This window comes from Aethalodelphis obliquidens, unplaced genomic scaffold (assembly GCF_003676395.1).
Source record: "Aethalodelphis obliquidens isolate GAN/ISIS:26980383/991018 unplaced genomic scaffold, ASM367639v1 scaffold3, whole genome shotgun sequence".
Lineage (NCBI taxonomy): Eukaryota > Metazoa > Chordata > Mammalia > Artiodactyla > Delphinidae > Aethalodelphis > Aethalodelphis obliquidens.
The window spans coordinates 26,247,387-26,391,565 of record NW_020837947.1 but is presented as its reverse complement, the minus strand read 5'-3'; the positions used below and the strand labels follow the sequence as shown (position 1 = coordinate 26,391,565).

The 144,179-nt window shown below is 38.9% G+C and overlaps 3 protein-coding genes across 5 annotated transcripts in view; 2 read left to right on the top strand and 1 right to left on the bottom strand.

The window, feature by feature from the left end:
* Positions 1–1,548, bottom strand: part of MAP3K5 (mitogen-activated protein kinase kinase kinase 5) — a 212,996-nt gene extending 211,448 nt beyond the window's left edge. The window contains exon 1 of one of the 3 annotated variants that reach the window (XM_027085523.1): positions 249–1,548. In XM_027085523.1, the coding sequence (XP_026941324.1) occupies positions 249–672 (424 nt within the window). In that variant the 5' untranslated portion in view covers positions 673–1,548. The remainder of the gene's footprint in view (positions 1–248) is intronic. The other 2 variants (XM_027085499.1, XM_027085508.1) reach the window with 2 other exon arrangements.
* Positions 1,549–33,983: 32,435 nt separating this feature from the next.
* Positions 33,984–119,707, top strand: PEX7 (peroxisomal biogenesis factor 7). Its single transcript, XM_027085487.1, has 10 exons — positions 33,984–34,252; positions 36,184–36,241; positions 37,130–37,280; positions 46,101–46,178; positions 46,768–46,876; positions 66,723–66,829; positions 68,474–68,587; positions 69,831–69,886; positions 95,217–95,316; positions 119,547–119,707. Exons 1-10 carry the CDS (start codon positions 34,123–34,125, stop codon positions 119,613–119,615), a joined length of 972 nt encoding a protein of 323 aa, XP_026941288.1. The 5' UTR covers positions 33,984–34,122; the 3' UTR covers positions 119,616–119,707.
* An 8,030-nt stretch (positions 119,708–127,737) lies between these two features.
* Positions 127,738–131,164, top strand: SLC35D3 (solute carrier family 35 member D3). Its single transcript, XM_027079441.1, has 2 exons — positions 127,738–128,371; positions 129,395–131,164. The coding sequence occupies exons 1-2, from the start codon at positions 127,933–127,935 to the stop codon at positions 130,222–130,224; spliced, it is 1,269 nt and encodes a 422-aa protein (XP_026935242.1). The 5' UTR covers positions 127,738–127,932; the 3' UTR covers positions 130,225–131,164.
* The last annotated feature ends 13,015 nt before the right edge of the window (positions 131,165–144,179 follow it).

Genomic DNA, 144,179 nt, shown 5'->3' with positions numbered 1-144,179 from the left:
CTGGGCAGTCAGACTCTCGCACAAATACACTCTCCCCAGAGCTGCGAGAGGCCGCCCGGAGCAGTCACGCAGCGCGGCTCGCTGCCTCTAAGATGGGGCAAGAAGTAAATAAGTAGGAAGCACGATTGCTGCCCAGAAATTGTTTTTTCCTGCCCAGGAAAGAAAACAAAAAACATTTTTCCCCCTGCGGTGGCCTGGGAAAAAGTGAACCCTGACCGCGGCGGATGGGGAAGGGGTTGCACACGCACCTGCATTGTAAAAACGGTCCAACACCGCAGTTTCCCCAAAGTCCAGTTTCCCGAAATGCAGGGTCTCCAGGGTGGCGCCCACCGTCTCGCACGCCTGCCGCAGGCACTGCAGGGCCTCGCTCTCGGCCACCACCAGCTGCCCCTGGCTCGCTTCGTTGATGACATATGCCACCGTGGTCCGTCGGCCTCCTCCGCCACCAGAGTTGCCCCGGCACCGGGTGGCGCTGCTCCCGGGGGTGGCACTGGGACACGCAACGCCAGGGGCGGCGGCACTCTCCACGTTCCAGAAGCTGCCCGGTGGCGGCGGCGGCAGCTGGTTCTCCTCGCCCTCGGCGGCCGCCGCCGCTCCTCCCCTCCGGTAGCTGCCGCCCTCGGCCAAGGGTGGCACAGAGAAAGTGATGCCCTCGCCCGCCTCCGCGCTCATCTCTCCTGGCCGGGCTGCAGTGGCGGCGGCGTCCCCCGCCCAGCCGCACCGTCTGGCCAGCCACAGCTCGGGGCTGCTCCGCGCGCGCCGGGCTAAGCAGCTGCCATCCCGTGTCGCGCCGCGCCGCCGCCTCCTCTCCGGCGCCCTCTCCCCCGAAGGGACGCCGCTGCCCGGCGGCGGCTCGCCCCTCCTCGGCGCCTCCGTGGCCGCGCCGCTCGCCCGCTGCAGGGTGTAGAGTACAAGGGGTGGGGAACCGGGTTGAGCGGGAAGAGACAGCGCTTCCTTTTCTTGGCGGGCGGACAAGTCGGCTAGCGAACCTGCGCCGCGGCGCGACTCAAGGGCGCCCCTCTCGGGGTGCGGTGCGCCCTGGCCACCCGGAATGCGGTCCTGGTTCCTTCCGTGCCGGGCGCTCTGGGAGGGGTCGGGGAGGGCGCCCTCTGGGTGGGGAGCTACCTGGCCAGCACCTCAGAGGCGGGCCGACTCCCTGGACCGCGTCCCGGAACAGCTGCAGCGGCCGCCGAAAGGATCCGCCTTCTTCCTCGGCGGCGGCTCCCCTTCATCTGCTCTGTTTCCTCCTCCTTCCCCGGCCTCGTTCCTCTGCCGATCGCCGCGCCCGCTTTGGCACCAGCCTGGCCGCTCCAGTCTCACCGCTCCTTGCAGCAGCTCGCCCAGTCGGCCACCGGCTTCTTGGCCGCCCACTCGTCGCGGCACCGAGAGTCAGGGCCCGCCCCGAGGGAGGGCGCTGCTGGGAAGCTCGAGTCCGGACTAAACCGACTGCGCCGCGGCTCCCGGACCTCAACCCAGCCCCGAGCGCCGCCCGGGGCCAAGGTTCTGCACCGTCACCCACCGGGCCCCCCACCCAAGAAGACCTGGAGTAGGCAAAAGCCCGGAGCGCACGCGACGACAGGATGGCGCAAAAAAAAGTCTCTCTTGCGAATACTCGTGTCTTCAGAGCCAGCGCAGGAGGCATTAGCAGCGTTCCGCTTAGCCAGGGCGCCCCCCTCCGGCCCCAGCCGGCCTCGCTCTGCAGCGCGGTCCGGTAAAGCGTGCGGCGCTGGCAGGACTAGGGCAGCATCTGGAGGCCAGCATTGCGCGGGGCGGGAAGACTTCAACTACAGTCCTGCAGCCGGCCTGAACTGGAGGGTGGTTTACTGGTGACAGTGGCTCTCCGCAAGTGGCAGGCTAAATTTATCGGGTCTGCCCTGGTACTTTTCATTTTCAAATTTTCAATAGCTCTGCTATCATGAATAATTGATTAGCTTCAAGTGCTGAACGGTATAGCGTTCCCATTTGGGTTCTTAAAATTTCCCCCAACATCGCGCATACTTACCTCAGATAGAAAACCGGTTCTATACTGGACTTGGCAACTCGTCATCCGCCAGATGAAAGAGGGAAATTAAGTGATTACTTCTATTTTTTTAAATTGCACCACGGGAGGGCGGGGGGGAATGCCTGAATTGCCTAAGAGCAATCAAAAAGTATCTACTTATTTGGGAAGCAAAAACAGATGTGTAAGTTCTCAGAGAACTCCAAAATGCTATAACTTCAGGAAAACCAGTGAAAGCTGCAGTGAAATAAAGTAACAGGTTTGGGCTTCCCATCTCCAGGAACCGAGATGAATGAGCTTTATGAAAAAGGTTGAAGAATATTGCAAATTACATGCAAGCTAGGGGGAAAAGGAAGGATAAAACAGTTGAGTAGTAAACGGTGAAAAGAAGGAAGAAAATAGTAATGTGGGAAAACACCTAGCAGCTGAACAATTGTATCTGCACAATTGTATCCTTAATGAAGCAAAGTGAGTTAGCTTTTTCTAAAGATTTGTAAAACGATAGAAGTAAATTTCTAGCAAGGAAACTGGATTCTATGTGATCCACATCTGTTTTTGAACTTGATATCATTAGGAAAGTAATTACTTAGTGAATCTGTGATCATAAGGAAACAAAACGTTGATGGACTACTAATAGATGTGTATCTTTTAATACTTCCAACAACTTGTCAAACCTCCAAACTTCTGTGAAAGTGTATAATCCTCCACCCCATACTGGCCCAAAACAATAAACACAGGAAAGTCATTGGGACCATGTCTGGAAAATTAAAATGCCCAAATTCTCAAAGAGCACTTGACTACACAAATAAGGCCCAAAATTATATATAGAGCTATTTTCTAAAAACCATAATTTTTATACCATTTCACCTTTGCTTCCCTTCCAGATCTTTTCAGAGCCATTGTTCATATATAATTTTGTTTTATTTTACTCACTTTGTTTACTTTGAATTGATTTAATAACTTTAAAGATGTTACTGATTACTGGCACCCAAACCCCAATGCAATGCTGAAAGACTACTTTCCTTGGTCCCAAGGCTCTCCCACCTAAAAGGCATGGTTTAGCTGATTAATCTTACACAACGTGTAACCAAATGAAATTTCCATTTTTATAGCTGATAAACAGTTGAAAGTATGTAAATTCAGATGGTTCAATTTACAACTCAACTTTGAGTCCTGTGCGGAGGCAGGGGCACCAGGCAGAGGGCATGGGCGTGGTGCTGAAATTCTGCCTGCCTTCAGCTTGCCAGGCCCGCCTCAGGGTGTCTGTCCGGAGGAATGAAAGCCTTCTAATTTGATCACCCAGCAGTTGTGCTTTTTGCAATTCGTCTGTATAGAAGGCGCACCTTTTTCTAAGCCAAAAGCACATCTAACATGGTAATGGTGGACAGGAGAAAAAGCATTACCTATCTTGGGCTTCCAGGTTTCTTCTTGAAGATGCAACATGGTGAATTTTAAACCTGAAATGGGCAAGTGTCTCCTAGCTACTAGCTTTTGCTTTAGGTGACAAGTTTGCCTCTCTCTGTATCCTCAGGTAAGTAGAAATATTATATACTCTTTTTTTTAATACAGCAGGTTCTTATTAGTTATCAACTTTATATATATTAGTGTACATATGTCAATCCCAATCTCCCAGTTATTCCCACCACCATCACCCCCGCCCCCGCTTTCCCCCTTTGGTGTCCATACGTTTGTTCTCTACATGTGTCTCTATTTCTGCCTTGCAAACTGGTTCATCTGTACCATTTTTCTAGATTCCACATATATGCATTAATATACGATATTTGTTTTTCTCTTTCTGACTTACTTCCCTCTGTATGACAGACTCTAGGTCCATCCACATCTCTACAAATGACCCAGTTTCATTCCTTTTTATGGCTGAGTAATATTCCACTGTATATATGTACCACATCTTTTTTATCCATTCGTCTGTTGATGGGCATTTACATTGCTTCCATGTCCTGGCTATTATAAATAGTGCTGCAATGAACATTGGGTGCATGTGTCTTTTTTAATTATGTTTTTCTCTGGGTATATGCCCAGTAGTGGGATTGCTGGGTCATCTGGTAATTCTATTTTTAGATTTTTAAGGAACCTCCATACTGTTCTCCATAGTGGCTATATCAATTTACATTCCCACAACACTGCAAGAGGGTTCCCTTTTCTGCACACCCTCTCCAGCATTTGTTGTTTGTAGCTTTTTTGATGATGCCCATTCTAATCGGTGTGAGGTGATACCTCATTGTAGCTTTGATTTGCATTTCTCTAATAATTAGTGATGTTGAGCAGCTTTTCATGTGCTTCTTGGCCATCTGTATGTCTTCTTTGGAGAAATGTCTGTTTAGGTCTTCTGCCCATTTTTTAATTGGGTTGTTTGTTTTTTTGATATTGAGCTGCATGATCTATTTACATATTTTGGAGATTAATCCTTTGTCCGTTGATTCGTTTGCAAATATTTCTACCATTCTGAGGGTTGTCTTTTCATCTTGTTTATAGTTTCCTTAGCTGTGCAAAAGCTTTTAAGTTTCATTAGGTCCCATTTGTTTATTTTCGTTTTTATTTTCATTACTCTAGGAGGTGAGTCAAAAAAGATCTTGCTGTGATTTATGTCAAAGAGAGTTCTTCCTATGTTATCCTCTAAGAGTTTTAGAGTGTCTGTCTTACATTAAGGTCTTTAATCCATTTTGAGTTTATTTTTGTGTATGGTATTAGAGAGTGTTCTAATTTCATTCTTTTACAGGTAGTTGCCCTGTTTTCCCAGCACCACTTATTGAAGAGACTGTCTTTTCTCCATTGTATATCCTTGCCTCCTTTGTCACAGCTTAGTTGACCATAGGTGCATGGGTTTATCTCTGGGCTTTCTATCCTGTTCCATTGATCTATATTTCTGTTTTTGTGCCAGTACCATATTGTTTTGATTATTGTAGCTTTGTAGTATAGTCTAAAGTCAGGGCGTCTAATTCCTCCGGCTCCGTTTTTTTCCCTCAAGATTGCTTTGGCTATTCAGGGTCTTTTGTGTCTCCATACAAATTTTAAGATTTTTTGTTCTAGTTCTGTAAAAAATGCCATTGGTAATTTGATAGGGATTGCATTGAATCTGTAGATTTCTTTGGAAAGTATAGTCAATTTTACAATATTGATTCTTCCAATCCAAGAACATGGTATATCTCTCTGTCTGTGCCATCTTTGATTTCTTTCACCAGTGTCTTATACTTTTCTGAGTACAGGTCTTTTACCTCCTTAAGTAGGCTTATTCCTAGGTATTTTATTCTTTTTTTTTGCAGTGGTGAATGGAATTGTTTCCTTAATTTCTCTTTCTGATCTTTCATTGTTAGTGTATAGGAATACAAGAGATTTCTGTGCATTAATTTTGTATCCTGCTACTTTACCAAATTCATTGATTAGCTCTAGTAGTTTTCTGGTGGCATCTTTAGGATTATCTATGTATAGTATCATGTCATCTGCAAACAGTGACAGTTTTATTACTTCTTTTCCAGTTTGTATTACTTTTATTTCTTTGTCTTCTCTGATTGCCATGGCTAGGACTTCCAAAACTATGTTGAATAATAGTGGCAACAGTGGACATCCTTGTCTTGTTCCTGATCTTAGATGAAATGCCTTCAGTTTTTTACCATTGAGAAAGATCTTGGCTGTGGGTTTGTCATATATGGCCTTTATTTTATTGAGGTAAGTTCCCTCTGTGCCCACTTTCTGGGAAGTTTGTATCATAATTGGGTGTTGAATTTTGTCAAAAGCTTTTTCTGAATCTATTGAGCTGATTATATGGTTTTTATTCTTCAATTTGTTAATATGGTGTATCACACTGATTGATTTGCATATATCAAAGAATCCTTGCGTCCCTGGGATAAATCCCACTTGATCATGGTGTATGATCCTTTTAATGTGTTGTTGGATTCTGTTTGCTAGTATTTTGTTGAGGATTTTTGCATCTATATTCCTCAGTGATATTGGTCTGTAATTTTCTTTTTTTGTAGTATCTTTGTCTGATTTTGGTATCGGGTGATGGAGGGAGGCCTCGTAGAATGAGTTTGGGAGTGTTCCTTCCTCTGCAATTTTTGGAAAGAGTTTGAGAAGGATGGTGTTAGCTCTTCTCTAAATGTTTGATAGAATTCACCTGTGAAGCCATCTGGTCCTGGACTTTGGTTTGTTGGAAGATTTTTAATCACAGTTTCAATTTCATTACTTGTGATTAGTCTGTTCATATTTTCTGTTTCTTCCTTGTTCAGTCTTGGGAAGTTATACATTTCTAAGAATTTGTCCATTTCTTCCAGGTTGTCCATTTTATTGGCATAGAGTTGCTTGTAGTAGTCTCTTAGGATGCTTTGTATTTCTGTGGTGTCTGTTGTAATTTCTCCTTTTTCATCTCTAATTTTATTGTTTTGTGTCCTCTACCTCTTTTTCTTGATGAGTCTGGCTAAAGGTTTATCAATTTTGTTTATCCTCTCAAAGAACCAGCTTTTAGTTTTATTGATCTTTGCTATTGTTTTCTTTGTTTCTATTTCATTTATTTCTGCTCTGATCTTTATGATTTCTTTCCTTCTACTAACTTTGGGTTTTGTTTGTTCTTCTTTCTCAAGTTTCTTTAGGTGTAAGGTTAGATTGTTTGTTTGAGATTTTTCTTGTTTCTTGAGGTAGGTTTGTATAGCTATAAACTTCCCTCTTAGAACTGCTTTTGCTGCATCCCATAGGTTTTGGATCATCGTGTTTTCATTGTCATTTGTCTCTATGTATTTTTTGATTCCCTCTTTGATTTCTTCAGTGATTCTTGGTTATTTAGTAACATATCATTTAGCTGCCATGTATTTGTGTTTTTTACACTTTTTCCCAGTAATTTATTTCTAATCTCATGGCATTGTGGTCGGGAAAAAACACTTGATATGATTTCAATTTTCTTAAATTTTCCAAGGCTTGATTTATGACCCAAGATGTGGTCTATCCTGGAGAATGTTCCATGCACACTTGAGGAGAATGTGTAATCTGATGTTTTTGGATGTAATGTCCTATAAATATTAATTAAATCTATCTGGTATATTGTGTCATTTAAAGCTTGTGTTTCCTTATTAATTTCCTGTCTGGATGATCTGTCCATTGATGTAAGTGAGGTGTTAAAATCTCCCACTACTATTGTGTTACTGTTGATTTCCTCTTTTATAGCTGTTAGCATTTGCCTTATGTATTGAGGTTCTCCTATGTTGGGTACATATATATTTATAATTGTTATATCTTCTTGGATTGATCCCTTGATCATTATGTAGTGTACTTCCTTGTCTCTTGTAATATTCTTCATTTTAAAGTCTATTTTATCTGTTATGAGTATAGCTACTCCAGCTTTCTTTTGATTTCCATTTGCATGGAATATCTTTTTCCATCCCCTCACTTTCAGTCTGAATGTATCCCTAGGTCTGAAGTGGGTCGCTTGTAGATAACATATATATGGCTCTTGTTTTTGTATCTATTCAGGAAGCCTGTGTGTTTTGGCTGGAGCATTTAATCCATTCACATTTAAGGTAATTATCGATATGTATGTTCCTATTACCATTTTCTTAATTGTTTTGGGGTTGTTTTTGTAGGTCCTTTTCTTCTCTTCTGTTTCCCACTTAGAGAAGTTCCTTTAGCATATGTTTAGAGCTGGTTTGGTGGTGCTGAATTCTCTTAGCTTTTGCTTGTCTGTAAGGCTTTTGTTTTCTCCATAGAATCTGAATGAGATCCTTGCTGGGTAGAGTAATCTTGGTTGTAGTTTCTTCCCTTTCATCACTTTAAATATATCTTGCCACTCCCTTCTGGCTTGTAGAGTTTCTGCTGAGAAATCAGTTATTAACCTTATGGGAGTTCCCTTGTATGTTGTTTGTCATTTTTCCCTTGTTGCTTTTAGTAATTTTTCTTTGTCTTTATTTTTTGTCAGTTTGATTACTGTGTGTCTCGGCGTGTTTCTCCTTGGGTTTATCCTGCCTGGGACTCTCTGCACTTCCTGGACTTGGGTGGCTATTTCCTTTCCCATGTTAGGGAAGTTATCAACTATAATCTCTTCAAATATTTTCTCGGGTCCTTTCTCTCTCTTCTCCTTCTGGGACCCCTATAATGCGAATGTTGGTGCATTTAATGTTGTCCCAGAGGTCTCTTAGTCTGTCTTCATTTCTTTTCATTCTTTTTTCTTTATTTTGTTCTGTAGCAGTGAATTCTACCATTCTGTCTTCCAGGTCACATATCTGTTCTTCTGCCTCAGTTATTCTGCTACTGATTCCTTCTAGTGTATTTTTCATGTCGGTTATTGTATTGTTCATCTCTGTTTGTTTGTTCTTTAATTCTTCTAGGTGTTTCTTCTTTAATTCTTCTACGTCTTTGTTAAACATTTCTTACATCTGCTTGATCTTTGCCTCCATTCTTTATCTGAAGTCCTGGATCATCTTCACTATCATTATTCTGAATTCTTTTTCTGGAAGGTTGCCTATCTGTCTCCATTTCATTTAGTTGTTTTTCTGGGGTTCTATCTTGTTCCTTCATCTGGTACCTAGTCCTCTGCCTTTTCATCTTGTCTGTCTTTCTGTGAATGTGGTTTTTGTTCCACAGGCTGCAGGATTGTTGTTCTTCTTGCTTCTGCTGTGCCCTCTGGTGGATGAGGCTATCTAAGAGGCTTGTGCAAGCTTCCTGATGGGAGGGACTGGTGGTGGGTAGAGCTGGGTGTTGCTCTGGTGGGCAGAGCTCAGTAAAACTTTAATCTGCTTGTCTGCTGGTGGGTGGGGCTGAGTTCCCTCACTGTTGGTTGTTTGGCCTGAGACGACCCAGTACCAGAGCCTACAGTCTCTTTGGTGGGGCTAATGGCGGACTCTGGGAGGGCTCTCGCCAAGGAGTACTTCCCAGAACTTCTGCTGCCAGTGTCCCTGTCCATGTGGTGAGCCACAGCCACCCCCCGCCTCTGCAGGAGACCCTGCAACACTAGCAGGCAGGTCTGGTTCAGTCTCCTATGGGGTCACTGCTATTTCCCCCCCTGGGTCCTGATGCACACAGTACTTTGTGTGTGCCCTCCAAGAGCGGAGTCTCTGTTTCCCCCAGTCTTGTCGAAGTCCTGCAGTCAAATCCCGCTAGCCTTCAAAGTCTGATTCTCTGGGAATTCCTCCTCCCGTTGCCAGACCACCAGGTTGGGAAGCCTGACATGGGGCTCAGAACCTTCACTCCAGTAGGTGGACTTCTGTGGTATAATTGTTCTCCAGTTTGTGAGTCACTCAGCCAGTGGTTATTGGATTTGATTTTATTGTGATTGTGCCCCTTCTACCATCTCATTGCGGCTTCTCCCTTATCTTTGGATGTGGGGTATCTTTTGTGGTGAGTTCCAGTGTCTTCCTGTCGATGGTTGTTTAGCAGTCAGTTGTGATTCTGGTGCTCTCACAAGAGGGAGTGAGTAATATTATATACTCCTAATTCTATAATGCTACATACAAAACAAGGTATATATAATTTTAAATTATCAGAAATCAGTAAGGAAACCAGTAAAAGATGTATCAAGCATCTAAGAGAAATTAAGAATTCAATTGATTGCTAAATTTAGCTCTGTGTTTTGACTGCCAAAATAAAAAGAAAGCACATGATAGTACAGACATTCATGTGAAGAGTCAAGTCTTAACCTGGCACTGAATTCTATAAAATAAAGACTTTATTACATAGAATCTGATACAGAGGACATTGGGGAATACAGTACAATTGAATATGGATTTGTAAAAAAATTATATATGTTCTTTAAATTTAATATTTTTAAAACCAAGAACCTGATATTAAATATTAATTCAGTGAAGGCATTATTTTAGAGGAATCTAAAATAGTATTCAGATACAATGCTTTCTGGTTATATTAACTTAATAAAAAAGAGGAACTGAGGGGATTATATTGTTCACTGAAAGCTCACAAGTTGGCATTCCACAGCAGGAAAAAAAAGAATTCAAGGAAATGGAGAAGTAACATATTGCTTGGATCCTTACCACAAAAGCAGGCTTCCCTAGAAGCTTTTGGCAAAGATTAAATCACAGTCAATGAATGATAGAATTATAACTTCGTAAATAGTCTGTGACATCTTTACACTTTAAAAAGGCATGGCAACAGAACTGAAGTTCACTAGTCAAAATTATATCCTCCCTCAGAGTCCATTGCACTTCCACTTAGAGATTGCCCGGGGGACACCTTTGAGAACACCTACAGGTAGGGCAAAGAATTTTCCTGTTAAAGAGCTAGAGAAATATAAGGGAGAGATTTCCGCTTCTGATTACAACAGATTAGGTAATACTGATCAACCGTCTCACTAAAGAAGACTAAGAAGCCTGGACAAAATTTAAAATTTAAAATAAAGGCATCAAAGGACTAATGAGACAATGAGGAACTATCTGGCCAGCTTCTGAAAGAAAGGAATGGGATTCAGAGGGTGTGCCTACAGTTGGGGCTGCTTTGGGCCTGGCAACTTTTGTGCACAGGAATTAGGTGACTGGGAGGCTGAACTGCATTTCTGACACCTCAAAGGATGAAGAAAAAGTAAGGGTGTTATAGTCTAGTCTAGATGTATGTGTGAATTGGACGCAAAATGACCCTTTCATGGACAGCAACTCTTCCTTCCGAACATATGAGTAGCCCAGAAAAAAGTCTCAAACCCTGAAAGTGGATTAAGGTAACTCCAGGCATTCAACAAACAAAATTCACTCCAGAGAAAGACAAATCATCCTGGACCATGAATTATTTCACAAATATAAGATCCGTGGATGTAGACAAACATTTTAATGCATGGTAGAATGGTAGAGTAGGAACAAGAATACGAATCCAATCCTGCCTTGGCCTGCTGTTCCTGAGTTCTCCCCTCCAGAACCACTCTCCATTCATATCCCCATAGACTCTGCCTCCGGAGGCTAATCTGTATGAATTAAATCAATGGGTTTCCTTGCTTTCTGTTTACCAATTGGGTTTGGTCAATGCGGAATCCAGCAGGGGTTCTGAGGAAGGAAAAATACTGGGACTCATGAGTCACCTCAGGCTGGCTGTGTTGCTCAATAGGAAGTCATTCCTCTTCTCAAGGTGGCAGATCCTAAAGGAAGTACAGGCTTTCATACTCATCCCTCACCTTGTCCTTTGGCACCTAGAAATGATGATGGCTCTGAAACTGCTGGCTCCGAGTTACTGCGCAATACCTTCAAACTTCCCTATAATCCCTCCACACCTTTGCAGTTAGTCTTTTTGTAAATAAACCCACCTCCCATTATCCTGTTTCCTGCTGAGACTATAATAACTACCAATGAGCCTTTAGAAATCAGAAAACTAATTAACCTCTTTCAATTTATTTCTTCATCCATAAAATAGTGTTGAATTAAATTAAATTGAAAATCCTTTAAAGCCTTAATGTGCTTCGTTTAAGAATTCAGTAGTGATACCTGTTCTTATGCTGAATTGAAATGTGTAAAGAATCAAAGTACTACTGGGTAACCAAACAGTGGATGAAGGTATGTTATCTTTATAGAAATATTTCAGCTAATACATATAAAGAGTCTGAGATAGTTAGAATGTCACCATTTTGCAACGCAGTGAATTTGGATCCAGGTGTGGATAATCAATAGTTACTAACGTCACTAAAGGAGAGACAACCGGATCTGTCATATGCCACCTGATAGGAAAACAGACCACCACTTATGAGGTGGTCATACCAAAAACAGTAGGCGTGAATCTCATCAAAGCCCTGGAATCCAAAGCTGAGGTCCAACAACTAATTCCAGGAAATACAAAGAACAAAAAAACAGGTTAAAATACTCTGGAGATGCAATGAGTAAAATCTAGATGGGAAATTCTGCAAGCAAAGGACTCGTTTTAATTTTTGCACAAGTAAGTTACTACCACTGTAAATGATGCTAAGTTCATTTTCTAGTAATAACATGATCAAATGTGTCTGAGAGCCATTTCCATCTGAAAAAAATACAAGTGCCCATCACCATGCTAACTGCTTTCTACGCATATCTCACATCTCCCATCTTTATAATGAGAAATCCAGGAACCCAGGGGAAAAAGGTTACCCAATATCAGGCAAGGAGTTAGTAACAAGACCAGGGTTCCAATCCCGAGCTTGTGCTGCTTGTTATAATGGGAGGATAAGACCATTGCATCTGAAAATATCAAACAACCTGCTTTTTTCATTGTGGTGTGAGGACATACAACCAGTTCATTTAAAGCTGCATGAAGTTTAAAAGAAGGGTGATGAGAAGTTAAGACAGAGTCTATCTGCCAAATTTGGAATTGAAATATCATGTCCAAAGACCATTCTTTCTTCTTATCCTGGAAGCTGGGTACAGTAGCTGTGTTTCTAAAATCCACAAGGGTGAATGTGGTTTGTGTTTGTTTGATGCTTCTGTTTTGTCTTGAAGTTTGCCATTTATTTCATAATTAATGCTAATTTGTTTTAATACAAAATCATGTTTTGGATTTCTTAATTCTCCGAGAAAAACCTGTGCTCGTGGGAGATGAACCAGGTTCCTTGGCTTATATATTAGCTTCTAATTCTCCCTCCACCTGCTTCAGCAAACTCCTGGAGCAATGGTACTTAGCCATGGGCGCAGATCAGATTCACCTGAGGAATTTTACACACATAGAGACCCTCCCCCCAACTCCTAACCCCAGAGATATGATTTAAATAAGTTTAAGAACAAGAGGCTTTCAATATACCTATAGGATTTGATAAAGCAATTTTGTTATCTAGAGATCTTACTCTTGGGATTCTTTTCATCTTTTTTTTTTTTAGATCAGTAAAAATTTATTTATATCTTTTTCATCTTTAAGTGACTCAATAAATGCGTAAAAATGGACAGAATTGTCACACAGAGTGAAGTAAGTCAGAAAGAGAAAAACAAATACCGTATGCTAACACATATATATGGAATCTTTAAAAAAAAAATGGTCATGAAGAACCTAGGGGCAAGATGGGAATAAAGACTCAGACCTACTAGAGAATGGACTCTAGGACACGGGGAGGGGGAAGGGTAAGCTGGGACAAAGTGAGAGAGTGGCATGGACATATATACACTACCAAATGTAAAACAGATAGCTAGTGGGAAGCAGCCGCATAGCACAGGGAGATCAGCTCGGTGCTTTGTGACCACCTAGAGGGGTGGGATAAGGAGGGTGGGAGGGAGGGAGACGTAAGAGGGAAGAGATATGGGGATATATGTATATGTATAACTGATTCACTTTGTTATACAGCAGAAACTAACAACACCATTGTAAAGCAATTATACTCCAATAAAGATGTTAAAAAAAAAAAGAAAGAAAGGGATTTGCCATAATACTTAAAAGGATTCGTACTCATTCATTTAGCACTACATTAAGCTTTAAGTATTAAACAATAAAGTATGATCTCAACTGAGTTCACTCCTATCTGGAGAGACAGATGTGTAAAAAGATTGAGCTGCGATAGAATAGGTACAGAAAGAGTAGTAGGAGGAGATATATCAGTCCAGCTGAATGGGAAGAAATTGTGGCCTCTGCAAAAGCATGCAAAAATGTACAGACACGGGCTTCCCTGGTGGCGCAGTGGTTGAGAGTCCGCCTGCCGATGCAGGGGACACGGGTTCGTGCCCCGGTCCGGGAAGATCCCACATGCCGCGGAGCGGCTGGGCCCGTGAGCCATGGCCGCTGAGCCTGCGCGACGGGAACTTGTGCTCCGCAACGGGAGAGGCCGCAACAGTGAGAGGCCCGCGTACCGCAAAAAAAAAAAGTACAGACACGAATTGGTATGTTGAATTATAGAAAACTGCAAGCATTTCAAGTACTAATACGTGTAAAAGAGTCATAGTAGTAATAGCTTCATAGACATTATGGTCTTATAGTCCGCCACTACTAGCTATTGCTACTCATTTTCAGACAGGCTGGGACCTGGGACCTGAGACCCTTTGCTGCAGTGCTTGCACCTGGACAAACATCTCCTTGAGCAACAGAATACAAAGACACTGTAAGGGTCTAAAAATAATTGTATGCGTGTCCAGCATGCGCAGTTGGGGCATATTATGAACGACGGCATACAAAAAGACCAAACCCAGCTGACACTTCTGAGGTGCCGGAAGCAAAAGCAGTGTACTGCGTGTGATGCCTGCACACGGCCCCACCAAGGGGTGGGCAGCCCACCTAAGCCACCACTCGGCCTAACCCACCGCTCCTCCCCTCCCCTGGCCTCTCATCAATTTCTAGAGTCCAAGAACCCAGGTCAGTCACAATTATTTCTACAAAACTACTACTGCAACTGCTCTATTGTTGTGCTACGACTACTATTACTAGGATGCATGTCTGATACGGTAGTTGTTAAGAAAGTACGGAAACCAAGGCTGAGGCTGGATTTTGAAGCATCTTCATGAAAGTCAAGTTTAATTTCATCCTATAAGGAAAAGAGATATTCAAGGATTTTAAGGAGAGGAGTAATATGACCCCATCTATATTTTAGAAAGAAAACTATGGCTTGCTGTAGAAGTTTAGGCCTGTAGCTAAACCCAGAAGGAAGTTAAGATGCTTCTGTAAGATTCCAAGCCTGGCCTCGGGAAGGAGCAGTGATCTTGTTGCCTCTCAGGTCTCCTCAAGCTGGAATTATTTTTGATGTCTTTTTTTTTTTTTTTTTTTTGCTGTACGCGGGCCTCTCGCTGTTGTGGCCTCTCCCACTGCGGAGCACAGGCTCCGGACATGCAGGCTCAGTGGCAATGGCTCACAGGCCCAGCCGCTCCACAGCATGTGGGATCCTCCCGGACCGGGGCACGAACCCGTGTCCCCTGCAACGGCAGGCGGACTCTCAACCACTGCGCCACCAGGGAAGCCCTGATGTAATCTTTGATATGCTTCTTTTAAAAGTATAGTTGCCAACATTTTCATTTCCATTTCTGTCCTAATAAGTTAAAGCAATTTTAATGCAGAGAAATGGTTCTCTTCACTTTTTGTGACAGGAAGACCAAGGCCCTATCTATTTAGTATTGTTCTATGTCCCACGCACACTCACCATTTCCCAGACTGTCAACGTGTCCCCTTCTTCCTCCCTCACTTCGACTAACGTTCTTACTGTTAAAGGCATCCCTTTAATTTAGATAAACAAATCATGGCAAATACGTAGATAGAGCCACAGTAAGAGCTTCTGTGTAAGAAATGGAAACCAACTCTGACTACCAAAACCAAAACATGAATTTTTTATGAGGATATTGGGGCTCACGCATCAGTGCAATGTTGGCGTCCAGGCTCAGAAAAGGCAGAAACCAAAAGCCTTCAAAGGCCAGGAGCTATAGCTAAAGTCGCTCCACAGGAACAATATCTGTGACTTTTTCTTTGTCACAGAAAATAACTGTGAATTACAGTTGTTAAAGACATACGACTTCTAAAATTAATAGTGCTACTTCATGAATAAATAGACAAATTCATCAGACAGAATAGAAAATCCAGAAATACATCAAGTTACATAGGAAAATTTAGTATAAGATAAAAACAACCTTTTAGAGTATTGGAAAAAAAGGACTTTCAAAAAAGTGGTGTTGGAATAACTGCAAAGCCATATAGAAAAGTTAAAATTGGATTCATTTCCCACACCATACACCAAGAAAAATTCCATATGGATATGAGATCTAATTATAAAAAATGAAACAATATGAGTACTCAATAAATATATGGGTATATTCTTTTCAGCTTAGGAGCGAGAAAAACTTTCAGGACTATGACTCAAAATTCAAAAACAAAAGGAAAAATAGATAAACCTGATAGCATAAAAATAAAAAGTCTTTATATGGCAAAAGATGTCACAAACTAGAAAGACAAATAGCAAACTGGGAATAAATATCTGCAGCTGATAGCACAGCTCATAAAATGAGTTTCTAAAAATAGAGACTAAAAATCCTATAGAAAAATGAGCTATAGAAAGCTACAGGCAATTCATAAACATGGAAAAACAGGTGTCCTTTACGCATATAAAAAAATGCTCAACCTCATTCATAATGAGATAAATGCAAGTTCGCATTCCATTTTTCAGTTACTAAGTTGCCAAAAATCCAAAACTTTGACAACACACTCTATTGGTGAGACTGTAAGAAAGTAGGCACTCATTCATATCTGGTGGAATAAAACAATGATAAAATACCTGCAGAGGGAAATTTGGCAATATCTAACAAAAGTATGTACTCACTGATCCCTGGCCAATCAATCCTACTTCTAAAAATGTATCCTGAGGTTACACTGGTGAAATTATGAAAGACATTTTTAAAGACTGTTCATTTTAGTACTATTTACAATAGCAAAAGATTGAAAATCACCCAAGTGTTCATAAGTCAGGAACTGGTTTAATAAACTATGATATAGTCACTCAATGGAGTACTATGCAGCTATAAAAAGGAATGTTGACTATCTTTACCATAACCATTTTTTCTAGTTTTCTGGTTATTTTCACTAGGATGATAATCCCAGGTGAATTCAAGAAATAATTTTTTTAAGTAATGTGTTATATTGCTACTGAATTTTGTAAAATAAACTCATACATACACGTATATGTCTCATTTTCTTAATAAAATGGTAACACATGATATACAATTGCCTACTGCTTATGGTTTCAGGTATTAGACAACAGGCAGTACAGGACTGGGAACCCTGAAATAAGGGAAATGAATGAGGTGACTTCTGTCAGAAGGCATTTTCTGTACAGTGCTGTAAGGAAGGAGGACTCATACATACACGTATATCTCTCATTTCCATTAGGATGATCAAAGATTATCTTGATATCTTGGAATACTATATGAATAGCAAAGATGGATACATGTAAATATAGGCTGCCCTTGAGATAATCTGAAATCCTCTTTCAATGTATGGGCCAAAATATCATATATATTTCTACTATGTTTATCTTAATTACAGATCTCTAGTATAGAGTTCCAATTTATGAGACCTTTGAATAAATACAAATATTTATTGTCTTAATGATTTGTGAACTAAAACTTACAAAAGCCAACCAAGAAAAATTTGTTTAAATAACATTTTATTTAGATAATAACATTTAATTAAATTGATCATTGTGATGATTAATTTTATGTTTCAACTTGACTAGGCTATAGTGCCCAGTTGTTTGAGCAAACCCTAGCCTAGACGTTGCTATGACAGTATTGTGTAGAATGGTTAAAACATACAACAGCTGACTTTAAGTGGATTACCATCTGTAACTCATCCAATCAGTTGAAGACCTTTAGAGCAAAGATTGAGGTTTCCTGGAAAAAGAATTCTGCCCCAAGACAGAAACATAGAAATCCTGCCCTAATTTCTAACCTGCACTATGTATATTAAAAAAATATGTCAAATGCTAAACATTTAAACTTTACCCACAATTTCAAAACAGAAAATTTTCTGTAGATTCAAGAAGTTATCAATTTTCCTAACTTGTGTTAGAACTAATTCACAAAATGTACAAGTGTTTATATACTTCAAGCACAATACATTTCATTTGAAGCCTCATGTTTTTCATTACATAAATTTAACTATTTAATTTTAGTACATGATTCTGAATTTGTGCATGCCATCAAACATACCATATCCCAATTCCCAATTTGGTATTTTTTAGTAACTGTGCTTGTCATTACTGAGAAAACCAATAAAACTATATTTCTTTAAAAATTAAGGTAAAAATTTAAATCTTCCAGACTCATTGTAGAATATTTTGTATCTTTAGGTATTTAAAATATGTTTAATATAAAATACCCAAATTTGGAGTGTTAAAAAAAAATCCTGAAATTCATAAATCATTTTTCTACCCAAAGGGATGGGAGGGTTGGTTTAATCCCTATCTTTGTAAAACCAGAGATTTTATTTAAAACTAGATAAAATTTAAAACTGTCATTTTTTTCTCCTTTATTTCTTTGAAGTTCTTTGTCTATTTCCTATCTTTGAAGTCCCTTTGAAGTTCCTATTCTTCTCCTGTGGCCTATGACATTTCTTTTTTACTTTTTTGAGCTTACCTCTGATTTCAGAAAAAAAATATTATTTTTAAAAGTTTATTTCACACCACTTTTAGCTTCATACAAATACATTCACAGTCCTACCCCCTTTCTGGATAAAAGCAATTTCAAGTACAATACTCAACCTCCAGTTCATTTTATTTCATATATTTTACCAATTAAAGCTTCCTAATTTCAATTAAATCATGTTTGGAATACACAAGTCTTAGATAATCATTCTTGAGCCCTGAGATCTCTGAATGCCATTTCCAGTTCAATAGACTTCTACTATGTTTGTATGATTCACAGCACTCCAAGCTCTTTTTGGATAGAATAGAAAATTTTGTCTGTATAACAGATTACCCCACACTGTAAAACAGAGTCTTAACATTTAGAAATATTTAAAATTCATCAACAGGGGACTTCCCTGGTGGCGCAGTGGTTAAGAATCTGCCTTCCAATGCAGGGTACGTATGTTCAATCCCTGGTCAGGGAAGAGATCCCACATGCATGCCTCGACTAAGAGTTTGCATGCCACAACTAAGGAGCGCACTGGCCGCAACTAAGACCCAGTGCAACCAAAAGTTTTTTTTTTTAAATAAAAAAATAAAGTTCATCAACAGCTCACTTACTGCCTCTGTTTCACTGGGATTCTTTATTTCAGACATGGACAGTTCTTTACTCTTTGTAGTCTAGGCTTATTCTGATTTTTAGTTTCTGAAATACTAAGCTTTAGACTATGAGGAAGTTAATTTCAGTACATCTGACCTCTTCTGGGGAGATGTCTTTAGTCCATTTAAGGTAGTTGGGGCAAACTCCACTGGAGCACAGCACTTTAATAAGGCCCATACCCTGGTAATTCTATTTCCATTATTTCTAGGATATTCACTAGGATATTGCCTTTCTCAAATTGGAAGGCTGTTAGAAAAAAAGCGTCAGGGAATAACTAGTGTGGCTAGGGTCATGTGTAGCTCCAGAATGAGACTATATCTAAATCAGAGGACTAGGAAAGGCTTGGCCTTGGTTTTAAACCCAGGCCTGTGGAGTGAGGGGTAGAGAGAGCAGATGTCAGCTATTACAAGAGAGGGAGCAAGGAGTGTGTTGAGCAGATAGGATTAATAGCCATGGCAGAGACTTTAAAGTCTCTACCTGTAGACTGAAAGGAATTACCCAGTCTAACCTGTTTTTGCGTGAATTCCATCACATTATTCCCATCAGCAGTTCCTGGGACCTGAGCTCTGTAACACTGATACTTTGTTCAGTACTCAAGTGTCATAGTCACACAAGGGAGACTTTTTACCAATAGTCCTGCCACCCAGCATGAAAGGGATTAGATAAGAAATAGTTGGTCGCAATAATTGGAAAATGAAAGCATTCCATGTTTATTCCCAAATAAGCTGAGATATCTTTATCACACCACTTATGGTCCTTTATAACCAAATGCAGAAATTATAGTTTTGTCAAACGTGTGTGTGAACCTGATGCTGACTGCCTCACTTCTGAGTATAGGGGTTGCTCTGTTGAACAGAGTCCATATTGAGTCAAAGCATGCAGTTTCAGTGGAGAAGAGCCCTGAAAGTAACATACTTTGTATCATGTTGCTCACTTCTAGTCCTTCTGGTTACTACAAATTTCTAGGAGAAAAAAGAGAAACTCTGAAATGTGGTTTTCCTCTCTTACAAATGTTCTCTTCTGTGCCCTCTGCAAATCCATCTTTGCTGTGCTGCTAGTGTAAATGGAAGGGTTTCAGATTTTTTTTTTTTTTTTTTTTGCCTTTTTAGGAAGAAGTTGGTGTTTTCTTTTTACATGAACATTTAGTCAAACTTGCAGAGGGAACGTTTTTATTAACTGTCCCCAAAAGTTTGTTGGATACTCTAAATCCCTATTAATTTTACTTGGGCTGTCTATCATTCATCAATCATTTCTCTGCTCATTTATTATCCTTCCTATGTACCTTTAAATTTAGATTGGTTTAATGGGAATATGATATGAATTTCCCTAAAAAGAAGGCACTTACTATCATCAATGAACATTACTAGCTCCTCATTTACTAGTGGCCCTGACTCATTCTAAGCATACGTCATACTCAAGAAAGGGGAAATGAACTAACGAAAAAAAAACCCCAAAAACCCCATTGTATTAAGCAATGCATTTCCAATGGCATTTTACTTTTTGTATTCAATAGTTATTTATCAAATTTAATTACAAGTTCATATAGCTTTGATCAACAATACTAGTCATCATACTAGTACTGACAATAAATGAATGATAACTAGTCTTAGAAAAAGACAATCCCTCAAACCATATGGTTATAGGATATTTTTTTAATTAAAAATTTAATTTACATGCATATTTCTCTTATGGTGATATATGATAAGGAAATCAATAAAATAATTCCAAGCATAAAAATATATTACATTAGAATAAGATTCAGAGGAGAATAATAGAATGGAATTATGAGTTCAAGGAGAAAAAGAAATGATAAAATTTCTAACAATTAAAGATGAATCTTCAAGCATTTTTAAAAATTGATAATAGTGATAGGCAGGCTCTATAAAATGGCCCCCAGTGATCCCTGCCTGCTAGGTTTTTTTTTTTTTTTTTTTCGGCTGTACTACTCGTGGGATGTTAATTCCCCGACCAGGGATTGAACCTGGGCCCTCAGCAGTGAGAGCACAGAGTCCTAACCACTGGACCACCAGAGAATTCCCTGCCTGCTGGTATTTATACCCTTGTGTAATCCCATCCCTTTGAGAATGAATTGACCTAATGACTTACTTCTAACAAAGAGAATATACAGCAAAAGTGATGGGATGCAGCTTCCAACATTAGAAAAAGACTGTGGTGACCAAAAGACTGTGATTTCTCTTCCAAAAGAGGATCTTGCTCATCCTCTTTTCTTCCCTCTCTCCCTCTCTCACCTGTTCTGAGGGAAGCCAGTTGTCATGTTGTGAACTGCCTTATGGAGAGCCCCATGTGGCAAGGAACTGAGGGAGGATTCCAGCCACTGGCCAACAAGGAACCAGGTCCTTAGTCCAACAGCCCACAGGGAACTGAATCCTGCCAACAATTATGTGAGTGAACTTGGAAGCAGATCCTCCTTAGTCAAGTCTTTAGATGAGACTGGAGCCCTGGCTGACCCCTTGATTGCAGTCCTGTGAGAGATCTTGAGTGATCTGACCCAGAGAATCTGTGAGAAAATAAATGGTTTCTTTAAACTGCTTAGTTTAGGGACAATTTGTTACATAGCACTAGGTAACTAATATAATAATTGTGAATCAAATGGATATTGTTTTTAGAATCTGTTGGACACATTTAGGAATGAGAAAATATTTTGAATGTTAAAATGACATTTTTCAATAAGCTTGAAATTATATCATTTGCAGCTATTTAAACTTATGAGAAAACATTTTAGAAGGCAACTTAAAACCTGTGTGGGGTTCATAATTTTTCTAAATTCTTTTAGGGAGTAGAGAAGTGAAAAATTAGCCAAGACCTAACAGCATTGGGAAACCCCATTCCTTGGTGATAGTGAAAAAGGTTAAGGGAGAGAATTAAATCTTAAATGGAATTAAAGAGTTCAGTTATCTGCCTTGAGGAAGTACCGTTAGTAATTGAGCCAAGCTAGATGGTGCACAACTAAAATAATAACCTCTACCAAATGAGGACTTAACAGTTACACATTTTACCTCATTTAATCATTACAACAACGCTTTGAGGGAGATTTTATCTTTATGGAGATTTGAGGAGGCCAGTTTTTCACACCCAAATTATTATGTTGAGTTGAGCCTACAGAAGGGGCACTCATTTATCCAGCCATTTCTCCATGCCATCCAATATCCATTTTTGGGATAAATCCACCCATTTATCTCATTTATCCTATGACTAATCAAGGGACTTTCATTACATGTGCAGCTCACCTAAAATGTTATACTGCCCCAGAGCTGAAAGTGGATAAAAAGATGTCAGACTCTCCTCATTATACAAGTTAAAAAACACAAGGCCTGGGTTCAGTCCTAAGTCCCTGATTCTGAAGGCCTGTGCTCTTAACAGCTCTGTCTTTCAGTAGATATGAAAAATGGTTAAATGCATTTTCTACTGTGTTCAGATTATGTCAATCATACAGATTTTTGCCTCTCTTTCTACATAAAAGTTCAGTAAATACTAACACTCTGGTTAAGATGCTAAAACTTTTTTATTGTAGTAAAATATACATATCATAAAACTCACCATTGTAACCATTTTAAGTGTACAGTTCAGTGGCATTAAGTACATTCATATCGTTGGGCAACCACCGCTGCCACCCATATCCCAAACTTTTTCATCTTTCCAAATGGAAACTGCATTCCCATTAAGCAATAACTCCCTATTGCCCCCTCCTCTTACCCCTGGCAACCACCATTCTACTTTCTGTCCCTATGAATTTGACTGCTCGATGTACCTCATATAAATGAAATCATATAATATTTGTTCTTTTGGGGCTGGCTTATTTCACTTAGCATAATGTTCTCAAGGTTCATCTATGTTGTAACATGTGTCAGAAGTCCCTTCCTTTTTTTAAATTTTATTTTCTTTCTTTTAATTTTTTTTGGCTGCGTTGGGTCTTAGTTGCAGCACATGGGATCTTCACTGAGGTATGCGGGATCTTTCGTTGGGGCGAGTGGGCTCTTCCTTGTGGTGCGCGGGCTTCTCTCTAGTTGTGGCGGGTGGGTTTTCTCTTCTCTAGTTGTGGCACACAGGCTTCAGGGCGCATGGGCTCTGTAGTTGTGGTGCGCGGATTCCAGAGTGCATGGGCTCTGTGGTTCTGCTGCACGCAGGCTCTAGTTGAGGCGCGTGAACTCAGTAGTTGTGGCTCGCGGGCTAAGTTGCCCTGCGGCATGTGGGATCTTAGTTCCTGACCAGGGATCGAACCCATGTCCCCTGCATTGGAAGGCGGATTCTTTACCACTGGGCCACCAGGGAAGTCCCAAGAAGTCCCTTCCTTTTTAAGGCTGAATTGTATGTATGTATATACCGCCTTTTGTTTATTCATTCTTCTGTCTGTGAACACTTGAGTTGCTTCCACCTTTTGGCTATTGTGAATAATGCTGCTATGAACATGGGTGTATGAATACTTGTTTGTCAGTTCTTTTGGGTATATATCCAGGATTGGAATTGCTGGATGATATGGTAATTCTATGTTTAATTTTTTGAGGAACTGCTATACTGTTTTGCACATTGACTGTATCATATTGCATTCCTACAAGATTTCAAGTCGTTAGTGATGAACAATGAGTAATACAGACAATTAGTCCACAATTATGGACTCTCGGAGCGCAAAGACACTTTACAGTACATTAGTCCAAATATCCTTCATATTCGAAGATAATGCTTAAAGTGTTTGGATGATGATTATGTTACCCTCTAGCAAACATTGATTAAAGGCTTCCTACGTGCCCAGCACAATGCTGCACAGAACTAAAAGGTAAAAAGAAATTACCCATCCTTTTCTGGAATTCTTTCCTATAACTACCATATGCAGCCTTAAACATAGCAACCTGTTCATTTACCTTGGATAATCGGATTCACCTGGGTGGAAAGACCATGCATTTCAATTATTTTACTTCCTGTCTATCTCCATGGGAAAGATAAACTAGTTTCAATAAAGATGTGGGTTGGTAAATATTTGCAACTAGAGTCTTTATGAGGTCACCATAGCAGTTATAAAAGCAAAACAATTTAAATATAATTGTAGATCCTTACGTAAACCTGACATCTAGCCATGTCTACCAACATTATTTTAGTCTTCCACAGCATTGGCCAAGTTTAGAAGTTACACAATTCTGATGTTTAATGAATGTTCAGATGAAAACAGTTTCTATCTCAGTTGTGAAAAACCAAATACCCTGAAATGATAATGAGGATAGGTAGTAGACAAGCATATTATAATAATAAAGGGAGCTCTGTATAAGTGCTGCTAATGCTCTAAGTGTTCTAAGTGCTGGAAATGGTCTCTCTGCTGGACCTTGAATGACCTGGTATCTTACCTCCTCTTCAAGACTTCTGTTAAATGTCACAATAAGTGAATACTATTCAGTTTTGAAGAAGAAAGCAAGCCTGTGATTTGGGACACTATGCTAAGTGAAATAAACCAGACTCAGAACAAATACTACATAATCCTGCTTATATATGGAATCTAAAATAGTTGAATACATAGAAGCACAGAGTATAATGGTGGTCGCCAGGGGCTGGGGTGGGGGAAATGAGAAAATGTTGGTCAAAGGACACAAAGTTTCAGTTATGCAAGATGAATAGTTCTGGAGATCTCACGTACAGCACGGTGACTATAGTTCACAATACTGGATCATATACTTGAAATTTGCTAAGAGGGTAGATCTTAAGTGTTCTCAACACACACACACATGCACACACACACACGACTATGTGAGGTGATGGGTGTGTTAACTAGTTTGATTGTGGACATCATTTCAAAATGATAGCGAAACATGTATAAATATATACAATTTCTATTTACCAATTACACCTCAATAAAGCTTAAAGAAGAGTACCAATAAGGTGTGCATGGCAGACAGCAAGTCTATGCCTTAGTTTTCTTGGCTGTGCAGAATCTTAGAAATCAACCTGTTTAATACCTATAAACCTTTTCAAAGTTTTTTCCTCCATGAGCTCCAGAAATGTCATGGTTTCATAAGCGGTTAATCAGAAGTTAATATCAACATCAGAGAATGAATGTAACCACCCTGCATTCATATAACCTCAGTCTAAAAACAAAGAAAATTAGAATTTTGTCTGGCCTTTGCTGCAGAATTATAAACGTGCAATTCCTATTTAACTTTTGAAATATTTAGATTAGTTTAATCTTGTTGTAGTCTTTGAAGACGTCCTAGCTAGAAATTATTGATCCAGTTGAAACTTGTCCATTTTACAGAGGAAGAAATAAAAATCTAGGGAAAGTATGGAATTGAGAATTAAAGGGCAAATTGAGATTAAAACGCAGTATTCTTTGTCCCATAGCTTACTTGCATTTAAAAGAGGAATCTTTAATTAATTTAAAAAGTCACAGGGAATAAATTCCTTTTTTAAAAAATAAATAAATACATAAATTTATTTATTTATTTTTGGCTGTGTTGGGTCTTCGTTGCTGCATGCAGGCTTTCTCTAGTTGCGGCGAGCGGGGGCTATGCTTTGTTGCAGCGCGCGGGCTTCTCATTGTGGCGGCTTCTCTTGTTGCAGAGTACAGGCTCTAGGTGCGCAGGCTTCAGTAGTTGTGGCGCACAGGCTTAGTTGCTCTGCAGCATGTGGGATCTTCCCGGACCAGGGGTCGAACCCGTGTCCCCTGCATTGGTAGGCAGATTCTCAACCACTGCGCCACCAGGGAAGCCCGGGAATATGTTTCTAGTACTGGAGTTTCAGGCAGTCTTTGACTCTACTTCCATCCATATGCCTAGCAAAGCTGGACTCCAGTTGGAGAGTACAGGTGTGGGGAGAGGTGTGAAGAGAGGGAAAGGGAGAGATAGGAGAAGATAAAAAATATTTCATGTCTCTCTTATTCCTTAATTTTCCAATTCAACTCAAGTTGTCAAACATTTATGGAAGGCTTACTGTACATTGAGCATTCTTTAAGATTCTGGAGATTCAAACAAATTAGACCTGGACTTGACTTCAAGTGCCTAAAATCCAGTATAGGAGTGGGTTTATTTATGTATATGTTTGTTTTTATTCTAGAAAACCTAGCCTGTGGGATGAACTACAGTATTCTACAATGCTGTAGTCACGTATTACTAGGGAAGGAGTGGCTAATATCTCAGAGTCCCTCAGAATTTTTTCCATGGTCAGGATTATCATAAACAATTTATCCCAGTTGGAACCAGCCTTTGTCCTTTCCAGAGAGACCACACTATTTTTAGCTTAGACTGGAAATTTTCCTGTACCACTCTTGGCCAAGGTTCCAGCTGTTTTGTGTTTGCTCACTTCAATATTTTCTTAACTTCTCTTTAGCAATGCGAAAAACTCCAGAGATTTCCTAATTTACTCTTTGCACTATTACAAAAAATACAGTGAGGGTTTAGGCTTGTATTACGCTGCAATCACTCAATAATAATATTTCCTGAATGCCTATCTCAGGTCCCTGGGATACACCACTGAACATAACAGGCAAAGATTCCTGCCCACGTGGAACATACACTCATTACTACATATAATAGAAATCTGAAATAATTAAGGCTCAAAATATAATTTTTTCTCTCATATAAAGTCAGTCCAGATTTAGTCAGTCCAAGGCTCCACTGGTGGCTCCACTGTCACTAAGGATCTTGACTCCTTCACTATTCGTTCTCTCAGCCTTGTCTCATAGCTTTCATCCTCAGGATCACCTCATACTCAGAAAATGGCTGATGTAGTCCAGTCATCATGTCTATATTCCAGGCAGCAGGAAGGAGGGGAGTGCAGGCAAAAGACCGTGACTTCATGCTAATCAGTTCTTTAACAGCTTTCTTAGAAGCCTCGCCCAATTATATCCACTTAGAAAAGGGATATCTGCTAGGGAGCCTGGAAACTGTAGCTTTAAACATGGCAAGTATATGCAGCCAACAATTTGGAGGTTTTGTTACCAGGAAAGAAGGAGAGAATGGATGTTGGATAAGCAATAGCCTTTGTCACATATATCTTAATCTTCAATATAATGCGTGTGAATGTGTATGTATGTATCTATAAATAGAGAGATGATAGGTAGATAGACAGGTGGATAGACAGATGTACAAGGAGAAAATTTAGAGCATCATAAAGGGGACTCATCATATATATGTAGTACTTTGGGGGCTGTTTTTACCCTTGTAAAAAATAATATATATAAAACCTAACTTTAAATATTAGACTTCTACCCATCTTTAAATTTTTACAGTGATTATCCCACCTAGACAGTTATTGTTTAAGGAGTGTGGGGTATGGGCTGTCACTCATTTCACTGAGTGAAATCCACTATCCTTGGTTCTCAAAATAATCTGCCGATTCCTTACTGTATTTATAATCTGAGTCAAAAAGATCTCCCTGATTTCGTAAATAAGAGAAAAAAAAGGACTCCTCTGAGAGGTCCTGTATTTGGTTCAGGTAAAAGACTGTGTGTCCTTAAACCTTTCGGTCACATTGGGGGTTGGGGCTTGAACATATAAACTGGGGGTGGGGGGAGGGGGAACACAGTTCAGACCACCACAAACAGTAACACAGAGAGCCATGCTCCACCATCATTTCTTGATAACTGTGGCAACGCAGTAGATGATATACATAAGCTATATGTTAGTTTAATGTCTCAAATTGCTTCTTCATTTTGGGCTTAAATTATTCAAATTGGATAGCTTAACTGACTATAAGACTGGATAATTGCTCCATGCGCTCTCATTTCCCTGATTTAACTACCTGAAAAATAAAAAAAACAAGCTTCCTTTCAAAGGGTACATGGTCTTAGATCCCATTTAATTTAACACTTACTCTTCAGAATTTATTTCTTCAGAGCAGAAGTCTACTACGAACACAAAGACAGAAATAGTTAATAACAACAATAACAACATACTTTTGTCTTTCTGTTTCAGGCATTTAACTAACTTTTTCAAATGACTAAAAAGCCAAGAGAGAAAGAAATCTAAACCTCACTGAGCGCTTACTATGTACCTGGCATAATACTAGGCCCTTTGCATAAACTGACCACTAAATCCTTACAACAGCCCTAGAGGCTATTATTATATCCATTTACAGAGAAGAACTGCCCACAGTTGAACGGAGAGGGTGGAACCTGGATTTCAAACCAGATCTGCTTAGTTCCAAAGCCTGTTCTCAGCAATATTATTTGGGGTAAAACTGAATATACATAATGTCAAGTAGATTAAGATACTTCTATGTTGTTAAAAAGCATGGGATTAAGACTGTGTGTGGTTATGGAATGGTCTCCAAGATATATTGTGGGAATTTTTAACTGATAGTTGCGTATGGTTTAAAATTAAAAGATTTTAAAAAAATATCCAGTGACTAGCAAGTCTTGATTCCATCTTATCTCCTAGTGTCTCCATTATTGCTTCCCAGTGGCAACCACTATTACCAGTTTCCTTGTGTTTCTTTTGAGATATTCTATCAATTGAACAACAGGACATCTACACACATACACACATTTTGAAAACACAAATGGTGGCATATTAAAGCCCTGTTCTGCACTTTATTTTTTTTAGTAAACACTATATTGCTCTCTGACCAGGGGCACTGAAAAGTTAGAGTGAGAAGGACACTGCTTCTCACTATATACTCTTGAATAATTTTTTTAACCACGTGCATGTATTATTTTTCTCAGTTGTAAAATGTACAAGAAAATGTCTGCATATTTTTAATATTTGGATAAAGATCTTAAAAACAAATAGTAAGATTTTAAAGAAAACTAACTCAAGGCCATTTTATGTCTCTTTTAATTTTATGGCACAATTTCTTCTTCTTGAGGAGCATGATTTTCGCAATATTTACTTTCTGAATTAAGCTTTGGGTTGTGATGCTACCTAAAATCAACGCACCTCTAACAGGAAATGTTACTCTGTTGTCTATGAAATATAGAATCCAAGTTTTGGAATAAAGTATGGCTACAGCCTGGTGGTCTTACTTTGAATTAAAAAAACCTTCATTTACAATCACTTTTCTTTAAGACAAATCTTGGAGTCATGATATTAAGAGATAAAAAGAGTCAGAATCTATCACACTTATTTTACACCTGAGAGAGAGTACCAAAATGTAAAGCAATGTGTCCCAAAACATGAAACAAAGATTCCTGGCATTCAGCCCACTGCTGTTTCCATTAAAAAAAAAACCTTAATAATCATTATCCTTATAAATATTTTATTCATTAAACTTGTCATAAAAAGGATATGACCTGCACAACCCCCCCCCAAAAAAAAGAGAAAATAAGAAAAGCAATTACAATTCTTAAAAATGATATTAGATGAATGTTCTTTTCATATTCAGAAGTTAAGTTCTAGAGATGAGTTAGAACTTCTGGAAGTATTCAAGCTCGAGGGAGAATATGAAAGAGGACAGAGAGCTTGTGGGATAACAAAGCAAAGACTTTTCCTGCGTAGGGGGTAGCATTAAAGAACACCCAGAAAAGTTAGTGGGTGTAGGGAACAAAAGAATCTTTCAGAAGAAATCTGTAGGCAATCCTTGTTAGTGAGGTGGGGGAGGGGAGATTTTATTTTCTTTTTTAGCTTTTTGAAAGTTTTCTCTCTGAAGAGTGGTGGAGAATAAAATTAAATTATAAAACTTTTCAATTTACTTAAGAACATTAAAGTTTGTTTTTAATGCACCAGACTTTCTGTAAAATTAAGACTATTTTTTAGAGCTGTTTTAGGTTCACAGCAAAACTGAGGGGAAGGTACAGAGATTTCCTATACATTCCCTGACCCCGCACAAGTGTTGCCTCTCCTACTATGAACATGTCCCACCAGAGTGGTACATTTGTTAAAACTGATGAACCTACATTGACACATCATAATCACTCAAAGTCCATAGTTTACATCAGGGTTCAGTCTTGGTGTCGTACATTCTGTGGGTTTGGACAAATGTATAATGACATGTATCCATCATTATGGAATCATACAGAATATTTTCACTGCCCTAAAAATCCTCTGTACTCTGCCTATTCATCTTTTCCAACCCCCTCAATCTCCAGCCCCTGGCATCCACTGATCTTTTTACTGTCTCCATAATTTTGCTTTCTCCAGAATGCCATAGTTGGAATCATACAGTAGGATTGGCTTCTTTCACTAAGTATTATGTATGTATAGTCCCTCCATATCTTTTCATGACTTGACAGCTCATTTATTTTTAGTGCTGAATAATATTCCATTGTCTGGATACACCACAGCTTATTTATCCATTCACCTATTGAAAGACATCTTGGTTGCTTCCAAGTTTTGGCAATTATAAATAAAGCTGCTATAAACAACCATGTGCAGGTTTTTCTGTGGACATAAGTTTTCAGCTCCTGTGGGTAAATACCAAGGGGCACAACTGCTGGGTTGTATCATAAGAGTATGTTTAGTTTTGTAAGAAACCACCAAACTGTCTTCCAAAGTATCTGTACCATTTTGCACTCCACCAACAATGGATGAGAGTTCCTGCTGCTCCACATCCTCACCAACATTTGATGTTGTCAGTGTTCTGGATTTTGGTCATTCTTATAGGTGTGTAGTGGTATCCCAGTACTCTTAACAATTCTCTAAGTCATATGGCTTCCAGATCCTTCACTGCTCTGCTTGCCCTTCTCAGAAGCTCTATTTTATGAAAAACTGAGGCTCGAAGAGATAAATTATTTGCTCAGAATCATACCGTCAACCACATCTGAGCTAAAATTTGTATTCATCATTATTTGCAATGGATTGACACACAATGCAGCCACTTTTTTTTTTTTACTGTGAATAATGCTGTACCGCAAATCATCACGCAGTCTGGGGACTATGAGAAGAATGCCAGACAACTTCTAAGATTTCTCTTTCACATGAAAGCATGCCTGCCTTTTTGCACAGGTTTGAAGGAAATCAGTGCTGTTTCTACTTCTTAGTCAATGAAAATGATAGCTTTTGAAGAATATGCTATTTTCCAGAGCTAAGAAATCCAAGGCAGGTAATGAACATACTAGGTTTTTAATGTCTGATACTCACTTTTAAGATGACCATGTATGTTCCTTTTCTACTTGGTAAGTTGTTTCTCTATCTGAACTTATGTTTCTTAAGAATATATAAACACATACACAGTCCTGAGAAATAGCTTCGTACTATTGTGCATATTTGTCTGAGAGAATGAAATATATATAGTGACCTAGGTTTGTGTTCATTGTAAATGGTAAGATTTATGAATTGTCGAGTCAACCTTACAAAGAATCCTGGAAATGAGTGATCCTGATCTGACTGTGATTTCTCCTTGAGGTCAGCTCGAGGACACCATATTCTGAGTCTTTATGCCACTTAGTCATGATGGGAATTATAGTTGACCTGGATTTCCCCATTGACATTTCCACTTGATTAGCTGTGTTTCATTCGAGACTTAAGTAGGAGGAAACTTCTGTTTTTCTTCTCAGACATATGCTCTCAAATCTATAGAAGTCAGAAGTCCTAGCGGAATCACACAACAGACATTTCTGGTATGTGATTCACCCATAGGGACTACGTGGGCATCAGTACAGGGCCTCCAGGTGTTACTTAACAAATTAGAGCCATTTCTTACTAATTCAAACTAATTGGACAAAGAAAAGTCTGAATTAGTAAAATCTTTAATCATATACTTAAGAAAACCTTTTAATTGTAATAATTTCAAACTTACAGAAAATTTATAAGAATAATACTTGAAGTGCCCATATATGTTTTACCCAGATTACCAAATTTTTAACATTTTAAACCACACTTGTATTTCCTAAGAATAAGGGCATTCTCTTATGTAGCTACAGTACAGTCATCAAATTTGGGACACAAATGGATACAATAGTTTTTGTCTAACTACCATTCATAGTTTTCAATTATCCCAATAAGGTGTGCATGACAGCCAGCAACAACATTCCTCAATCCTCTTGGCTGCACAGAACCTTAGAGATCAACCTGTTCAATATCTATAAACCTTTTCAAAGTTTTTTCCTTCATGAGCTCCAGAAACATTACGATTTCATAAGCAATCAGTCAGAAGTTAATATCAACATTAGAGAATGAGTGTAACCACACTGCATTCACATAATCTCAGCCTAAAAACAAAGAAAAGTAGAATTTCAGGCTGGCCTTTGATGCAGAATTATAAAGGTGCAATTCCTGTTTGGCTTTTGAAATATTTAGATTAGTTTATCTAATCCTGTTATAGTTTTAAAGACCTCCTGGCTAGAAATGATTGATTCAGTTGAAACCTTTCCCTTTTACATAGGAAGAAACAAGAATCTAGGGAAAGTATATTACTGAAAAGTAAAGGGCAAATTGAGATTGAACCTCAGTATTCTTTGTCCTATAGCCTACTTGCCTTTAAAAGAGGAGTCTTCAAGTAATCAATCAAAAAAACTCACGGGAAGGGCTTCCCTGGTGGCACAGTGGTTGGGGGGTCCGCCTGCCAATGCAGGGGACACGGGTTCAATACCTGGTCTGGGAAGATCCCGCATGCTGCGGAGCAACTGAGCCCCATGCGCCACAGCTGCTGAGCCTGCGCTCTGGAGCCCGCGTGCCACAGCTGCTGAGCCTGAGTGACGCAACTGCTGAGGCCCGTGCGCCTGGAGCCTGTGCCCTGCAACGGGAGGGGCCGCTGCGGTGAGCGGCCCGTGCACCGCGGCGAGGAGTGGCCCCCGCTCGCCGCAACTGGAGAGAGCCCACACGCAGCAGCGAAGACCCAACACAGCCAAAATTAAATAAATAAATAAATAAATAAATAAATAAATAAATAAATAAAAACAACAACAAAGTACATTTCTAGTACTGGAATTTCAGGCAGTCCTTAACAGGAAAAAACAGGTCACTGGTGGATCAGGCGGTAGGCGTGGGTTTGATTGAAAACGGGCACAAGGGAACTTTCAGGTTAGTTAGGCTCTGAAAATATACTACTAGGTTAGGCTCTGGTTAACTAGTTTTCCCTGAGACCAGGCCTTGTTAAGAAGAACCGAATGCGCTGGCTTATTTCAAAATGGTTCCTTTTCTCTTCCCCCTGCAGGAAGCACAAAGTGGTTTTTTCCCGATATTTACTGTGAGAAACTGGCTGGCCTCCTAGGCGTAAATCTCACAATACTGTAGAGCATGACTCTTTTCACCCCCATTACCATAATCTTTGTTTAAATTCTTATCTTTTGCTTGAACTATTGCTAAAGTCTTAACTGGCCTCCCCATTTCCAATCTGTTTTCCAGTTTGTGTTGCCAGAAGATCTTTTAAAATGAAAACTTGGTCATCTAATTTCTCACATTAGAAAACTTTGATGGTTCCCCATTGTTTACGTTACAGTAGAATCAAATTCCCTTGGTATTGCACACAAGACTCTTCATGAACCAATACAATATTCTAGTCTCTCCGTCCAATACTCTTCACCATACCCCTTTCATCTGGGCAGGCTGATACCTGGCAGCCACAATCTCCTATGGGTCATGCTGTTTTAGGTCTCCTGTTATTCCTGCTCCTATAATGACCTCCACCTCCTTGTCTATTTAAAGAAAACCTTATCATCATTTACACAAACATTACTTGTTTTCTGAAGGTTTTTCTCCCATCCCCCATCTTCCAGCACTGACAATTCCTTTTAAAAATAGCCCCTATATATTTCTCATAGCATCTACAGTTTTTTGATTACACTTAACTGATGACACAAACTATATCTTATTGCATTTGAATCCCCAGTGCTTAGCACTGTACTTTGTGTATAAAGTGGCCATATGACTAGGTTTGTACCTGTTGACCTGGCTTAATTATTAACTGCACTCTCTTTTATTCTCAGAAGGGTCTTGTTTAGCAGATAAGCAATATATGGCCACCCTCTACGTGGTATATGCCTGGTAAATATTTGAATGGATGAAGGAGCCTTCGTTTTCATCTCTGGCATCTGAGCACTTACTACTATACAATAAATATAGGAAGAATTAAAAAAAAATTTTAAGTTAGTTTCTTACGATGTTTTTTGTCTTAGCTTGACTACCGCTGATTTAACTTTGCTTTAATTTACCTCGGGCAACACGGCGCTCAATTGCCTTCTGGACTCGCAGCACGGTTTCAGACTTTACTGTAACTTGTCTCATTTTGTAATCATCAGCCACATTTCCTGATGCCAGTCTTTCAAAAGGTCAATAAATTAATAAAAACCAGATAGCCCGCAGTGGAGGCTGATACGTAAAAACAAAAGGTGTCAGAATCACCACCTAACTCTCAGAAATACTGCCCTCACGTCTACTTCGTCACAGCGGGCGCCAAGCATCTGTTTTGCCCAAGACAAAAATGGCCTCCGTCAGAGTCAATCCCTTTCCTTTGCGGACCAATCGAAACCTAGCATTCAGGGCACCCAGTGTCCTCACTTCCGTCTCAGCTTCTAGGATCTCTAATTCTCTTAGCGAGTCCGGACCGGTCGCCTCCAACTCGGAAGGGCTTCGGCGGTTGGGGCGGCCAGGCACGCAGGCGGCGGGCGGGATGAGCGCGGCGCGTGGCGGAGCGGTGCGGACGCTGCGGGTGACCGGCCGCCACGGCTATGCAGCCGAGTTTTCCCCGTACTTGCCGGGCCGCCTGGCCTGCGCCACCGCGCAGCACTACGGCATCGCGGGTGAGGCCGGGCCGCGCTGAGCCGCCGGGGTGGGGGCGGGTTCCAGCTGAGTTCCAGCTCCCTCTGGTGGTCCAAAAGCACTTCCGACAGTAGACGGCGCCAGAAAAGAACACCAGGGGAAGCAGAGGAGGAACGCCTGGCTCCCTGACCGCCTTTGTCCAGGGTGGGGAGTTGGTTAAGAGTCGAGTCCATCATCTTTTCCAGTTACAGTGCGGAAGTAGCGTGTGGAAGATGCCTAGTGCCCCTAGTTCTTATGACTTAGAGCGCACCGACACCATCGCTCCTAGTGACACACACCCCTCCAGGTACACGTGGCCCTGCGGAGAGCGGGCTGAACCTGTGGGGCCCCTTCTACCGGTCCGACGGGACCAACAGCTCTTGGAAGACGGTCTGCAGGGTCACCCCAGTACCCACTAATTGGACCACATTCCCCACAGGCAGCATTCCGGCTGTGCGTCTTAAGGATGCTCCTGAGCAGACGCCAGGAGTTTCCCCGCAAGTGCCAACACGAAATTGTTCACGTTCTTTTCTCGCTTTTTCTTGTCTCTGGAGGAATACAAACATTTGCAGGCAGTTAAGAGGTTCAGGTTAATGGTCTCTGGTCCTGGACTAGGTTGAAAGGCGGGGTTCTATTCTTGACTTACGGGCTTTCTTTTAATTCATCTCGTAGCTGTTGTATACGCACTGAAGGTCTATGAAAAAATTCATTGCATAATGTCAGCTCTCGACAGTATTTTTTGTTGGATCCTACAGTGATTTAGTGATTTCTAAAACGGAGAGGGAGAGAAATATTTGCCTTAATATTTTCACCATTAGCTTTTAGTGGTTGCAAATTCAGGTTTACGATACTTGCCTACCATTTAGGTTGAAGACTCGTGAGTTTGTAATGATATTTTAAATTAGATCCTTAAAAAAAACGCCTTAAGAGGAATTGATACGTTTTTTTAAGTCAGCCATATTTAATAGTTTTCTTTCCTTCAACCCAATAACAAATATAACTTTTAAAATATGCTGATCCTTTAGTAAAATAATTCCTCTTTGGTAGATAATGATATGTTGTGTTCAGCATTTTACCACCAAGTACGTGGTGAGTTCCAGTAGGCATTTTGTTTTAAAATTCCATGCTGAATTTATTTTATTTTATTTTTAAAGTATGGAACCAGTACTCTTTATTTATTTTATTTATTTTTTAAAAAATAAATTTATTTATTTATTTATTTTTGGCTGCATTGGGTCTTCGTTGCTGTGCGCGGGCTTTCTTTAGTTGCACCAAGAGGGGGCTACTCTTTGTTGCGGTGCACAGGCTTCTCATTGCGGTGGCTTCTCTTGTGGAGCGTGGGCTCTAGGTGCACGGGCTGGGTAGTTGTGGCTTGCCGGCTCTAGAGCACAGGCTCAGTAGTTGTGGTGTGTGGGCTTAGTTGTTCCGTGGCATGTGGGATCTTCCTGGACCAGGGATTGAACCAATGTCCCCTGCATTGGCAGGGAGATTCTTAACCAGTGTGCCACCAGGGAAGCCCCAGAAGGTATTGTAGATTTATTGTGAAGGCAGTGTGATGTAGAAGATACACAATCCCTGGGGTCTGTTAGCCTGAGGTTTCTCACCTGTAAATAGGGATGATAACACCTGTTTGGAAGGTTTGTGTGCCTGTCATCCTGCCTGGCCATAGAGTATGCACTTAAATATCTCTCCCCTGTTAGAGCTGTGTCTGGATTCCAAGCATAGGTGAGATGGTAAGCTTAATATTTAACTAAGCACAATGTAGAGAGAGAGACAGAAATGGAGAGCACGGTCCTGATCATTTTGTATACATGGCCTCAAGTAACTTGAAATTTGTGACTGTAAAATTAGGTACTCAGTACTTGATACCTCTTTGCCTTGACATGGTCCCCCAGCGGGTTCAACAACATGACCTCAGCATTTTTCTCCTTAGGCTGTGGAACCCTGCTAATACTGGATCAAAATGAATCTGGGCTTAGGCTTTTTAGAAGGTAAGATGACTCTAACTATTAAACTTATATGTGTTCTCTGTTGCTTTTAAGACCTTAATAGAATTAGTTTTGAATCTTTGTGATCAATAAGATGTTTTAATTTGCCGTATAAAAGAACCTTCAGGATTTGCATAGTATAGAGCTTATTTTTGCCATGAACTTGTGATTATGTCACTTTTCTTCTAAAGCTCTTGTCTCTTAGTATTCACTTATACATTGTAAAACTTAAACATAAACAAATGTGAGCTAGTTGGTATACTGTTTGACATTCCTATCTTTGCTTTCTTCTTAATGTACTTTAGCTTTACTCATTCAGGAGCTAATTATCCATTTTGTGGATTATCGCTTCTTTCCCTTTCTTCTTTCCATGCCTGTCTTGTCTGTGTGACTGTTAGACTCATTAACGTCTCCATCAGAGTTAGTCAAGGGTAGAGAAAGGAAAGGAAATTTCATCAGAAAATAACTACCTGCTGATAGCTCAGGTGAAAGATTTATGGGAAACACTGAAATTATTGATCTAAATTAGTACTTTCAAGTGCTTGTTCTTCCCTCCTATGAAACACAGAAAGCAGTGAGCACCCAGGTGTGGCAGCATGTCCTCATGTAAATGGTGCCGTATTTCTAGTTGGGAGCCCTGATTTTAACCTAGCTGTGCAGTTTTCTGGCTGTGTGACTGGGCTGTTCTTTTAAGCTCTCTGAAGTTGTTTCTGAATCTGGCAAGTGGCTGCTCTACGAATCTCCCATATTTGTGAAGACCATGTGAGATAATGTGTGTTAAAATAGGTGATAAACTGTAAAAAAAAAAAAAAAAAAAAAAAGCAATGATTGTTATTTTATGTTCAGCTGCCTATGTAACTAGATTTTTTTGTTTTAATTTTCCTGGTGTAGCTTTGACTGGAACGATGGTTTGTTTGACGTGACCTGGAGTGAGAATAATGAGCATATCCTGGTCACCTGTAGTGGTGATGGCTCGTTACAGCTCTGGGACACCGCCAGAGCCACTGGGCCACTGCAGGTCTACAAGGAACACACTCAGGAGGTAGGAAGGGAATCTTTCTGGGCTGATTGTTTTTCTTTGGTTGAAATCCATTTGGGGGTGGAAACATGGGGAGATGTCTTCAGGGGACAAGAAGTTTAAGCTTTAGTGTTTCTTGTACATGTGTACATATTAGATGTCACTTGTTATTTGATTATTCAAACATAAAGTACCTTTTAGCCTAAGGAGCTGGGAAAGAAGAAAAGGTCAGGCTTCTCATTAGTCAGTAAAAACGCCTCCGGCAGGAAGTATACCGTGGCGCCGGTTCCTCCAGAGGCGCATCGCTTTCTTTACGCTGTAAGGAAGGATATGCCTCCATACGCTGCCTTAAGATAGAGGTAGGTGGACTTTTCACAGAGACATCGTAAGATTGCCTTTAGGACTTCACTATGATTCCTAAGGATTTTCAGAATATATGGAAGCAAGAGCTTGAAATACTGACTATAAGGCAGAGCTTACCGAAGAAGTTTAAAAACTAAATCTCTTACATGTGCTAGATATTGTGTGTGTGTATGGGTAGCATAGAGAATAGTTTGGCCTTCAGTCATGTTAAAATACATATATACTTTTCATGAACATGATGGTAAAGACATTCTCTTTTGGTGTTTTACCTTAAATGTTTTAAGAATTTTCTCAAGGTAGCAATAGATGCTTCAAATGAAAACTTGCAAATTTACTTTCAAATTTGTGCCTGGCTCATGGAAAGACCTCAGTAAATGCTTATTAGGTGCAAGAATGTTAGTCTCTTGTAATAATAGACTGGTTATGTGAGGATTCTAGACATCATTTTTATAGTTCTAGCTATTAAAAATGAATCTAAGATCTGACTGAAAATAATAGAAAATTTTAGTTCCTCCATTTCATTGTAAAGGAGGCTCTTTGAATAAATGTAGTTATAAATGATCGTGTTTTCATAGAACCACTGAATACCAAGACAATTTTGGTAAAGGAGGAACTTTAGTTTCAGCATGTTCAGTGCAAAAATCCCCACAGAGCAGCATGTCCAAAATTCAGACATTTTGGTACCTTCATGATTTTTGGCATTTTCTTATACCACTTAGATTATGATTAACTTAATGTTTTTCTTTCTTTTTTAAAAATATTTTTCCTCTCAAAAGTTTTCTTTCTTTTTCTTAAATCTTTGGGCCTTGTATTGCTTATCTATATAAATTCTAGGGCTGTAGCTAACAAATCGTAAAGTAATATATCCAGTTTTATTAAATGGTAGATACTGATTTAATGTTTTTCTTTAAATGAACTTTACATAGTTATTTCACTTATTCGAAAACAGCACATATTCATGAAACCATGGAATTGATAGCTTAGTATGTACATTTATTTCATGTATGGTAAAATAAATATATAACGAATAAAATAAAATGTATGTACCAGTTAAAATCATCTCTCGTACAACCAATGGTGTTTGTACTGCTACTACTCTGGAAAATACTGTTCGAGAATGTTCCGTGTGATGGTCACGCAGTCTTTACTTCAGCTCAGTGAAAGTGAATTTCACTATCTCATGTGATAACTTATTTGACTTTTTGATTGCTCTATTGGTTAGATAATTGCTCTCTTAGGCCTAAATCTACCTTCAATATCAACGAACCGTTGCTTCAAATTCCTTTCTCTGACATGGCGAGACCAAGTGCAGTCCCTCTTTTCCAGGAGAATCCTTGAAAATCGCTGTCATGCCCCGTGTAAGTCTTCCCTCTTCCAGACTGTACATTTGTAGTTCTTTCGACCTGTCCTCAGGTTACACGGTCTCTATATCTTTCACCCTCCTGGTAAACTCCTTTGGGTGATCTCTTGTTTTACAGTGTTGCTTTTAATGTTGTAAAACCTGATTTATTCCAGAAATGTGTTTATTAGTGCTGAGCTTTATATGACTTCGCCACCATGATCTTGAGCCTCTGTTTCTGATGATATTACCTAACGTGGCTGTGCATTTTCCTTAGCCACGTTGTAGTGCTGGGTTACTTTCAGTCCACTTGTAAAGATCTTTGTACTATTGTTAAACCAGTGGTTTACATCATTCTATAATTATGTAACTGGTTTTTTGAACTGAAGACTTATTTTATTGTTTGTTTTTTCAGACTGTTGTTCTAGGTTGTCCTTCCTCATTTTCTTGTCAAATGCAATTTTTTTTTTTTTTTTTTTTTTGCGGTATGTGGGCCTCTCACTGTTGTGGCCTCTCCCGTCGCGGAGCACAGGCTCTGGACACGCAGGCTCAACGGCCATGGCTCACGGACCCAGCCGCTCTGCGGCATGTGGGATCTTCCCGGACCGGGACACGAACCCGTGTCCCCTGCATCGGCAGGCGGACTCTCAACCACTGCGCCACCAGGGAAGCCCTCAAATGCAATTTTAGATAAGCATTTTGTATCAGTTAGATGCCTTGGCTGTTACCATAAGAGAAAACCAAACTAAAAGTGCTTTCAATGATCCGAGTTTTTTTATTTCACATAACCAAGGATATGGAGCTGGGAATGGGTCCAGGTTTGTTTAATTTAGGCTTGGCAATGTCATCAGATACCCGGGTTTCTCCTGCCTTTCCGCTCTGCTCTCCTCGGTGGGTTTCTTTCTTCTAACGCTCCACAGAATTCCAGTTATCATCTCATCACATGCCCAGTCGTAACTCTGTCACTTGTGAGGGAAACAAGTCACCACTCGTACTTTCATCTAAGTAAGATTCACCCCTGGGATGAGGAAAGGACAGAGCTTTTCCTGAAGGGCAAAACTGGGGTTCTGTGAGCAAGGAGAAAGGGAGATTGGTGGTTGGGGAGTCCCCATCACTATGTGCCACAATATTACTTCTTGTCTTTCTCACGATTGTTAGTAAAAGTTGAACCACACCAAGGCGGATGACGAGCAGAGAACTGTAGGACCCTCAGAAAGGTTGTCCTCCATGAGATTGTTAAAGAATTTCTGGTGATCAATCTAAAGCTCAGTAGTATTATACCAAATATTTGGCATTTTTCATTAAAGAGAAATACAGCATTTATTTAAAGTTTGTCTCTTATACCAAATATGCAGAAACACTTAAAAGGATTGATTTAAGGTCAAATAGAGTTTTGAGGAGCTAATAAATATTTGTTGAATATTCAACAAATAGTGTTGAATGAAGTCCAACAGTCAGTTTTCAGATAGTCAGACAAGTACTTACTGAAGCAAAAAGGAAAATTCCAAGACCTAGATATATTTTAGGCCTTAAGGAATAAAGGTCCTGGTGAAATGAAAGAAAGAAAAACATGGAAGGTTTCCCTTTGCATGGCTTCTAAACTTAGCATCAAAGCAGGAATCGGATTCTTCTCTGTATTATTTAACTGCAGAGGCCGTTATGTCTTTTGAGCCCCATAAAATGCCTTCAGCTTAGGCTGCTGCTGAATATATAATAAGAATGGAAGAATAAGAAAATTTTAAAAAGTTCAGCAAGAAGGAGAAAAAAGAGAGTAATTGAGAATTTTGTTTCTGACTTCATGGCTTATAGCACTGTGCTGTTGAGAGTGAGTTAAAAGTGACTTTAAAGATGACAGACTCAGTTTAATATTCATTTCAGCATCTAATTCTCAGTGTTGTTATTACAGTTTTTAAAAATAGTTAAAATTTGTCTTCATTGTCAAATAGTGAGGCTTATCAGTTTGCTGAAAAATTTTAAAAGATATTTGATCCATTTAAAGTTTTTGATCATGAATTTATAAATAAAGGTAAAGAATCAAGGCATTTATCCTGCTTTTCCTGTATGAATTTCACTGTGGGGTAATCAAATCGTTGGTGCAGAAATTTTCTTGTAATAGAATTCTACCTAGTAAATGTAGAAGGGATAACAGAATTAGAAAATCACCATTTAGTAGCCCCTAATGAAATAATGACCCTAGGCAAGGGTTATCTGTGGATGCTAAAACCATTAATTTAAAAGTGACCCATCTTATGAACAATCTTAGGATCACCAGAAGTGGATCAACCAGAAATTACACACCTCCTAATACAATAGAAAGCTAAAAAAAAGATTGAACTGAATCAATCAAACCTCTAGATCTAACTTCCAATTTAAAGAAAATAGGAAGGGTAGAGGAAAAAGTTGAACACCACCATGAGGAAACAATTAGCCAAATCCAGAATGTATTTAGAACATTCCATAGGACCAATAACTTTGTTTCTTCAACAAGTAAATGTCATTGGTGGGGTAGGGGGACCTGAACCAAGGTGGGAAAGGGAACTTTCCTAGATTAGAAATAACTTAAGAGACATAACAGCTAAGTATAAAATATGGATTTTGTTTGGATCCTATTCAGATAAACCAACTATAAAAGGACGTTTCTGAGACAATCAGGGAACTATGAATATGGACTGAGTATTAGACGATGTTAGGAACTGTTGTTAATCTAAGATGTGAAAATGGCCTTGTGCTCATGTAAAAGGTGAAGACATTCTTTCTCCTGAAGTATTTGTGAGTGAAATGGTCTGATGTTAAAATACTCCAGTAAGTAATGGAACAGATGAAACAGGATGGGTAAAATATTGATAATTATGGAAGGTATGTGATGGATACCTGGGGATTTATTATGCTATTCTCTCTACTCTTATGTGCATTTTAAAATATCTATAATGAAAAAAAATTTAAGTTTCACATTAAAAGAAATATGTAGCCCTTTCTTTTTTTTTCTTCTTTTTTTTTTGTGGTACGCGGGCCTCTCACTGTTGCGGCCTCTCCCGTTGCAGAGCACAGGCTCCAGACGCACAGGCCCAACGGCCATGGTCCACGGGCCCAGCCGCTCCGCGGCATGTGGGATCCTCCCGGACCGGGGCACGAACCCGCATCCTCTGCATCGGCAGGCGGACTCCCAACCACTGCTCCACCAGGGAAGCCCTGTAGCCCTTTCTAATCGCTCAGTAATTAAAAGTCAGTGTCCCTTTCCTTTGTATTGATACAGATAAGTATGAACATTCTGGACACAGTTTTTATTTGATGATTTTTAATTAAATAGACCAACTTAAAAAGGGCAACACTGTACAGTAGATTAAAAATGAGCTCTTTGGGAATTGGATTCAGTAATAAAATTTGTCCTCCTCAAACTGTGGTTCTGATGAAGTTCAGATTTCATAAAGCAGCACAAAATATTCTTCAGTGTTTTTCGTTTTTCTTTGTGTAGTTTCCCAATTAATTTTCTTCAATTTTCTTTCTACCAAGAGTAATTTCATTAAGATAGGCCTTTAGAGGACCCTGCTTTTAAAGCATAGCTGCATATCTCTCTTCTTTTTATATTTCCCGTGTCCACTATTTGAGTGGGAGTGGAGGGGGGAATTGGGAATAGGGAAAATATGTAAGAGTAGACTAATGTGAGATGTGCTTTCTAGTCTCCCGCCCTTGTTATTATTTTCTAGTCTTCTTACTTTACATTATTTTTCTTAGTAGTTTTTAAAAAATCACAACCTGAAATTGTGTATTTATACTTACAGCCTATCTTCCCTTGCTAAAGTATAAGACCCATGAAGGCTGGGGCTTTTATCTGTCTTGTCTAACACTATACTCTCCCTCCCACATGCCTTGTTCATAGTAAGTGCTTAATAAATATGTATTGAATAGTTATGTGACTTGAGGTTGGGATAATGGAATCTAGTCATCCTTTTTCAGCTGCCTCCCAAACATCTCTCTGGTTGTAAACTTTTTTTCAGGGCTTGAGGTTAATGCCCAAACCCTGTTCTTCCTAGACTTTTCCACTTGACTGTCAGGCTGTCACCGCAAACTCACTGTGTCTAAAATTACACATCATCTCCCTTCCTCCAGTCGTCCAGCTTTGTTAATGCCACCGTCACTGACAGTTCTGAGGCACAAAACCTTGGTGTTATCTTGCAGTCGTTCACTAGTCCTATAATCCCTAGGGTGCTTTATGTCCCCGTTTATGTCTTTGGGGGAGTTTCTGGTCACTATTTTCACCTCTGCTTTCTGCTGTTGACATTTTAGCCAGCCCTCAGGGCCCTGCTAGGATACCTCTCTTCTGGGCATCAAGCTGAATTTTCCATCCCTCCAGCTTTTGTATTTATGGTCTACAGTTTTCGTTTTTGTGTTTTAAACACAATATCCTGGCTTATACTGTTAGTTTCTTTCCCATGTCCTAGTATATTAAACACAGTAAAACAAACAAACAAAAAGTATATGTTGATTGAGTCACCTTTATTTCCTTCTTTTTTATCCCATTTTTAACCTCACCATGTATGTCCTATGCTTGATTTTGTCCTAGACCCTGGTGCTTGCCACTTTGTTATGAATCACATAGAAGAGCTGGCAGCAGCCCTGGTATCAGCATAGTTTTCTTACGTCGTGTCTCTTGTTCTCACTGGGGCTGGGTTCTCTCTGAGCCCACGGAGGCTCTTGCAGTTTTAAAAGGTGAGAAGTTGTCAGGTTTCAAGTCCTCTGTCATGTTGGAAATGTGTAGAGGCAGAGGAGTCTGAGCTAATGATGTTATCTTTTAATTGTATTTGTTCAGTTATCCTCTAAAATGAAAACAGTAGCTCTTTATAACTACTTAGCAACAGCACAGGTTGTGGAGATAAATTTGATTGGTTAAATCATTTTAACTCAGTTTCTTGAGTGCCTGTTATATTGCAATGAGCATGAACAAGATGGTTCTGTTTATGATGGTTCTTCCAGAATATAGCAGGTGTGGCAGTTATTTAACACTGAATTTAGTGAAGCATGGTGCATGCTGAACTAGGAGTAGGTGTAAGATGCTGTGGAGTGCACAGAAGGAAGCATCTGACTCCTTGATGCCTGAGGGGTTCATCAGGGAGGCTTACTTCACAGAAGATTTAAAGGGGCTGAGTCTTGACAGATGAGCGGGGGTTCACCAAGTAGATAGATAGGTAGGGGCTTTAACATGGGTATGGATAATTCATGAAAACAAAAGGCAATCAGTCTGGGCCCAAATGGAGCTCCAGTGAAGGGTGATACCAGCAAGGGCAGGGTTTTATTTCCTTAATATCACAGTGCAAGGTCACTGAAAAGTTCCATTTTAAAGCGCCGTCATGCAACATATCGTAGAGACAGCCTAGCATCATGATTAAGGTGGACTCTGCGATTAGGCTGCCCAGGTTCAGACTTCAGCTCTGCAGCTTACCAGCTGTGGGAATTTGGACAAGTTACTTAACCTCTTTGGGCCTTGGCACGGTATCTACTGCACAGAAGTGAAGATGAAATGAGATAAAATATGTAAAGTGCTTATGACAACATCTGGCAAACAGTAGGTGCTCAATAAAGATTTCCTATTGTGGTTATTTTTGACTGTTCACATCAGCTTGGAGCAGGGGTTGGCCAGTTAGTACTCGTGGGCCAAAGCCAAATCCAGCCCACTCTCTGATTTGTAAAGTTTTATTGGAACACAGCCATGCCCGTTTATTAAGTATCATCTGTGGCTACTTTGTGCTCTACAAGGCTGAGTTTAGTAGTTGTGACAGAGACAAATGGCCCATAGTATATTTATTATGAATATAATAAATATATTAATATAGTTATTATATAAATATTTAAGGCCTAAAATATTTATATGGCCCTTTACAGAAGAAACTTGCTGAGCCCTGGCCTAGAGGGTAAAATCAACCTCTTTAGGTCTCAAGCTCTTCCCTGATTGCTTCCGAGCCTGCCTTTTTCCATCCATAACTGACAGATGGCTGCAGCAGCACTTTGGATTTTGCTGACCTTTCTGTATACTTTATGAGCTACTCTCTGTTGCTGGATCATGATTTCTTTAGTGTTCCAGCTGCTTTTCTCTCTTGTGCAAGAATATGGGCCGCAGCAGGGCCAGATCTGGGTGGTGAAACACTCACCTTAGTACATAATTTAAGTACATAATTTAAGGGGGCCCCAAAAGCTCAGTAGTCAAGATAAATAATCTCTTAATGCAGTATTTAAAAAATCAAAATTAATGTAAGAAAAATCTACGATGAACAAAATATCAAAGTTTTAAGTAAGGACATAATCGGTATTACTAATTATTTTTTGTTTTAAACTCAGGTTCCAACATGGCTAGGCATAGCACTAGGCAGCAGAGAACAGGGAATCCATACTTAAGCCACAACAAACCCCAGATAGTCATGCTTTCTGCATAAATATGGTAGAGTTTTTAGATTCAAAATAACCTGCTGGCTGATCACATTTAATGGCATACTCAGGTCCATGGCAGGACTACTTTTGTAAAGTTTAATTATACACATATTTGGTTGAACTTAGCTTCCAGTAGTGATCTGTATATAATCCGTTGTATCAAATAACAGAATTAAAAGTATTTCCATAAGTTTTCATGTAATTCATTTGAAGTGGTTTACTGAGAGCAGCATTGGATAACTAAAGCTGTTTACCAAGAGATCTGAAAGTATCACGTCATTCCGATAAGCTTTTTCAAAGAAAGACCAGAAAGGGATATTAATTGAATTTTAATGCTTTCTGATAAACATTGACCTGGCAAGCTTTTTTAGATGACTAACTTTCTAATCTGCTCTGACATTTCTTCAGGGTGCTGCAAACAGTGATTTGTTGGTAGGTTTAAAAATATGTATAATTTGTTTTAGTGAAGAAGGTTTTGGAAATATTCTGTAGGATCCTGCTAAAGTAGAATGGAGTCTTATCTGTTAAGGGTAAGGCTGGAGGAACGGACAAGATGACCTTTCCCTTTCTCAGACACCATATTGAGATTTGCAGGACTTTATTTGATGTTTCAACGAAGTGAATTAGTTGTTCTAACTGGCTGTCACTGTTACAAACAGATAAATGTAATAGTGAACTTGATGCTCTTTTGCATTCTAAATGACACTTTAAAATGTTTTTAGGTGTACAGTGTTGATTGGAGTCAAACCAGATGTGAACAGCTTGTGGTGTCTGGCTCGTGGGATCAAACTATCAAACTGGTATGTCCACATTACTGTATTTAAAACCAAATATTCCCTTCCTCAAAGCTTCCACTGAAGTTTTTTCTTTTCTGGAATATACTTCTATTGCTTTTCAGTTAGGCAGTTAATTTTCTTTTAAAAAAATATACTAAAGCATTTATTAGAATTTAAAATTTTCTAATCTTCTAGGTATAAACTGATAATTAGCTCAGTGTTGATTATTTTGGCCCCTTAAATATCATCTTGCTTTATATAAAAATAGACTTTTGGGCTTCCCTGGTGGCGCAGTGGTTGAGTGTCCGCTTGCCAATGCAGGGAACACTGGTTCGTGCCCCGGTCTGGGAGGATCCCACATGCCGCGGAGCGGCTGGGCCCGTGAGCCATGGCCACTGAGCCTGCGCGTCGGAGCCTGTGCTCCGCAACGGGAGAGGCCACAACAGTGAGAGGCCCGCACACCGCAAAAAAAAAAAAAAAAAAAAAAAAGACTTTAAAGAAATCCTTGAGATATGTATGTATATTGTGTGTGTATACAGATACATATATATGGTAATATAAAGCATAATGGATTTGCCTCTGTTAAGTAATTGATCTGTTCATTTGTTTGTAGTGGGACCCAACTGTTGGAAAGTCTCTGTGCACCTTTAGCGGCCATGAAAGTGTCATTTATAGCACGATCTGGTCGCCCCACATCCCTGGTTGCTTTGCTTCAGCCTCAGGTAAAGAATTCACTTACCAAAAGCGTTATTTGTAGGGAATGGTGGCCTCACTTTCCCCAGTAGGTGGCACTGTGTACCTTAGATGTGGAGAAGAAAAGGGACTACATTCCTATTTGAACTCTTGAGACTCTTTCATTCTTTCTCAGTCTCTAGGTAAGAATTAGCCTGGCCTGCTTCTAAACCTTTGACTTAACGTGTGCCTTTTTGGTGAGGTGAGAGGTAAGGGACAAAGTGAGGGCTTTGGCATCAGACTTGATTGAATTTGGAAACTCTCTTCAGTGGCCGATTGTGGGGCGTCAGGGTGATGCGATGGGTTTTCGCATCAGTAATACGGGGCTAAGAATGTCTAACTTACGGGGTTGTTGTCAGCATGAAATAAGGAAACATGTAAAATGTCTAGCACACAGTCAACCTCCTTTGCTTGATATTTACCCTCTTTTTAGGGATAGTCTCTTTAATTCATTGCCACTAAGCCATAGCAAGAATATGTTTGGTATGATCTTTTTTCCTAACTGTTTACTTTTGATTCATGTCAGCAATTCTAAGATAAAGCGGATACTTACATTTATATGTCTCTATGTTTTTTGTAGAGAAAAGTCATTTTACAGAAATTTAAAATTACACTTTGTACTGTTTGCATAAGGATTTACAAATTTGGTTTGTTGGCCGATTCCTAAATCATGTATAATCTGAACAATCTACTTTATATATAATTTGAAGAGAAACATTGCACAGTTTCTCTGCAGTGCCATTTAAAACAGCTTGGTCCACCTGCCAAATGGTCATTTAAATAGCTGTCCTCATCTTCACTCGCCGCTGGCTGCTCTGGAGTGGGTCTCCCCTGGCCATTGACCTTCTTCTCACACCCTGTAACCCTGCCATCACAGCTCTTGTACTTTCCTCCTCTTACCTTTTCTTTCTGCCAGTCTATCCTGTCACCTTTCTGTTGTCCTGACTTTACATGAGCAAGTTCAGTGGAAGGGTCCTTCCATAAGGTGATGGGGAGTAGAAGCTGAGATAACAAGAATAACACTCCCTTCTTCCCATGGTTAGAAGGTAGAATCATTCCCAGTGGGGAAACAGTATGTTGGAAGGCATTTAGAGGTTATATTCATGTGGTTAAGGATATGGAATATTAGTTCTCAGTGATATTGTAGTATCTGCCACAGTATGACTTTTCATACTGTGAATTTTATAAGCACAACTATTAATGAATAAGTATGGTTAATTAATGATTAATTAATGATTAATGGTCTGTCTTAGGCAGATCATAACCAGTTATAAATCTTTCAAAGTTGGGAACCAGTCTAGCTCCTTTTATTAGCTACTGAGCTGCTTTGCTTAGATGGCTTTATTTTTGGTTGCTTTATCAGAACAAAGGTTGAGTAACAGTTATAAGAATGTGTTAATTAATCATAAATATTTGTGGTGATTGACAAGATAATATCAGCTCTTTATTTCTTGCTTCTTTTATAACTTTCAAAAAATAAATTTATGAAGAGAAAACAGAAATGGTATCTCGATAATTCCTGTTTGAGCATATACGTAGTAAAGAAATTCAGACAAAACAGAAACATGCCAAGTAAAAGTAAGTGCTCATTCCCCTCCTCCTATAGAACTACTGTTAACATTTGCTTGTATTCCTCCATAAAAATTCTTATGCTCATTCCAGAATATATGTTCAAAAAATTAAAAATATTAATGGGGAATATTCTTCAGGAAAAAGTCAGATATCTTTAAAGGCTGAATTTGCTTAGTGATGTTAGGTTTTACACGCTTATAGATATAAAACTTTTGTTGTTGTTGAAATTGTACAGGAAAATAATTTTGCAATTTTGAGTCAGAAAATCTCCTGTCCCAAATTCATTTTCCCCACTGAAAACATTGTTATTATAAAACAATTTTTGATTGTGGAGATTTCTTAGTAGCTGTAGTCCAGTATTACAGCTGAATTGAGTGAATCATACCACCATTCAGAAAGAGTTCTTAGACTATAGGTTTAAATACACTTGATGGAAGAGAACATCTCCCAATTATATATTATGAATTATACATATGCATTTATATTATATATTTAAGTTTATAAAATTAAAACAAATCTAAAGTAGAAAAAGAGGTACAACAGGTTTCTTTTATTTGATATACCACCAATAAACATTTGTCTAAAGAAAGATTTCTGATACTATTTCCTTCCTAAAAGCTCTGATACCTTAAAATACATTGCTTCACTTTTCTTTTAGATAATTTGTATAATGTATTGAGTGCCATTAAAGCTGTAAAAAGCGTAGAAATAAAACAAAGGTGAGCAATTTAATTGGCGTAAGCAAGGGCAGAGTTTCTTTTCTAAGGCTGCCTTTTTGAGTCACTTTTGTCTGCCTCAGAAGACACATACTGGGAAGGAGAAACTGGTATCTGCTCAGGGTATTCCAATGTAAGGAATGATTCAATTAGACGATTTGGGAAAATGTATGCATAAATATAATCTATATGACACTTGTTATTTTCCAATGTGTTTATTTCAGGGCAGCAACACCTTATAGATTAGACAAAACAATAACAACTTTCCCGGTCTAGATGATGTCAGTTTATTCTGATAATGAGAATGCTGATAGTGTCAAGGCAACAGTTATTTTAAGGTTTGGACCTTGAAATGGTGAATGGATGTGTCTCCTCCATCTGTTAGAGGTTTGCCAATTCCATGAATGAAAAATTACAACTAATTGTTGTTTTGATTTGTGTATTTGATTACTAGGACTAGTGAACACATGCAGTATGTCAACTGGCTGCAGTAGTTGTTCTTTTGTGAGTCACCTGTTCATGTCTTTGGCCTGTTTTGCTACTGAGAGCTGTTTGTTGTTGTTTTTCTGTATTGATGTATGAGCTCTTTTTTTTTTTTTGCAATACGCGGGCCCCTCACTGTTGTGGCCTCTCCCGTTGCGGAGCAGAGGCTCCGGACGCGCAGGCTCAGCAACCGTGGCTCATGGGCCCAGCCGCTCCGCGGCATGTGGGATCTTCCTGGACTGGGGCACGAACCCATGTCTCCCCTGCATCGGCAGACGGACTCTCAACAACTGCACCACCAGGGAAGCCCTGAGCTCTTTTTATATTTAGGAATTAGTTCTCTGTATCTTACGTCTGTTACAAATATTTTCCCATTTTTTTTCTGTCCTTTAACCTATTTATTATATTTTAATTTTTACTGTATAAGCATTGAAACTTTTTGGTAGTCAAAACTATCAATTTTTTGCTTGATAGGTTTCTGACTTTCATTTAGGATAAATAAGGAGTTGGCTCAGTGAAAAGTGGGAGGCCTTAGATGGCATAGCAAGAGAGAACATTCCAAGCAGAGTAGTATATTCAAAATTAAGAACTTGATGTGTTTGAGAAACTGAAAGAGGGCCAGAGGGACTGTTGCCTAAGAGGAAAAGGGTAGTAAAAATGAGGTCAGGATCACAGGCAGGGGCCCAGATCATGCCTTGTGGGCTGGATTCAAGACTCTGGATTTTATCCTATGGACAGTGGGAAGACATTGAAGAGGTTTAAGCCTGGGAGTGATATGATTAGGCTTGCATTTTTAAAAACCCATTTTGGCTGTTGTGTAGAGAATAGTTTGGAGGTGAGCCAGAGTGGTTGCAGAGAAACAATTAAGAGAGAGATGAAGGCATGGATAAGGATAGTGGCAGAAGGGATGGAATAAAGTAGGCTGATTTGAGTGGTATTTCGAGATGATTTTATAAGATGTGGAAGAGGTGGGAGAGGGATGAATAAAGCATAAGTCCTAGATTCTTGGCAAGGACAAATTCATGGATGGTAATGTCATAACTGAGATAAGAAATACATTTGCAAACGAAGATCTTGAGTTAGTTTTAGAGCACATTGAGCCTGTGGGATACACATGTGGGGTTGTCAATAGCAGGTGGAGTTTGGAGCTGAGAAATCAGGCCTTATGAATAAAAATTGTGTCGTTGGCTCATAAATGGGATCTAAAGCCATTGCAGTCCATCAGAGCACCCAGGAAAGACTAAATAGAAGAAAGCTTAGAATAGAGCACAAGTTGGCAAACTATTGCCCTCAAATCAAATGACCCACTGACAGTTTAGGTAAATAAAGTTTTATTGGAACACAGTCATGCCCATTCATTTATATATTGTCTGTCTATGTCTGTTTTCATGCTATAGTGGCAGAGTTGAGTAGTTATGACAGAGACTGAATGACCCTCAAAGCCAAAAATACTTACAGTTGGGCTCGTTACAGAAAATGTTTGCTGACCCCAGGTATAAGTCTCATTTGAGGGGAGATAAAGGGATGGAAGGTCTTTTGCACAGTGTGGTTATTTAGGGGAGGAGAGAAGGCACAGTAGCAGGGGAGGGGAAGAGTGCTTCCTGTATTGTCTCCTCGTTTCATTATCTAGCATCTGAAGATAGGCAATTGGTAGGATAATTGCTCCTTTCTTGCTAATAAGCTAAATCAATGCCCTGAGATGTTGAATCATGTTGAGTGGGTTCCACAGGAAATATAATATCACAGAAATCCTTTCTATTTGTTATGTTTTTTAATTCTAAAACTTAAAAATGACCAAATGTCCCTGAATTCTGAAGTATGACTAGGTTGGAGAACCTCAGAAGTGGAAACCTCCAGGTAAATTGTGAACAGACAAATACGTCCCATTTAGATTAAGCAATTTTTTTAGATCCTAAGATAATAGTGAATTATAATAACTTCTGTGTGTAGAGGTTCAGTTAACTCAGAAAATGTTTTGTTTGCTGATTAAAATTAATAGTATTTTCTAGAATGAAGGAAGGTACACTGATAAAATTATTCCTACTATTTTTAAAATTTCTAAGTTGTAGTTTCTCAGTCCATAATTTGAACCAAATCTTTTCTGAAATATCAAGTCTTTGGGGATGGGACCAGTAATATATTTTTCCTTGTCACATTTCCTTTCCCAAGCCTAAATTTCTTCTTTGATTTTTTTCAGTCTTTCTGTGGCACAACTAGCCATAAGGCTGGGTGTGTATTAAGTAAATGATAGCAATATTAACATACTTGTTTGAATTAACTAACCCTTTAGCCTGCATATATAACTTGAGTTAGTCATTTTTATGCTTTTAATGGAAATGCTAATGAGTTTCATGTTGATAGTGAATCAGATCTGCAAGATGACTGCAGTTAAGCATAATGGTTATAATTTGACCATTTTATAATTTTACTATTGGTGAAAAGCCCTAATACAGAGACTGTTAGTACAAGTTCAATTAAAATTCTTGTAAGGATGTGAATTAGTTTGACATTAACATCATTTTCTTAGTGTAGGGATTCCCTTTGGTCTTATATTCTACAGTTTCAAAGTATTCGCCTCAAACTCTGGAAGGAATTAGTGGTGTAGAATAGATCCATCTTCAGAATGAACTGAAACATACTTCTCTTCTAGTGAAGCAGAGAAGGCATGTCTGCTAGGAGCTCTAATTGGTAGCATTTGTAATAAACTAGAATTAATAATGAGTATAATTTAGAAAAGTATTAATAAATAAAACTGTAAATTACTGATACATTTAAAAAATTCCTTTACCTTACTATTGCATGTAATTTTATTAATTTGTATTATTATTTAAGGCCCCCAAATTATCTTTCTTTGTTTTTAATTGTTCTTTTACTGACCATGACCAAAGGTAAAATCTGATAGCGACAAAGTCAGGCAGGGGGAACCTACAAGATGGCGGAGGAGTAAGACGTGGAGATCACCTTCCTCCCCACAAATACATCAAAAATACATCTACATGTGGAACAGCTCCTACAGAATACCTACTGAATGCTGGCAGAAGACCTCAGACTCCCCAAAAGATGCCTGAGGGCAACCTACATGCAGAGGTGGGGCCAAAACCAAAGTTGAACCCCAGGAGCTGTGCGAACAAAGAAGAGAAAGGGAAATTTCTCCGGGCCACTACAGGAGCAGCGAGTTAAATCCCCACAATCAACTTGATGTACCCAGCATCTGTGGAATGCCTGAATAGACAACAAATCATCCCAAAATTGAGGCAGTGGATTTTGGGAGCAACGTAGACTTGGGGTTTGCTGTCTGTGACTGATTTGTTTTTGATTTTTATGTTTATCTTAGTATAGTTTTTAGCACTTGTTATCATTGGTGGATTTGTTTATTGGTTTGGTTGCTCTCTTTTTTCATTATTTTTATTTTAATAATTATTTTTTAATTTATTATTTTTTAATTTATTTCTTTCTTTTTTCTCCCTTTTCTTCTTTTTAAAAAATATTTATTTGTTTTTGGCTGCATTGGGTCTTCATTATTGAGTCTTCGTTGCTGCACACAGGCCTTCTCTAGTTGAGGTGAGCAGGGGCTGCTGTTCATTGCAGTGCATGAACTTCTCATTGTGTGAACCTGCAACCTGCGAAAAGGAGACCACAGACACAGTAAGTTAAACAAAATGAGAAGACAGAGAAATATGCAGCAGATGAAGGAGCAAGGTAAAAACCCACCAGACCAAACAAATGAAGAGGAAATAGGCAGTCTACCTGAAAAAGAATTCAGAGTAATGAGAGTAAAGATGATCCAAAATCTTGGAAATAGAATGGAGAAAATACAGGAAACTTTTAACAAGGACCTAGAAGAACAAGAGAGCAAACAAACAATGATGAACAACACAGAAAACAAAATTAAATATTCTCTAGAAGGAATCAATAGCAGAATAACTGAGGCAGAAGAACGGATAAGTGACCTGGAAGGTAAAATAGTGGAAATAACTACTGTAGAGCAGAATAAAGAAAAAGGAATGAAAAGAATTGACGACAGTCTCAGAGACTTCTGGGACAACAGAAGTGCATCAACATTTGAATTATAGGGGTCCCAGAAGAATAAGAGAAAAAGAAAGGAACTGAGAAAATATTTGAAGAGATTATAGTTGAAAACTTCCCTAATATGAGAAAGGAAATATTCAGTCAAGTCCAGCAAGCACAGAGAGTCCCATACAGGATAAATCCAAGGAGAAACATGCCATGACACATATTAACCAAAGTATCAAAAAATAAATACAAAGAAAAAATATTAAAAGCAGCAAAGGAAAAGCAACAAATAACATACAAGGGAATCCCCATAAGCTTAACAGCTGATCTTTCAGCAGAAACTCTGCAAGCCAGAAGGGAGTGGCAGGACATATTTAAAGTGGTGAAAGGGAAAAACCTACAATCAAGGTTACTCTACCCAGCAAGGATCTCATTCAGATTCAACGGAGAAATTAAAACCTTTACAGACAAGCAAAAGCTAAGAGACTTCAGCACCACCAAACAAGCTTTACAACAAATGCTAAAGGAACTTCTCTAGGCAGGAAACACATGAGAAGGAAAGATCTACAAAAACAAACCCAAAACAATTAAGAAAATGGTCATAGGGACATATATATTGATAATTACCTTAAATGTAAATGGATTAAATGCTCCAACTAAAAGACACAGGCTGGCTGAATGGATACACAAACAAGATCCATATATATGCTGTCTACAAGAGATCCACTTCAGACCTAGGGACATAGACAGACTGAAAGTGAGGGGATGGAAAAAGATATTCCATGCAAATGGAAATCAAAAGAAAGCTGGAATAGCAATTCTCATATCAGACAAAATAGACTTTAAAATAAAGACTGTTACAAGAGACAAAGAAAGACACTACATAATGATCAAGGGATCAATCCAAGAAGAAGAGATAACAATTGTAAATATTTATGCACCCAGCATAGGAGCACCTCAACACATAAGGCAAATACTAACATCCATAAAAGGGGAAACTGACAGTAACACAATAAAAGTAGGGGAGTTTAACACCCCACTTTCACCAATGGACAGATCATCCAAAATGAAAATAAATAAGGAAACACAAACATTAAATGACACATTAAACAAGATGGACTTAATTGATATTTATTTATCAGAAAACAGCAGAATACACATTTTTCTCAAGTGCTCATGGAACATTCTCCAGGATAGATCATATCTTGGGTTACAAATCAAGCCTTGGAAAATTTAAGAAAATTGAAATCGTATCAAGTATATTTTCCAACCACAACACTATAAGACTAGATACCAATTACAGAAAGAAACTGTAAAAAATACAAACACATGGAGGCGAAACAATATGCTACTAAATAACCAAGAGATCACTGAAGAAATCACAGGAAATCAAAAAATACCTAGAAACAAATGACAATGAAAACACAATGACCCAAACCTATGGGATGCATCAAAAGCTGTTCTAAGAGGGAAGTTTATAGCCATGCAATCCTACCTCAAGAAACAAGAAAAATCTCAAATAAACAACCTAACGTTACACCAAAAGCAATTAGAGAAAGGAAAATGAAAAAACCCCAAAGTTAGCAGAACGAAAGAAATCATAAAGATCAGAGTAGAAATAAATGAAAAAGGAATGAAGGGAACAGTTTCAAAGATCAATAAAACTAAAAGCTGATTCTTTGAGAAGATAAACAAAATTGATAAACCATTAGCCAGACTCATCAAAGAAAAGGGAGAAGACTCAGATCAACAGAATTAGAAATGTAAAAGGAGAAGTAACAACTGACACTGCCGAAATACAAAGGGTCTTGAGAGATTACTACAAGCAACTATATGCTAATAAAGTGGACAACCTGGAAGAAATGGACAAATTCTTAGAAAAGCACAACCTTCCGAGGCTGAATCAGGAAGAACTAGAAAATATAAACAGACCAATCACAAACACTGAAATTGAAACTGTGATTAAAAATCTTCCAACAAACAAAAGCCCAGGAACAGATGGCTTCAGAGGCGAATTCTATCAAACATTTAGAGAAGCGCTGACACCTATCCTTCTCAAACTCTTCCAAAATATAGCAGAGGGAGGAACACTCCCAAACTCATTCTACGAGGCCACCATCACGCTGATGCCAAATCCAGACAAAGATGTCACAAAAAAAGAAAACCACAGGCCAGTATCACTGATGAACATAGATGCAAAAATCCTCAACAAAATACTAGCAAACAGAAACCAACAGCACATTAAAAGGATCATACACCACGATCAAGTGGGGTTTATCCCAGGAATGCAAGGATTCTTCAATATACGCAAATCAATCAATTTGATACACCATATTAACAAATTGAAGGATAAAAACCATGTAATCATCTCAATAGATGCAGAAGAAACTTTTGACAAAATTCAACACCAATTTATGGTAAAAACTCTCCAGAAAGTAGGCATAGAGGGAACCTACCTCAACATAATAGAGCCCATATATGACAGACCCACAGCCAAAATCATTGTCAGTGGTGAAAAACTGAAACCATTTCCTCTAAGATCAGGAACAAGACAAAGTTGCCCACTGTCACTGCTATTATTCAACACAGTTTTGGAAGTTTTAGCCACAGCAATCAGAGAAGAAATAGAAGTAAAAAGAACTGAATTGGAAAAGAAGTAAAACTGTCACTGTTTGCAGATGACGTGATACTATACATAGAGAATCCTGAAGATGCTACCAGAAAACTACTAGAGCTAATCAATGAATTTGGTAAAGTAGCAGGATACAAAATTAATGCACAGAAATCTCTTGCATTCCTATACACTGATGATGCAAAATCTGAAAGAGAAATTAAGGAAACACTCCCATTTACCATTGCAACAAAAAGAATAAAACACCTAGGAATAAACCTTCCTAAGGAGACAAAAGATCTGTATGCAGAAAACTATAAGACACTGATGAAAGAAACTAAAGGTGATACAAACGGATGGAGAGATATACCATGTTCTTGGATTGGAAGAATCAACATCGTGAAAATGACTATACTACCCAAAGCAATCTACAGTTTCAGTGCAATCCCTGTCAAACTACTAAGCATTTTTCACAGAACTAGAACAAAAAATTTCACAGTTTGTATGGAAACACAAAAGACCCCGAACAGCCAAAGTCGTCTTGAGAAAGAAAAGCAGAGCTAGAGGAATCAGGCTCCCTGACTTCAGACTATACTACAAAGCTACAGTAATCAAGACAGTATGGTACTGGCACAAAAACAGAAATATAGATCAATGGAACAGGATAGAAATACCAGAGATAAACCCACACACATATGGTCACCATATCTTTGATAAAGGAGGCACAAATATACAATAGAGAAAAGACAGCCTCTTCAATAAGAGGTGCTGGGAAAACTGAACAGCCACATGTCAAAGAATGAAATTAGTACACTCCCTAATACCATATACAAAAATAAACTCAAAATGGATTAAAGACCTAAATGTAAGGCCAGACACTATAAAACTTAGAGGAAAACATAGGCAGAACACTCTATGACGTAAATCACAGCAAGGTCCTTTTTGACCCACCTCCTAGAGAAATGGAAATAAAAACAAAAGTAAAAAAATGGGACTTAATGAAACTTAAAAGCTTTTGCACAGCAAAGGAAACCATAAATAAGGCAAAAAGACAGCCCTCAGAATGGGAGAAAATATTTGCAAACGAAGCAACTGACAAAGGATTAATCTGCAAAACATACAAGCAGCTCATGCAGCTCAGTATCACAAAAACAAACAACCCAATCCAAAAATGGGCAGAATACCTAAATAGACATTTCTCCAAAGGAGATATACAGGTTGCCAGCAAACACATGAAAGGATGCACAGCATCACTAATCATTAGAGAAATGCAACTCAAAACTACAATGAGGTATCACCTCACACCAGGCAGAATGGCCATCATCAAAAAATCTACAAGCAATAAATGCTGGAGAGGGTGTGGAGGAAAGGGAACCCTCTTGTACTGTTGGTGGGAATGTAAAGTGATACAGCCACTATTTAGAACAGTATGGAGGTTCCTTAAAAAATTGAAAACAGAACTACCATATGACCCAGCAGTCCCACTACTGGGCATATACCCTGAGAAAACCATAATTCAAAAAGAGTCATGTACCACAATGTTCATTGCCGCACTGTTTACAATAGCCAGGACATGGAAGCAACCGAAGTGTCCATCGACAGATGAATGGATAAAGAAGATGTGGCACATATATACAATGGAATATTGCTCAGCCATAAAAAGAAACGAAATTGAGTTATTTGTAGTGAGGTGGATGGACCTAGAGTCTGTCATACAGAGTGAAGTAAGTCAGAAAGAAAAATACTGTATGCTAACACATATATATGGAATCTAAAAAAAAAAAGGGTTCTGATGAACCTAGGGGCAGGACAGGAGTAAAGACATAGACATAGAGAATGGACTTATGGACATGGGGAGGGGGATGGGTAAGCTGGGACGAAGTGAGAGAGTGGCATTGACATATATACACTACCAAATGTAAAATAGCTAATGGGAAGCAGCTGCATCGCACAGGGAGCTCAGCTCGGTGCTGTGTTACTAGCTAGAGGGGTGGGATAGGTAGGGTGGGAGGGAGACACAAGAGGGAGAGGATATGGCGATATATATATACATGTAGCTGATTCACTTTGTTACACAGCAGAAACTAACACAACATTGTAAAGCAATTATACTCCAATAAAGACGTTAAAAATAAATAAGTCGGGCAGAATTGTATATATTAGCCCTTTATTCAGGCTGAGTCACACACACTTCTTTGTATTACATTGGCCTTTTGTGTAGCATATTATACATAATATTGACTCTGGATGTTATATATAGAGTATTCAGTGTGTGAGAGTGAGTAGCAGAAAAAGACTGTGTGTAGAGTGTTAGCAGTATAATTACAAAACTTAAATATCTCTACTTTGTAAATAGATAGTATATAGAAAGAGTCTTTTATCAACAGAATGTCCATTTGCTTTAACAGAAAAAAGAGACAGTTTAATGACATTACCTTCATGTGTTATATTAGAAATGAATGTAAATTGTGGTCATACCAGCCAGCACGTCTTTGGTTGAAAGTGAAAGAAATTCTGACCCAAACTGCCTTAAGGTAGAAGGTAATTTGTTTGCTCACATAGTTGAAATGTCCAGAATTACACCTGGCTATGTACACACAGCTGGATGTAGGGCTCAAAGACTGTTCTTGCTATCTCTTTTGTTCTGTGTTCTGTTAAGTTGGTTTCAGTATCTGGTACCACATGATAGCAAGATGGCAGTAGCTCTAGCCCCTGCATCCTTTCTTGTTTCTGTGCAGTAGGAGAAAGTGGGAGATTCCTTTTCAGACATCTAAAAATGTTTCATTTTCTCTCATGGGCTCTGATGGCCTGTGTGGATGTTCCTAAACTAATCACTGTGCCTGGGAGAGGAGGCTGTAATGTGTTGATTGGCTTGGGCCTGGCTCAGCTCCTGCATTTGAGAATGGGAAATGGGAGAGAGGTGGTACCCAGCTACATATACTGAGAATGGCAAGAGTGAATCCTGGTTAGGTGAAGAAGATGGATAGGGGGTCAATATAAACTAAATTGTCTGCACATCCAAGGCTTGGAATAAATCAGAAGGGATTTGACAAAAACCTAATACTGGACCTGTGAGCTGTAACCTATGTTCCTTAAAAAAACTGAATATAGTAAAACCATTTTTCTGCCAGATTTTATGATTTTGGAAACTCATTGGAAGGTTTATTTATCAACCATTTGACATTTCCCTGAAATATTTCTTCATGATGATTTTTCCAATATTTGCCTACTCAATAAAGTTGAAAAGACTTAAAGTTTTTCTTCCACTCTACAAAAGGAGGGTTTGTGGCATAGTAAAAGTTGGGGTAAGCTCTAAAGCTCTCATTGTGCCTTTGCCATTTCAAGAGAGAGAAGAAAATTTGCTTACCAGGCTGTGTGCAGTGCACTTCTTTGCATGTTTTCTTTGCTTGACTTGTGTTTGTATATTTCCTATAGGGCATGTATATTCTTTGACATAGCTGAGCACCTTACACAAGCAAACACCAAAGTTTTTTGATTATTATTATATAATATATGGGAATAACCATCTTACCAGAATTTTTAAAACATACTTAAGGTTAAATTTGATTATTGACAGGGACATTGTCAGTGAGTCAGTCAGATATTTAGTGAATGTCCACCTGTGTCTGGGCACTGAAGATACAGTGAGTGTATAGTCCAGTGGGAAAGAGAGATGCTAAGAAAAAGCGTAGCAACCATAACGGTAAGGAGCATGAAGCTCTTTGAGGACGAGGGCACAGCACAGTGGTTAGGGACATGGACTCTGCAGCCAGCCTCCCTGGCTGCTTTCACCACTGTTACGTGACTTTGGTCATGCTACTTAACTTCTGTCTCTTCAGTCCTCATTTAAAAAATAAGGGTGATAATAATACCCATGTCATGGAGTTTTGATGAGGATTAAGTGAATTAGTATGAGCAAAAGGCTTAGGACAGTGCCTGGCACAGAGTAAGGGTTCTCTGAGTGGTGACTCCTATGATTAACCTGTGTGCTCAGAATTCTGTGGAAACGTAACAAAGGATTCTTGAGCTTGTCAAAGTTGGCTGGTCAGAGAAGCTTCTCTGAGGAAATAGTGTTTAAACTGCTACCTTATGAACAAGTAAGAGTTAGGAGATGAGAAGCGGGAAGCAGAGGGAGGGGATGTGGAGAGAGCAGGGCATATTTGAGGAAGATCTGAATGGCCTTTGCATACGTATGTGCTGTAAGGATTAAGAGTCTGCTTATCTAGAAACTAAAACTCTGAGAACGGAGTTTTAGAGTAACTTGCTCCAGGTAGAATCTGGAATGCATGCTTGTGTAATAACATACTAGTCCAGTGATCCTGAAACCTGGCCCACCAACAGAGTCATTGGGAAGCTTGAAAAAACAACAGAATTCTAGCTTTCATCTTAGTCCTACTGAATCAGATACCTCTGAGAAGTGTATGTATGTATGTATTTATTTATTTTTGGCTGCGTTGGGTCTTCCTCGCTGTGCGCGGGCTTTCTTTAGTTGCAGCGAGCAGGGGCTGCTCTTCATTGTGGTGCACAGGCTTCTCATTGCGGTGGCTTCTCTTGTTGCAGAGCACGGGCTCTAGGTGCGTGGGCTTCAGGAGTTGTGGCTCGCAGACTCAGTAGTCGTGGCGCACGGGCTTAGTTGTTCCACAGCATGTGGGATCTTCCCGGACCAGGGCTCGAACCCGTGTCCCCTGCATTGGCAGGTGGATTCTTAACCACTGCACCACCAGGGAAGCCCCAGAAGTATATTTTTTAATCACCCCAGCTGAGTCTAGTGATCAGCCTAATTTGGAAAGCACTGTACTAGTCTGTGGTGTCACTCTGTTTAAGATGCCTAAATAAATAGCTTATTTCTGTTGATGTAATGGAAATTGCATGTTTGTTTTAATAGAAATATACTCATCTCTTTAAAAAAAAACCCGACAGAATGGTTTCAGTGCTGAATTCAGAGAGGAAGTGGTTTCCTTAGATTGAGAACTCTTTAGTTTTTTTTCCTCAGTTTTGTCAGTTATAGTTTGAGTTATATTATGGTCTTTATCAATTAATTCTCTTACTTTGTCTTCTTGCTTACAGACAAGAGCTTGCTATAAAACATAGTATAATCTTTGCATAAAAATAGTTTCAACTGCAGAATTCATCGTTGAGAAACCCAGTATTGTAAAATATTTGTCTTCACAGATATTACGAATGGTAGAAGCTTATATGATAGGCAGTCAAGACATAGTTTTATGTTGAATCCTGTGGCGCACGTATAGCTAATTATGTCTTTCAACTGCTTATAACAGTTTATAGTTTAAGATAGTATATGCGAATATAGCATTTGAGTTTTTCCAAGAATCTGGTCACCTTCAAAGTTGTATGGTATTTGCAAATCTAGACCTAAATATATCATTAGCTAAGTTAAGACAGACCAAAAGGGAGGAGTATATAGAGATTTAGATCTTCCTTAGCAGAGTTCTCTAAGGACATTGGTTTTGTTTAGTTCATGAAAGTTGTATTAGTACAGAATTCATATTTCTAAATTATATGAGATGAAAGGGAAGAATATTTGAGCTCTTTACATAAAGAGGATTAATATGAAGTAAACTTTCTTTTGAACAATGAAAACTAAATTACTGCTATTACAGACTCCATATAATTGCATAAATCATAGCCATGCCTGAATATGTGGAGTCCAGTAGTTAAAAAAAAAATCATTCTACTCTAAGAAAAAAGTCACATTACATCTGATAGGCATCTGGCATTTCAAATAAATTATTTGGGCCCAATATGCATCCTTTTTCTACTCATTTCACTTCACAGTTTCAGATTCACTGTTTACACTTATTCTCCTTACCCAATTACTTAACGCTGCAACTTGAATTAGACATGATAGTAGCCAGCACATCCTATACCATATTCTGCACTTAAATTCACTGGTTCTGCTGCCAGTGGCAAGTCTGCAACTGATAGGAGAAGCTGGTAATTCAGGTGGTTCTATGGCACTATCACATCTGGCTGACAATGAAAAGCCAGTTGTCTGGAAAATGTAATTTGAAAAATATATAAATATAGATGTCCTGGTGGCTAAAAGAGTTGAATGAGTCCTGGTACCAGTGGGCCAGAAGGTCCCTCTCCTACCTGGAAAACAAAGTGGTGAGGAGGAAGTGACGAATGTGTGCAGCAGAAGTGGAATTCTCAGCTCATTCAGAGCAGTTCTCACTTTTTTGTGCCCTTTAAATTAACGGCAAGAGGGGACAACCTAAGCCATGGTGTTTTTAAAAAGCATTGCTTGAATATGATGGTGAAGAACCAAAATATTGTCCCAGAGTAACTTGAAATACACATATATAATGTATATAATATACATAATATAACAATACATTATATAATACACATACAGAACAGTGCATAATCTTAAGCATGTGATGAATTTTCACAATGAACACATCTGTGTACCAGCACCCAGATCAAGAAACAGAGCATCCCAGAGGCCTCCCTCACATCCTTCCAGTCATCACCCGACCCCCCCACTCGAGGGTGACTACTGAACTGCCTTGTAATAGCATAGGTTAATGTTACCTGTTTTTATGTTTTCATGTCTAGTTTCTTTTGCTCAACATTATGTTTTGTGAGATTCATCCATATTGTTGCTAGAATTACTAGTTGTTTCTTAATTTCCTAGTCCACGTTTATTGTAATATTTTGGTACTTTAAAGCATTCACATACACCCATAAAATGTAATTATTAGGAATGTAATTATTAGGATGAACACAAGCTCATTGAACTTTAAACAAAGCTTAGTCATGGTTATAGCAGACTTTATGATTTCAGACCTGATATTACATATAAATTTTTGAAAGCTAGTATACATCATTTAGGCATTTCCTATGTTTTAGTGTAAGGCTTGTGCCAAATTGAATCTTTTTCTGTGGGGCTAGGCTTTATAGAGTTTGAAGCTTCAGGTGAATTCCATTCACTGCTTCCATGATGATAAGGACTCACCTTGCCTATAGGTGATAGAACTTGAGCAATCTTAGGTCTTTGTAGAATTTATTGAAAAGCAACCCCAAAAGGGGAAGGGATGCTTAAATGACCCCCGGACACATTCTCTGTCTCTAACCTGGACTTTTCTCTGCTTGTTGACTTGACTCTGCAGGCCAGCTTTCTCCATACAGTGAAACACAGGGCCACCAGCAGCTTCTCAATTTTATAACCTGTAAATTCTACTGTGAGAGAGGGACTGACATTATTTTTTCAGTTATACTTCAGAAAAATCCCAAGTAGATACTTATGACCTGTCAGCTGTGGCAGGGGCAGAAAATGAGATAGTATGACTGGTCTTGCTTAGACCTGTCCTTGGCCAGTCGATTGTGTTGAGCCATAGGTCTTTCTAGAGTCACATGGTGAAAAGAGGGTGCTGTTCCTGGAAGGGTGTTGCTGGGCAGACCAAATCTGGACATCTACACCACCCTGCTGTAAACTCTGAAGGTTAGGGAAAGTCATGAAAGATCATTTAATCAAAGCTACTTAGACTTCTGAAAGAAATTCTACTGACTGGTGGCTAGACCACAGACAGTGATTATAATTAGGACCCCTGAAATTTTGGGAGCTCTAGTCTATACCAATTCTGAACCATTTCCGTTTGGTACTTTCAAACTCATCATTCCATCTCATCCCCACTGTCCTTAGCTAGATTCAAAAACGTTAGTCACTCTCTTCTATCAGAGTGGTTTTCAACCTTTTGTAAAGTAGGAGGATGATGCTTTTTAAATATAAAAAAAATTTAATCTCACACACAAACAATAGTACATATTTATGAATACATAAAAATGTTGTAGAAGTATTACCAAAACACAAACTACAGGGGTGCACACCGAATTCAGGATTGTGGTAGGCTTGGGCAAGGAGGATGGGGAATGGGGTTGGAAATACAGTAGAGGTTTCAACACTATCTGTTGTGTTTTGTTACTTTTACTTCTAAAATAATTGTGGGGCAAATATGACAGAATGTTATGTGTGTGTGTGTGTCTATTAAAATTTTCCCCAATTTATAGAATAATTAACGTATAAATTAAAAGAATAAATTGCTCAAGGTTTCGCCAACATTGATCACGTGGCACTTCTCCTCCGACAACATTAGGGGGCAACGTTGTGTAGTTATAGTTCACACAGGCTAGGAAGCCAGGCAGCCTGGGTTCTGATTCTAGGCCCTGATTCCATTGTTTCCTCTCTGCTGACTTACTTCAGCTCCATGTGCTTCAGTTTCCTCATTTGTAAATTACTACAAAAATTACTTTTTATGTTATCAAAATTTTTACCTCACTTGTTGTGATGTTTTTAAAGTTAGTATGTTCATCTCTTGGTATCTGTTGGCGATTGGCTCCAGGACCCTCCCAGGATATCAAAATCCCTAGATGCTCAAGTCCCTTGTATAAACTGTCATCATATTTGCATATAATCTATGCATATCCTCCTGTATACTTTAAATCATCCCCAAATTATTTAAAATACCTAATACAATGTAAATGCTGTGTAAATAGTTGCCAGCACAGCAAATTCAAGTTTTGTTTTTTGGAACTTTCTGGAATTTTTTTTTCCTGAATAGTTTTGGCCCATGGTTGGTTGAATTCACAGATTTGGAACCCACGAATATGGAGGACTGACTGTACACGTAAAATGCTGACCAGCATTTGGCATATAGTAAGCACTCAATAAATATTAGTTATTATTTATTCATGTTATTAATAGGGACAGGAATGACTTCTAATCATGGTTATGTTTTGTTATTTTATTTTTAAAACTTTATCTCATTTCAACTTTATAAGGCAGATTTGTTTTTGTTGTTTTTTTTTGAAGTATAGTTGAGGTACAATGTTATATAAGTTGCAGGTGTACAATATAGTGATTCACGATTTTTAAAGGTTATACACCATTTATAATTATTATAAAATATTGGCTGTATTCCCTGTGTTGTACAGTATATCCTTGTAGCTTATTTTATGCCTAATAGCTTGTACCTCTTAATCCCCTACCCCTATATTGCCCCTCTGCCCTTCTCTCACCCCACTGGTAACCACTAATTTGTCCTTCACGTCTGTGGGTCTGTATAAGACAGATATTTTATCATAGGTGAGGAAGGTAAGAATCCAGGATGTTAAGTAACTTGACTAAACGTCAACAGGTACCAAATGATTGAGCTGGATTAGAACCAAGCTCTGGAGCTCCAAAGCCCCCATGCTTAACTCCTACATTTCATTACCACCAGCAATTTCATTCTTATCTTTCTTAAACAATTTGCAAAGAAATCAGAAAAAAATGGTCTAAAACTCTTGAACTTAGGTAAATGACGTATGATTTAGAATTGGGATGATAGGAAATTGTATGTAGGTAACCAAAGGAAATTTTTAAAATTTAGCATTTTTATATACCACATATTAGCGTATCTACTGTATTCTAGAGACCATGCTAACGATTTACAGAAACTTTGTTACACTAAATTCTTATACCATCCTGCATGTAGTCATTCTGTTTCTTTTTTAGAAATGAGGAATCAGTCTCAGAGATATTATATAACTTCTGCAGGGTCAAACAACTACTAAATGGAATCAAGACTATGCCTGCCATCATATTGGTGGTTTTTTTTTCATTAAGCTGAACTAGCTTTCTCACATGATCAGTTACTGTTTGTAATTTAATTTTGATGTAGATATACGTATATTCAGGGTTTTTCATCTGGTCATTGTTATTTCCTCATAGTTTACAAAATTGAAGGCAAACAGCATGTAAAACATTTAATCAGGGTTGACTTTGTTCAGCTATGTGATATAAATCATTCTTGTAGTAATTCAGAGTATTATCTGTAGTAATCAGAGTAATTCAGAGTATAATAATTCAGAGTATAATCATTTTTGTAGTAATTCAGAGTATAATGACAAATTTTCTCAACTTGGTTTTTCCAAGGTGAAAAATATACCTTTGGATGGCCCTTTAAAATATAATAAATGTAAAAGCTAAGATTTGAAAATTATCCATTTCAACTTGGTAGATTTTGCACACTTTTAACAGTAAAACTATTACCATTTTGTTTCTTAGAGAATATGCTGGTATAGGGTGCTAACTTTATTTACAAGAAACAAAGATTTTCAGGGCCTTTTCCTATCCTGAAGAAAAATGCATTGGGTGTGTGTTTAATCACTGCTATGTTTGTCTTAGTGTGAGATTTAGATTTTCCTGCTTTGAGTAGATCTAAAAACATTATCATGGTGCCTTTTTTTTTTATAGTTCATCACTTTTAGTAGGTCTTATGCATTATTATAGAACAAAAACAATGTATATGTGTATATGATATATAGGTGGCAGTATCCTGATAGTGAAAGTGGTGTGTTTTCCCCTGACTTGTTGTCATGGGTACCGAGTATCCAAGTGGTGTGATGGAAAGTGATCAAGTCTTCCTCTTTCACCAGGTGATCAGACTTTGAGAATTTGGGATGTGAAGACAACAGGAGTCAGAACTGTGGTTCCAGCACATCAGGCAGAAATTCTGAGTTGTGACTGGTGTAAATACAATGAGGTACCTTGTCTGGTTCTATCCTGAGCTGCTGAGCCCTTCCTAATGTTGAAATGTTTTAGATTTTATTTTATCTTTGTTTATGTGGACTTTGATAGTGTTTATGGACCATTAAGTTAAATTCAGTCCCTTTCTTTTCTAATTGATGATTGTGAGTGACCTGCATTAGCATTAATTGGATTTAAGTGCACATAAAACAGGCTGAATAAGAAACAGAAATTCTCAAAAGTTCAATAGTGCAGCCTTACTTGTTTATTTGGGAAACTGCTTTACAACTTACGTAATTTTTTACTTTATTGCTCTTAACCCTGCCAGTTTGTATCATCTTTTGCTTTCATTTCTCGTTCATTTTGCTAGTGAGGCTGCTGAACTATTTGTAACTTGATTTTTAATTTGACAGTCCATCAGTTTTTAGAATTTTCTGTTTTATCTTCCCTTATAAGCCTAACCAAGCTTCGTGTTTCTGTAAGATAGCAGTGTCCATTTGTAACTTTTTGCAGAACTTCAGCTAACTATATGAGCATATGAATTAGAAATAGAAATGGATTAAATATGTGTTGATATGCTGTTTAAATATATTTATGTACCTGAAGTAGTCTGTTAACTATGACAAATAAGTATAACATATGTCTTACTTTTCGCATTTTTAAAGTAATCAGTGAAGGTTAAGAGAACATTGTATCAGCTGAGTTCTTTAAATAGAAAGAAATAAAATAGATTTAAAAAATATAGAACATACTCAAAATAATACTTGATTTTTATAAAATTTTCAGTGCTGATGACTACAAATCTCTCTCGTGAATTTTCCAAATAGGAAAATGAAATTGTGGACTGTGTGTTATACTTTTAGGAATTCTAAAAAAGTTGCTGATATATACTTGAGAGTAGTTTAAAAATTTTTTTTTAAATCATTGCAGCTTTTTTTCAGATGAGCTTATATTGAAGCCGAAAATGTTCAGACAATGGATTACTGCCCTGGTTGATGTGGAATGGGGCTGAGTGTGGACGCAGCTCTTGGCCTCTTGAGCCATGAACTCTGGGTTCACCTAGGGTTCTAGATAGCAGAATTTAAAAAACCTGACTAGATAGGAGACTTACCACTTTCTGCATAAATTCTCAGATAGTGTTACATATTATATTAAGACATGGCCCATGAGAGTTGAGAGCAGTGATTGATTTAGAATTAGAAAAACAAAAAAATTTAATTTATACTTTGCACTTTCAAATATTTGTAAATTAGCAGGCCTCTTGCCTTTTAATGCTTGGTAGAAACCTCAGAGGATGCTGAAAAGAAGGGTGGGCTCATTTGTCAGGTATAATTTTTAAAATCTTATGTTCTTATTAATATTCCTAAAAGTAGATTGGGAAATCTACAATGCTGTTTGAGACTATGCCTTTTTCTGTTGTGTATAGTGTTCCATCATATGCCTAAAGCATATTGAGTTCCTTTTCTCTCAAGTCCTACTAATTTTTGCTTTTTGATGTATATTTTGACTCCTTTCTATAATGCTATATAACTTTTCAAGAATGACTCCTGGGGTCAGATTAAATAAATACCAGAAAATAGACACTGTTTCTAGTAGGAAAGCTTGGGTACTGCTTAATTGCAAAGATGTCACACTTTACTTTTCTCTGAATTGTTTTCAGAATTTGCTGGTGACAGGGGCAGTTGATTGTAGTTTGAGAGGCTGGGACTTGAGGAATGTACGACAACCAGTATTTGAACTTCTTGGTCACACCTATGCTATTAGGAGAGTGAAAGTAAGTTTTTATCTTTTCTTTTTATACATAGAACAAAAATATAAATATATTTAATGAAGTATATATAAAAGGTGTTTAGGGGATGGGTTATTGATTCTTTTTTATGCATGTTTTTGTTATCCAATGAATGATAATGAATATTGAAAGCTAAAATTGGGTAAAATACTGGAATAATTATTGAATGAATTGTAATATGTAGTCAAGCAGTACTTAGGATTAAATAAAAATGTTTTTCTCATTCTGTCATTCCCATTCTACTATTCCTTTTAATATTTTTTAACTCTAGTAATTTACTTTGAGTATTATATTCTTTACAATTTTTCATTCAGTGGGAAGATTTCTTTATTTTGTTGAAACTTGCACAGAGAGAGAGTTAATTCTTTATTTTCCCTAACATGATTGTATATATGAATGTTCTCAGAAGTTTAGGGTAGAGACAGTTTTCCACTTTCTAAACAGCAGAGGATGAGGTAACATTTTTCTGCTGATCCCCTCAAATTTGTCAGGTATAAGGTGACTTAAGTTAGTTTCCCAGCTTTTATTTAGATAAATTTTGCTAAGTCACTGTGGAAAACATCTTATTAAAGGACATTTCCCAATTTCATTCTTTGTTTTTTTACATTAAGGATAAAAAGGTACCTTTTTGATCTTTTCATTAAGATAATTATGTTATTCCTATTTTAAAAATTCTAAATTGTAGTTAATATTTTAAATTTTACTGGTTACAACTCAACATATGAGACACAGTGCCCTGATTTTTTTTCATGGCACACAGGTTTTAGTAGTTAAAATATATTTTCTATATATATTTCACAGTGCTTCTGAGAATGAAATAGGGTAATGTAGTGAAAGTATTTTGCAAACTATGAAGAGCATTCACATGTAATTATATTATGTGTATATAACTATTAAAGTACTGGTAAGAAAAACATGGAAGAAATAAAATTGCAATGGGCAGCCTGGTAAAACATGTTTATTACTAAATACTACTTGTCTTTAAATTTGCAGTTTTTGACCTTGATATCATTTTCATTAGATGTGATATACAAAGAACATAAAAATTATTTTAAAACTTTTAACATTTAAATGTTTGATACTTGTGCTAATAGCAATCATAATATGTATTCACAAAATTGGTTAAGTTAGATGAACTTTATTATAATGTTCATGGGAATGACCTTATGAAGTAGCATGTTATAATTACAGTTAACCTCAAAAAGGGTTTTTTGTGGTTTTTTTGTAGTTTTCACCATTTCATGCTTCCGTGTTGGCCTCTTGCTCCTATGATTTTACTGTAAGGTACAGTGGCTTTTGATATGTTTCATTTTGAAATACCAAGTACCATTTGCCTCTTTGCAGCTTTTCCGAAGGGTAATAAGTTATCTTACTAATATAAAAATAATCTGAGCTGAGCACATAAGAATATTTGCCACTGAGATTAATATTATTTTTTTCTGTTTTTATGATCTGGCCACATATATGAGTAAATTCTTTAGTATTTAAAGGTTAGCTTGATTGCTCTGTTTAAAAGCCTTTTTTCCTGACAGTTGTTCCTCGTAATATCTTCCTATGCTATAAATTGAATAGCCAGTATCTTTTAAATTAAAATTTTAAAAATTACGAAATTTTATTTCTTCAGTCTAATTATGTGAATCTTAAGGCTAAGATTGTTATATATGAAAAAAATCAGCATGAGTGTATGTATGTTTGTGAATATATGACTTTGTATGTATGTGTATGCACATGTGTATCTATGTATTAATATGTGTATGTGTATCTCTAATCATACCCCCAGTTCTGATCCCACACCACACAGGGTTCATTCTGCTTTTTCTCCTTTTCCAGATTTAAAACTCCTGATTTAAAACTCTCTTATTCACAATATATTTACCTATTTGCTACCCTAGAATTCTCGGAAAGTAGTTTAGAAATCACTGTATATCAGTTCATAGAGATCTTTTTCATTCTGTATAATACTTCATTATGTAGACGTACTATAGTTTATTCAACTAGTTTCCTACATATGGGCATTTAGCTCGTTACAAATATTTTATAAATAAACAGTGCCACAATGAATAATAACCTTGTAAGTACATACATTCACATCACTAGAGAATTAGCTTCAGAATATATTCCCAGATGTGCGATTGCTGGATTAAAAGGTAAACATATACATATATATATATATATATGGTTTTGTTAGATATTACCAAATTCCCGTCCATAAGGAATATACCAGTTTCCATTCCAAGCAGCAGTGTTTGAGACTCCCTCTTTCTCTACCATCTAAAGATCGTTGATTCTTTTTTTAAATAATTAATTAATTAATTAATTAATTTTATTTTTGGCTGTGTTGGGTCTTCGTTGCTGCGTGCGGGCTTTCTTTTAGTTGTGGCGAGCGGGGGCTACTCTTCGTTGTGGTGCATGGGCTTCTCATTGTGGTGGCTTCTCTTGTTGCGGAGCACGGGCTCTTGCCACGCAGACTTCAGTAGTTGTGGCACGTGGGCTCTAGAGCTCAGGCTCAGTAGTTTTGGTGCACGGGCTTAGTTGCTCTGAGGCATGTGGGATCTTCCCAAAGCAGGGCTCGAAGCCGTGACCCCTGCATTGGCAGGCAGATTCTTAACCATTGTGCCACCAGAGAAGCCCCAAGATCATTGATTCTTTAGGGGTTTCCAAGTTTGTGATCATATCATCTATAAATATAGTTTTACATCTTCAATTCCAATTCTGATGCCCCTAATTGATTTATCTAATTGCATTGACAGATACCTTTATTACAGTGTTAAATAGTGTTATAGAGGATGTCTTAATTCTTGTATTAGTAAAAATGCCTCTAGTGTTTCCTTGTTAAAAGTAAGATACTGACTTTAAGAAAAAGTGTATGTATTTATTTATCATGCTAAGAAAGTATGCATCAACTCCAGTTTTCTTGAGTGTGTTTTTTTTTTTAGAGTCAGGAATTGATCTTAAGTTTTGTTGAAGGCTTTTTCAGCATCTATGGAGATGATCATGATTTTTTTTTTGAGCTATTAATATAATGTATTATATTAATGGATTGAACCAACCTTGCATTCTTAGACTAAATCCCTCTTTTTCTTTGTGTATCGTTATCTTACTGTGGTGTTGGATTTTGTCTGCTAATATTTTATTTAGAGCTTTTACATCAATATTTGAAGGTGATATTGACCTATATGTGTATGTGTACCTCTAATCATACCCCTCATTCTGATCCCACACCACACAGGGTTCATATAGGGTTTTTTTTCTGTTTCTTGTTTTAAATTTTTGGTTTGTGTATCAATGTTTTAATTGCTTCATAAAAAAGAATTAAGAAGTTTTTCTACATTTTCTAAGCTCTGGAACAGTTTGTGCAACACGGAGGGTATTGGGTTTTTGAAGCATTGGTAGATTTTCCCTGTGAAACCATCCGGGCATGGCTCTTTTTGTGGAGTACTTCTTGATAACTTTCTTTATTTCTTCTATGGAAATTTGTCTGTTTAAACTTTCTATCTCTAATGGGAGTTTAGGAAATTATCCTTTGCTTATAGGTTTTCACATTTATTTATACGGATGTCTGTAGAGTCATGACTTTTTAATTTCTTCTGATTCAATGGTTATTTCACTATTGTCATTTCTGATTTTGTATATATGTGATTCCTACTTTAAGTTATCTAATGGCATGTTTATTTTGTTATTTTTTCTTCAGCATACAAGATTTTGATTTATGAATGAGAACTACTGTTTTTCTATTCAGTACCTCATTAATTACTGCTTTTATCTTTATTTCCTTCTTGATACTTTCTTTTGGCTTACTTTCTTTTTCCAACTTTTGATCTGGGAATTTACTTATTTTTATTTTTTCATTTTGTTAATAAAGTGTTTAAGGCTATGAATTTTCTTCTAGTTTTCATTTCAATTGTAACTCATACATCCTGATATATAATTTTTTTCATTATCATTAAAAAAATGTGTAACTTCTATTTGTATTTCATCTTTCTCCCAAAAGTTGTTTAGTAGGAAGTTATTTAATTTCCATATGAAAGTGCCTTTTAATTTTTGAAAATTTGTTAATAATTTCTACTTTTATTGTGATCAGAGAACACTGTTATTAGTCATTCTGTTTTATGGAATATGTTGATTTTTTTGTGGAGGAGAACCTAGTAAATGATCAATTTTTGTGAATGTTACATATGCAATTGAGAAGAAGGTATATTGTCTATTATCACATTGTAAAGTTAAATATATAACCATAAGCTCTACTAATTGATAATGTCATTTGGATCATCTGTATCCTTTCTTATTTTTGGCCCACTTAATCCATCTTGTACTGAGAATGGAATGTTAAAATCTCCTATTATCAGTGTGTTTCTATCTATGTCTCCCTGAATCTCTTCTAGTTTTGAGTTCATAAAGCCATATGCTGTATTATTTGGTGCATAGATATTTTCAACATACATTAGTGAACTGAGACTTTTAGCATCAAAGAGACTCTTTCTTTGACACAGCTAATTGCTTTTTAGTTTTAATTACGCTTTATCTCTTACTAGTATCATTGCCTCTGCTTTCATACTATTCCCATCTTCCAGGTATACCTTTTTCCATACTTTTATTTTTAGTTTTTTTGAACCATGTTGTTTCTGGTATGTCTTTCATACAGAGCATATATTTGGGTTTTGCTTGGCAAGCTAAATCAAAAATCTTTTTATTATAATATGCAAGTTTAACCTATTCATATTTCTTGATAAAAATATGTTTGATAGCAAGTCTGTCATATTATTTTATGTTATGATTATTTTGTGTATTATGTTCTATTCATTGTGTGGTGTATTTTTTTGTTTTGCTTTGGGGTTTTTTTTTTGATCTTTTATCAAAAAATTTATATTTAGGTAAGTTTATTTCTTTGTTTCATTGGTTTCCTTTGGTCTTATAAATTTTGTAATGCTTTTATTCCCTTTATTTTGTTTTATTTAAACTTAAAAAAAAACACCCCAAACAGTTCACCCACTTCTCCTTCTCCCCATCTGCTGCCTCTGGCAACCACCAATCTTCTGTTCTATCTGTGAACTTGTTTTCTGTTTTGTTTTGTTTTTGTTTTTTTCCATCCATGTTGTTGCAAATGGCACAATTTCATTCTTTCGTTATGACTGAATAATATTCCATTGTATACATATGCCACAATTTCTTTATCCATTCGTCTGTTGATGGACACTTTGTTTCCATATTTTGACTGTTGTAAATAGTGCTGCAAGGAACATGGGGATACATATATCTTTTTGTGTTAATGTTTTCTTCAGATAAATACCCAGAAGTGGAATTGTTGGATCATATGGTATTCTATTTTAAGATTTTTGAGGAACTTCTGTACTGTTTTCCATAGTGGCCTTACCAATTTGCATTCCCACCAACAGTGCACAAGGGTTCCCTTTTTCTCCACATCCTTTCCAACACTTACTATTTCTTGTCATTTTTTTTATCATTTTGATAACAGCCATTGTAGTTTTGATTTGCATTTCCCTAGATTCATGATGTTGAGCAACTTTTCATGTACCTGTTGGCCGTCTCTATGTCTTCTTTGGAAAAATGTCTGTTCTGATCTTCTGTCCATTATTAAAATTGGATAGTTTGGTTTTTTGCTATTGAGTTGTGTGAATTCTTTATATATTTTGGATATTAGCCCTTCATCAGATATATGATTTTTAAGTATTTCCTCCCATTCAGTAGGTCACCTTTTCATTTTGTTGATGGTTTCCTTTACTGTGCAGAAGCTTTTCAGTTTGGTGTAGTCCTACCTGTTTCTTTTTACAATACCAGTACCATACTGTTTTAATTACCATAGCTTTGTAATATAGTTTGAAATGAGGGAGCATGATGCCTCCAGTTTTGTTCTTTCTCAAGATTACTTTGGCTATTCAGGGTCTTTTGTGGTTCCATACAAATTTTAGGATTGTTTGTTTTATTCTGTGAAAAATGCCATTGGAATGGCCATCAAACTCAATAGTAAAAAAGCTAAAAGTTTTTCCTCTAAAATCAGGAACAAGACAGAGGTGCCCACTCTTGCCACTTTTATTCAACATAATATTGGAAGTCCTAGTCAGAGCTATTAAACAAGAAAAAGAAATAAAAGGCACCCAGATTGGAAAGGAAGAAGTAAAATTGTCATTATTTGCAGATGACATGATATTGTATCTAGAAAACCCTAAAGACTCCATAAAGAATGTTAGAACTAATAAATTCAGTAAAGTTGCAGGATACAAAATCAGTACACAAAAGTCTGTTGTACTTCCATATACTAATAATGAACTATCAGAAAGAGAAATTAAGAAAATAACCCCACTTACAATTGCATCAAAAAGAATTAAATACTTAGGAGTAAATTTAATATAGGAGGTGAAGTACCTGTTTATTGAAAACTACAAGAAATTAATGAAAGAATTTAAAGAAGACACAAAGAAATGGAGAGAGATTCTGTGCTCCTGGATTGGAAGAATTACTATTGTTAAATTGTCCATACAACCCAAAGCAATATACAGATTTAATGCTATCCTTATCATTAGTCCCTTGTTTTTCAAAAAATGTAACCATTTATTATCTGGTTTGTTAGTTTTTAATGGTATTTATTTTAACTCCTACTTGCTGCATGTACAATAACTTATTTTATGAACTTATTTTACCTTCCTTTTTTTTTACCCTCCCTTTTGCATCAAATTTTAAGTTGTTTTATTTATATTTTGTTAGAACATACCACATATAACATGTAATACATACCATGTTATATATTATTCTTCCACTCTTGTTTCCAATTTTGTTTTCATCTTAGGTACATAACTAAATATATTAAATGCTCATCATCAATCTTTTTGCTAAAATTTCCTCATCATGTTTTAGTTTGATGAAGTTTATATTCTAGTAAATTCCTCAAGAAGGGCTCATGGGTACAGACTTCTCAGGAGCTCTCGCATATTTAAAATTATTTCTCTGTAGTCTCGATGCTTGAAGGATAACTTAGCTGAACATGAACTCCTTGATTTACATTTCTTTCCTATAGGGACTCCAATTAAACATAAATTGAATCTCTCTTACTTGTCTTCTATATCAGATGCTTTCTATCTGATACGTTTTTAGTCTCATTTTCATTCCTTGGTTATTTTTCTCCTGTCTTTGATGTCCTTATATTTTTGTGTAAATTTATTCTTTGAGCACCATGTAATTTTGTCTTCATTTCTGATATGAATTTGCCTTTTTTCTTCTATTTCTTTCTTGTGTCCAGTTAGCTCTGTTTCACTTTTTCCTGTTTTTGTCCACTTCTTTTCTTTGTTTTTGAATTCTTGATTGTAAGGGGAAAGCTCTATACTTCCGACACCAGATGTATGTGGAGTTTTCCCACACCAAGAAATTCTCTAATTCTCAGCAGACACCAATGGTGTGTCCTACAAAGTTAACTCAATTCTAATTCTATCTACCTGGAGATAACATCAGATCCCACAGATTAAGAACTCAGTTCCACTAGACTGCCCTGACTTCAGATGCAAATTGCAAGCCTAGATTGTCACCTGTACTTCTGACTGACTAGCTGTAAATTGGGGTTCCCAAGACCCCCTCCTCAGGTTTTATAATTTGCTAGAATAGCTCACAAAGCTCAGGGCAACGTTCACTATGTGTACTAGTTTATTGTAAAAGATATTATAAAGGATAAAAATGAACAGCCAGGAGAAGAGGTACAGAGGATGAGGTCTGGAAGAGCCCTGAGTGCAGGAGCTTCTGTCTGTATGGAATTGGAGTGCCCCACCCTGGCAGCACATGGGTAAGTTCACCAACCTTGAAGCTCATCAAACCTTGTTCAAGAGTTTTTATAGAGCTTAATTTCCAGCCCTCCCTCTTCTCTGGGAGTTCAGTGGATGGAGCTGAAAATTCCAGCTCTCTAAACACATGAGACTATGTAAGGACTCCATCCTAAGTCACCTCATTAGCATAAACTCAGGTGTGTTCCAAAGGGACTCCTTATGAATAACAGAAGACATTCCTATCATTCAGGAACTTCCAGGGGTTTTAGGAGCTCTGTGCCAGGAACTGTGGACCAAGATCAAATATATTTCTTATTATACTACACTGATCTAGGTCAATTATTTTTCCTTCCTGTCCCCAGATGCTTGTTTAGAGATATTAATTCAGTTTAGAATGTTATATTACAGTTTTTCTTACACTTTGCTATTTATCTTTTTGAGGTGGTCTTTTGTCAGGTGAAATGTTTGAGTTTATGGTATCCATTTTATTTTTATGTTTTTTAAAAAATAGATTAAGACTTTATGTGTTTCTGCATATCCATGTACAGGATTGATGGTTTGGGATTGGTACGTTTCCTTCCTTTTAATCCTCTTTTCCCTTTAAACTATTAACTTCCTAAAATAACTCCTTGTGTCCATATACTTAAAAACCTGTACTCTACTCTATGCTAGGCTTTTTTCACTATTTTCACTCATAGGAAGGTGGTGGCTCTAAATCAGTTTTAGACCTTATCCTAGCTCTTCTCGGTTCTATTCAGTTTTTCCTAAATTGCCCTTGCTGTCCAATAAAGCTTGGATCTGGAACATGGGAGAATGCACATTGGGATTCTGGGGGATTTTTTTGTTTTGTTTTGTTTTTATACATGTAATTACAAGTTTGGATATGTTGAAGCCTGAGTTTTATGTAGTTTTATTTGTTCTTTTTGTTGTTCTGTATTGGTTTTTGTGAGGATACACTAAGAGGTTTGGATGTACATGGCCTCATTGCTTCAAACTACCCAGAATTCCTCTCCCCTTTACTTCTGAGTCAGTATTTGATATGGCAGAAGCTATGTAACTTTGTTAGTGTAGAATAACAATAAATTACAACAATGCCTTGGGAGAAATTACATGCTCTAACTTGGTTTTTTTGACTGATCCAATACAAGCAGGCAGACAAACTGGGAAGTATAATCACACTGTCTTCCAGCTCTCAATTAAAACGGTACCATAACAAGTTTTTTTCTTTAATAGTCTGTATAAAATAGTATGGAGTGATTATAGAATTTTTAGCATGGGAGCCAAAAAATGGCAACCTGGCAGACAGGAAGAAAACTTATCAGTTGTTCACCACCCACCCCAATCTTTTCCAAAGTGCATCTCTGGAGCTAGATCATTGGCTGGAGGTCAGCGCTGTAAATATGGCTTTGAAGACCATTAACTTACTGGTGGTTTGGTCCATAGGAATGCATCAATCAAAGGGCGATAAGTTTAGAGAAAGAAAAGCAAAAAAACAAAAAAAAAACTATCTTCAGGAGGGAATTAATGTTGGAAGGAAGAAGGGAACAGCCCACCCAAAACAGGAGGAGACCCCAGAACATGCAGTATGTCAGAGAAACTGCCGGCAAGGATATCAACCAGATGTGGATTGTCAGTAATGTGAGATCCTCCAGGTAGGCTGAGCAAGATGAAGAGTGAACTTGGAATCTTCTCTCTTACATAGTGTCACCTGTGGGCTCAAAAGGGATTTCCGAGTATAGAATCTAGTTCTCAGATTTCAAAGTCTTTTCTGGTGTTTAAAGCTGTTTGCAAAAGTCTTGACAACTGAGGTGGGAGCATTAATCTTTTGACATCTTAAATCCATTTCACTGTTCTGTTTCTAATTAAAGGGGAAAACCTAGTGACTACTTATTCTTTCTTTTCAGGATTGTCATTATGATCTTAATTCTACTGACCACTCCCTGTTTTATGTATATACTTAAGTATCCTAAAACACCCAGTTGGGAAATGCCTTACCTTTGTTGATGTAGGTTTAACTCGGGAATATGTTAAAACTGGGCTTTTGAATGCAAACTGCAGTACTCTAAAATCTTGTAGGTACCTAACTGTGCTCAGAAATCATTACAGTTTTTGGCTCAGCGTCTTAATATTCCCTCCACTTTTTATTGAAGTATAGTTGATTTATAATATTATATTAGTTTCAGGTGTACAACATAGCGATTCAGTATTTTTATAGATTTTTTCTCTCCACTTTTAAAAATTAGGCTTTGATTCTTTCCTGAATTCTGAGCAAGACTGGAGATTGGGGGATAGATGTTTAGTGCTTCTGGGGAGAGAGAGATGGCTTAGGTCATGGTTCTGTGACATACTACAAGATCAAAAACATCACAGCTAGATTTGTAAGCATTTGGAAAAATTGAGATTATAATTAGGTAATATGAGATCTTAAACATAGTTGAAAAAGACTTCAAATAGGCAATTTTTCTATATAACTTAGAGTTCAGGTTTCTTTACTATGTAAAATGGAATTAGTAATATCCTCATAAGCTTGCAAGGTGATTATAAGAACTGCATAAGAGAACATACTTGAAAATACTGTGCTAATTCTTTATCTCGGTTTCCAACCTTTGCTTCTCTTCTCAGGCCACCCGCCCCCCAACCCTATTCCCTGCACTTTCAGCAAACAACCTTATCTCTCTCTTTAAAAAAATAACTGTAGGATGCAAGCACAGATTATCTATTTTCACTGCAAGTCTGTAAACTTATTTAAATCTCTACCTATCTGTTCCTCCTCTGCTATTCAGAAGTCTTGCACGAGTGCTCTTAACCCCAAACACTTCTGTGTCCTTCAGCACTTTGTTCCATTAAATTACCTATTCTCTCTGTTATATCCTCAGTCTCCAACTCTCTACTGACTTTCTCCTCAGCCTGTAACTTCTTCCTTTATCCTGTATTTACCTTTAAGTTTTCTTTCCTTCTTAGCCAAGCTTTTAGTGTCGCCTTAAGCTCCATTCACCAAGGCCATAAAAGCTCTGCAGTCCTAGGGTGCTCTGCTTGGAGGTCTTACCCTATATCATTTGAATCTATAAAATGGATCCACATCGCTGATTAAACAGGGCTAATTATCTTGAAAAGCTTTTTAGACTTTGGCTTTTGAAGTCGTTTGGCAGTGAGTGGCTCACTTATGATTGATTATGACTTCTTGGCAATTATTATGCTTACTTAGGAATTTTTGTGAAGTGAAAAACTCTAACTTAAAAATTGTCTTCAAATGGAATGAAATGTTTAATACAAAACTTAGCAGTTAATAATGTTAATTTATATACACTTAATTAAAAACTGATTTTAATTTTCAGCTCTTAGACATTTTTGTGGACCCTTGAAAGCATATAGTCCTAGGCACTTATGGCTATATGTCCATTTACTCCTAAGCCCACAGCTGGCTTTAGCTACACTTCTTTACTGAAATTGTTCTGGCAAAAGCCATCATTGGCCTCAGTAATACCACATCCAGTCCACTTGTCAGGACCTGTCATACTGGACCTCGCTGCTGTGTTTCAAATTGTTGATCACACCTTCCTTCTTGAAACTCCTTATCCCAGGGATTCCATGTTCTTCTTTTTTTTTTTTTCTCATCCTCCCTGACCCTTCCTTTTTGTACTTCATCATGGAATCTTTCTCTCCCCCTTAAACTTGGCAGACTCTGGCTTAGTACATTTTTACATGTCCATTCTAAGTGATAATGCCCACCCCCCTTTTCCAGCTCTGACCTCTGCTGAGAGCTTCAGGCCTGCTTATTCAGCTCTATGCTGGATTCAGCTACCTAGTGTCCAAACAAGCATCTCACTCTGAGCTCTTTATTTCTTCCCTTCCTTCCCTCTGCAAGGCTTGCTTATTTATCTACATTATTTGTCTCAGTTAATGAGAACAGTATCTCTAGTCAAGTCTGAAACCTGTTCTCCTTTTCTCCTACAAAATTGGTAAACATTTTCCCAATATGAAGTGGAGTAAGAAAACTTAAACCAAATTGCTTCACTGGCAGTATATAGAAGCGACATCATTTTACTTCCAGAAACAGGATTTTAATTTTAACATACATTATAGCTACTATTACTGTTCCACCTTAATACTAAATGTAACTGGGGCTACTAATCATATATTCCAATGTCGTATTATCAAAGACTTTCTTATGCAAAGGAAAATGAATAGAGAAAAGAAAACAAAATGATTTGAAAAACTTTAATTTTTGAATGTATGTGTATATGTATGCATATTTGTAACTCTCATCACTTGTTGAAAATACGACTTTTAATTGTACTAATGCCTTGTGTGAGTTTAGTCTCTCATTACTTTTGTGTGGTGACCACTCATTAGAAAGGTCAGAAAAGGTGCATTTTGGGTAGATTTTTACACCATGTGATATGAGTTAAATTTATCCTCTGAAGAATTTTAAATCTCAGTGGATTGATGATATTTTTAGTGGCATAAAAATTATTTTAAAACAAAAATGATTTGAGACATAAGACCAACAGTAACCTGTTTAGTTTTTAGCACTGATAATTATACAGATATCATTCTAGATTCTGTATGGCTAGTTTTTGTAACGTAAACTCTTCAAATATAAGTTTTCATTTACTTGCTAATTTATATTTTGTTTATTTTTTTAAGCTTTTAAAATAGTTTATATGGTGGGCATTATATCAAAACCGACACTATGATGGATATTTTAGTTTTATAAATTGCAAGTTCCATATTTTTTTACATGGATCTATGATCATATCTAATAGGGAAAATCTTTAAGTCCTTCACCTGTATAGTAGTTCATTATGCTTCATCAAGTAAGTAATAAAGATCTAGAAAGTAATGTATAAAACAGATTTGAAATTATTTTGTATGGTTTAGGTTAAATAAAAATTCCAACCTTTTGGAAAAAATATCAGAACTCTCTTCAGTTGATGGGCAATATATTCTGTAAAAATAGGCATTGGTTCTTTCTAAACTTCACTGAAGATAGTACTAAATTTAAAATATTTCAGAGTGGATTATTTCCATTCTTTTATGAATGTTATCATCATAGGTTTTACCATATTATCTTTCTTCCGTTGTACTTTCCATTAGGTTACTGCTTCTTCTGTCAAGCCGTGTTTGCTGTACCAGCCACACCTAAGTATGGTTTGAGTTCTAAATGCTAGTGTTTGGTTTTATACTAAGTAGATCATTTCATAAACACAGGCAGAAATCAACAAACCAGGTATATATGACAGCCAAACAAAAATAAAAGCTATAATTAGGTTTCTTCATTAGGAAGAACATTTTGTCTCTTCTATGTTGTAGCAAATATTTCTCAGATAAAGATATAGCTTTCGTAAATTGCTAAGGCTAAAACGATGCGTTTAGCCTCAAACAGAGCAACACTATTCTGTTTCATGATACCTTTATAAATATTCTAACCTTTAAAACATTTTAAAATCAGTGGTCTTTGGTAATAATAAACCAAATAGCAGGGTTTTTTTTAGACTTACAGATTTTTTTTTGGCAAGAAAAATATGAAGTGAATTTTAATTCCAGTGTTTTCAAACTGTACTCATCTACAGCTTGTATGATGTGAAATTCTTTGCCCATACCAGCAATTTTAATGTTTCCAACTCAACTGTTAAGCTCCTTTTTGGATATAAAATGATACAGCTGTACTCTGCTTTAAAATTCAGGCATATTTTACAGAATGGCTGTTATCTGTCAGCCACTGTGGTAGACAGTTTGGAATATCTTGCTGAGGAAATGATGAAAGCAAAGGCTTAAAGAGAAACAGAAGCACACAAAGGAACCCCGAGCATGTCGGTTGTGTTGGCGTAGTGGGAGATATGTAGTCACAAAAATAGATGTGGGGTAGTGAAAGATACATGTTGAAGGGACTAACTGTGGGTTGGCACATTCCCGGGTAACACAGGAGTTAGGGCCACAGACTATGAAGCCAGACTGCCTTTAACTCTCTGTATAAGCTTGAACAAGTTATTTTAAAACTGTGTGGCTCAATGTCCTCATCTGTAAAATGGAGATAGCGATAGTACCTACTGCATTAAGATTACTGTGAGGATTAGGTGAGTTAATATACACAAATTCTGGCACATAATAAATGCTATATAAGTGTTTGCTACTATAGTCATTATTATTATCGCCAGAATGGATGGTGACAGAAGAGCATCTCTGTGGGGTTGAGGCCCATTTCAGCTCTAGTCTTCAAGAGTAAGATAATTTTTATTTTACGACAACAAAACAGGCAGCCTCAACCTGGCCTTTTGTTGGCCCCTGCCTCCTTGGAGTTCAGTTTCTTAGTGACAGTGTGAAACTTTTTGTCAACATGTTCTCCAATACATAGCTTTTACATTCATAGTTCTAGCTCTGAGTTCTAAAAATATAAATACAAGGTAAGAGTATTTTATCAATGCTTCTTGTGTGTAGACCTTATAATGACACCATTTGAGTTTACTAACAATTTATTATTCAACATAAAACACAGTGAGGGCTGACCAGTGGTGTGCTGATAGATATTTAACAACCAGCTCTTTAGGTGGGTGGGGGGAGCCTGATGTGTAGTGTTTGAGATAGGAGTTCAGTGGTGTCAATAACCCCACCAGGGCAGTATCAAGCTACCTGTGTGATATGATGTCAGTAAGCATGGGGTCGGGAAGAGATGTGCGCATCCAGCTCTCACAAGCCAGTATGAGCTGGCTCCAGCACTCTGCTGGGACTGGCCCTAGACCTAGATGCTTGCTATCTTAATAATTATTGATTCTTTAAAAACTTCTGTAATTATATGTGCATATATCTACATTTTCATTGAAAAATGTCTAGAAAGGAAAGGTATACACCACGTAGACTTTACTTAAGCATTCTCTATCTCCTCTCCTTTCAGGGGCTTTCTGCCCCCTTGGCAGAATGTTTTTTCCCTTCAGTGCATCTTAGATTTCTAGAACTTTCACATTGTCTCCATGGGCTTCTAGAAGAACATTCTTACCCATTTATTTATATGGAGGTAAAAGGGCTTAAGGCTTAACGTGTATGTTTTCCTAGTTACACTTTAAGTTACACCTTCAGTAATTCTTAGTGGGGGCATATTTGATTTTGTAGCAATGGTGGAAGACAATACTGGCATTTGGTGGGCAGGGACCGGGCATAAGGTCCTGCAATGGCAATGACAGTCCCTACAGTTAGGAATTGGCTCCCCTTCCTCCAGTGTCAGAAGTGCCCCGATTGGATTGGATTTCAGGCAGTCGGAACACTGAGTGGGATAGGGCCAAGAGAAGATGAGTCTTTATTATGCCGAAAATCCTTCCACATCAATATCTGTTCTTATATTTAACTTCTTAGTTTTGGTTATCTGGGTCTAACTTATATTTTCACACAACACTGCTGTGGGGCGTGTGCTCATTTTATCCAGAAGACAGTTGACTCAGAGAGAGAGAAAGACTGGCTGATGTCACATAGAGCCAACTTGAACCTAGATCTTCTATTTCCAGTCTTTTTATGTTACTTGATGCCTGAAAACATCTTGTAAGCCTAGGACTCTTATGTTTCTGATCGAAATTGCTGAAAACAAGCAGAATCACTAAAAGACTCAAGTCATGTCTGTAGTTTATTTTTAGATAGCTCAGCAGATAGTATTTTATATACGTATGTGTAGAGAGAGAAAGATAAAGCAAATGTGGCAAAATTTTAACAACTGGTAAATCTAGATGAAGGGTATATGGATGTTCAGTATATTATTCTTTGGATTTTTCTGTGGGTTGGTAATTAAAAATAAAAACATTTGAGAGAAAAATAAGCTGTATTTGCTCATGTAAAATAAGATGCTGAAAATGTTTCTTACTATCAATACCTTTAAGTTAATTATTAAATGTGATATTTAATTATAATGTTTAATTGTAAAATAAGATAAATAGCTTTATTATGTTGCATAAGTGTGAAAATGGCCTTTAGGTGGATTGTGGTGAATTTAGAAGCCTAACAAAGCAGCAGACACAGAAATACCTTTTATCTTTGTCACATTTACTCTCGTGGGATTTGCCTTTATACAGTAAGTGTCTTTACTTTGGTGTGCATGATGGGCTTTTTTTGATCCTTATGATTATTAGCACAGAGATTTCCACTAGCAGATACTTCTTTTTCTTCCCCTTCCCCATAAAAAAAGGTCAGCCAAAGTAAACAGATAGTATAGCTGAATATGTACTCTGTCTCACAAACCTTTCGTTTCAACTTTACCTAGTCCCCCTTACTCACAAAAAAAGGTCAGTTAAAGTAAATAGATAAGAAGTGTGGCTGAATGTGAGCTCCTGTGCAGGCTTCAAATGATCATTTTACTTCATCTTTTAAGACAGTTGCTTTTAATTCCTCTACATTTGTTCTTCAAACCACAAGAAATTGTGTGGCTAATGGTATGATACTAACTGTTAATATTTGTAGGAACTACGACTGTATTCTTAAAATGATCCAAGAGTTGTTTAATGTTCCATACCTTTCAGACATCTTAGATACAAATGTCTTTGTAACTCTATCACATTTTTTGCTTTGTAGCAAAGGTTCACTAAACTTCATCACTGATATTAAGAAAGCATCTTAATGTAGTTGTCTTTGGTTTCCTTTTTAATAGTGTGAATATTTGCATTCACACCTTTGTTTAATTCTTGCAAGGATATTTTAGTACCAAATATATTTTATGTTAATAAAGCATGTTGCCTGATTACAGGGTAGGACTTATCTGTTTCCTTGTTTTGTCCCTGGCATCCGGGGCATGGATGCACTAAATAATTGTTTATAAATATAAGTGAATTTAAATTATATGAAAATATATGATATCCTTTGGTCACTCTGATCTTAAAAGCCTGCAAAAGATTGTATTTAAATGAGGTTTTCACTTTATGTTTGAAGTAGTAATTAATAAAACCAAATTTAAAACAGAAAGTCCTATTGAGATAAGAAAATGATATTTTTCAAGGAGAAAACTTGCTGTTCTCTTGTATTTAACTCAGTAATGGCTAGATTGCAAAATTTTACTGTTAAACAAAACTTGGAATCTTTTATTGGTATCCTGATTGTTAACTAAAGTTACAGAAAGATGTTTTATTTTTTTCTACAGTCAATTGTAATATGCACTTTACTGTTAAATCTCTTTAAGCTTTATATTCGTAATGCTTAAGATATTTGTAGGTATGAACCAGTAACTCTCAAGTTCATTGATATGTCCCCAAAGATTTTTTCCATTTGACTTGTTTAAATTAGAAAATTCTTAAGGTAATTATTCTCATACTGGAAATATCTTTTGATGAAGTGAAACGTAACTTTGCTAGTTAAATGCCAGGTGAAAAATGAAAATAATTTCCTATAAAATGAAACAATACACACTAATTAGAAAAAATGTGTAAGACTTTGGATTTTAAATACCTTGATTGATAACTGCAGAATGTTTTTCAGAATTATTTAGTACTAACATTTTTCTTTAAGAATCACATCAAATCCATGTCTAATTCAAAACCTAATGCAAGCACATGAAGAAATAGATCTAAAAGGAGTGAGGACACTGGTCAGAATGGCCATCATCAAAGAATCTACAAACAATAAATGCTGGAGAGGATGTGGAGAAAAGGGAACCCTCTTGCACTGTTAGTGGGAATGTAAATTGATATAGCCACTATGGAGAACAGTATGGAGGTTCCTTAAAAAATTGAAAACAGAACTACCATATGACCCAGCAGTCCCACTACTGGGCATATACCCTGAGAAAACCATGATTCAAAAAGAGTCATGTACCACAATATTCATTGCGGCACTATTTACAATAGCCAGGACATGGAAGCAACCTAAGTGTCCATCGACAGATGAATGGATAAAGAAGATGTGGCACATATATACAATGGAATATTGCTCAGCCATAAAAAGAAATGAAACGGAGTTATTTGTAGTGAGGTGGATGGACCTAGAGTCGGTCATACAGAGTGAAGTAAGTCAGAAAGAGAAAAACAAATACCGTATGCTAACACACATATATGGAATCTAAAAAAAAAAATGGTTCTGAAGAACCTAGGGGCAGAATAGGAATAAAGATGCAGTTGTAGAGAATGGACTTGAGGACACGGGGAGGGGGAAGGGTAAGCTGGGACGAAGTGAGAGAGTAGCACCGACATATATACACTATCAAACGTAAAATAGATAGCTAGTAGGAAGCAGCTGCATGGCACAGGGAGAGCAGCTTGGTGCTTTGTGACCACCTAGAGGGGTGGGATAGGGAGGGTGGGAGGGAGACGCAGGGGGGAGGGTATATGGGGATATATGTATACATATAGCCGATTCACTTTGTTATACAGCAGAAACTAACACAACATTGTAAAGCAATTATACTCCAATAAAGATGTTTAAAAAAGGCCACTCTGGGAAACTGTAAAAATAAATAAATAAATAAATAAATAAATAAATAAATAAATAAATAAATAAAGGAGTGAGGAATGTTAAGCCTTAGCTTAATGCAGTAGAAGTCACCGCTTTGAACTCTGAATTGTGCTGATTAGTTCCAACAGAAATTTTATGGATTTTGTCAGTTAATTTGCATTATAATTTTAAAAGTCTGTTGTGCAGTGTCGAAAGGCAACTGAGTAGATTTTGTTGTATATATTTGTACAACATCTAATGTAAGTGTTGCTTTGCCTCATCTTCCATAGCAGGAAGTCAGAAGATAAAATCTGAAAATGAAAATAATCAGTGAATTCTGTGTGTGTATTATTTAGAAAATATGGACTAAAATATCAGAAGAAACAGCTAAACGAATTGAAAGTGATTGCCTCTGAGGTGAACTGCTCTTTGTCATGAACCTTGTAGAAGTAATGGACTCTAATCTGTGCAGTTATGGTTTTTAAGAAAAAAGTTATAGAGCAGGGAACCTCAGTGTTTTCCTCTCTTAGTGACTTGCATGCATAGTCAGTCTCTTTATTTAGATCAGTGGGGTACTACCTGTCAGCTGTTAGTCATTTACTCTGTCCCCTGAGAACTCAGGGATAAATAATTCACCCTTGAGGGCTGTCCTGAAACCCCAGTGTAGAATGTGGGAATACTAAATGTTCTAAAACTGAATTCTTAGAGATTTGACCTAATAGAATGAACTATATGGAGAATAAAAAACAATTATTAATCTGTTTTCATCTTAAACAAAATTCAGCATCGTCCCTTTTTCTTTCTTCACTATTAGATCGTGTGTGTGTATGTGTGCGCGCATGTGTGTGTAAAACAGTAACCATCTTGAACTAGCTTCAATAGAAAAGGGGAATATTTCTCAAAATATGGGATCCCTCAGAGTCCAAGGCTAGGAGTGTAGCAGAACCTAAGGAAACTACTGAAACTGCTTTACTCCAAATGCCTGCTTCATCATTCCACTTTTTTTCCCTTAAGCTTTCATGTCCAATCACTGGAAAAGAAACAGAATTACTTGGTCTGCTCTGTCTCTGTTTTTCTCTGTCCCACCCTTATTCATGTCTGTCTTCTTCCCCTCACCCCCTTCACTGTATCCATCCTCCTCTGAGGAGAGAGTTGTTCAACAAAGGAGATCCTTGTAATCTGTGCAGACATTTCCCGGCCTGATAAACCCGAGTGGGTTTATTCACAAATGCTTAGCTGCTGAGGTGAAGACATGGTTATAGAGCTAATCATGGTTATAGAGCTAATCAATGACCAGAGCACAGGCAGGCGGCTGCTGTGAGTTTAATGTTCTTCAGCACTGGGGTGTGGAGTGAGGTTCCACTGCAGCCTCATCTGATCGTGTTAATCACGTTATCATCTGTACTTCTGTGAAATGCTCTTCTGCTCCAGGTACTCACATGTTGGCACCAGGTACAGTTGAGATGTACATAGACTATTCTTATCCCTGAGATACTGATAACTACTTCATGAGTAGATAGCATTCTTACCATTTCTTTTTTAGTTTCTTTTTTAGTCAGATATTTGTTTGGAACTTTACTGCGAAATTATTTCATGGTTCTTCAATTTGTACCAGTAAGCAGTAAACAAACCCAGTGTGAGTTTTTCTTTTTTCCTTTATCTCCTCTTGTTGAGGTGTGGCATTCTTCAGAAAGTCATCTGCATCCCTATGGATCGCAGCCATAAATACTTTCAGAACGAGCTTTCCTTTAATGGTTTTCTTTAATTTGTCAAAGTACTCTAGGCCTTGTGGTGTATGGTTCCTGGGCTTAATGTTTATTGTGATGAAGTAGAGTCAGCCCATCTAAAATAGTGATCTAATTAAAATCTTAATTGAAATATTATTATTAATTCATTTAGATAAAGAAGCTTAAGTCTAGAATTTTATCATATTTAACCCTGAAAGTTTGTAAATATGGTATGGTTTCCGGATATCTGTAATTCAGTGTTCTAAAAGTCATCTGTGAAAATTGTTAAGTAATTCTTCAAAAGTAATCATATATTCTTCATTTAGCAGGCAATTAATATTTTTCTGTTTTAAACTTTATTTTTGTTATTACCGGTTCCAAAAACAAAAAAACCCACAAATAACTCTCCAGTCTAATCATTTAAATGAGCATTAGCACTCAATAAGCATTTTTGAATTAATTAATGAAAGTTTACCTCTTTAAAAAATTGTTTCGATAGTCTACAATTTCTATTTGTTTAATCCCCTCCAAAAGTGATACAGATGATAAAATAATAAGGCCATGATTTCATGTGTTCTACTCAGGGGCTTGTGACTTCAAAAGGATGGGAATCTCTGAGGTTACAAAAAGAGCTGATCAGTTCTCAACTGATACCCAGGTTAGGAAGGGACAGCAAGGTAGATGAGAGGATGCAGTAAGTGCACATACAAAAATATTAGAAGGGAGAAAGGAAAATTCCTATGCTTCTTGCCATGGGAAATGCAGATTTATTCTAATTCATGAATTCCTTGGGGTATTGGTTTTGAATGTAAATTGGCAGGCTAATGGAGTCTTGGTGTGGGCTTTGGTTTATGAAATTTTCTATGGAGTTTGAGGAGTTTGGGGGAAGCCTGACTTGGTCCAGTTCATTTGAATTTTCAGGACGTTAATCAAAACCACCTGAAGAGTCCCAGATCCTTCCCAGCTATATGCCAGATTCCCTGGCATGGCCCAGGCCTAGAGAAAAAGGGAATGGGAGCATCTTTCAGTAGAATGTACTGGACTTGAAGCCACTAGTGTCTCGTGCCTTGGGGCTGCCGTTAATTAGCTATGTCACCATGAATTGCTTAATTTCTTTGACCATATTCTCCTCATTTTTGAAGTGAGAATAATTATACCCTGTATATCTACCTTGAAAAGTTTTTGTGCTGATCAAAAGCAGTACAAGAGAATGAGAAAGCACTGTGTAAACTGTGTCAGTCTTTGTTGCTGAGGATGGATTGGGTAAAGTGAAGGAGTCAGTTTTGGATCATCTTTGTCCTTTATTATTGGTAAGCTGGAACTAACAGCTGTTAATACACTAACAGGTTATTAATAAATTCTTCCCAGTAATTTGTTACCACCAGTGATCAGTGATTCTCAAAGTGTGGGCTTAAGACCAGCAATATCAGCTTCACCTGGGAACTTGTTTCGGAAGCAGATTCTCAAGCCACACTCCAGAACTTCTGAATCTGGTTTTAACAAGCCCTCCAGGTGACTCTAATGCAAACTTAAGTTTGAGAGCCACTGGTCTAGATCAGTGATTCCCAGTTAATGGGTAATGTGCCCCACGGAGGTCAGACTCTCAACCTGGGCTGCACATTACAATCACCTGGAGAATGTTTGCACCTCCCAAAGTACCCCAGGCCAATTAAATCAGGATTTCTAGGAATAGTGCTCACAGGTCAGTATTTTTTTAAAGTTTCTCGGTTGATTCCAGTATAGTCAAGGTTGAGAACCACTGCCCTATTGGCCTCACCTTCTGCCTGAAATCACTACTGTTTCTAATGGGAATTTATCAGATCTGTATCTTGAAATAATTTAAGTTTGAGAAATACTGCTTTGGATGGTGATTCCCAGACCTAGTTGATTGAGCATCAACATTGCCTGTGAAAAGCTTTCTGGATTCCTTTCAGACCCAGTCAACTGGAATTTTCAGGAAAAAATTCCTCAGCAAGGCTGGGGAGTGTGTATTTTCTGATTGTCTGGTATAAGGAGTTTTTGGTCCATCATTTGGGAACCACATCAAAAGGTGATTTAAAAGTTACCTTATTTGTGAGGTTGGCCTTAGTTATCTATCTTGTCCTTAATATCCTCACTTAATTTTTTTATTCATCCTTTCATGAAATATTCTTTGGGTGTCCATGTGTCAGACAGATACTTTTATACATGTAAGAGATACAAATAGGATACTGTCCTTGAATTCAAGGAGCTTGGTGCCTATTAGAGGAAAATAGATCTATAAATAAATAAATGCATGGAAGCATTGTAAGTATTATGATAGAAGACAGAAACATGGGAATCATTCTTGATTTCTTCTGTCCTGTTAATTCTTCTGCCTAAATTTATCTCCAATCCATGAACCTTTCTTAATCATCACTGTTACCGCCTTAAATCCAAGCTGCTTTCTCTGCTTTCCACCTGGCTAACTCCTCAACCTTCAGATTTCAGCTCAGTGTCACTTCCTTGGGAGTTCATTCTTACATCCCTCTGCATTGTCTTTTGGGGCATTTGTCAATTGCAGTTACATTTGTGCTTTTGTGATTAAAAAAAAAAGTGTCAGTCTACCCCACTGGACTGTGAGCTGTGGAAGGGCTGAGGCCAGGTCTCTCTTGCTTCTGGTGCTTATACCTCACACGTTCTAGGGCTTATAAATTGTTGAATGAATAAGTAATTAAATAATGAGAAAAGAAGTTGTTACATTTTTGCTCATCACTCTAGAGAGTGCTGGACCCAAATAGTGCAAACAGAGGGAATTACAATGGTGCAATTTGCTTAAAATTCAAAAGCACTAGATGACTATGAGTTACTAATAAAGGACCTAAAATGCCTTCTGGTCCCTAAAAGATTAAATTATGAGCAGTGAAAACAAAAACCTCACAATTACTATCTGATTACTAATTAATAACTAATTTAAATTAATGTACATGCAAGGCATTGAAAAGTTGCCAAAACATTTCCCCATCTTTTTCTTGTAGTTAGGAAAGACTCACAAAGAGTTAATAACTAACTCAAGTTGAAAACAGGAAAGAAAAAGGAAGAACTTTGAAAAATATTTTAAGCCCTCTGTTGAATTCACCTGTAGGCTTAATTTCAAAAGCATTGGTATAGAGATTTCAAATTACATTTTAATCAAGTAAAAAGTAATTTCAGCTTAATTTTTGAAATAATTTTGGTGTTTTATTTGACGCAGTGCTACATGCTTGCTTTGTTCAAGAATTGTGCATTCAGAAGCAAAAAGGAACTCAACCAAGACATTGTACTGTGATGAATTTTTCTCTTTCCATCTCCAATTTAAATGAAAAATGTCCCTACAGTTCTGTAATATTTTTAATCACTGGAGGCCTGTCCAGTATATTTACTTCCCATGAGAGAGCTTAAATAGTCAGTGATTTCATCAGCAAAGAGACAAAAAGGCACCAAGCAGTATATGTGCTGGACCAAAACAAACATTTCACTTAAAAGTAATGTGCCTTATTTGACCACTTAATGATATATGTAGCCTGACTTCTCCCATATTAAAAGGAGCCCATTTTACTTGTGTGATAGGTGCATGAAGGCTCTCGGATATATAGAACTTTTGGGGCCCTGGAGTCCAGGGGAAGATTGCACGGAGAGACCTTGCCCACTCCCTTAATTGCAGTCGTGAGAAAACCTGGAGAAAAGCTCGCCTCCTCCTTACAGTTCACCCCTTCCTGTTGGCACTTGAATGGAGATAGATAAAAAAATTCTGGCAGTGTACATGTCAAACTGTTAACAGTGGTTGCCCTTGGAGGGTGGGAATGAGGAAGGAAAGACATACATTTCTTTTGTTATTTATTGAAAAGGCCATTTATGATGAAAAAACAAGTTATAGTTTATAGTCATAGTGCTCAGCTTTTGGTTTTCTCAGCGTATTTAGCTTATGCAATTTACTGTATTCAACTTGATATTTTTTGATAAGACATTTTAATTTACTGAAAATTATTCATATTAATATTGCTTTTTCTGGTTTTCCTGGCTCCTCCCTTTGAGGTTAAGAAAATTGAAGCTCAGGTTCTACCTATTTCACACACCCTCTAAGGCAAAAGCTGGTTTCCAGTTCCACGTCCTCCTCTGGGTTTCAGTGTTTCCATAGTTTTTACCTGAGTGTTCCTCACTGATGCTTTTGTGAAGTTTTTGTGGTGTTTGTTTTTCTGTATTATGTAGGATTTTGGTTTTTTTCAGTAAGAGTGTTGGTCTAGGCACCTAGTCAGCTATTCTGCTGGGAATGAACCTCCCATCATCTTTGCAGCATAATGTACACTTTGTATATTACATAGTTTCTATCAGAGCTATGAAATGGTATCATAACCAATGGCACTTTTATGGCATTCACTAGACTAGCCCTCCCTTCACCAAATACTAACCTTAGAGTTTTAGCATGCGTTTTGTTTGATGAGTTTTTTTTGCAAAATGCAGATAAATACTTGATAGTTTTTCCTATGTTAAAATTAGGGTGGTATGAATCTGTGGTGTGGAACTGGGTGGGGCTGTGACTGCCCATCAAGTTATGTATTAGCACAAATTCAAATTGACTTTTTGAGTAGAATTTCAGCCCTCCTGCAAGTGTGACTTTCCCTATCACACTTATTCAAGCTAAAGTTGGATGGTTTCACACATGTGTCCTTATTAGGTAACCTAATTTTCATAAGGCCCACCTCTCCTGTCCTCAGTGTAGCCTTATCCTTTAACTGGCTTAAAATACCAATAAAAACTGTTTTCTAGGAACTTGTCAGGAGGGTATAAATGAATCCTTGTTGCTTTTTATTATCCCTAAAAAATTCTAAAAGAAACCAATCTTTATGGTTTGTCTAAAGAGTAACCCATTCTACTGAAATAAAATCTAAATCCCAAATGAAGTCAGAGAGCTGATACCTGGATTAAATTGACTTTCCCATAGAAGGGACTGCTAAACCACCCTTTGGGGTGATGCCATTGACTCATGAGTAACAGCCCATGAAACAACATCTCTGTGTTTCCTTAAGAGATGTTGAGGATGCTCTTCATTACCTAAGCATAGGGTTTCTTCTCTGTGAACTCCCAAGGATGAATTCCCTTCTGAGATTTCCAAGAGCAATTTGGATGTAGACACTATGAATTCAGGGCCTGATCGTGTCTCCCTTTCTTCTTTGGCTGATGGAAAGCTTAGTGTCTCAAGGTCCTCCCTGTCAAGTATATACAACTTCGTGAATATATTTTTGTTTACCAGTCTCATTGCAGGTTTGAATTTACTTTACTATCCTTACTTTTCATTTAAATTATATATTTTTGCCATATTAAATGCATATTTTAAAACCATTTTGAATATTTTTTGGAACAAAGTGGGTATATACAAAATCATTTGATTATTGTTTCAAATAATGCAAATCAGTGAATAACCATGTTTCAGGAATGAAATTACACAATTACATATTTACTTTTGGTTATTCAAAATCTGGAACATTAGATTTCAGTACAATTTCTGTCTCTAGACCCAAAGGAACAAATATGCATAGACAGTGGAGACCACTATTATGATTTCTGAGAGAGACTGCAGCCTGTTCCCTCATTTGTTTGGACAAGAAAATTTTCAAAAGTAAAATCACTCTCTTTAAATATTGTGTAGATTTCAGTAATCTGATAAATGAGCTATTTATTCATTGTCTCTCTGGTACCCAACAGTGGATTATCCATAGCAACAATCCTTTTCAAACTTAATGAGACCGACTCTGTATTTATTAGGGAAATAATACCACCAGGTTAAACAAACTGACTGTTGGTTCTGTGTATTTACTCTCTTTCAAAGAGATCTGCTAAACCTTCAGTGTGTTCCATGTCGTAGATCATTAGGGAAGCTGAATTGGATATGACTCTATGATTCTGAATATGCCATTTTTGTGGTGTGTTTAGAGTCAAATAATAAAGATGATGAGCAAATAAAGCTTTAGACATAAAGTACTATTTTGTGCATTGAAAATAGGGCCAAATTCTTCTCCGTACAGTAGAAATCAGAGATATATTATGATAACTATTACCACTCCCAGTCTATAGAGGATAAATAGAATACTTAATACTGGCCCAGGAAAACATATTTCAGTTTTTCTTTATGCTAGAAATTACATTGACGTGGACTCTATAAGAAAGGTCGTGCCTCAGAAAAAAGGTAGTTTCAGAATTGCAGAGATTTTCATAAGAGAACAGATTCTTTTTAAAGACTTTGAATTGCTGTTGAAATGTAAATTAAACCTGCAATCTTTTCATGTCAGTTGTTGAGAAATGAAGTAGTATTTAAAAACACAAAATGTTAGAGTTCATGTAATCCAATATCCTTATTTTATAGCCATGAATGCTTTTAGAAATTGCTAAAAAACTCTAGTGTCTCTCATCTCAAATGTCCTTGTACTATATAAAAAAACAAACTAAATGTGTTAAGCTTCCATCCTACAGAGTATGCTAATGGGAATATAATAAACTTTTGCAAGGGTAGATTGAGTAATAATTCCATTTGGTTTTTGTCTTTTTATATACAGTAGAAAAGAGCACATTTTTTTCCTTATTAGATTTTTAAATGTACATTAGTAGTGGGGCTCTGCATTTATGTATTGATTGAACCTGTTTTGATGAAATCTGCTATGTTAAATATCTATTTTTCTTATTTTTTGTAGTTTTAATATTTAAATTATTTCTTTTTCTTTATGTTCACAGATTCTGGAACTTTTCAAAACCTGACCCTCTTCTTGAAACAGTGGAACATCATACAGAATTTACTTGTGGTTTAGATTTAAGTCTTCAGAGTCCTACTCAGGTAATGGATCAATCTCCGCATGTTTTTTCTACCCATACAGTTTAGAAATAGCTCTACGTGTGGCATGGGTTGCTTTTATGAACAAGAGTCTTGCCTTTAGGGCAGGGCAAAGTACATTTACTTAGTAAACCTGATCTTTTTTGCTGTATAAACTTGAGCATTTGAAATACTAGGGAAGAAGAGGTATCCAGAAACTTGGCATACCCCTCTCCTTTTGAGAGATTGATTTGTCTGAGAGGAAAAGGAAACTTCCCCAAAAGTATTGTGCTTAACATTGTAGACCTCTTCCAATGGGTAACAAGAGAAGAATGGAATGAGGAAGGATTGTCCCCAGAGGTTGGTGGGAGTCAAGAGTGTGTGGTCCTGGATTCAGCTGTCCTGCTAAGCATTTGAGATGATGGGCAGGTCATTTCCCTGTCAGGACTGTCACCCTCATCTCCACACCCCACGTTGGAAGAGAGGCTTTACGTGAAGAACAAAGTAGAGGAGAATGGCAACTGTTTTAATTACTAAAGTTCATATTTCCGCCCTTTTTTTCTCTTGAGAACTTCAGAGTCAATATTTTAGATTTTAAATATTCTTCAAGTTTTTTAAAAAAGCAGTTTCAGTTTTGAAAATTGTAAACTCAGGTCAGAAACACTGGACTATGTTGAGTGATAAGATGCTTTATAATACAGACTATGTGAAAACAACATATCAATGGAACAAAGTAATACGTGAAAATTCTACAATATGACTAAGAAGTTACGCATTTATGATAAATTTTAGAAGTTAGACAAAAAGCAAATTACATTTCTCAAAACTGTATTCTTAAGTTTAAGTGAATACATGGGTTTCTTTTTTTTTTTTAATTTATTTATTTATTTTTGCTGTGTTGGGTCTTCGTTTCTGTGTGTGGGCTTTCTCTAGTTGTGGCAAGTGGGGGCCACTCCTCATCGCGGTGCGCGGCCCTCTCACTATCGCGGCCTCTCTTGTTGCGGAGCACAGGCTCCAGACGCGCAGGCTCAGTAATTGTGGCTCATGGGGCTAGTTGCTCCGCGGCATGTGGGATCTTCCCAGACCAGGGCTCGAACCCGTGTCCCCTGCATTGGCAGGCAGATTCTCAACCACTGCGCCACCAGGGAAGCCCATGGGTTTCTTTTTATTTTAGGAGTTCAAGACAATTCTGAGTTTAAAATGTTTTCATTAGACATTAGAATATTCTCATTAACATTAGAATAATTGTTTGAAAATGACTTAACAGCATCTAAGAAGAGAACAAATTGAAATAGTGAGGGGTGAAATGGCATTATCTTTAAGGTGTATACAATGTGCTTTAAATGTACTAGTTCTTTTTCTGAGAAAAACATTATAGATGATTTTTTAATAAAATAATTATACCTGTTTGCTAGCCCAGTTTAAAAAAGTTGTAACGTACCTATTGAAATATGGCAATACCCAAAAAATGACCCTAAATAAATATCTTCCTTCTCCTATATTTCTATTAACCCATCTCTATGATCCCCAGACTGTGGCCTGAGGCAACACATGTGCCTCCGTGACACATGGCAGTTCCTCACCCAGGTCTTGGAGACAGCCAAATGTCGAATTAGTGTTTTCACTTCTTCATATAAGTACGTCGAAGTGTAATTACTGGATCATATAGTAGTTCTATTTTTAATTTTCTGAGGAATCTCCAATATTTTTTTCCATAGTGGCTACACCAATTTGCATTCCCACCAACAGTGTATAAAGGTTCCCTTTTCTCCACATCCTCACTAACGCTTATAATTATTATTTGGCTGCATTGGGTCTTCGTTGCTGTGGCCCGGCTTTCTCCAGTTGTGGTGAACGGGGGCTGCACTTTGTTGTGGTGCATGGGCTTCTCTTTGCAGTGGCTTCTCTTGTTGCAGAGCACGGCTCTAGGCGCACAGGCTTCAGTATTGCGGCACGCAGACCCTAGAGCATGCAGGCTTCAGTAGTTGTGCCACATGGGCTCAGTAGTTGTGACCCGTGGGCTCTAGAGTACAAGCTCAATAGTTGTGGCGCACGGGCTTAGTTGCTCCATGGCATGTGGAATCTTCCCTGACCAGAGATCGAACCCGAGTACCCTGCATTGGCAGGCGGATTCTTAACCACTGTGCCACCAGGGAAGTCCTAGAGTTAATTTTTGTGTATGGTGTAAGATAGTGGTCCAGTTGCATTCTTTTGCACGTGGCTGTCCAGTGATTTGTGTTTTTAAAGATCATTCTGGCTGTTGTGGGAAAATAGACCATAGGTATGATTGGAAGCGGGGAGGTCATATTGGAGTATCTTGGAGTAATCAGGGAAAAGACAATGGTGACTTAAAATCTAAGAGATGTAGAGATGGAAAGATTCAGAATAAATTGCTGGATGTTTCGTGTGGTTCAACTTAATAGTTTGGAGATAGTGATTGTAGGATTTGCTGCTGGATTGGAAATAGGCTATGAGCAAAACAGAAGAACCAATTTGGATTTGGATCTGGAAAACAAGGTGAGATAGGGGAAGAGGAAGGAACTTCAAATAGGAACAATCAAGAGTTGTGTTTCAGATGTCTTCTGTTAGACATTCAAATGGAGATAGGCAGTTTGATAGAGGCTGTCCACCTCAGGGAAGAGTTTAGGGCTAGGACACAAATATGGGAATTTTTAGCATATAAATGGCTTCAAAAGTTTGGGGGCAGAGTGAAATTATCTGGAGAGAATATGTGGAAGAAGAGGCTCAGAAAAAACTAGAAGCCTGAAAGAAGAGAATTCCAGCAAAGGGGATTGAGAAGGAATGACTAGTGAGGTAGAAGAAAAACTATAAAAGTATGGTATCTTTGAAGTTCAAAGAAAATAGTAGTTCAAGGAGGAGAAAATCACACATGCTGCTGGTGGGAATATAAAATGTTGCCATCACTTTGGAAAAGTTTGACAGTTTTTTAAAAAGTTAAATGTAAATTTACCATACACCTCAGCAATTACACTCTTAGATATATACTCAAAAGAAATGAAAATATATGTCCACATAAAGACTTGTATGTGAATGTTCGTAGCCAGAAAGTAGAAGTAATCCAAATGTCCATCAACTTGGTGAATGAATAAACGAAATGTGGTATACCAATGCTACAACATGGATGAATCTCCAAAGTATTATGCTAAGTGAAAGAAGCCAGATACAAAAGACTACATATTGTATAATTTTGTTTATATAAAATGTCCAGAAAATGCAAATCTATAAAGATAGAAAGGAGATTAGTGGTTACTTGGGGAAGGAGCTAAGAATGGGAATTATCTGCAGATGAACACAAAGGGTCTTTAGGGAGTGATGGAAATGTTCTAAAACTGGATTGTGGTAATAGTTATACAGCTATGTAATGATACTAAAAATCATTGAATTGTACACTTAAAATGGGTGAATTTTATGGTATTTAATTTATATTGGGTTGGCCAAAAAGTTCATTTGGGTTTTTCCATAAGATGTTTCTGAAATACCTGAATGAACTTTTTGGCCAGCCCAATACCTTGGTGAAGCTGTTTAAAAAAAGAGAGATAGAATGGAAGAAGTTCTGATTTTTCCTAAGATGTAAAAAGATGAAAATCTTTTCACTGTAAAAATAAGAAAAAAGGCAGATAAACTATAAAATCAGAACTTTGTGAACCCATCAGAGAGCTGAGGTGGCAGGGAAAAAAGAAGCCTGAAATCCGAAGAGAGACAGACCCCTTCCTCTAAGGAGAGATGGGACACTAGGACTATTTTACCTGTGACAAAGCACAGGAAGAAGACACAGCTGCTATACAAAAGGGATATAATGGAAAAAGTGAACAATATGTGTGAACAAATGAGGAATTTCAGCAGAGAGATGAAAATATAAGAAAGAGTCAAATGAAAATAGGAAAAAATTTAGAAGTACAGTACAAGGGATACAGTCCTTCAATATACTCATCAGTAAATTTAGAGATAGGTCACTAGAAACTACCCAAGCTGAAACAATAGGAGAAAACAAGAATGAGGGAAGTAAAAGAGAATAGAACATCCAGGAACTATGGGACAATGTCAGATTGGAGTCCAGAAGGAAGGAGAGAATAGGGAAGAAGTATTTAAAGAAAATTTTCCAGGGAATTCCCTGGCGGTCCAGTGGTTAGGACTCAGTGATTTCACTACTGTGACCCAGGTTCAATCCCTGGTTGGGGAAGATCCCGCAAGCTGCATGTCATGGCCAAGAAAAAGAAAAAAGAAAAATTTCCAAAATAGTAGAAGTTGTCAAACCACAGATCCAAGAAGTCCAGAGAAACCCAAGCAGGATTTAAACAAAGAATCAAAACATCAAGGCATACCCATATTCAAACTGCTAAAAAACAAAGATAAGGAGAAAATTTTAAAGGCAGACAGAGGAAAAAAGAAACATATCCAGAAGACTAAAGATAAGAATTACAACAGACTTCTTGTCATAAATCATATAGACCAGAAGATGATGAAATGTCTTTTTAAAGTACTGAATGAAAAAACTGTGAACCCATAATGCTATACCCAGTGAAAGTACCATTTGAATATAAAGAGAAAATAAGGAAATTTTCAGACAAAGGAAAGCTGAGAGCACATCTCTGCTGTAAGAAATGTTAAAGGAAATTCTGTGCAAAGAAATAAGCCCAGACCAAAACATGAAACTATGGAAAGAGAGAAAAGGAGGGAGGGAGGGAGGAAGGAAGGAAGGAAGGAAGGAAGGAAGGAAAGGAGGAAAGGAGGGAGGGAGGAAGGAAGGGAGGAGGGAAGGGAGGGAAGGAAGGAGAGAAAAGGAAGAAGAAGAAAGGAAGGGAAGGAAGGGAGGGAAAGAAGGAGAGAGAAAAAAAAACTCTGGAAATGGCAAAAATGAAGTAAATATACAAGTCACTGTTTAAGTTAATTTTATCACTCTGAAAAATAATTAACTGCCTAAAGCAAAAGTAGTATTGTATTCAATACATTTGTGTACAATATATTGTAAGGTTTTTAATATATGCAAAAGTAAAATGTAGGACAATAATAGAACAAGGGAAGAGAGGCAGGAGTTAGAAGTATACTATTGTAAAGGCATTACTACATGTGAAGTGCTATAATACGATTTGAAGGTAGATTGTGATAAATTCAAGATGTATATTGTAAGCCCTATGGTAACCTCTAAGCATTTTTTTTTTTTTTTTTTTGTGGTACGCGGGCCTCTCACTGTTGTGGCCTCTCCCGTTGCGGAGCACAGGCTCCAGATGCGCAGACTCAGGGGCCATGGCTCATGGGCCCAGCCGCTCCGTGGCATGTGGGATCTTCCCGGACTGGTGCGTGAACCCATGTCCCCTGCATCGGCAGGTGGACTCTGAACCACTGCACCACCAGGGAAGCCCTCTAAGAAATTTTTTAAAAAGAGCTATCATTAATAAGCCAATGGTGGAAATGATTATTTTAAAAATCAATTACTTCAACATAATAAAAGCCACATAGAAAAATGACACTTAGCCAACATCATACTCATTGGTGAAAGACTGAAAGCGTTTTCTTTAAGATCAGGGATAAGACAAGGATGTTCACTTCTACCACTTCTATTCAACATAATATTGGAAGTCCTAGCCAGAGCAATTAGTCAAGGAAAAGAAATAAAAGGCGTCTAAATTGGAAAGAAAGAAGTAAAATTATATCTGTTCTCAGATAACATGATCTTATATGTGGAAACCTTTGAATCCAACCATTTCAACAATTATATTAAATGTAAATGGTCTAAACACCGAAATTAAAAGACATTAAAAGTGATAGATATGTGAGGGACTTTGAGAAGACTAGGTCAAGATTTAGTGACCTGTCAGATTTAGGGTTTGAAGAAGAGGTTTTCTGACTCCAAGTTCTAGGATTTGGTTACTTTCTATATAACATTTTCAGTGATTAGTTTATCCTGTTCTTCTCCATTTTATTTATACTGTGTCTTGGACTTTAAACTTTCCTTTCAAACTAAGATCATGATCCCAACCAGTATGTTTTTTTAAAAAAACATATCTAACATTAACACATTTTAACCCAAACATTTATTTTTATTATTAATGTATAGTTTTACCAAGTAACATTAAACTCCTTTCTAGGGGAAGTAAGAATCAAGTTCTTAGTGCATCTCCCTATTTTTTTCTCACTTATTTTATCTCAGTTATCTATTGCTATATAACAAACTCCCCCACAACTTATTGGCTTAAACAACAATTTTCTTTGCTCACAGTTCTGTGAGTCAACAATTTGGGCTGAGCTCAGCCAAGCAGTTCCTCTGTTGGTGTCTCATGTGGCTCTGGTCATCTGGTGGCTTAACCAGGACTGGGTGGTCTAAGATGGCCTCACATAGATGTGTAGGTGTAGCACTGGTTGTCTTCTGATCCATGTGTCTCTAGATAAGTTCAGGTTTCTTCACCTAGCATTGTAGCTTTCCAGGAGGACGAGAGCAAAAGCTGCAAGTCCTGTCTTCAGGACTAGACTTTGAAGTCACACGGCATTCCTTCTGTGGCAAAGCAAGTTACAAGGCCAGCTCAGATTCAGAGAGTGACAGAGAGACTCCACGTCTTGTTGGGAGTAGCTGCAAAGAATTTGTAGCCATTTAAAATCTACCACATTAACCTTTTGTTGGTATAGTTGATAGTTTAAGTTATTTTTGACATATAATATTTATTCTTTATTCTCACAAATATGTATTCAAGTTTACTTGTTGCATGTTAATTTAATTTCACTCTTTGTTCATAGCTTATTCTCTTAGAAAGTATCTTTCTCTCACCTCTTAGAAAGTACCTTTCCATCTGCTTTCAAAAATGTGTCACCTCTGTGGTGATCTTAACAGCTGTGAGACTTTGCTGATGTTACTTTTGGGCTCCCATGTCTTAATATATTCCCTGTCTTAAAAGAGATTTTTCTTGTATTTATAATTTTATATTTTTCTTTTTAGCTTCTCCATTCTTAGAGATCTGAAAAATGAGATCCAAAGACATTCTTGTATTATAACCTTCTTTCTTTTTGACAGAGTGTAAGATCTTGTCTTTAAAGGTTTAAAACTTGACAAATAAGTGTCTGGGGTCATTCTTTAAGGGTAATTGCTGAGAAATACTCTGTGCCCTCTTGTTAACCAGGCTGAAATCATCTTTCACTTCAGAAAAATTTTCTTTGAATTTTTTCCCTCTGATCTGGCATTTTCTCTTTTCTTTCTTATCATTATCTCTACATTGGAAACCTTTTTTTCTGTTTTTAGGCTTATGATTCTAGACCTGTAATATGTCCATTTGTATAATTGGGATTTTCTGTATTAATGTATTTTTAGAATCCCTGACTTTGTGCTCTGCAGTATCAACTCTGCTCTTTTGAATGTTCATGGATATTTAGTTTAGTATTTATAAGCTGGGTACAGGTTTATATATCATTACACATTCCTTTTGGAATATAGTTATTTCTCTTTTAAATCCCCTTTAAAGTAGGCATTATTAGTTCATTCCAAGACATCTCATCTATGTGTTTAATAAATTTATCTTTTTTCCCCATGATGAAATTGGAAAATTATGTTTAGAAGAAAGAAAAAAGATTACCCATGGTTTTGCCACTCTAGAAGCAATCTCAATTATGCCATATTAACTTGTTTCTTTTCAGCCCTTTTTTAGGAATTTTTATTTGAAGTGTAACACCCATATTGGAAAAGGCACATATTTTAAGTGTGCAACTCAGTTAAGTTATCAAGAAGTAACTATACCTGAGTAACTACCATTTAGGTTAAGTATGGAACACACTACCAGCATCCCAAAAAGCCCACTCATGTTTCCTCCCAAATCTTATACCCCTTTCTCCTTCCCAAAGATAAGTACTCTCCTTTTCATTTTGTTTCAGTGGAAGATGCTTAGATTTGGTTCTGATTTAAACTAGTTCTGTAGGTGTAGTTTTTTGGGTTTTTTTTGTTTTGTTTTTTTTGTGGTACGTTGTGGCCTCTCCGGTTGTGGAGCACAGGCTCCGGATGCACAGGCTCAGTGGCCATGGCTCACGGGCCCAGCCGCTCCGCGGCATGTGTGATCCTCCCGGACCAGGGCACAAACCCACGTACCCTGCATCGGCAGGCGGACTCTTTAACTGCTGCGCCACCAGGGAAGCCCTGTAGGTGTGTTTTTTAATGTATATTTGACTTTACTGATGTTTTAGTAAAAAATATTAGCAGGGCTTCCCTGGTGGCGCAGTGGTTGAGAGTCTGCCTGCCGATTCAGGGTACACGGGTTCGTGCTCCGGTCTGGGAGGATCCCACGTGCCGCGGAGCGGCTGGGCACGTGAGCCATGGCCGCTGAGCCTGCGCGTCCGGAGCCTGTGCTCCACAGTGGGAGGGGCCGCAGCGGTGAGAGGCCCGCGTACCGCAAAAAATATATATATATATATTAGCAATATGTGCGTGTGTGTGTGTATATATATATATATATATATATATACACACACACACACACATAGAATCATTATGCTGTATACCTGGAACTGATAAAATATGGCAGTTCTATCTCAATTAAAATAAAATAATAAAGAAACAACAGCAAAAATATTAGGGTATCATTTAAAAATTCAGCTTATGTTTTGATTCAAATCCCTATTCCACAATCTTAGATATCACGTTTACAGGTTGACAGTGGATAAAATATTTTAAAATTCTCAGTATGAGGTTGGAAAATCAGATTTTGAAGATGGCTAGCATTACTGGTAGTTAGGATATATGTGTCCTGTTCACCTTTAATCTGAGGTGATATTTTCTGCATCTGTCACAGACTAGCTTTAGAGTTGAAAAGAACACGTGCCAGAAGCACCCAGTGTCCTCAGGCATTAGTCTCTGTTGTTTCCTCTTTGTTGCTTTCATAATTGTGTAATTTTTAGCTTAAAACTGTATAACAAATGATTGTTTTCCCCCAGCCATAAAACCTTCCCCAGGCCCAGCTCCGTAGGATCTTGGTGTAACCCTGTGTCTACTGCCCCCTGCACTGCATGAGCTGCCCTTGCAGTAAGAGCTTCTCAAATTTTTGATGCCTTAGCCTCTGCTGCCTCTGGGCTCCCATTCCTGAATCAGTCATTTACTCTCTTATTCATTTTTCTTTTTCTAGACTATAGAGCATTGCTTAAAAAACAGCAGACTTGACACACAACAAGTTACTTTTCAAAAAAACTTCATTTGGGCTCTTGGTCCTACTCAACTTACCTCTGAAGTCTTTTTGATTTTGTAACCCATTCTCCACAATATCGTTTCTCAACCTTCTGCAGTATCATTAACACTCCGGACATTTGTCCTTACCTCCTATCTTATTGTTAAAATAGACAAGAATGAATATCTTCTTCCAGTTCTATCACCTCAAAATATTTATGTTCCATCTCTCTTTTTCCCCTTTCCATTAGGTTCCTAATTTTCTCATTGGCTTCTTCGTCCAGGTCAATAATCTACTGGTTTTTGTTTTGTTTTTAGACCATCAGTCAGTTCTTTTCTCTATTTTCAAAACTCACTTGATCCCACTGTCTTACCTCCCTACCAGTAAATTCAGTTTCTCATCTATTATTAGACATTAAGAATTAGTAGTTTACCTGTTGCTTTTAGTTTCTCAAAGTCAACACTCTCTTTTAAGCCCCTGCATCTGTCTTCCTTTCATCATTCAATTAAGCCCCAAAAGGTCACTAGTAAAAGCTCCTGAAAACCAAGTTAGCCTTTTCTCAGACTTTTTTTAGCTATATAATGTTAATTTTTTTAAAAGAAAAATCTTCCCCTCCTATTGCTTTAATGCTAACCATGCTAAGCAGTTTTCCTTACCTGTTTGCTAAATATCTCCATCTCTTAGGCCAGTTTCTTCCTTACCATCCTTCCAAAAGCAGATATTCTCCAATATACAAGTCTTAGTCCTCTAACTTTTATGCATCTTCTTCTTGCAGTTGGCGTTTAATTATATGTTAGTGATGCTTGACCCGTTTATCCAATTGCCTTTACTGTGTGATCTCAGTAGATGTTGTTATATACTTATCCTTCAGTATTCCTAACGTGGTCAATTGATTGCATAATGGGGCCAGACTAGAGACCTGGGAAAGCATCCTAGTTTTCTTGTTTCTCTTTGCATCCCTAAATTCAAATGGGCATCAAGCTTATGAATTTTTCCTCACCAATATCTCTGAAATATGGACCATACTATTCTAGCTCCACTGCCTTAGATAAGCATTTATTAGTATCTCTGCCATGGATGACTGCAGTAATCTCCTAACTGGTCTCTAAGCTCTTTCCATCATTCCACTGATTTCTCAGCACTGCTTATGAGGAGAGCTCTCCATAATGCAAGTATGATTTTGTTAGTCCTTGACCTGAAATATATCAATGGCCCCATTAAAGGCAGCAACAAGATGAGGTTTGCCACCCTTATTACTGTTAATCAACATGGTTCTAAAAATTGTAGCCAATTAGTAATAGGAGAAAACAAAATGGAATATAAATATTTTTAAAAGGTAGAAAATTTTATCATTATTTGTACTTCATACTATTGTCAAATGTTATAATCCAAGAACATCAACTTTAAACCTATTAAAAATAATAAGTGTTCAATAAGGTCATTAAAGATATACAAAAATGAATACCATGTGGATACCAGTAATCATCAGTTAGAAAATAAAATGGCAAAAATTACTTTTACATGGCAAAAACTATGTGTGTGTATGTATGATACATAGAAGAATAAAAATTTTTAAATGTGCAGGACTTTAGATAAAGAAAATTATATACCTTCACTAAGGGACTTTTTAAAAAGACTAGAATAAATGAACAGACATATCATGTTCTTGCAACAGAACACGTTTTTTTTTTCTTACGGCTGTCATTTTTTTAGGCCTTTTTCATCTTATAAAGATATTACGTTTGCCTCCTAACAGGCCTTTCTCTTTTTGGAATGCGTGGTCAGTCACTCCTGTGATTGCTCTTTAACTAGTCTGGCCATTAACTTTCTGCCATACTAGTTATATACCAGTTTTAATTTACAAATCAACATAGATAAATTGTCATCCTCATCATGTCCTCTCAGAAAACTTTCAAGAGGCAGCTTATTACCTCCATAGTAGAGTCTGAACTGTTAATCTTACTTTCAAGACTCAATATTATCTATGTTGCTTTCTAATTTTATTTCTCAGCCATCCTATGTAATCTCCCTATTTCATACCAATTATATTTTAATATTTGTGATCTCCATGTGTTTGCCACTTTTTCCCTCACTGTCCTCCACTTCTGCCTGGGCAAAGTATTTCTGCCATTCCAAGTCCTGGACAAGGTCTTCTATTCCTTCTCTCCTTCCTCTTTTTTTATTTCAGTACATATTCGAGTGCCAGCCATGTGTCAGGAGTTACATAGTGAATTTATGCAAACTCCCTGATATGTATGTACTAAATAAATGTTGAATGAATGAATGAATGAATGAAAAGACCTTTTTTTAGTATATTAGTCAGCACTTTCCTTACTTTTACTTAAACTCCATACTGATTAACATAATAAACCACGTTCTTCTCTGTAGTCACTTCCTTCCGGAAGCTGGTTGAGTAAATAAGACGTATGTTCTTTAGCCTGTTATTTAATACATTGCAACATAATGTCTGGGCTGCTTTTTCAAAATTTAGAGTTGACTGTGATTTCTTTCATTCTCTTTACATCTCTCTGCTTATTTTTCTTGTTCATTTTTGCTAAAGAGGTCATATGTCATACAGATAATTATAGTAGTTTGAACAAGTTTCCCAAGGGCAAAAGCAATTGTCCACAAAATTGAGAGAAAGGAGTATAATGATAAATAGGAAATGGAAAACTTGTCAATAAAGTAAATCTCTTAATGGGTCTGTAGGGCTTCTTTGTTATATTAACAGCCATATTAAATCATTTGAAGTGTTACCTTATCAGTGGCATGTGTAAACATTTTAATAAAATGGAGAAAATTGATAAATTAAGGAATATAAATTCATTCTCTAAATTATACATGTATTTAAAGTCTGATATTTTCATTATAATGTTTCCTTTTCCAAAATTTGCATTTATAGGATCATTATTATTGAGGATGTTTTATGACAAGTCTTATTTGATCCATCAGTGATAAATTTTTATTATAAACTCCTTATTGACTGGATTTGTTTCTTTAATACCCTTGGGTCTACTGTAGAACTTAGCCCAATACTTTGCACATAGGAAATGGTAAAATATTTGTTTAATACAGTTGCTCTCAAGCATTCCATGTATAACAATGTCATGATGTATACACTATAGCTGTATTCAGAAATTAATGGGCTATAGTGATAGATAATAAATTTCTATTCAGTTTTTCAAGAATGTTTCATTATATGTTTTAAAGAAATTGACATATTAGGGTAGTAGCAAGAAATTCATATTTCTAATTAGTGTGCTTATTCTTAAAACTTAGAAATACCTGTTGTGCTGTTCAAAGTAAAATTGAAATAACTAAAAATAGAAGTTATATGGACTCTTACCCTATTAATTATTTTCCACTACCCTAGGAAATAGCAGCTTTTAAAAATAATAATGAAAAAGGCTGATCCTGTCTTCAAACTTTACACTAAACAAAGAAGTATAAAACTTTTTGACAAACTGTTTTTCCTGTAACGTCGATAATTTTCATTTTGAGTTTTATTGAAAAGGTTTATGTTTTGATCTCAGATTAAAGGAAACTTAGGGGAGATAGGGATGAAATGTACTGCAGTGGGGGCTTGCAGGTTAAGAAATAAGTTTTCTACTTGAATATCCTTGCCGAAGATGTAGGGACTGGAGGCTCCTACCCTGTGGTGTCCACATGCACAGCACCGCAAGGGGCGAGGGTCACACAAGATAGGCCTTGGCAGCCAGCCTTCAAGAAACCCTAGACGGGAGTCAGACAGGAGCCAGAAAAAAGCCTCTCTCAAAAGATTAAGAATTTCATCAGAGGACTTATAATGCAATTTAGTTACCTTTAAGCTAGAACTTTTAGTTTTTCATTTATTCTTTTTTTGTTGTTGAAGTATAGTTGATTTACAATATTGTGTTAGTTTCAGGTGTATAGCATAGTGGTTCAGTAGTTTGGCAGATTATATTCCATTACAGGTTATTATAAGATAATGGGTATAATTCCCTGTGCTGTACAGTATGTCCTTGTTGTTTATCCGTTTGATATGTAGTAGCTTGTATCTGTTAATTGCATGCTCCAAATTTGTCCCTCCTCTCTTCCTTCTTCCCTTTGGTAACCATAAGTTTGTTTTCTATATCTGTGAGTCTGTTTCTATTTTGCATGTATACCCATTTGTAGTATTTTTTAGTTCCCACATGTAAGTGATATCCTATGGTATTTTCTTTCTCTGGACTTCATTTATTCTTATTTATTCCACTGCCTAGAACACTTTCCTTCTCTCCATTGTATCCCTGCCCCACAAACAGAGGCTCTCTGGCTTAGCCATACTTCTTTAAGCCACAGCTTAGATAATATGTCCTCCTGAAAGCATCCACTTTCCTCACGTTTGGTTATAGTGACCCTTTTCCTATTTCTACTAGACCCTGTCATTCCTCTATCATTGTTCACATCACTCTGCACTGTAGGTATCTATTTACTTATTAATCTCTCTGCTGGACTCCAGATCTGTGGGGACAGAGACGAGAACCATCTTGTTTACTGTAATATCTCCAGCATACTTCTGACACAGAAGAGGTGCTCAGCAAATATTTGTTGAATAAATGGATGAATATAAGTATATATGTATTATATTTTAGATAGCTTCGTAGTGCAGAGGAGTATTTTACTAACAGCTCCTGGGACATAAAAGAAAGCTCCCTATGAAACCTCTAATTAATACAGGCAGACCTCGGAGATATTGCAGGTACGGTTCCAGACCACCACAATAAAGCAAATATCTCAATAAAGTGAGTCACACAAATTTTTTGGTTTCCTGGTGCATATAAAAGTTATGTTTACCCTCTATTGTAGTCTGTTAAGTGTGCAATAGCACTAGGTCTAAAAAAAAAGTACATACATTAATTTTAAAAATACTGTATTGCTCAAAAATGCTAACCATCATCTGTGCCTTCAGTGGGTTGTAATCTTTTTGCTGGTGGAGGGTCTTATCTCAATGGTGACGGCTGCTGAAGGCTGGGGTGGCCGTGACAACTTTGTAAATAAGATAGCAGTGAAATTTGCCGTATTGATTGACTCTTCCTTTTGCAAACAACTTCTTATACTATGTAATGCTGTTGGATAGCATTTTTACCCACAGTAGAACTTCTTTCAAAATTGGAGTCAGTCCTTTTAAACCCTGCTGCTGCTTTGTCAACTAAGTTTATATAATATTCTAAATCCTTTTTTGTCATTTCAACAGTCTTCACAGCATCTTCAACCAGGAATAGATTCCATCTCAAGAAATCACTTTCTTTGCTTATCCATAAGAAGCAGCTCCTCATCTGTTAAAGTTTTATCATGAAATTGCAGCAGTTCATTGAATTGAATCACAATTCAATCAGGCTCCACTTCTAATTCTAGCTCTGTTGCTGTTTCCACCACCTCTGCAGTTACTTCCTCCACTGAAGTCTTCAACTCCTCAAAGTCATCCATGAGGGCTGGAATCAGCTTCTTCCACATTCCTGTTCTTGTTGATAGTTTGACCTTTCCCCATGAGGCATGGATGTTCTTAATGGCATCTGGAATGGTGAATCCTTTCCAGAATGTTTTCAGTTGACTTTGCCCAGATCTATCAGAAGAGTCACTATCTATGGTAGCCTTATGAAATGTTTTTCTTAAATAATAAGACTTAGAAGTCAAAATTACTCTTTGGTCCATGAGCTGCCGAATGGATGTTGTGTTAGCAGGCATGAAAACAACATTAATCTAATTGTACATCTCCATCAAAGCTCTTGGGTGGCCAAAGTGCATTGCCAATGAGCAGTAATATTTTGAAAGGAATCTTTTTTCTGAGTAGTAGTTTTCAACAGTGGGCTTAAAATATTCAGCAGACCATTTTGTAAGCAGAGGTGCTGTCATCCAGGCTTTGTTGTTCCATTTCTGGAGAACAGGCAGAGTCAATTTAACATAATTCTTAAGGGCCCTAGGATTTTCAGTATGGTAAATGAACATTGGCTTCAACTTAGAGTCACCAGCTACATTAGCCCCTGATGAGAGAGTCAGTCTGTCCTTTGAAGCTTTGAAGCCAGGTATTGACTTCTCTTCTTGAGCTGTAAGAGTCCAAGATGGCATCTTCTTCCAAAAGTAGCCTGTTTAGTAGTCTAAACATTGGGAGTGTGTTGTTTAGTGTAGCCAGCTCATTGTCTTGGTTTGATCTTCTGGATTAACTTGCTGTAGCTTCTGTATCAGCACCCTCTGCTTCAACTTCTATGTTATGGAGAGGGCTTCTTCCCCTAAACCTCATAAACCAACCTTTGCTCCTCCAAATTTTTCTTCTGCAACTTCCTCACCTCTTTCATTTCTTCATAGAATTGAAGAGAGTTAGGGCCTTGCTCTGGATTAGGCTTTGGCTTAAGGGAATGTTGTGACTGGTTTGATCTTCTATCCAGACCACTAAAACTTTCTCCATGTCAGCAATAAAGCTGTTTCACTTCCTTATCATTCGTGTGCTCACTGGAGTAGCACTTTTAATTTCCTTCAAGAACTCTTTTTTTTGCATTCACAGCTTGGCTAACTGGTGAAAGAGGCCTGGTTTGGGGCCTGTCTTGGTTTTTTTTGTTGTTTGTTTTGGGTTTTTTTTGCGGTACGCGGGCCTCTCACTGTTGTGGCCTCTCCCATTGCGGAGCACAGGCTCCGGACGCGCAGGCTCAGCGGCCATGGCTCACGGGCCCAGCTGCTCCACGGCATGGGGGATCCTCCCGGACCGGGGCACGAACCCGTGTCCCCTGCATCGGCAGGCGGACTCTCAACCACTGCGCCACCAGGGAAGCCCTGTCTTGGCTTTTGACACGCCTTCCTCACTAAGCTTAATCATTTCTAGCTTTTGGTTTAAAGTTAGAGACATGCGACTTTTCCTTTCACTTGGACACTTAGAGGCCATTGTAGGGTTGTTAATTGACCTGTCTTGGGGAGTAGAGAGGCCTGAGGAGAGGGAGCGAGATGGGGCAGATGGCCAGTTGGCGGAGCAGTCAGAGCACAAACAACATTTATTGATGAAGTTTGTTGTCTCGTATGTGCACAGCTGTGGCACCCCAAAACAATTACAATAGGAATGTGAAAGATCACTGATCACAGATGACCATAACAAATATAGTAATAATGAAAACACTTGAAATATTGCAAGAATTACCAAAATGTGACACAGACACAAAGTGAGCAAGTGTTAGAAAAATGGTGTCCGTAGACTTGCTTGATGCAGGGTTGCCACCTTCAATTTATAAAAAACCACAGTATCTTCAAAGTACAATAAAGCGAATCACGATAAGACGAGGTATACCTGTATTCATGGTGCTCAGAAATTCCATTTATCCCCCAAATCCTATAAAACTTTTTGCCTTTACCCAGATCTCTGACCTCACACCTGATTAGGTGCTCGTTACCACATTTGAGGCTCTACTCAAGAAAATCTTTGGAGGAGGAAAATCACTGCGCATACATGGATTCATTCATTCATTTATTCAACAAGCATTTATTAAAGGTTTATTATATACAAAACACAAGGAATACAGATTTGCTCAAGACATGTAATCACTGACTCTAAAAAGATCCTGTTTAGGTTTAGTTGTACAAAAGTGTTTACATCCATATATGAATGTTGTTAGAAAACAGAAGCTATATTGCCCAGAGGACTGTCACTTTCTTCTTAGTTGTCATAAAGCATAGAGCCTAATTTATTGTGCAAGTGTGGTAATGTGCTCAGCTCTGATGCCTGAAAGATTTTGCTCCATTTGCTCCCTTTAGAACAGATTTTTTTAAATCTGTATTTCCTTAATTTGGCCCTGTGGGTTTTAGCCCATTTAGAACTCACCAGGGTACAAATCTCAAATAAAATGAGTAAAATAAAAATATTGTTATTAACCATAGTTTAAATGGGTAATAAAATTTTCTGATGCGTTTAAGTAGAAATTCTGGATACTTGCTTACGTATCAATAGAATAAGATCGGGAAGCTATGTAAACTTTTGGTTAAGAACGCTTCAGGTAGGACTAGTGTTTTTCTTTAAAGATAGTTCAGTCATGTTTCTTCTTTCTTAGTCCTCCTCCCAATTCACGGTCTTCCTACCACATATCAACCTACCAGATTTGAAGCTTAGATTCTAAATAAAAATGTGAAAATATGGCGCAAGGTGTTTTCCATTGTATTAGTGGCAAATTAACCTCTTCTTTCTCCTCAAGAAAGGAAGAGAAATTTTCCTTTAGAAGATTATTTGAATAATGCTAAATTTCTTTTTAGTCAACAACAAAAAATTCCTGCACATAAAGTACTCCCAAAGAAGTCCAGGTTAGTGCACAGGACAAAAGTCCTGTTAATTGATATACAGTCAGCCTTCTGTACCCACGGGTTCCCCATCCACACATTTAACCAACTACGGATTGAATATTAGGGGAAAAAAATTCCAGAAAGTTCCAAAGAACAAAACTTGATTTGCCACACACTGTCAACTATTTCTGTAGCGTTTACATTGTATTTACAACTATATACATGGCATTTACATTGTATTAGACATTATAAGTAATCTAGAGGTGATTTAAAAGTATATGGAAGAATGTATGTAGGTTACATGCAAATACTACAGCATTTTGTATAAGGGGCTATAGCATCCGTGGATTTTGGTGTGTGTTGGGGTCCTGGAACCAGTCCCCTGCAGATACTAAGGGAGGACTGTATATCGGGGGTTCTATATTAGAGGCTCTCATTTCTGGCTGCATATTAGACTCTTCCCTACGTATTTATAATACTCAGCTGGTGAATGCTCTGGATTAACTTTTGGGGGGCCAGGGGTTGAGACTCTGAAGGAAATTATTGCTTTTCTCTCCCCTCCCCTCAAAATGTATATACCCACAAAATACTGCATTGTGGACTTTCTGAAGCCCATCTGTGGACCTTGGTTTAAAGACCCCCAGCTGGGGCTTCCCTGGTGGCGCAGTGGTTGAGAGTCCGCCTGCCGATGCAGGGGACACGGGTTCGTGCCCCAGTCCGGGAAGATCCCACGTGCCGCGGAGCAGCTGGGCCCGTGAGCCATGGCCACTAAGCCTGCGCGTCCGGAGCCTGTGCTCCGCAACGGGAGAGGCCACAACAGTGAGAGGCCCACGTACCACAAAAAAAAAAAAAAAAAAAAAGACCCCCAGCTGTAGGTCAGCCCTAGGTGATACCAATGAAGCTGCTCCCAGGACCACACCTTGAGGACCAGTGCTATGAGGATGGCAGTCATCTGTCTTACCAAGCCCTCCAGGTGATGCTAATGCATGCCAAAGCTTGAGAACTACTGCCCAATAGAAATGCCTCTAGGAAACTACAGTTTAATAGTATGCTTTTGTCTCAATTGAGGGTTGAGATGTTTATTTTAAAAACAGCCATATGAAGAATGACTTGTATCTCTTGTAAATCCACTCTTTTGGTATTGAATGCTTTTTGTAGTGGAGGTATATTATTATATATTTCTCTTATAGTCAAGTTCTAGAAAAAACTTTATCTCCCCTGATGAACTGGTAAATTTATTATGCTATTTGCTTATCTTACATTACTGTTTGCATTTGTCAGCTTTGCTGTCAGAAGGTGGAGATAGAGCTCAATTTCATACCCCATTTTAGCAGTTATTCTTAGCCTCTTTTTCCTAGTATAATTATCGGCCCCTTATCCCCATTTCATGTGTGTTCTTTTAATGAAATGGCTTTTCTGTGGCCATGTTAAAGGATAATTTTCAAAATGGCAGTCATGGCTCTCATACAAATATAGCATGAACATGTGTCAAAGACCTTATGTAACTTGTGAAGGATTTTACAACTAGCTCAAAGGAGCCGAAGAAAAAACACATATAGGCAATTGCTGAATGTGAAAATGAATTTACTAATAGGTGCAGAACCGGTCAGTATCTATAAGGCAGTAACATTTAATGATTAGAATCATCTCTTGGGAGACAGGATGAGGCATCAGTTGCATCTCCACAGGACAACCTTCATTTGCAATTTTAATGGCTGAGAATCATTTGATTACTATCAGTTTTCTATAACTTTAGAGTTGTAAAATAATCCAGTCAAAGACATTGGAAGGCATAGACCCCTATAGAATCAGGTAACCCTGTGGGGCTCTAGGACAATGCCAGCATTCTGCTGAAAGAACACCTAGCAATCTTTTTGCTGATTGCAATCTTTCACAGTTTTTCCTGACAGCAAGGTAAGGAGCAAAGAAATGAGTCCTCATATAGGAGACTGAAACGGAGAAAGAGGATCTTCGGTAGATGAGGAAGGAGATATCCTGTTATCGTCTTCTCATTCTCTATGCTGACTCTGGCCTTGAAGGAGTCTTCATGGCAGGAGTGCATTCCCAGGGATGGGAGGGAAAGATGGCTTGTTGTGGAGAAGCAGGATGAGACCTGGGAAAGATTCCTTGCTGTGTTTGACAAGCTAAAGCAATGAGTAGATCTCATCCAGTAAAGCAGATTTTTTATTATCATGTCATCTGTTTGTTTATTTTTTGGTCTTTTTGTTAACCCTTATTTTTAGCAGTCTTTTTTAAATGTCTTTTAGGCTGGCCTCAGATAGGTAGTTTGGGAAATTAAGAAAAAGCCCCAGGGGCTTCCCTGGTGGCGCAGTGGTTGAGAATCTGCCTGCCAATGCAGGGGACACGGGTTCGAGCCCTGGTCTGGGAAGATCCCACATGCCGTGGAGCGGCTGGGCCCGTGAGGCACAACTACTGAGCCTGCGCGTCTGGAGCTTGTGCTCCGCAACAAGAGACACCGCGACAGTGAGAGGCCTGTGCACCGCGATGAAGAGTGGCCCCTGCTCGCCACAACTAGAGAAAGCCCACGCACAGAAACGAAGACCCAACACAGCCAAAAATAAATAAATAAATAAAATTAAAAAAGAAAAAGCCCCATGTTTACCCTAAGTTATAGAATGCCTTTAAGGCCATTGGGGTGGTGATGGTAATTAATGAGTGCCCCCTAACCCGAGACCCACAGCGACCACACCGTCACCTTTCTTTACCAGGAAGTCTCTACAGTGCCTTCCTTAGAGAATCTGGAGCTGCATTGTTAGTTTACTAAAGTGCTTCTTACCTTATTATTTTTTTAATTGTTAGCTTTTTAAAACTTATAGCACTAGATGGGGTTTAATTAATTAGTTAATGGAGAAATAGTGTTTGCATTAATTTGAGTCAATCTGTTCATAATTCTGTATCATTGCAGTTTTAAGTCTTTCTCATATTACCAATTAATGTAGTACAGAATTATGAACATTTGCTGATTCAGTGGCCTTGACATCTGTTTATAAGTTCTAAGTAATTAAGAAGCTGGATTGAAGGGTGCTAAATAGGGATTCAGAAAGGTAATTTACGGATACCTTATATTAGAAGCTTACGTCTCATTTCTCTGATTCTTTTCTCCATAGTAGTTGACACTTAACATACAGAAAGGCCCAGCACTTGGAAAAAAATATACATAGGTGAGACGGATAAATTTGTATAATGATCTTTATATTCCGTGGTATAAAAATTTACAGTTGCGGGCTTCCCTGGTGGCGCAGTGGTTGAGAGTCCGCCTGCCGATGCAGGGGACATGGGTTCGTGCCCCTGTCCGGGAAGATCCCACATGCAGAGCGGCTGGGCCCGTGAGCCATGGCCGCTGAGCCTGCGCGTCCGGAGCCTGTGCTCCGCAGCGGGAGAGGCCACAACAGTGAGAGGCCCGCGCACCGCAAAAAAAAAAAAAAAAAAAAATTTACAGTTGCAGGATTAGGCAGATGATGAGTGTCAGTTGGCCTTTTGTGAGGCACTATTTTCAGTGGACAGACTCAACAGATTTAGGTTCTGGTTCCAACTCTGCTGCTCTAGTGTGGTTATGAGAAAAAATTAATCTCTGCAATCTTAATCTATAAAATACATTCTTTGAGCTAATCTTCATTGTGCCATTGTTATGACATGGAACATGACATGGTCCATGCCCTCAAAGAGCTGAAGACACATGTGTCAATAAATAAGCACAGCTGATTATTATAGGTACAGTGAATGACTTCACAGAGGAGGTAATGCTTAAATGGATTCTTCCCAAAAGAGGTGTCATCTCCAGGCAAAACAAGGTGAGGGGCAGAGGGAAAGGGAAGGAGAAAGAGGTTATTCAGGGGAGGGGATCAGTGAGAGGATAAGAGCACAGAGGCATGAACAAGATGCCAGGATTTGAGTGTGTGAGCCTGGTGCAGTGAGAATAAAAGAAGTGGGTAGCAACCAAATCTTGAAGAGTCTGGTTTTTAATGCTTAAATGAAAAAAGTTTGACTGAAAGGTCTCTAATGCTTTCTCTAGCTTGGATTCTGATCTGAGATATTGTTAATGAATGATAAGGAGTTAATATGTTCTGATTAATCTGAGCAGTTCCTGTATTCTATAGTGACAGCCAGGTAATTAGATTGACCAGGACTGTGAGTTCCCTTATATAACTTTCAGCCTTTGCAACCATTAAAGGATGGGAAATACAGTGCAAATAACTTTGGTCAATTCCCTCTCCTGCTACTTCATCCTTCATGTTACTATCTACATTTTTTCATTTCTTCTTCTTATTTTATTGTGGAAAATTTCAAATGTATAAAAAGCAAACAATAGGATAATGCACTTCCATTATCCAGCTTCAACAATTATCAGTCAACATTCTTGTTTTGTTTATTCCTCTACTCATGTCCCACTCCTCATTCATTATTATTATTGCTATTATTGTTGTTGTCATTATTATTCTTACTATTTTTAGGTATCATCTACATACAGTGAAATGTACAAATCTTAGATATAGGTTTTTGACAGATACACTTGTGTAATCTACATCCCATCTCAATACAAAACATTTGCATCTTCCTCCAAAATTCCCTTGTACCCCTTTCCAGACTTTCCCTAGCCCCATCCCTCCCTCCAGCTGAAAAGACAAAACAAACCAAAGCCCTAGTTTTTTTTTTCATCTTAGATTAGTTTTCCCTGTTTTAGAACTTATATGACGGAATCTCCTGAATGTACTCTTTTGTTTCTGGCTTCTTTCACTCCACTTATTATCTGTGGGATTCATCCATGTTCTCGTGCCCATCAGTAGTTCCCTCCATTGTTTTGCTTAGCAACATTCTGTTGCACGAATTTACTACAATTTGTTACCCATTCTTTTGTCTGTCTTTTGGTTGTTTCCAGTTATGCGGTATTGTGAATGAAGTTGCTGTGTACGTCCTTGCATACATTGCTTTGTGAAGATGTTTTCATTTCTGTTGGAAACCCCTCTAGGAATGGAATCACTAGGTATATGTTTAACTTTATAAGGAATGGGCAGTTTTCCAAAGAGTGGTTATACCAGCAAGGTATGAGAGTTAGAGCTGCTCTACATCCCTGCTAACATATGATATTGTCTATCTAAAATTAAAATTTTAGCCCTTCTTATGAGTAAGTAGTGGAATCTCATGGTGGGTTTTATTTGCATTTCCTTGCTGCTTAATGATGGTGAATATTTTTATGTGCTTATTGGTCATTCATATATCTTTTTTTATCTGTTAATAAAATTTTTTTTTATTTGTGTTGTCTTTTTATTATTGAGTTATAGTTGTTCTTTATATATTGTGGATACAAGTTCTTTGCCAGATATATGTTTTGTGAACATTTTCTCCCATTCTGTGTTTTGCTTATTCGGTTTCTTAGCAGTGTCTTTTGATGAGCAAAAGTTTTATTTTTGATTGAGTCTAAGTTATCTAATTTTTACGGTTATTGCTTCCTGTTTAAGAAATCTTTACTCACCTTTAGATTGAGACTATATTCTCCTGTGTTTTCTTCTAAAAGCTTAATACCATTAGCTTTTATATTTCAGTCTGTGGGCCATCCATCTCAAATGAACTTTTGTTTATGGTGTGAAGTTGGGGTTGAGTTCATTTTTTTCCATATGGACATCCAGTTCTAGCATCATTTGTTGAAAAGACTCTTCTTTCCCTGTTGGATTGTTTTGGTACATTTGTTGAAAAGCAGCTGTCCGAGTGTGGGGTCTATTCCTGAGTATGTTCTGTTCCTTTGACCTACTTGTATATCCTTATTCCAGTATTGCATTGTCTTGATTACTGTAGTTTTATGATAAGTCTTGAGTCAGACAGTGTAAGTAGTATAACTTCGTTGTTCTTTGCCAAGATTTTTGTGGTTATTTTAGGTCCTCTGCCTTTCTACTTCAACTTTAAAAGTCACTTTCTCCATTTCTATTAAAAAGCCTGCTGGGATTATGAATTATTTATAAATTATTTGGGGGGAGAATTAACTTCTTAAATATTGAACCCATGAACGTGGTATATTTTCCATTTATTTGGGCCTTCTTTAATTTCTCTCAGCTGTGTTTTAGTGTGGACATTTTGCATATCTGTTGTTAAATGTGTTGCTAAGTATTTTGTTATTTGATGCTATTGTAAGTTAATTTTTTGATTGTAATTTAAAAATTTTTTCTTGCTAGTATACAGAAATATGATTGATTTTATATAGTTATCTTATACCCTGAGACATTGCTACACTTACCAAATTTTTAACACACAGTTCCTGAGCACCATGAACTATCTTCCCTTCATGTTTTTATGTGACTTTTTGGACTCGAATGTCCATATCTCCCATGTCTGCCCCTAAAGAGGGCCAGTGTGAATGCCACGGCATTTGTGAAATCTTCTGACACTGCCCCAGTTGGATTCAAAGAGTTCCTCCCCTGAGACTCTCTATTAGAGCACTTTCCACTTTTGGTTTTGAATGAGCCATTCTTTGAAGGCAAGAGCTATACTTTACCTCCTTTTTTATCCCCACAATAGCTAGTATGATGCCTTGGTTCACAGTTTAGGAATGTATCTTTTCAACATTTATCTCAGGACCTATAGGGAATTATGTAGCTCTGCCAGGAAATCCTTACAGGCAACTTCAATCATTTGGAACCAGTCCCCAAAGTGTATCTTAAAAAGGGAAAATAGACCTTTTTTCAAAAACGTGTCCCTGTGTACTTCCTATTTAAAGAGATGTTCCCTGCTGGATGATCTACTTACACTCTAAAAGACTTAGGCTTTTCTGCCAGTTTTGAACATTTGTAGATTATGTTTCCTTTTTGTTTTCAGGTGGCTGACTGTGCTTGGGATGAAACAATAAAGATATATGATCCTATTTGTCTTACCATGCCTGCTTGAGATAAACTACTCAGAAACAAAGGATATGACTGAAGAACTGCTTAGCAGGAAATAAATGATTGATAACATAGAGTTTATGTTTTTATATACTATTCAGATTGACAATTGAAAAATGTATTCTGGAATCAGTTTTGAGGAAGCTGATAAAGACTTTGGCTCACTATTTAAGCTTCTGGTACATGAGCCATATTTCTTAAAATCCTAAGGAATATTGAAGTTATGATATATCTTATAGTATCTATTAAAATATAACCTTTCTAGTATAAAATGGATTAAAATATGAGAGATCTATAGATTATATTGATATATTTCATTTTTTTTTTTTTTTTTTTTTCGGTACGTGGGCCTCTCACTGTTGTGGCCTCTCCCATTGTGGAGCACGGGCTCCGGACGCGCAGGCTCAGCAGCCATGGTTCACGGGCCCAGCCGCTCCGCGGCATGTGGGATCTTCCCGGACTGGGGCACGAACCTGTGTCCCCGGCATCGGCAGGCGGACTCTCAACCACTGCGCCACCAGGGAAGCCCTATATTTCATTTTTAATTTGCCATTTTTGATGAAAATATCACTGCTGTTGATAAAAATCTCAATAAACTGCATCCCTTGATCATTTATGATTTTATGACACCCCCAACAAGGTTACTTTTTCTAATATAGTATATATATATATATATATAACACTATATAATATAGATATACCTATGGTTCAGTAACAGGGCTCTAATAATCACTGATTTATTCAGCAGTTATTTATTGAGCGTCTACTGTGTGCTTGATACATGGAATGAATGAGATTCTTTCAAGGACTGGTGTCTGTCATGCTTTAAGAACATGGATGCAGAGAGTTAAGAGCTTACATGTATTTTACATTTATTCAAATATTTTTAGATATTATACCCATGACCCTATGTCTCTCTTCCTATTTCTCTACAATCAGATTTTTAAAAAACTGGTCACTGGGCAAAAAGTCTTAGGTCCCACCAAGGTTTCAAGCAATTACCCTTGAAACTAAGTAATGAAAGCCCTAAGTAATGCTATAAACCCTCCTTACTACCTCCCTAAGTCTTGAAAAACCTTTAGGTGTGACGACCTATAAAGAATTAGGTTAAAAGGGAAAAATTAGTGGAATAGACAACTTTGCATAACACTTATGTTTTTATATAATGTTAAAATAAAACGTTATAAATGGCGAAAATTGTCATTAAATTTTTAACAAGTTTTTGAGATTTTTTTAAAGAGCAAAATATACTTGTAGTAATCAGAACAAAGATAAATGTAAATGTATGTATATTGTCTAATTTACATATTTCCCTGTTTGTTACAGAAAAAAAAGTAAGCTTACAAAACACAAAAACAAGCCCACAGGAACAAAAGGAGACATAAAGTGGAGCCAGGAGTGGGCTTGAAAATATATGCCTTAAAGTCCCAGAAAGTTGCCACTGGCAGCATAAATGGGAAGTCTGGTCAAGTACACAATGCTGCCCAAGGCCTGAGGGCAAGGACTTCGTCCTAGTCCCTGGCTTGGCCCTAGCACCATGCCTGGCACGTAGAAAGTGCTCAATGCATATTTGTCAAATGAATGAATGGTCTCACAGAAAGTATAACTCTTTTCAGTTCTTAGACCAATCAGTGCTAATTGTTTTTGAGAGGCCCCCATAGAGAGGACACTGCTTCACATGAATGTCTTGTAAGGAACAAGGTGCTCAAACACATCCTTCGATGGGTCACGATGATTAGGTTGGTTCGTAGAGCTGCTCTGTGTTGCATGCAGTTCAATAAAAGTGGGTTCACAGTGAATGTTCTCTGTATCGGCAGAATTTATAATAGACCTTTTTAAATACCTAACCCAGATCATATTTACAGTGAAATGAAATTACTTACTTTTCTTTTAGAATGCAAGAGATTTTATTAAAATAATCTACCATGTATCATTTGAAACAAATACTTGTGATTTAAAAACTAATATCTCTCTTGATTTATTTCCCCTCTATTTCAGGGAGGTTAGAGATGTTTAGAACCCTAACTTCATAATACTTAACTCAGGTGCTTGGAGTCTCTCAATCTGAAGGAGGGTGGGTGAACATTTCTTCAGTGAGTTCCCTGAGCTAGGATTGGCAAACTAGAGGAAAAGGAGCTGGATTGTGTCCTGAAAGGGAATGCACATGATTTTGGAATTCTTGGTAATTCACAAGCCGAGCAGCCTCTGGATTTTAGAGGACAACCAGTCATTCTTCTAGTTGGGAAAATTAGAATTTGTCTCCTGGCAACTGAGTTCTTGGGTTTCATCCTGCCTGCCTCCCCAAGTTCCTCCTGCACCTGCAGTGACAGCACAGCACTGAGGAGTGGATGCAGGAAAGGGGAACTCAGGTCACTGAGCATCTTCTGTGATCTGGGCATTACATGAGATGCTTTCTGTATCTAATCCCCTTTAATCTTTATAACGTCCCTGCAAGGAAGCCCTCCCATTTTCCAGACAAGGAAACGAAGGCTCTCGGGAGTCATAGCGGAAATGTGGAGCTGGAATTTGAAATCTGCTATGACTGGGTCTGGTCCTGCCATGTGGCCACCTTTTCCTAGGAATTACAGAAGTTGGCCCACTGAGAAATAGTAAAGCTGTGGGACACACTGGTGACTAGATCCTGATCATTCCTGAGAAAACTGGCAAAATTGTGTTTCCAAGTCTAAAGCGCTAAGAAGCTGACCCTGGGTCTGGGGTGACCCTAAAGTATATCAACCCCAGGGAGACCCAGGCTGAGAGCCAGCCATCCCTTCTGCCTTTGGCAGTGAGTGTTCTCTGCATATCTTAGCTATAATTTGACTCTTCCAGCAATGAACTCATTAATTTCTTACTTAACTGGCCTCTTCTTGAAAGAGATAATCCACTTACGTGTTTTTGACTTCCATACTGACTACTCCCAAATCTCCTGCCTTCCCCACTTGGGTCTCCCTCAGCCTTTGCACTCATTTTCTTTCAACCAAATTCATCTTGCTCACCAAATGGGCTCCTCCTGCACATGCTTTTTTCATTTGTTATCAATACTGTCTACCCAGGCTCTCAAGCTAAAGACCTAAATGCCATCCTTGTTCCTTTCCTTATTCCCACCTCTCCAGTCGAAGGCACATCAAATAGGTCACTAAGTCCTATCCCTCTCACACCCTAAATACTTCTCCATTCTGTCTCTTCCCCTCAATCCAAACACCACTGCCCTAGTTCAAGCCGTCATTAGCTTTTCTCTGGATGATCACAACAGCTTCCTAAATGATGTGTCTGTTTCAAGTTCTGTACCCTTGGAGTCATCCTCTTCAACACAGCTGCCGGAGGCTGATCTGAAATGCAATCTGACTACATCAATTTCAGTGTAAACCTTTTCTCTGCTTATAAGATTGTCTACGGGAAAAAGTTCAAGCTTACTAACCAGGCGGCCAAAGTCCTCTGGGGCTAGCCCTTGCCACTCTCTGCAGCCTGGCTTCTCTCCACATTGTCACGAACTTTGTGCTCCAGCAGCACCAGTGTGCTCACTAACTCCCTGTGTAAATAATGCAGGTTTTCATTTCTATCTTAGCTTAAGGTAGTCCAGGTGCCTGGATTACCCTGCTCTTGGCTTGGCAAATTCTTACCCATCATTTATTTGAAAGTCATGTGAAATGACTAAAGAAAAAGTTTGACAACACACAAAAATTAAAATAGCAAAACACACTCTTAGCAAAGCTAAAAGAAGACATATTGGAAGGATATATTTGCAACATATGTAACAAATGATTTAATATCCAGAATTTATAAAGAGCTCTTAAAAATCACTAAGAAGACAACCAAACATAAAAGCAACAAAGGATATCAATAGGAAAACAAGTGTTTAATATACTGCAAAAGGATACTTAGTTGAACTTTGTCTCATTGATGACAAAGACTTCTTTTGCTTATTAGTTTGGCAGACATTTAAAATATTGATACTATCCAATATCGGTTAAAGCGAAAGTACCGTTATACACCTTCTTGGAAGGCAGTTTGGCAACGAAGGTTTTAAATTAGCCATTGACCCAGCAGTTTCAGGTCTAGGATTCCCTGCCTGTACCCACCAAATCCTTACAGAAGTATCTAAGAACAAATTTCCAAGGGTAATCATTACATCAGTGTTTGGTAAAACCTAGACGCCTGTCTGGAGAAGAAAGATTATATGACAGAACAGTCATTTAAAGAATAAGGTAGAACTGTGTGTGCTGACATGGAAAAACAGATTGTTATTGATATGTGTGTTATCTGTTTCTGTGTAACAAATCACCCCAAAACTTAGCAGCTTAAAGCAACAAACATTTATTTATCTTACAGTTTCTAGAGGTTTGGAATCCAGGAGTAGTTTAGCTGCATTGTTTTCGCTTAGGCTTAGGTTTTCTCATGACATTGCAGTTAAGCCCGTCACCTAGGTCTGCAGACATCTGAAGCTCAACTGGGGCCGAAGGGTCAGCTTCCAAAGTCACTTACGTGATTGTTAGCTGGCCTCAGATGCTCACTGTAGAACCCTGCACTGGCTGGCTGAGTGTCCCTACGACATGGCATCTGGCTTTCCTCCAGACTGGATGATACAAGAGAAAGAGAAAATTCAAGATGGAAGCCTCGGTCTTCTGCACACTAATCTCAGGAGTAATGCCATCACCTCTGCTGCATTCTACTGGGCACTCAGACTGACTGTTGTACAATGTGGGCGGGGTTAACAGGAGTGTGAATATGAGGAAGCCAGCCATCTCTGGGGGCTGTCTTGGAGGCTGGTTACCACAATATGCTTTTATAGACAAATGTGTATGATATCCTAATTTTATTTTTTTTAAAGGGAGAATTATGTATGTATACATATGTGCACAAGAAAAACTGAAAGGTTCATGCCAAACTCTCAACAGTAGCCAGCTCCATGTAGTGGGACTGGGGGTGGGGAATACTGAAGACAGCATGTTCACCTATTACTTACAAAGTTTGTTTTCCTTTTATGTACTATAATGAGCATGTATTACTTTTACAATTAAAATAATGAAATAAGACCGTATTTCCTTCTCCAGGAAGCCTTCTAGGACACACTTCTCAAGCCGATGCTATTGCCCTCCTCAGCACTCTCCTTTCTGCCACAGGCCCCCACTGTTGCATGAGTGTCATTGTGTTGCCTCACCTCCCTCTGTGTATCCCTGAGGACTAAGATGAGTGCTCATCTTTGAATCCTCTGTGGCTAACAGACTGCCTGGTACAAAATACTAGCTCTGTATATGTTTGTTGAATGAATGAGCTAAAGGATTTATTTAATGCCATCAGAATTTATTGTGTAGCTCCAAAGGTAATGGAGGTTGAGTCTTGACCCTTGATACCAGTAGGTCAAATAGCTTTTTGACCTTCAGATCTACATTCATGTTCAATTAACCTTGCTAAACATAGTATTCTTTTTTTTTCTTTTTGTTATATTTGGTTCTCTATATCAGATTTGTTATCAATTGTTTGGTTAATGTAATCTGATATCTATTTATATATGCTTATATATTTTGAAGGCCTGAAAAACTGTCATAGTCCCATGAAATTAAAGAAAATAGTTACTGAATGAAACCCTCTCCTCATTTTCTCCCAAATACAAGCCTGTAGTGGACAATTAATACTTTTTTAAAAATATTTTTAAGCCATTTAGAGTTGGGTTTTTTTTTTTTTAACACACATAGTATTCTTACTTTTCCCATTTTTCCTTAGAAGATTTCCCATTTTTCTTTTAGGAGATTATCTAGTAACTGGTGTGGGAGATGGTATTAAATTTTTTTTAAATGAAAGCCCTAATGGAAAAAATTATATGCAGTAAAATGGAGAAAATGTACTGTTTCATGCCAATGTAGGTTTCAAACATTAAGCTAAATATTCTTGCCTAAATGAGAAGGGTAAGAGAGCTGAATCAGCCCCAAATCTTTTACCTAATGTTAGTATCACAAATGGAAGCAATTATAATTGCTGGCAGAAATGAATCATTCCAAAACTAGGTCTGTGCAGACAATTCTTTATATTCACTTAATATGGCTTAAAACAACCATCCTTTAATTGGAATAGTCCCCAGAAGTAGAAATGTGTTATTAGCTGATGCTGTCTTTAAAAAATAAATTTTCAAAGTTTTTATCTGAGTGTACTATGAATATATGCTTATACCACCACACATATAAACATAAATTTCAACTGTTGCTTCAAACCTCATTATTTTCTAAAGGAAGAACATCAACACTTGAAAAACAGAGTCTCTGAAATAGCCAATAGTGTGTAACCATAGCTTGTAGCTACAAAACCCAAGAATTCGCCAGGGAACCGGAAGCACAGTTTTCAGTATAATGCTTTCCGGTTGCCACAGGGGGCCATTCCGCAAGCATTTTATTGAGTGCCCACTTCTGGGGGCCTACTAGGCCCTGGGCATACCAGCAGGAGGACTGGTCGAGACCAAGCTCTCTCCCACCAAAGGGAGCTCCCAGCACACAAAGCTGCCGCAGATGAAGGACTGCAGTGATGCTACCAGTCCCTGATGTAAACTGTTATTTTGCTGCTGCGGCAATAATAATCGCGGCTTCAACATCTGGGCTGGAAGCGTTACGTTTAGCACAGAAGTGGAAATATGGAGGAGAAAACAAAAGAATTAGTAGGGAAATGTGCCGTGTGTATTAGGGCAATGTGGTGGTTAGAAGGTTGGGATCCCAGTGGGGGTGGGTGGGTAATAGAAGTGAAGGAAAAGAGAGGTAGGGCGCCGCGATCTCGCGCGCTCTTCCTCGCTCCGGAATCCTGGCCAAGCCGGTAATTTTTAGGCAGCGCGAAAACTAAACTGTGCTCTTAGTGGTGACCTCTGCTGAGCGAACCCGCTATTGCTACCGAGTTTACGGTCCGGACATTACTTTCCAGGGAACGAAATTCAGATCGTAGGGACACAGAAGTCTTGCACCTGCAGAAAATAAGAATTTCATTCTTTTTACTCTTAGCCAAGTAAGAAGTAAACAGTTCACAAGTCCTGTGGGAGACAGACATGCCCTGGGCCGGGGAGGCAGGAGGTAGGGGTTGTCCTCCCCAAAGCGGCCCGTGACGGTTCCGCAGGTGGCGGTCGGTTCCAGGGCATCCAGAGAAAGCTCGGCTCTACGTCCGCGTTCTGCCCCTGGGACCACGCCCTCCCTCCCCTGCTTCCACCCACACCCCATTCCCCAGAGCGGCCAGTCTCTCCCCGCTCACCCCTGGGAACCGTTGCCCCGGCGATCCTCCGGAACTAGTAGAGGCTACTTGGACTTAGTTTCTGCTGTTTTGCCTATTTCACATCTTTGCCTCACTTGGAATAGGTGTCCCTGCCCCCGGCCCCAGGCTCGGCTGCCCAGCGAGGCCACGGCGCCCCCGGGAACCTCCCCCCGCCCCTAGCCGCGAGCGTAATTCCAGGTCCCTCCTCGGAAGGCGCACAGGCAGAAGAGCGTGTCGCCCGGGACTGGGAGGGACCAGCTTCCCGCTCTAAATAAAGCACGTCCCGGCGGCGGCCCGGGGCCCTGGGCTCCTTCGATATTGGGGCGTTGGCGCGCGAGAATCCGTGAGCCCCGCAGCCCGCTGGCACCGACCTTTTCCCCTTCCCTGGCCGGCAGCTGAACAGGGTCCCGCGGCTGCGCCGGGAGGAACCGTGGGTGGGAAAGCCGCTGCAGCTCAGGGGGAAGGGGGCCGAGGGAGCTGTCACTTGTTGCGGCTAATGAACGGTGCCCGACCGTGGAACGCAGCTGTTTCTAAAGTCTTTAGCTGTGCCCGCGATCCCCCAGCCTGCGCCCCTCAGCTCGGAGCCGGGAAGCAAGGGCAAGCGGGAGCAGCTGGCCATGCGGGAGAACAGAGGACCGCGCCCCGAGAGCCCGCCTGGCTGGGTGCTAGGTGCCCGAGGGGCGCAGGTCCGGTCCCGCTTGCGGCCGCTGCCGGGGCTTCCAACCGCAGAGCGTCCTCCCTGACGGGGAAACCGCACGGGACACAACCCAACGCAGCTCGTCACCTACTTACAAATCGCTGTCGCTAGGATTCCCGCCACTCCTCTCAGACCAGCCCCCCACCCCTGCCACTTTTCGGAGTCCCCCGCCCCCGTCACTGCCTCCCCGGAGCTGCGGGGCAGTCGGACGCGGAGCCGCAGAGCCGCGAGGACGCCCGGCTGGAGCTGCCCTTTTGCAGCCGAGCCGGCGCCCCCTGCCCTTCACCGTGGTGTTGGGCGGGCTCCCCTGCCGCCCTCGCTCCGCTCCTCCCGGCTCTCTTCCCCGCTCTCCTTCCGCAGGTCTCGGAGCTCCACCACCGCCGGGTGCGGCGGGGCAGGCGCGATGCGGCAGCTGTGCCGGGGCCGCGTGCTGGGCATCTCGGTGGCCATCGCGCACGGGGTCTTCTCGGGCTCCCTCAACATCCTGCTCAAGTTCCTCATCAGCCGCTACCAGTTCACCTTCCTGACCCTGGTGCAGTGCCTGACCAGCTCCACCGCGGCGCTGAGCCTGGAGCTGCTGCGGCGCCTCGGGTTCATCGCTGTGCCCCCGTTTGGCCTGAGCCTGGCTCGCTCCTTCGCGGGGGTCACCGTGCTCTCCACGCTGCAGTCCAGCCTCACGCTCTGGTCCCTGCGCGGCCTCAGCCTGCCTATGTACGTGGTCTTCAAGCGCTGCCTGCCCCTGGTCACCATGCTCATCGGCGTCCTGGTGCTCAAGAACGGCGCGCCCTCGCCGGGGGTGCTCGCGGCCGTGCTCATCACCACTTGCGGCGCGGCGCTGGCAGGTGAGCGGGACCCGCGCGGACCCCCGGTACACCCCACCCCACCAGTCAGAGACCGCGGAGATCACTTAGGGCAAAGCCCTCACTTCCAGATGGGGAGACTGAGGCAGAGAGAGGCGGAAAGCTTTGAACGTGGTCGCTCGGCTCGAAAACGGTACTTCTGAGACCCAGCAGAGCCTTCCCCAGGGTTCCGGCCTCCCCCTTTCAGAGCCCCCTCCCCCGCCCCCCGTCCTGGCTTCCGACCCCCGCCCGTCTCACTCCGTATCGCCCTTCCGTTCTCGCCCTCCCCCTTCCGTCTTCCCCCTTTATTCGTTCCTTCCTCCGGGAGGGGTGGGAGAGCAGCCTGAGCCTGGGAGCTAGAGTCCCCAGACCAAGACGGATGGAGGAGGCCGTGAACTTCCCTGGGTCACTCGGGGCCGGAGTAGGGAGGGACGACGGGACCCAAGCTGGAGCCCCGGGGCTAGTTTGGGATCTCCGGCGCCGCGCGGGGGCCTGCGGGCGCGAGGCAGAGGCAACTGGATTGAGACCCGTGCGGGCCGGGCTTGGAGGACTGAGCGAGATGGGAGCTGGCGAAGCGGGGTGCCTTCATTCGAGGGTCGAGGGGAGGGTGTTCTTCGCCCGGTTCCCAGCCCGCCGGCGGTTAGAAGCCACTAGCCGGGGCCCGCTCGCTCCTCCGGTGCCCCACGGAGGCGACAGGCGTACCACGTGCCTGGGTGACATCCGTGCCAGCTCGGGAAGCCACAGCGCCTACCCCGAGGGCATCTGCGCTGTCCTGGGCCTCTGTCTTGGATAGAGGTAGACGGGAGACCCCCGGGGATAAGGAAGGGAAGGAGCGCCTCTCCTGCCTCGAACTGGGCATTGGCTGAACTTGGCTCTTCCTTTCGATAAGCGTGGGTAGAGCTGGGCGCGAACCCTGTCTACTTTCCAACAGACGCCTTTGCCCCAGTGGGTACCCACCCTTGCCAACCCGGTGTCTCCTCTTTTTCCTTCCTGCCCTGGCTCCTCCGGCCTCTTGATGCGCTCCAGGAGCCGGCGACCTGACCGGCGACCCCATCGGGTACGTGACGGGCGTGCTGGCGGTGCTGGTGCACGCCGCCTACCTGGTGCTCATCCAGAAGGCGAGCGCCGACACGGAGCACGGGCCGCTCACCGCGCAGTACGTCATCGCTGTCTCCGCCACCCCGCTGCTGGTCATCTTCTCCTTCGCCAGCAGCGACTCTATCCACGCCTGGACCTTCCCCGGCTGGAAGGACCCGGCCATGGTGTGCATCTTCGTGGCCTGCATCCTGATCGGCTGTGCCATGAACTTCACTACGCTGCACTGCACCTACATCAACTCAGCGGTGACCACCAGCTTCGTGGGGGTGGTGAAGAGCATCGCCACCATCACGGTGGGTATGGTGGCCTTCAGCGATGTGGAGCCCACCTCTCTATTCATTGCCGGAGTCGTGGTGAACACCCTGGGCTCCATTATTTACTGCGTGGCCAAATTTTTGGAAACCAGAAAGCAAAGCAATTACGAGGACTTGGAGACGCAGCCTGGGGGAGAGGAGGCGCAGCCAAGTGGAGACCAGCTGCCGTTCGGCTTGGAGGAGCTGCCCGCGGAGGGTGGAAGTGGCGGGTCGGAAGGTGGGACGGCAGCAGGTGGCTCCACTCAGCAGGGTGGGCAAGAGGCGAGGGGCGGCCCCAGAGGAGTCCCGCTGGTGGCCGGGAGCTCGCAGATCTCACACAGTCCTGCAGAAGTGAGCAAGAGGTCATTAAAGGATACTTACCTGGAAGTGTGGAGGTTAGTTAGGGGAACCAAGTACATGAAGAAGGATTATTTGATAGAAAATGAAGAGTTACCCAGTCCTTGAAAAGGAAATGCATATATGTATATATGTACATACACTTATTTTCTATGTTAGAGATGACATATTTTAATGAGGAGCCGCCCAATATTTTGCTTTGAGGAGTGGGGAAGGGAAGCAAAGAAAGAAGCTGAAACGCCTGACAGCAACAAAATTAGCAACGGCGTGTGAATAATTTAGCGCGAGTTTAGCCGAGCATCACAGAGACAAAAGAATGTGAAGGTGACTAACAAATTAAGGCAGGGTTTCCGGCTGCAGACTCCTGGCACATTTTTTTCATTATGACCATAACCACGTATCTGCATGTACCAAGAGTCCTTCAACCACCCCCTACAAAGATGGAGTGTAGAAATGATGGCAGCGCTTAGTAAACTCAAAGATTACATGCAGGGGCACCTTTTTGATGATAGTTAGATCTATAGTTTTTATGGCCAGCTGGGAAGAGTATATTATTGAAATGACATTTTTAAATACACTGATGTTTACTGTTTATAGTCATCTAAAATATGTTTCCTCTAATATTTCCTCACTTTTAAAAAATATATAAGTGCTCTACTATTCTATTATATATTGGTAGAAAATGTTAAAGCTATTTTGAAACTGAATCCTTAGCTTTCATCATGAAGTTTAAAGTTGGCTTTTAGTAATTATAAAAACAATTGGAGAGGTTGTTTTGGTTCATTGCTTTATAATATTTATTACTGAATGCCATAACCTTTTTAAAAAACAGTTTGACTGTGTCCAGTATTCTCTCAAGGAAATGCAACGGCTGACGTATAATTCAGTATTAACTGAAACCCAAACAGAAATGAGACCGTTCTGTTAAGCTAGGCCTTTCAAGTTGCACTGCACATCCAAACCGTGTTACAAAAAGAGCAACTGCTATATTCACTTTATGATATTTTTCTATCTTAAATTTGTCAAAATAAAGTATGAGTCTCTCTGCTAAAAGGGATAATGTTAGAAATTTGTTCTAGACACATCTGTGTCCTCTTGCTGTTGTGTGGCGTGTGTTTGCCTTCCATGGTGGTGTTTTAGTCTCTGGGATGCAGGGCCCATCCCATCAGGAGCTTCCTAAATTAGCATGGCAGTTTGGTTTCAAACAACAACAGCATCAAAACACTCTCATTTTCCAGTCAAGGAAAAGTAAAGTAAAATAAAGTCCTGCCTCATGCTGCAGTGTGAAAGCCATCCACAGCTGACTTCAGTTAACATAGAGTTTGAGACATAATAGTAGCGGGCAGCCAGGGGGAAGTCTTCCTGTCAGCCCTCTCCTGGAGAGATACTTGGAGGGTGAAGACACTCATTATTTGCCAGCATATTTCTGAGAGTCTCAGATGGTGGCGTCCTTCATTTTTCTTTATTTTTCCAAAAATCAAAACAGAGCAAAAAGCAGAGGCGTCAGTTTGTCTCCACAAGTTGGTTAAGTGACATTGTAATGGTTTGTAATGGTTTGTGACTGGGTCTGGTTGACTTGTTCTCACGGCAGTTGATTGTTTCCATAGGTACCTCTACAAGCCATTTAAGATGTAGGAGCTCTCACTTGGCTGCAGTTAGGAATGGTTGGCTAGAGTTATACTGGCTTCTTTCAAATTAAGCGTTAGTTGTAATGCCGGCATGCCAGAAGGCAACATCCTGCTGCAACTCTGTGAAGCTGAGAATTAGTGAAAAGCAGCGAAGTTGAATGAAGTATATATATTTTTGTTAAGTCCACTATCAGGCAAATGGATAAAATGATTGTTTTTCACTGAAAAAAGAATTCCTTTTGGTTAAAACTGTTGGTTTGCATTTATTACAAAAAGATTAACTCTTTTCTGTCAATAAACTTGTGGAGACATTGTATCAGTTAGAATTCTCCAGAGAAACAGAACCAAGAAGGTGTGTGTGTGTGTGTGCATGTGCGTGTGCGTGTGTGTGTATACTGAACCTAGAAGATCTATCTATCTACTTTAAGGAATTGGCAACTGTGGGAGTTGGCAAGTCTAAAATCTGTAAGACAGGCCAGCAAGTGGGAAACTCAGGTGGGGCTTTTATGTTGCAGTCTTGAGGCAAAATTCCTTCTTCTGCAAACCTCAGTCTTTGCTCTTAAGGCATTCAACTGATTGGATGAGGCCCACCCACATTATGGAGGGTAATCTCCTTTACTCAAAGTTTACTGAGTATAAATACTAGTTATATCTTAAAAAGTGTCTCCACAGCAACATTTAGACTACTATTGGACCAAACAACTGGGCACCACAGCCTAGACAGTTGTCATAGAAAAGTAACCATCACAGACACCTATGGTAGGAGGGGTGAGGGGGGTATGATAGGATAGAAAAAAACCAGGAAGATCAAAAGTGTCACATGCATTGGTTTGGGCAAAGCTTGGGAGTCTCTCCGTGGAGCAAGCAAGTCACAGGGCAGGGCAGCATAGGAGTTAGTGCTGGAGCTCAGCCACGGGAGGGCATGATTAGGTGGCAGCCATGGCCTGGTTTGCAAATCCTTCCTCCATGGTCAGTAGCACTTGAGTCCATCCACAGACTCAGGTCCACCCTGACCTTTGGGCTCTGTCAAGGCATTGAGTCAGGCACGAAGGAGGCTTCTGACATTCTCCAGAGTATCACCATGGGAGGGACTCAGCTGGAAGTCACAACTGTCACGTGAGTGACCCAGTCTTTGTGCCCATTTCTGACAACTTGGATTCTCCCTTTTTCTGAGAATAGGCCCCCACCTTGTAGGCCTTTTGGTGTCTGGTCCCAACTGACAATCTGTTCCTCTATCAATTCTTCAGGATGGAGGCCCTGCCTCACACTCACTTGCCACTTCTCAGCTGGAATCTGTCTGTGGAACACAGCATGATGTCGGGCCTTCTCAGTGCTGGCCCTGAGCTGGACCCCTACCCAGATTCTGTCTAGCCCTCTATTGTTAACCGAGTCATAGATCAATCAGAAGCTCTGGGGTAAAAGACTTCCCAGAACTGTGCAGGTGAGAGGGTGTGTACATGCTACTGTGGGTTGCTGAACAGAGCTGAAGCAGTGACCTAAACTTCTATGAGATAGCCATCCTGAAAAGTGGTGTCAGAGGGCCTACTAGTCTGTATGATGAATAGCAATAGTTCACCAAGACAAAGCTGGGTGAAACTCACAAGTCCTTACCTGACTGAAGATTTTTTTTTTTTTTTTTTTTTTTTTGCCTTTTAGTTTGAGAAGTTTCTATTGACCTATCTTCAAGCTCACTGATTCTGTTTTGACCATGCCCAGTCTGTTGATGAGCCCATCAAGGTCATTCTTCATTTCTGTCAGTGTTTCGGTTTTTTTAAAAAACTTCTAGCATTTCCTTTGAATTCTTTCTTAGAGTTTCCATCTCCCTGCTTACATTGCCCATCTGCTCTAGCATGTTGTCTACTTATTCCATTAGATCCATTAGCATATTAATTATAGTTATTTTAAATTCCCTGTCTGGTAATTCCAGAACCTGTGTCAAATCTGAGTCTGGTCCTGATGCTTGCTTTGTCTATTCAGACATGTTTCATCCTTGTTACTTAACATGCCTTATAACTTTGTTGTTCTTGAAAGCTAGGTGATGTATGGGATAATAGAAACTGGGGTAAATATGCTTCTAGTGTGAGATTTCATGGTAATATTGACTTTGTTTAATGTTTACTGCAACTGTTGTCTTTGGGCTTCTCTAAGAGCTCCTCCTTAAATAGAGTTTGACACACCTCAGCTCTTACGGCTGTAATCCACTCTTATTAGATTGGAGCCTTGTCGGTGTGCTGGTAAAGTGTAGGGGCGGGGACGTGTTCTACAATCTTATTATTACATCTCAGTCTGTTAGTGGCCTGTGTCCCTGGGTTGTGACCTTCACAGGTGTTTCTTAGCCTTTTCTTTTTTCTCCACTTAGATGATACAGGAGGACCAGAGGGGCCTCCAGTGGGAAAAATGCCCTTTCCTCAGGGTGGGAAAGTCTGGTAAGTCCCTGCCGCTGGAGAGTAGGCCTCTGTTGTGAAGAACCCTCTGGGCATATTTCAAAATGATTACTCTTTCCCTCCCTCTGCCAGAGTGCCAACGTTTCGGAGAAGTCAAACCCATGAAAATGTAGTGGCTCCCCTAAGACTCCTCCAGGAGTTTCTCACGTGGTAGTCCACATTCAGCCTCCAGAAATTTATAAAATTTACCATTGAAGTGTTTCTACCAGTTTATAGCTCCAATGGCTTCTGCTTCAGGTAAGGAGGTCTCTGCTGTAACTTCCTGGATTCATCTGTCTATCCAGATTTAGGGGTGGCAGTTTGCCCTGTGACCTCAGTTCTCTGAAGAGTCCTTGCAAAGTCATTGATTTTCAGTTTGTTCATCTTTTTCTGCTTGTAAGGAAGATAGTAACAACTTCTAAGCTCTTTATATGATGGAGCTGAACCAGAAGTCCTGGCTGAAGATTTTTGAAAAGTCTGCTCAATTTCTATAATGACAGCCACTGTGAAGGGAGAGTAGACATTCCTAAGGAAGGTTCCAAAAGAAAATAAAAGCACCCAAAGCTACTGGCCCTTCTTGTAACTCCTGACCTCTGCACCTCATGTTGCGTGTTGGCCACTCCTGCACTCAAGCTGTGGTGATATACGCAGGTGAGTGTGGGCAACTTTTGAGTCCGAGTGTGAACAAGGGTCAATGCACATTGAGATTGGTTGCCACAGTAGTTGTCATTAGTATAAATCAAAGTCGTTTTTATTGTTGCTATTTGCTTAAGTCATTTTAAGTTGAGATTTCTGCCACTTTCAACCCAAAGAGTCCCAAGTGGCACAAATATAAATGAATGGTTCTTAGCCCACAGGGTGGGGTGAACAACAAAAGAGGTTTTTGTTTGTTTGTTTTGTTTCTGTTTTTCATTTTTCACCATGCAAGCTGTTACCTGCACCTGACTAGGGATTAGATATGTCACCCTGGTCTCTTACAAATTACCATCTACCATGTATCACCTATGGTCTTAAGCAACCCATGGTTTTACCTGTCGTCTTTCTCTTCAGTTTACAATTCAGTTGAATCCCACATTCATGCTTCACAAATTCACTGGACATTGGAGCAATGTTGTGTATTGCACACTATTATAAATAATAATACCTGAGGTTTATTATTACAGTGCTTGCTATTTGCTCGAAGCAGTTCTAAGTGTTTTATATGGACTAATTCATGTAATTCTCACAATATTCCTACAGGTTGGCATTAATATTATCCCAATAATACAAAGGATAAACTGAGGCATGAAGAGGCTCCGTAACTTGCCCTGGTCTCATAGCTGGTAACTTGTAGGTGTGGGAGCTGATCTGAACCCAGGTGGTCTAGCTCCAGTGCCCATCTGTCTCACCATTATGCTATTCTGCCTCTTGGTAAGAAGCACTCAATCTCACATCATAAAGCTGGAGGAGGTGGGAGTGGTGGTGGGCAGTTCCAATGCTTGTTAATTTTGCAACTCAGTGAGGACCCAGACTCTATCCATGATTCCTTTCTGCTGTCCTCAAAAAGGAAAAGGATCCAACCTACATGTTTGTACGTACGAACAGTTTTCTGTTTGTGAGCACTAAGGGACCCAGAGAGCAGTTGAGGTACCATGAAAACAGAATAGAGATAGGGGTCCAATTGCTTTTTTTTTTTTTTTTTTTTTTTTGGCAGTACGAGGGCCTCTCACTTTTGTGGCCTCTCCCGTTACGGAGCACAGGCTCCGGACGCGCAGGCTCAGCAGCCATGGCTCACGGACCCAGCCGCTCTGCGGCATGTGGGATCCTCCCGGACCGGGGCACGAACCCGTGTCCCCTGCATCGGCAGGCGGACTCTCAACCACTGCGCCACCAGGGAAGCCCTCCAATTGCTATTATAACCAAGTCCCCAAGATCTCCAGGCTTTTTGGTCCATCTCTCATTTAATAGTCAAATAAAACAACTTAATCCTTCACCTTAAATAACCCTGAAAAGTACAGAGCTTCAGACTAGTGTTTCTGAGGATTCCTTGAGCATGCTCAGTGTTGTTGATGACTTCCTTCTCCCAGCTGCTGTGCCAATCACTTAAAAAAAAAAAGCTTTATTGAAATATAATTTACATCCATAAAATTTGCTCATTTTAAGTGCACAATAGTCATTAGTATATTTATAGAATTGTACAACTGTTACCACCGTCTAATTCTAGAACATTTTTAACATCCCCAAAAGAAATCGTGTACCATTAGAAGACAGTATCCATTTCTCCTGAACCTTCCCAGCCCCTAGCGTCACAAACCTACTTTCAGCCTCTATGGATTTGCCTCTTCTGGTTGGATGCTTCCTGCTGTCCTGAAATTGCTCTTTCAAGCTGCTCTTCCTAACCTGCTCCTGTGCTCCTTTTTTACGCCAGCTATTGCTAATAGACAGTTGATGTTGGGATGCAGTTGAGATCTGCTAAATGCTTGAAGCTCCCTATCACAAGGGCATTTCAGTGCAGGAAAGGAAAACTTGAAAGTTAATGTCGAAAGCCCTTGCTCTTGGTGTCTCTGAGTATTTCTCTCCCTACTTGGGCCTTGCTTGCTGCTGTGCACAGTCCCTTTCCCATAGTCACACTTACCCTAGACTTAAGCCCCCAAGGCCCTTATTTTCTTAATATTTTTCTGAAGAAGTAACCGGAAGGGCTATAATGCTGTTCTCTAAGACAAAAGAGCAATCATTCTCCAATATAATTCTTCACCACGTCCTAGAATGTGGAAAAGCCATAGTTATTAAAGCATCACCACTTTTCTGTCCCACTACACAAAACACACACACACAGATATGTATATATGGGGATATATATATATGTGTGTATATATATATATATATATATATATATATATATATATATATACACACACACATGGATAGAGAAAGTTACTCTGGAAGATTTTACAATTAATGCAAAGTTAATTGCCCATCTGTCATCTCCCAGCCCCTCTCCTATTCTTCCTTGCACACAGAACTCTAAACTTGTTCAGGTACAAGCAGCAATGTGCTCAGGGAAGGTGGGCTGACCCCCTAGTTGGATTAGTCATCATTTTTCTAAAGCCATCGTGGTGGACCCATAGCTCTTTGCCAATGATTGGTTTAGCGGTGGGCCTGTGACCCAGCTAGAGAATGAGGTGAATGAGTAAGTATGCTAGGGAAGGGGTTCTGGGCAATTTCGCTCTGATAAGAAGATGCTCTTCAGAAGAAACTCCCTTTATCCCGCCTTTGCATGCAGTTGGTGTGGATGTGATGTCTGAAGCCACAGTAGTCATTTTGCAGCCGTGAGTGGACAGCCCTAAGTGTGTACAGCAATGTGCTGAAGGCAGCCAAGAAAATGAGGGAAAGAGTCTGTTTCTTGACACCGTCATTGTGCTGCTGAATTAGGAACACTGGAACTGCCTACTTCAGGCTTCTTGTTATAGGAGAGGATAAACTCCTATTCTAAACTCCTATCCTATTTTTGGTTGGGCATTCTTTTTCTTTCAGTCAAAAACTTCCCAACTGATATAATTTAAATTTGATAATTACTTTTGCTTCTGAAAGAAAATACACTTGAAAAGCAACACCGATTTTTTCCATTGCAACACCGATTTTAACCCATCTATCCATAATTTATCCCTTTATTCAACATTTATTAAGTAAATATTATATACCAATTTCTGAAATGTGTTTCCTTTTTTAAAATATTTCTTTATAGTCAATGTAATTAGTGATTTTATATACATGAAGGATTCCTTCCAAAAGGGCTAATTTGAGGATAAAGACTAGTCAAAACATTCTTTGAAAGGACAATAAAAACTCTAAGGTTGGGCTTCCCTGGTGGTACAGTGGTTGAGAGTCCGCCTGCCGATGCAGGGGACACGGGTTCGTACCCCGGTCCGGGAAGATCCCACATGCCGCCGCGGAGTGGCTGGGCCCGTGAGCCGTGGCCGCTGAGCCTGCGCGTCCCGAGCCTGTGCTCCGCAACGGAAGAGGCCACAACAGTGAGAGGCCTGCGTACCGCAAAAAAAAAAAAAACCTCTAAGGTTTATCTTCTAAAGTTTATCTGAAAGACACAACTGGACAATGTTTCTCATATTCACCAAGAGTTTAAAAAACGAACTAGAAATGTGATTTAAAAAAAAGGGGCAAAAGGTGTCAAAAGAAAGTTTTTAGCAAAGGAGATCAAATGTCTCTTATACAGATGAAAGAATCCTTAACATCATTTAAATAGGAGAAAAGCAAATTAAACCACAATGAAAACACGCGTGTCAGCAAGGCTGTTGGAACGAAGGTTGTTCAGGAGAAAGCACGTTGGTACCACCTCTGAAGACAAGAAAATGGATGATAAATAATGCACCTTATTATGGGCTGAATGTTAATGTCTCCCTCCTCTACCCCCAATTCATATGTTGAAATCCTAACCCTCAAGGTGTTGGTATTAGGAGGTGGACCCTCTAGGAGGTGATTAAGTCATGAGAGTGGAGGCCTCCTACCTGGGATTGGTGTCCTTATAAGAAGAGACAAGTGAGCGTGCCTTCTCTCTCTGCTCTCTGCCATGTAAGTGGACAAAGAGGAGCTGGCTCTCTGCAAACCAGAAATCAGGCCCTCGCAAGACACGGGATCTGCCATCACCTTGATGTTGGACGTTCCCGGCCTCCAGAATTGTGAGAAATAAATTTCGGTTGTTTAAGCCACTCAGTCTATGGAATTCTGTAGTTCAAACTGACTAAGACACAGCTATTATTTCATCCAGAATTTATCCTAACAATATGATTGCACATGGGCACAACAATATATGTACAAGGACTAAACCATTTTTGCCATACCAAAAATGACAAGAATCCTAAACTTCTATTTAAAGAGTGCTGGTTAAATAATTTATGATACAGCCAAACAATAGAAGACCTGCAGTCATTTACAAAGAAAGACTTGGGGATGATCTTCAAGATATGTCTAGGAAAAGCGTGCAGTATAGAAAAGTGTGGATTGCATGCTACCGTGTGTCTACAAAAAGGGATGCTGTCCCTTTGTATGATATGATATCTTTGGAAGACTACAGAAGAAGTTGGTAATAATTCACAGTTGTCACTGTGAAGGGGAATCAGGTGACAGTGATACAGGGGTCAGAGGAAGACACACTGTGTACCCCTTAGTACCTTTTGGATTTTGTGTCCTCTGAATTATCTACTTAAAATTATTAGCATAATAACTTAAAAAGGTGACTACATTCCATGATGGGACCAAAAAAGCCTCTTTGTCTCCCAAATTCCCCTTTCCATGGGTTCTTGCTAAATACTGGTGTTTGCTGCCTGCTGTTGAACATGATACTGACAACCCACTAATAAATACACCAAGGCTTGGTGAATCCTTAATATTCCCCCGAAAGTATAGAGGATAAATAAATCAAATTCCAAAAAGTAATTCAAAATATGTGCTTGTGCCCGATAAGATTGCTAAGGTCTGAATGTTTGTGTCTTCCCCAAATTCATATGTTGAAAAAATAATGCCAAATGTGATGGTATTAGTAGGTGGGGTTTTGGGAAGTGCTCAGGTCTTGAGAGGGGAGACTTCATAAATGGATTATTGTTCTTACAAAAGAGACAAAGATTTTATTTTAAATAAATACCTTTGGTGGGCACTTAGTTTTCCCCAGGCATTCCTTCTCCCTTCTTCCTTCTGGTACTGGACTGCCCTGCTTCAGCTGCAGACCTCAGACTACAATCCCAAGTCTCCCTGCAACGAGCTGCAGCCAATCGGATATGAATGAATAGAATGAGGACAATGCCCATATCACTTGTTTAAAAGAAACTTGCTTGTTGATGAGAAAGTTTTGGAAATGGATAGTAGTGATGGTTGCACAACATTGTGAATGGAATCAGTGCCATTGAATTGTATACTTAAAAATGGTTAAAAGGGCAAATTTTACTATATATAGTCTGGTCAGACTGCTATAACAAAATACCATTTTAAACCACAAACATTCATTTTCACAGTCATGGAAGCTGGAAGTCCACGATCAGGGTGCCAGCATGGTTGGGTTCCGTAAGGACCTGCTTCCTGGCTTATGTAGACAGCCACCCTCTTGCCATGTCCTTACTTGGCTAAGCGAGAGCTCTGGGCTGTTCATCCCCTTACGTGGGCACCAATCCCATCGTGGACTGTTCATCCCCTTACGTGGGCACCAATCCCATCGTGGACTCTGGGCTGTTCATCCCCTTACGTGGGCGCCAATCCCACACGACCTCATCCAAATCCAATCATCTCCCCAAAACCCTACCTCCAAATACCACCACACTGGGGATTAGGGCCTCAACATATGAATTTGGGGAAGGTCACATTCAGTCCATAGCAATATATTTTACCACTATTAAAAAAATTAATAATGTAATATACCCAAGTCCATTGACCGGTACACTTTAAACGGGTGAATTGTATGGTATGCATATTTTTAAAAAGTAAAACAAACCTGCTTGTCCTTTCCTCTCTCTCTTTCCTGTCCCATGGCTGGACTGTGGATGTGGCACTGACCCAGCTATGACCAAACACATTTAGAAGAAAGCTGGGAACCTGAATAATCCTGTGAGTGAGGTTTTCTACCATCACAACCCTGCCCCTACTTTCAGACGATTGTGAGAGAGAAATACACTTGTTTGTTGAACTTCTGTACTCAGGATTCTTTTTAGTTCAGCAGTTTAGCCAGTGTTCTCACCGAAACACTGTCACCTCACTTGTCACAGTGAGAAAGACAATGATTTGGAAAAAAGAGACAGGGACTGAGGGCATCAACCTACTCTCTTTCTTCTGCTCCTTCCCTCCGTCATCTTGACCAGCACTCCATTTGTAACCGGCAACGTCCCAGGACTCCACAATTCCTATACCCACTACATAATTTTACTTTAATTTACAGAACGCCCAGTACTGTAGATAAGAGTAAGCTACTACTATCCAATTTTTTTTCCTTTGATTTCATTAACAGTGGATGGAGTTTCAATGAGCACAATATTCTACAGTAGAACTTAAATAAGAATTAGTTCATGGTTCACGCCAACAGAGTCAATTGAATATATCAACTATATTCAAATAAGCAAATCAATTTTTTCCCTAGCTATCTGAGTAATGTCTGTTTGCCATTTGTTCCTTTTATTTCACTACAGAAAAGATTATGGAACATGAAAGCAGAAGGGTAGAAACCATCACTTTTCTTAAATCCATCCTTTATTATAAACTAATTCGGTAGATCTTCAGAGCTTGCAAGAATGTAGCAATGGATTAACTTCAGTGATACGTTCTCAAAATAACCCATAAAGTAAATTTGATGCAGCGGGAAGAACAATTACTTATTATCAAAGGGCATGCCTTTGATTATGTCTCTTCACATGATGTAATTCCAAATATGTTTGGCTCATTTCTGCCTCTGGATCAACCTTTTCCTTTGATGTGATGGAAGAGACAAAGGTTGATTTTAATTGTTTGATGCCAAAACACCTGTTGAAAAATTTAAAAACTTGATAATCTTGATGTTTTTCTATCTTGATGCAGACCTAATTCAGAGAGATCTGGACAGTGGACCAAATTCCTTGCTTTTCGTTTGGCTATTTGGCTTCATGCAAGATAGCCATGTGTGTGTATGTGTCCTTGTATCAAAGATCTCTTAATGAATGAGAGATGCTATTGGTCTTGGACTGGCTTTCCATACAATTATGATGAATCTAGAGTGCTAATGTATTGTGTGATTTAATAAAACATCACCAGTTATAAATCTCTGCTATATAGCACCCCTGCCTTGGATTAGTGGAAGTTAACACAGGTCATGTCTGAAATTCAAAAGTCCTGACTACATGTGGAGTGCTTTCACACTGATTGCCCAGTTCTCTGAAGGGCTACAATTCTTTCTCATCAATGATTGCTGTGCCCAGTTACCCTTAAAGCAGCCCATTGCAAGCAGCCCAGTTCAAAAGACCAGTTTCCTATTTTCCTTTCAGGAGTAATGTTCAATTTTCAAATGATTTAGACAGGCAAATTGGGGAAAGTTTTACATTTTGCAATTTGCCTAGTGGGTGTCTTCCAAAATCTGCAATATATTTTATAAACATTATTACTGACTTGGTAAACGGCCATTTCTGTAGGCACTTACTGTCATTGTGATGGTATAAAGGCAAATTCACTTTACCTAATATTCCCTAAGCCTTCCAGAGTGCTGCAGTAATCATAGGATGGTGCTACCTCTTCCATGTGATGAATGGCTTTGTAAACAAACACTCTCCCCTTTAATTCCATCACCATATGGAGAGATGATTGTGGAAAGGGAGCCAGTAAACCAGGCAGTTCACCGCACAAAGGCAGGTACTCCACTGTCTTATCTGCTCTATTTCCCACTGCCCAGCACTGTGCCTGGAACGTGGTCCAGCACTCAATAAATATCTGTTGACTGACTGACAAAAGAAAACCAAGTCATGAAAAATCAAAGCACAACTTCAGTTTTCTCATTCAATTGGAAACTACATTGGATTATAAGCTCTTTTAAGATGGCCTGATTGGTAAGCCTGATTTCCCTAAAGTGCCATTCTTGGAAAATAAAATGCTGTAAATTGAATCTGCTGGGTAAGGAATTGGCTGTGTAGTCTCTGCATAAAAGGCAGAGGCAGGAAGGCTTGGTGCAGACTGTTTGGAGGTCTGCTCAGCAAGATGGGGAGCTCTCACCCAGCACTCTTGGTTCCCTGAGGCCCCATGCAGTCAGGTTTTAGGAGACTTGCTCTGACTCAATCCAATAAAAATGTTCATAAAGAAATTTTTTTTTTTTTTTGGCTAGGATGCTTGTCTTGAAAAATAATATAGAACATTGTTAACAATTCAGACAGGAATGGTAGAAATAGGTCAGACAAAAAATGAAGGGTGAAATTGGCCTGGCCTTTCTTTAATCTTGTGAACAGTGTTTGAAAGAGCTCTTGGCCGATGAACAAATTTGTTCTGTATTGTGGAGTTAATATCTGTGCCAGGGTTTTTGTCATCCCTCTGGGCATGGTGATCAATATAACTAATAAAGAGGAAATGGCTAGACTGAGCCCACTGGAGGCCAGCAATCTCCCTAAGGGGGCCCACAAAAGAAGACACCCTGAGATAATAGTCACACTGAGTTTGGAGAAATGTGGGTCTTCACAGAACAGTTAGTGGCTCCTCAGTTAGCACTGAGTTACCTTGAGGAAGCTTGGCAACATCCAAGGATGACACTAGAAAAGAGACAGCAAGAGAGTGAACCAAGTGAGTGAGGGAAGAAGGAACCATAGAAGACAGTGAATGAGCAGAAAACAAGGGAGGCTTTAAAAAAAAAAACAACCTTATTTTCTTAGAGCATTTTTAGGTTCACAGTGAAACTGAGAGGAAAGTACAGAGATTCCCTACACAATGCATGGCCTCCCCCATTATCAACATCCACCATCAGAGTGATACATTTGTTACAATCGATTAGTCTGCCCTGACACATCCCTCTAAGTCCATAGTTTTCATTACAGTTCACTCTTGGTGTTGTATATTCTGTGGGTTTTGACAAAGGTACACACATCCATCATTATAATATCATACAGAGTATTTTCATGCCCTAAAAATCCTCTGTGGTCTGCCTATTCATCCCTCCCCCACACTCCCAGCCCCTGGCAACCACTGATCCTTTCGTTGTTTCCAAAGTTTTGGCTTTTCCAGAAGGTTATGTAGTTGGAATCATACAATATCTAACCTTTTCAGACTGGCTCCTTTCCCTACTTAATGATACGTATTTTAGTTTCCATGTCTTTTCATGGCTTGATAGCTCATTATTTTTCAGTGCTGAATAATATTCCATCTTCTGGATGCACCATGGTTTACTTATCCATTTACCTTCTGAAGGGTATTTTGGTTGCTTCCAAGTTTTGGCAACTATGAATAAAGCTGCAAAAACATCCAGGTTTTTGTGTGGATTCAGGTTTTTCAACTCCTTCGGGTAAATACCAAGGAATATGATTTCTGGATA

Excerpts from the sequence above, each read along its gene's own strand:
- PEX7 (XM_027085487.1), top strand. The coding sequence starts at position 34,123 with ATGAGCGCGGCGCGTGGCGGAGCGGTGCGGACGCTGCGGGTGACCGGC. Across the intron at positions 46,179-46,767 it reads GGGATCAAACTATCAAACTG|TGGGACCCAACTGTTGGAAA; the intron begins GTATGTCCACAT and ends ATTTGTTTGTAG. Across the intron at positions 69,887-95,216 it reads TCCTATGATTTTACTGTAAG|ATTCTGGAACTTTTCAAAAC; the intron begins GTACAGTGGCTT and ends TTATGTTCACAG.
- SLC35D3 (XM_027079441.1), top strand. The coding sequence starts at position 127,933 with ATGCGGCAGCTGTGCCGGGGCCGCGTGCTGGGCATCTCGGTGGCCATC. Across the intron at positions 128,372-129,394 it reads TTGCGGCGCGGCGCTGGCAG|GAGCCGGCGACCTGACCGGC; the intron begins GTGAGCGGGACC and ends GATGCGCTCCAG.